At 38.4% G+C, this 144,179-nt stretch overlaps 2 protein-coding genes, 1 long non-coding RNA gene and 1 other non-coding gene across 18 annotated transcripts in view; 2 read left to right on the top strand and 2 right to left on the bottom strand.

Annotated features, from left to right (window-relative positions):
• Nucleotides 1-3,369: 3,369 nt before the first annotated feature.
• On the bottom strand, nucleotides 3,370-12,594 carry LOC103175190. Of its 4 annotated transcripts, none has more exons than XR_487444.2 (3): nucleotides 12,157-12,594; nucleotides 9,271-9,382; nucleotides 3,370-4,056 (listed from the first exon to the last, which is right to left on the bottom strand). It is a non-coding gene; the product is annotated as an uncharacterized LOC103175190 (long non-coding RNA). The 4 variants fall into 4 exon arrangements; XR_487443.2 differs by lacking the exon at nucleotides 12,157-12,594 and adding an exon at nucleotides 11,564-11,613; XR_006085289.1 differs by lacking the exon at nucleotides 12,157-12,594 and adding an exon at nucleotides 10,576-10,691.
• meis2a (Meis homeobox 2a) lies at nucleotides 11,912-94,934 on the top strand. 10 transcript variants are annotated; one of them, XM_042337919.1, is made up of 14 exons: nucleotides 11,912-12,125; nucleotides 12,457-12,686; nucleotides 13,771-13,912; nucleotides 14,334-14,384; nucleotides 15,179-15,229; nucleotides 16,266-16,415; nucleotides 26,495-26,612; nucleotides 34,179-34,229; nucleotides 49,578-49,723; nucleotides 67,576-67,652; nucleotides 88,920-88,978; nucleotides 90,744-90,854; nucleotides 91,150-91,245; nucleotides 93,539-93,603. In XM_042337919.1, exons 1-13 carry the CDS (start codon nucleotides 12,114-12,116, stop codon nucleotides 91,206-91,208), a joined length of 1,257 nt encoding a protein of 418 aa, XP_042193853.1. In that variant the 5' UTR covers nucleotides 11,912-12,113; the 3' UTR covers nucleotides 91,209-91,245; nucleotides 93,539-93,603. The 10 variants fall into 10 exon arrangements, with proteins under 10 accessions (XP_042193853.1, XP_042193854.1, XP_007886231.1 ...); XM_042337920.1 differs by having other exon boundaries at nucleotides 90,765-90,854; XM_007888040.2 differs by lacking the exon at nucleotides 91,150-91,245 and having other exon boundaries at nucleotides 93,539-94,934.
• trnat-agu lies at nucleotides 43,694-43,765 on the top strand. The gene has a single exon. It is a non-coding gene; the product is annotated as a tRNA-Thr (tRNA).
• Nucleotides 94,935-112,681: 17,747 nt separating the features above from the next.
• cdin1 (CDAN1 interacting nuclease 1) overlaps nucleotides 112,682-144,179 on the bottom strand; it is a 92,429-nt gene continuing 60,931 nt past the window's right edge. For all 3 annotated transcript variants that reach the window (XM_007888032.2, XM_007888035.2, XM_042338083.1), the window contains one exon: nucleotides 112,682-113,740. In XM_007888032.2, the coding sequence (XP_007886223.1) occupies nucleotides 113,587-113,740 (154 nt within the window). In that variant the 3' untranslated portion in view covers nucleotides 112,682-113,586. The remainder of the gene's footprint in view (nucleotides 113,741-144,179) is intronic.

A 144,179-nucleotide genomic window follows, 5' to 3' on the forward strand; every position in this document is an offset into this window, starting at 1 on the left:
TATTCCAGCCAATTTTATTGCACAATTCTCATTGTCCATTGTGAAAAATAACCTAATTTGGATTTAATGTGTGTAGAGTTGCTACACTTGCACATTCACCATTATGCTCTAGCTGGCAAATGCAGACCTTATTGCCCGTACAATACACCAGAGAGCTGTCTGCAACATTATTTACTCGTTAAAACTTTTTTTTGAGAACATTTCCAGAGTGGACATCAAATTGATTCTCACCACCTACATTCATACCGGCACTTCTCTGGCAAAACCAGCTCCTCAAGGTGGTTTCAACGGTTGTCTCCAGTGTGATTAACGGTCAGATTGTGGACCTTAAACCTGATTTATATTGCATTTTTAGCATTGTTTCTGCGCCAGTTTGTATCCAATTGATACAGAAAGCACAGTATAAATAGAGCATAATAAAATAAATGAGTTCGCATGAAGGACACAATAAGGACATAAACATAGAGGCATACAGACACAGACTCACATACAGCTGACAGGTATATGGACACAGCCACCAGCACAAAGAGAGACATGCACAGACAAAAGACAGATACAGTTACATGGACAAAGAACAGGGAAGAAAGGAGGAACGAAGACGCACAAAAAAAGGCAGCACAAGACACCTGTCATCAATAAGTTAGCGTTTCATCTCTGATGGTAGACTGTCAGTGGACGGGAATATCTAGAAAGCCGTCAGAAAATTATGGACAAATGCAGGTCCTGGGGTTGGGTTGGGTGGGGCTGTGTTGTGTTGGGTGGGGCTGTGCTGTGTTGTGTTGGATGGGGTTGTGTTGGGTGGGGTTGTGTTGTGCTGTGTTGGGTGGGGTTGTGTTGTGTTGGGTGGGGCTGTGCTGTGTTGGGTGGGTCTGTGTTGGGTGGGGTTGTGTTGGGTGGGGTGGGGCTGTGCTGTGTTGGGTGGGGCTGTGCTGTGTTGGGTGGGGCTGTGCTGTGTTGGGTGGGGCTGTGTTGTGTTGGTGCCTGTGTCAGGGACATACTCGCACGCACCAACGCGCGGACATGGGCATGAAATCAACGTGCATTTCCAGCCACGCAGCTTTACCCTCGCACACGGTGACTCTGCCTGCGAGGTGTGTGTGAGTGTGAGTGTGTGTACGTGTTCGCTTGCACTTTGCGCCAAGTAAAACTTGGCCAAACCATACCTGCTGCGGGCGGTCCGCGAAGTTGGAGCCGGGCTGTGTGTGTGTGTGTATGTGTGTGTGTGGGGGGGGAGAGCTGGCAACTGCTTCTCCCCCAATCCCCGGAATCCCCCCTCACCACCACCCCAGACCCCCGGTGCCTCGTGATGACTCCCGCTCTGCCCATCTCGTCTCGTTCATCTGCTCACATTTCACCCACGTGTTTATTAACAGAGATACCGATTTCCCCTGTATCCCCCCCCCCCCCCCCCCACACACACACACACACACTCCACCCCTTGTCCCTTTTTAAAGAAAAAAAATCTTGTTTGTTTCGCTTAGAAAAACAACCAGTTGTTGCAACAGGTAACAAAAAGTACATTTGTTTTACTGATGGATTTGGGAAACACAGACAAATCCAACGACCGCACAAACTGGGCAGCGCAGATACCATCACTTACCCCCTCACCACACACGCACTTACACTAATGGTGATTAAGGACATCAATCGTGATCGAGAACATAAAACCCTACAAGGCTTGAAACTGGTCGGAGGAAAAGAAACAACGGAGTACACGGGTTCTTTCGGCAAACGTTGCGATACTAAAGTGCCGCAAATTTAAACTTAAATTAAAATTTTAAATTAAACTGCGTTTAAAAGTACGCAAATAAATGCCGTTGCCATAGCTCGGTGACAGTGACTGCTCGCCCTTTGCCGGGGCGGGCGGTGGGTGTGCCACTGGGAACTGGGTTCGCTTACTTCACCAAGAATTGACGAATTTAGTTGGGTGGATATCTCTGGAGGATCACACGGGTCCCACTCCTTCCCTGTTTTTAATTGTTAATTCATCTGATCCTATTTCGAATGTCTTGTCAGATGCGCTAAACGACCAGTAATATTTGGTGTTGGGGGGGGAAACACACACACACACACACACACACACACTTGCTGCTTATTGAAACCCCCATGTGAATATTAGTCTACTTTATTTAACCAGGAAACGCTTATCCTCTGTCAATTTATCATAACTGTGTGTGTGTGTGTGTGTGTGCGCGCGCGCGCGCGATAATGTATCCCCCAATTTTTTTACCGATAGAAAACGGGGTGTAAGACCCCACTGCAATCCAAGAGCGAGTCGTTCGGTTGGAAATAATAAGGGATTAGATAAGGAGCATTAAAATATTACACCGCGGCGGATGAAAGAAGATCGAAGCGCAAAGGGCGTGTGTTTGTAATAAGACAGGACAGGCTATTTAGTCTGCGGCACCTCGGTGCTGTGCAGCCCCACACGGTAACACACATCTCATTCAACCAACAGCTGGACTCGCACTTGTGAAACAAGGTTCAGAAATGGTTTATCACATCAGGTTCACGAGAAGGCGACTTGATTGGCACGACACACATCTCAAAAAACACAATTCGCTATAAACTCTCGGGCTTTTTTCCCGTTATGATTAACCCAAGCCAATACCATTCCCATACACTTATAGTAATAAGCAATAATCTCTTGTTTTGTTATCAGCTTTCGGGTGGGGGAGGGGGTGGGGGACGGGGGACGGGGGGGGGGGCGTGTTGTTGATCAACATTTCTTGTTCTATTTGTAAACACTGTTATTTGTGTTCAACTGTTTAATTTTTGAGAATGGATCGGCAAAGTAGCGTGTGCTTTTTTTTCAAATCAAGTGCACTGAAGCCGAATCATGTTCCTCTCGAACGTGTGTCCGTCTAACGAAACTTTCACCGCGGAAGATGCAGCGCATTCTTTCCTTCATCGTTGGTACTTTCGCAGAGAACTGAAGGGTAGTTGGTGTCTTTTGCAAACCGCGGCGCCTCAGAACACTTACAAAGTTGCCGAAATGTCAAAGGGACGTGACAAAGTTTGCAGAGAACAGCCATTGGAGAAAACCTACCAACGAATTACTCTGCTGCACCTGATTAAAATGATAGTTGTTTGCAAAACTAGCATCATCAATTTTGCTCGCCTTGTCGGGTTGATTTCAGTTCAGTTTGTGGAACTAAATGCCAATCAGGGAAGGCAACAGAAGTTTGGGTGAACTGTCGAACATGGCCAGAGATTGATTTGCGCAGTTATTTTTTTTATTCATTCAATAATTAAATCAATACTAAATGTCGATCTGTAATTGAAAAACGACGATCGATCTAAATATCTCAGGGGGAAAGTGCCCAACAAAATTAGAATATCAACCATTTGACATACTGATTTTTTTTATTTATTTCAATATTTTATCTTGCAGTGTATGCTGCAATGAAGTACAATACTTTTTTGGGGGGAAGGGGGACACTTTGGGCAATTCAATCAATCGATACAGTTACCGTCCATGGGTGGGTTTGTTCGGATTGATCCTCGCTGGGGTTACAGATTAAATGTTATCTATTTTTGCTTATATAATATTGAAGAGCAAACCGAAAAAAAAAGGTGATGGGATTTTCCGGAACATCGTTACTGATGGGTTCGTATCTGTGAAAGGCTGAGGTGGAGTGGGGCGGATCGTTTTCAAATCCGCTTGCCTAAGATGAATAGCGTTGGACAGGACAGCCGCAAGAAGGTCATTGCTATTAACTTAAGTACAGCATCCGAACTCCACTTAAACTTACCCAATTACACCTAATGATCTGCAGGGGAAAAACTCGCCCGTGACCTGACCTTCACAACACAACAGTTCATACATACAGTGCCTTATGGCTCAGTCAACAACCGCGCATTCCTTCGCATTATTCCTTTTAATGTTTTTTGGGGGGTTGTGTTTTTCCTCCTCTGTCGGAAAGTGAAATACTGTATTTCCCGCTTTAAAGTGAGAGTTTTCCAGGTAGAACAAGAGCTCCAGACCTTGTCGTTTGCTGTCATGTCTTTCGTTTATACCCTGGGAATGATAGTTATTCTCCTGGTTTAGATTACCTAGAGAAAAGGGGACAAAAATCTGTTTTAAAACGACAGTTTATGTGTAACTACACCAATATTTTTTTAAAAAACGTAATGAATTCAAAATGTATATGAACATGAAATTTCTAATGACATATCTTCAAATTATATGAACTATTTCCGCAGCATTGTAAAATAGTGATTGATTTTGCACTTTGAATACCATGTCTAATTAAATTTACTTTAATCACCTCCTAACTTTATGAAAACGATGAAGGAAATGAAAACACAAGGCTGTGCAGCTTATAGGTAAACGTCAGCCTTTCTCAGTTCTGCAAAATCTACCATGTTTCTTAAATTCGACGTTTGGGGATGATTTCCCACGTTTTGTGTGTAATATTTTAGTCAAGTGCTATTCAATTGCTCAAAGTCACATTAACGGCTAAATGGGAGTTAACAAGTGAATAATTATAATTAATGCAAAATTAATTTTCATCGGTGCTTGGAAAGATCAAGCAATCCCAATACTAGCCATCCTTGCGAGTTCTCAATAGAGTATAAATGCAACAGGATCCAAAATGCGGCTGGAACAAGCTGCCTTCTTCAGAATAATGGAAGGAGTGTAAAATGTTAGCCAACTATCATTCTCCTATAGTGCTCCAACTCTCCCTCCCCCAGATATATATTCACAACATCAGCACGGTTTATTTTTTTTATCGTTTTTTTTCTCCCATACATTATATGCACGGTTGAGTGTGTGAAGCGAGAGACTAATTATTCGCTACTGTGAATAAAATCGCGAAAAGCTACATCTTTAGCATCCCGCCTCTTCAGGGGAGTCTCCACGCAGAAAGGGGAGAGAGAAAGCGGGAGACAATTAGATTTCTCTTTTTAAAATAAAACAAAACAGCTACTGGTAATTGCTTTCAGCATGGACCCAAACTGGGTTTCATTTTTTTTTAAAAGTTGCATTTTATTATGCCAAACCATCTAGATGTTTTTTAAAAATCGCGTAAAAGATAACTTTATTGAAAATCGGCAAATAATACACGATGCAACAAAAGAGGGGAATCACAAAACGACTACACTAATATGTCAATGTGACCATTGTATGGGAGTAAATTAGCGTTCTTTTTGGATGGGATTAAATAAAAGGTTATATCCACAGAATATCGAAAGACTGGAATTTATTACTGGACTATTATGACAAAAAGTCCATAAAGATTTGCCCAATGCTTTGTTACAGTACGCACTAATTGCCTTTTCAAATTAACCTGGCTTGGTGGTTCTAATCCTGGGATAATTGCAATGGAAACACGTTTTAATGACACTCATTAAATGATTCCACTACTTATAAACAAGATGAGCTGGTGTTTAAGAAGCACAGAAGCATAGTCTATTAACATCTAAAATAACTACCTCGATCCACAATTTTGGTTTTTTGTTTACTTTATTCTGGTTAATGTAATTATATTTTTCAAAAAACGGCATCTTGCTTTTCTCTCATGTAGATACGCGCTGTGGTGGATATAAAAGAATTCACTCAAGGGATAAATGGTTTTCTTTATTTATGCGAATTTGCTATGAACGCTACTCGAGCTACAACAAATAAAAATGCAAAAGAGTGTATGTTCGAATACGGGCTGATCCTTATTTATCACGCTTCTGTAAACTTTTTTTAAATATGTAATTCGCATGCGTGAAGATGCTTGTTCTGGACGATACATCGTCCTGTATTTTTTTTACAACAGCAGCAGTGATTAAGAAGTTATCGGCAGTGACCTCCAAATTCCTAGTCCATAATCTCCTTTAAAAGAGCATTCAACCATGCGGCGCTCAAAATCATTTTTTTGGAAGGATCTTTTAAGAATGCACTAAAAAGGAAATAAACACCAGCAATCGCTCCTGATAATTCAGCGGATAACCAGCCCCATCTGACCCCCAAAACAACACATATTAACCTGCAAATCTATTCATTTCGTGAGATTAAACCTAGTTTAAAGACAATGATTGCGCAGAAATGACCAATTGCATATACTCTCTCATTCTGGACACACACTCTATATGTCCATTTCAAAAGTTTACACTTTCGATAATGAAATCGACGCGATCGCCTTTAAAACCTGATAATGTTGGACGCGGCAATATCAAAAGATATTTTGGGGGGGGATGGAAATAGATTATGTTACCGCAATTTAATCCGCTCGTTTAAAAAAAAATGACTGCTGACCTCGACTATTTGGCAAATACACTTTGCATAGATACATAGTTCTGGATGGTATGTATCAGAAATACAATATTTATATGCAATTGGATTGCTACGACCAACCCCGCCAGATAGCGCTAAAGGGCTGTCTAAGAGATGCTTTCAAATTAACTTCTCTGCGACCAGGCAGAACATCTGCAGAAAGTTCGCGTGGCTTGTTTTTTTATATATATATTAGAGCGAGATTGTGGTGGAATATATAGGTACTCGGATAAGTTCGATAACAGTAAATGGAAGGATTTACAGGTAACTGTGTTAAACACTACATCGCCTGCAAAGGACTACCTCCAGGCTGTATTTATACCGGGGTCAGGAAAAGTTCAACATAATCGGCTTCAACTATTTTCCCCCTTTTGGGGGGAAGTGAAGGGAGGGTTCTGTGAAAATAAGTATGCAATATGCAAATCGAAAAAAAATACGATAATTAAATTCTGATATAAGAAGAAATGAACGTTGGCAAAATGGATTCTATAAACTGAATCGTTGTTCGTTTTTTTTTTAAAAAAACACATCTTATCTCCAAATCACAAAACAAAAGTGGGTTCCCAAACTTTTGATACCGCTGTGTGTGAACCATTTACGCAATCCGAGGAAACAGAAATAAATATACAAACAAACCGAGAGTACAAAAAAACAAAATTTAAACTAAAATATTTTCGCCTCGGTGACTTCAAACTCAGTTGCTATAATACGGTTGCGATTGTTTCAAAATTGTTACGATGGCATTTATAATTTCCCATATTATCCATTTGTACCATATATTGTCCTTCTCCATCACTCCGTAGTAAGGTCCAATTATCTTTAATTTAAAACGTCCTTTAACACTTACTGTTTTTACATTTGTGTTCATTATAGCTTAAGTTTTTGTTTACTAATTTTATCTTCGTTTTGACTATAAACGTTATAGAGGAAAAAGGTTGTTTAATTTATACACTGTCTGCACTCATTAATAAAGTTTAAACTGAAAAAAAACTCATGTCAAAAGTTAGTGATATTGCCTTTTCTTCGTGGTGAGAGAACATTAAATAACATTTAAAAGCGGTTCATTTTGTTAAACACTAGAATAAACGCACGATAAAAGATATCGTGAACATGTGCATATCTTTTAACAAAAGATTCTGCATTAGTGAATCAGGATCCAGTCACAGCGTTTTATATATATATATATATTAAAAAATACCTCCACTGTTGGAAATAGCACACACATTGAAGAGGGTGAGGCGCTTCGCTTGTCGTTTTGCGAGTGAATTTAAGGAAGTTTGGGTACATTTACCATTTCGTTGGGTGCACTTGTAGTTCCGACAACAACGGGATCCTCAGCCCTCTGATTGTCTTAGTGGTGTTTTTCTTGAAACAGATACTGAACTCTTAATGAATCTCAACACAGCTGGACTACTCAGACTGAACACTGATAGCTCTAACCCGAAGTTGACCCCAATTTGACACCAGAAGATGAAATTTTACCGGCTGTTAAAGCAATCTTCGGCCAGTCCCTACTATCTGCTTGTTGATGGAGATGCACTCCATAACCGGACACAGATTTGCATTGTTTGAACAGAGCTATTCGATTCCAGTCTTTTTATTGAAACCTCGTAATAAAAGGACGTATTTTAGTATCAAATCTTCAAAGAGAAAAGACACTTCTGTGGTTAAGTACAAACCGCAATCTTGCAAACATTTGTTTTTTTTTCTTCCCCCCCCCCCCCCCACCGCCCCCCCCACCAAAAAAAAACCCCACATTTGTTTAAATGAAACAGATCAAGCGTTTTCTTAGAGAGAAAGCAATTCAAAGTTTTGTAAGAAACGTAAGATTTAATATATTCGGGATTAAGTTGTTACAAAAAAAACTAGCTGGATGGCAAGGAATTAATCTGGTATCGCCGTCAAACGTTAATGATATCAAGCGAGACACGTTGCAGAAATGTAATTCAAGAGCTAAAAGCCTGTATTTGAATTCTATTATTTTACAGCCACCCATTGTGAATCTTTAGAAAAAAANCGTGAGACCTCTTTTTTTACTTTAAAGTAGTTCCGTATTGTGTAAGAAATCAAGTGAAAACGTTTCAAGTTTATTTGTATCAACTGAGTATTCTTCATTGAATGAAGAAGAACAGTCTTTCAGCATAAGTGACGCCTTATAATACAAATCCTTTGTTTTACAATAATATGAGCCACCCCTTTCTGTTTGAAATAAAACTTTTTGTGCCTGGACACGAAAACTAAATGAGAATTCGGTGTCACATTAGATATTAACATCTGGTTAATTTTATTACGTGTGTTATTTGCGGGGAGAACAGCATATGAAATTTGCCGATATATAAGATAAAATACCCAGCAATGTAACTCCATGGATACGTATTATATGCCTTACAGATTTATCTATACGCACTGTTTGAATATTTAATTCGCGCTCGTATGTTTAAGAGACAAACATATTAAAAAATTACGCAATTTATAATGCTATCATAGAAATGGTTAACTGATATGGGACAATACGGCAGCCAACGCCATTTACAAAAAATGAGTCGGAACAAATGCATTTTCAATAGTCACCGATGACTGTCACACAACATTTACTTTTATTTATCACTTCAAAAGCTCCTACTCATCGCTGTTTCAAGCACATCGGTTCAGTGCTTTATAAAGGTTTGCAATTTGCAAACGTTTGTCCCCCAGTTTCGAGTTCCCATCAGGAACCCTTATTGCCATTATCGATGAGGTGAAAATTCACGGGCGGCTCTCGAATTAAAACCCCGGCTCCATTATAGCGTGTTACAGCGAAGCTACGTTTCCACTCTATACACCCACCTTCCCCTGCGTTGGGTAGTCAGTTACAATAGACGCAAATTAAAACAGATTAATAATGTTTAGCTGCACGATTAGGCAGGGACATGACAACTTTACAGTTTGTACTTTCTTTTTGGAAATAAACGCCTGTCTTGTTAGTGAAACACACTTACCACGAAGGACTCGGGTTTACTTACCGTTCTGTGTAGGACAAGTCAAGTCGCCAGTACAGTTTACCAGAAGAATGCTTAGTTGAAGACCGTCTTGCAAAGCTGCTGGATCTTCATTAGCTGTAAGCCCCAGTTTTCTCTTTAAAGAGGGGGGAAACAATGCGTAAAAGTATTTGAGAGCGAATTTTCGATGATGTCCTAGATTGTCAACAGTCCCTGGTATGTTCAGGCAGGAGTATGTTGGAATGCCCACTGGCGCTTGTCAACCGCTGCACTATCTTACTTTTTTATGTGAGGGGTGTTTTCCCAAACATCATTGTTGTTATGATGTCTCGTTTAATCAAACTGTTTAATTGCAGTGGTTATCACTATCATCATCCTCTTAATCATTCATCTTTTTTTTTGCTTTATTGACCTTTGAAGCTGCAATGTTATTATGCCCCTATGTCCATAAAAAAAAGTGCACATTTCTGCCCGGCTTGACAAAGTCGTGATTCATGTTTAATTTTGGAAATCAAATATCCTCTAGACAATGTATTTTGCCATTTTGTGAAACCATCGATATATGATGTCACATGCACAAAAGCGTGCATGTCCATTGATGAAGCCAGATATTAAACGGGGTAGTCTGCTTTGGCCTTTGTGCGCAAGGGACCATGAACGAGAGGGGCTACAATCGATGGGTCGACCATTGCTCCGCCCCTTAACTTCTTGCATCCCCAGTGATTGATGATCGGATGAAGCTATGATAATTGACTGCCATGATGTACGGCTGGGTGCATGAATTTGGATCCAGCCAAAGGATTGGATGAGACACACAAAATTACTTTCCCTGCAAAGCTCTTTTTTTTTTGGAAAAGTTCATTTGCGCTCAAGGGGTGCGGGATCACACTTAATTTGCTAAATAACCCCAGTGCAATTAGGAAGACCATTATCAGGAATTACTGTGATAATGCCTCGGTGTACACTAGAAACAACAACAAAGATAGAAAAGGTAAACTCCAGAAAGCAAACTCATACACTGAATGACTGAAAGGAAAGACAATTTTAAAGCCTGTTGAACTTCAGCCACTTCATTCGATTTTGTTAAAAACCAACATTACCTTTCTGAAGTAATCATATCCCAAATAGAATTACTGGTCGGTTTCATAAACACAATTAGCTAATGAACTCTGTACCTGATCTTATAGTTTTCAAACTGGTCGATCAAAAAAAAAGGATTTTGATTAGTTGATGTTACATTTCATGGGGTGGGGGGGGGAATAAATCCCCAGAAAAAAAAAGAGACTTGTTTTAAGAAAGAACGCTCTAGCAACGCACTGTGGTTCTTACCTTAACTCTGACTGACAAGTTTTAAAAGGGGGTGTGTGGGGCAACTAAATATCAACAACTTTTTTTGGGTTACGAGAGAAAGAGAGAGAGAGAGAGAGAGAGAGAGCTAATAAAATAAGAGAGACTGTGAACCTTGTTAGAATAAGATAAAAACTGATTGATTTAGAGATGTGTTTTATAACCTGATTTTTTTTTTGCACACAGTGGGAGGGGGGGGGGGGGTGAGGGAGGAGAGAGAGAGAGAGAGGGAGGGAGAGGGAGGGAGGGGGAGAGAGGGAGTGAAGTGAGGGGAGGGGAAGGCAAGAGAAGGGAGGTGGGTGAGTGTTTTTTTTTTTTGGCTTCCCCCATAACTTGCAGCAGTCCGACTGCATACTCTGCATATCAGAGCCGGGCTGGCGTACGACTGGCTATGGCCACCACTACTTCCGGGTTCCGTCATTCTCCCGCCGCCGCCGCTCAGCGCTGCCAGCGCATTATTACTGACAACACACTCATTCTGTAACCAACCAACCTCCCAACCTGCCACCTCCTCAATACTCACTGACAGCCACTTATTCAAACAAACAAAAAAAAAACTACGAAAAGAGAAGCCGAATTCTGCTGCTTTTTTTTTTGTTGCCATCCCCTCTCTCTACTCCTACTACTACTACTACTACCACCACCACAACTACTACTCCTCTTCTACTCCTTCTTCTTCTCCTTCTCCTCCTCCTCCTCCTTCTTCTTGTTTTTTTTAAAAAAACTCCTCGTGAAAGGTTTTTTTTTCACATCGCTTCTTTTTTTTGCAGCAGCAGCAAGCAAGCGAGCAAGCAAGCAGAGAGAGAGAGAGAGAGAGCAAGCGAGCAGCAGTGTGTGTGTGTGTGTGTGAGTGTCTGCGTGTGTGTGTGTGTGTGTGTGTTTTTTTAAAAAAACAACCCCAAAAAAAAAGATAGCGGTCCAAAAGGCAAGTCGGAGTTGTTGCAACGGCAGAACATCATTCATTCAATACCTTGACAACCCTGCTCTGATTGACAGCTGGAGTGGCAAAAAGCCATGAGAGACGACAGTTTTGTTACAAGCGGGCTGTTGACGGGCCGATCGTAACCTTCAGTAATTTTTTTTTTTTTTTTTGGCTTGACATTTTTTTTTGCTGCTGCTTCTTCTTCTGCTTCTTCTTCTACTACTACTGCTACTACTACTACTGCTGCTGCTGTTGCTGCTGCTGCTGCTGCTGGAAAAGAAAGGACACACACACACAAAAAAAGAGGGAGAGAGAGAAAGAGAGAGAGAGGAGGAGGAGGAGGAGGAAGAGAGTACGAGAGAGAGACAGAGAGAGAGAAAGAGAGAGACAGAGTGTGTGTGTGAGAGAGAGAGAGAGAGAGAAGAAAAAAAAGGACAAACTCCCCCCTTGGCCCGCTTTTAAACTGCGATAGTGGAGAGGATAGCAGAAGTCGGAAACTGTATTGGAAAAAAAAAGGGAATCTCGTTGAACCACTACTAACTGGACTGGGGAATTTTTTACACAGAAGACACATCCACGAGTATAGGAGCGCAGACTGATGGCGCAGAGGGTAGGTTTTTTTTTAATCTTGCAACACTCACCTATCGGATAATCCTCTATCTGTGGGCCTGCCCGATTCCTCTGATGTAGTAATGATGGCGGCCCATCTATCTATCTATCTATCTATCTATCTATCCATCTATTTGTTTTAACCAAAAAAATCTGTTTTAATAGCAAAAGTATGATGTGCACCAGCACGCTCTCTTCTGCTCTGTGGTTGCTCGCAAGTCTGCGGTGTGTTTTTGTTTTAAATGCCCTTATTCTGTTGCATTTCTCTATCTCTCTCTCTTTCTCTCGCTCTCTTTCTCTCTGATCTTTACGGTTGCTTTTCTTTGATGCAGTACGATGAACTTCCTCATTACGGTGGGATGGATGGAGTTGGGGTCCCGGCGTCCATGTATGGAGACCCTCACGCCCCCCGGCCGATCCCTCCAGTTCACCACCTCAACCACGGCCCGCCGCTCCACAGCCAACACTACGGGCCACATGCACCTCATCCCAATGTCATGCCCACAAGCATGGGCTCTGCTGTCAACGATGCCCTGAAGAGAGATAAAGATGCAATTTATGGGTAGGTCATAAAATATATGGAAAAAACACACACACACACACACACACACACAGACGCACCCCCCCCCCCCCACCACCACCACCACCACCACACACAACAACAACAACAACAACAACACTTTGGACACACCAGTCGGCCAGAGAAAAAGAAGGGAAAGGAAATAAAACAGCAACTTCGAGTTTTGCAAACCATCCAAGGCGAATCGAAAAGAAGAAAACATGGGAAGTTCAGGAGGAAAAGGGGGGTGGGGGGGGGGTGGGGGGGCGGTGGGGTGGGGGGGAAAGTGCCTGTATGTGTTTTGAAAAGTTTTAACATTGCGAACTTCGTATCAATATTTTCAGCGCGGACACACTCACACACACACACACACACACACACACATATATATATATATACTTACACAGTCACATAGTATATTATCTGGAGTTAGTGGGAGGAAGATTGCTGTTTTTTTCACCCCTTAGCGTTATTATTTTTTCGTCCCCCCCCCACACCCACAACGTTTTTTTATGGTTACAGCTTTCTGGGGTGACCGGAAGCTGGAAGTTTTTTTGGGGTGGGAAAAAAACACACTGTTTCTGTTGTTGTTAAGTTATATTTTACTTCAAAATGGCTGCTGCTTTTTGTTGCTTTAAGTTGAAGGTGAACAACTTGTATGGGGTGGTGGTGGTGGGTGGGGGGGAGAGAGAAAAAAAAAAGCTTTTAAAAATCCCACACTTCCAAAGTACTGCCTGGCGGTGCTTCTCGTTAAAGGCCGATTCTGCTGCTCTCATTTGCCTTAAAAGTGCGTTGTGTTTGGGGGTGTTGTGTGTGTGTGTGTGGGGGGGGGGGTTGGGGGGAGGAGGAGGTGAGGAGGGGGTGTGTGTGTGTTGGGGGGTGGGGGTCAACCAGGGGAATGGGGAGCACATAAAGCTCTTTATAATGTCAGGGGAACCAGCACTGAGCTTGTTTCATTTTTTTACCCCCCACCCCACTCTCCCACCTCTCTCCCCCCCTTAGACATCACACACAGATAGATTTAAGGGATTCTTGTGCTTCCAGACTAAAACAATTTGACCGAAATCATCCTCGTCTTGTGTTGCAGGCATCCTTTATTCCCTCTCTTAGCTTTGGTGTTTGAGAAATGCGAGTTAGCGACCTGCACTCCCCGGGAACCCGGCGTCGCAGGCGGCGACGTGTGCTCGTCTGACTCGTTTAACGAGGACATAGCAGTATTCGCAAAGCAGGTCTAACATTTCATCTTATTCCTTGCAAAACCCAGAAACAAAAAAAAACGCTTCGTAGCTTTCTTTCTTTTTTTTTTGGAAATAAAATGATGCCATCGCCTGTTTTTTTTGTGTTGTTGGCAGCACTCACTTGCAACAGTGGTGCTGTGCGGCAGTTTAAAACCTTAATGTTTTTAGGTGTGTGCTTGTGAAACGCTCAGTGATTTTTTTTTCTGTAAAGTATGTTAATAAACGTGTCAAATTACAAGTAATTACTTATCATTTATGCACTAATTGTATTGCACACTCTTTATTTATAAAGCCTGCTTTGCCCCGTGGAGAGACTTTTTAAGTTTTGTTTTGGAAAAGAAAGTCCAAAAGCATTTAGTTTTCCCAACTCTGAATACATTCCATTCAACTAATCTATTTAACTTCTTGTTAGGTTCGCGCAGAAAAACCACTATTTTCCTCAAACCCAGAGTTGGATAACTTGGTAAGGATATTGCGAATTTTATTATTTCGACTTTTTTTATGCAAAAAAAAGAGGACTTGGGCTTTATAATACATCGCACGTGGTTGATGCTGGTGCAGGGGACACACTCTCTGTGACTTTTAGAACCACTATTTTTTTTTGGTGGTGGGGGGGGGGTTTAATCACTATAACCTTAGAACAAATGCACCTTTTTTTTCCCCCCCTCTAAAGTGTTGCTGTGAAGTGTGCACTGAAATGCTTGTAGCGTGAAAGACTGGCATTGCTCACCGCTCCTCAGCCGCGGGAGGCTGGGGGTTTAGGAAACAACTGCTTAGCGAGAGAGGCACTTCAGCATTCCCCGCACTTTCGACACGATTATTTTGCTAATTTGGACGATTTAAATTTTAAAAGATCCTAAAGCCGATTTCAAAGGCCCTTTGAAGAGATTTCTCATTCGTCTGGAGCGCTCCCCCTTGTTATTCCGACGTTAGCCTCTCTTTGTACTAAAGTGCTTGGATGGATGTAGTGCATATTTTTTTCCCCCCAAAAGTTAACTTTTTTGCTCACAATCAAAAGGCAAATGCGGTTTCACTCCACGCAGATAGAACGGTAAAGTCGTTTTTTTAAAAAAAATATTAAAGTGAAACACTTTTTCCGGATTATAAACGCTTCGCTATGTTGTAAGATATGTTCCCCATGTCAAATACTTTCGCTGATGAGAGCATTGGGGGTGGGGGTGCTCGTTGGAAGGCTTATGCAGACGCGATATATATATATTTTCTCTAACATAACTAATACACCTTATGAACTTACAGATGATCCAAGCTATACAAGTATTACGGTTTCATCTTTTGGAGTTAGAAAAGGTAAACACGAAGTTTTTTTTTTAATTTGCCCTCTCCACTCAGCCCTTTGCAATGCTCATGAAACGTATCATACTGTTGAAGCGCACAATTTCTTTCAATGATTGTACAATTTGATATGAATGAGACTTGATTAAGTTGATTACAGATCACGAAACTGAAACCCAGAGCGTGTGTCTGTATCTGAGGAAATATTGCAAAATGTGAACTGACAGCATTGCTGGTCTTTTCTGAGCGCGTCTGATTTTTCCCTGAAATAAAACCCAAACAGAATCCATGGACAGGTTAATTGCCTGGTCTTTGTACTTTTTTTTCTATTTAAAAAAAAAGGATCTTGTCTTTTGAATACCACGAGACGTTTAGTTTGGACGGGTCCCAGCCTTAAGTTTCACAGATCGCGCTTTTTTTCTCTTTGAAATGTATTCGAGTTGGAACCTTCGTCCAACGTTACAGTGTTGCGAAAGCCTTTTACATCGTCAAAATTGGAAGTGTTCAATGACTTCAGTCGAACAAAACGCTTCATTGGTTTACAAATAATGTGCGGAGTAAAACAAAAGGTCCGAACGCAAATACCTTTCCATTGTCATTGTTGACCGTTCAGAATCAGGAAACGTGAATTGAGTAAATCAGTAAAATATGGGTGAAACATTGTGAGCAAATAGTCATAAAGCGACATTTTAGGCCGCTTTACAGTAGCTGCGATCATATTGGGATGCGTGTCTCCAATTTGTTTCCTCAAACACAAAACACTCGAGGTTTCAGCTCTCATAACCGATCCGATCCGATAGGGAGGTGATGTGTTTATTTCATTCAAACCGTTTATTTGATCATCTTTTAACTCCGTATTTTGTCTTTACTTCATATACTTGTTGCTTCAGTCTCTGGAGAATAATAAGTGCACCAACAATTTTGCTATTGTTTCCTCGACTTCAGTAATAACAGCGCATTGCAATAACAGCTTTCCACTGCACAGCTCCACTATTCCGACAGTGCTTCTGATTTCTGAAATCTTTGCGATCTGCTGTGGTTTTTTTTTCAGGTTCACGAGTTATGTGATAACTTCTGTCATCGGTACATTAGTTGTTTAAAAGGAAAAATGCCAATAGATTTAGTAATTGACGAGCGAGATGGGAGTTCAAAATCTGACCAGGAAGAGTTGTCAGGGTCTTCTACAAATTTAGCGGAACATGTAAGTCAAGTCTTTTTTTTTCTATTCGATGAGCTTTGCGGGGAGAGCGCAGCCGAGTTGTGTTGTTAACGCCTCGGAATGTTTTACCTGTTGTGGTCGATGCTTTTTGGGTGTGTTTTTGCACTGTCTGTTACTTTCGGTTGTCGTTACTTTTTCTTGTGGTCAGTCTTGAAAGTTTCGCCGTGTTGTCAGATTGATCTATTTTTTTTAAAAAAAACGTTCAAGGCCTGTTAGGCTGATGTGATCGCTGTGTAACTTTTTTTGGGGGCATTTTCAACTCTTCTTGACGTGCTGATTCCCCGCGTGTATTTAGCACTGACTCCGCGAATCGCTTTGCGGATGGTGTAGCAGTCACTGGGCAATGGGTGTAAAGGTTGTTGGAGTTAGTGCATTTAGTACGGTTATGCAATTAGTGGCCACACACAAAAAAAAAATCCGCATTTTGGCATTGGACGCTTTGCTACGATATCTATTCTTGCGGAAAGCATTGGCAGCCGTAAAAAAAAAATATCATTTTACACTCTTTCTGGCGAAGATTGTGTTCGGTTGTGGCGAGGTTATAAATAAAAGGTTATTTTTTTTATTTAAAAAAAAGCATTTGCACGTGCTGTGAAATTTTGGTGGTACCAGTACTTGTATTTCATTATTCAGACTGATCAATATCTGGCCATGTGTTAAGATGCCCCGATGAAATTGACATAGTCGCCACAGGATTGTCAGTGAATTGCTTTAATGATACTGTAAAGTTAACCTAAGTATGCAGTTGGTTTTGATGATGCTTTCGCACAAATGAGCTATGATTTGATGGGTCTTTTGGAAGAGACACGCCGAGTTTAGTGCCTGCCTGTGCGCTGTTGAGCTTGTGGTTCAAAGTTGGGAGAAAAGAGAAAGAAAGGCATTGGGGGGCTTTTAAATGGGTCTCGGCTGGACTCGAGAGTCAAATCACAGTGCGCGTTTAATATCGCCGAAGTGTAAGAAAACATTTACAGTGGATATGTATCAGGAGAATGACAACTGAAGGTGTAGAGGGATAGAACTGATAGGTGCATTTAACATGCTAAACCAGAGTATACCCCCAAGAGGATTAAGAAACTGCAGGATTTTCTGGAATCTCTCCCAGCTACATTTGAAGGGTTACCTGGGGATGAGCTATAGGTGTGGAAAATACATTACGGCACTTAGAACCCCCTCGGTCACAGGGGAGGCTGCAGTGTAGGATCCAGTCCTGAAATGCACCAATATCTTGTAGCACAAAGAATTACATTGTCGTGTCATTTGAAATGACCGCAATAGACATTTTTTTTTACCTTCACTGATAATAGCAACAATAGATTTGGAGACTTGATTGGCACGGGAAAACAAAACACGCATACAATGAGAGCTAAGGACACTTAGGTCAGACTTTTTTTTAATAAAAAATACATTTATGCTTTGGTATCAATCGTGTTTGGAAAATGAGTTTAAATTATTGAGTTTATTTTTGGAAAAAAAATCTCTTATTCGGTATAAAGGACAAATGATTGAAAAAAAAGTCAGGCTAATACTTCACTATCTGTATAAAATGGTTTTGCTCTATCTTAAATAAGAACAGATTTACTTTCATGTTGATGTGTAGAAATGAAGCATACTAGTGTTTATACAGAAGAGATTAGATAAACTAGCCTGTTTAGGTTACTGGCAGATGGCAGATGCTATAGTCAATTTACTGTGTTCCATTAAAAAATTCTAATTTACACACTGTAATGGGATGAGGTTGGGAGGTTAACATTTTGATAATATGATAACTGTAGTTTTAGTTACAGTAGTGCAACATTCTGAACACAAAACAGACCAAATATAACAACCCATTTATCTCACACCCGTTAGGGTTTACCACTTCATTAAGTATTATAATTTAGAGCCTTTATTTCCTGGTGATTTCAACTATGAAAATTTTTACATCAAACCCCCTGCCATTTGTTTTCAAAGGGGCATTAATTTGAGCAACCAGCACACCAGCAGGGAGATCCAGAGATGTATGAAAAATATTCACAACTATACTTGGTATTTTGTTGAAAGGGCTCTGGTTATGCATTGCTCATTTTACTGTTTCATTGAAATCATGTTGATATATACTTTTGTGACTTTAACTATTTGAATTTAGTTATGTTGTGGTCAAGGTGATGTTCCACTTGCTCATATATTGTTTAAAAATTCCCTGTGGTAGCTTGCGGCAGCTTGATTTCTGCTAGGAGTCTAGTAGGTAGGAACAGAGGAAACAGGACTTGGAAGAAAAGGGCTAGGTGATCTGGTGGAAAGATAAAGGTAAAGGAAAGTAAACAATGAAAATCTGTTGTTTTCAGTGCATTTGTTGGTAATTTCTTGTGTCCCTTTGGTCACAGAAAGGAGCACTGCATGTTCTGAGTGATAGTTGAATATGGTAATTTATTTAGTTTCACTCCTCAGGTCTGTTTTTTCTTTGCTTTGATATGCATTTTTAATACATAACCCAAGGCTCAATCTCAATTGGTGAAAGTTAGTACATTGATGATGAAGAAGTATTTCAAAGGATTTGAGACAGCATGTAGTCTTCCCTGTTTACCTGGTGTGTAGCCATTCTCTTCCATGGATGTACTGTATTGTTTTATTTGCACGTGAAATGGTTGGAGTGTTTGAACTGATTTAGGTCTTGAATAGTACCAAATGAAAGGAAATGTGTTTTAATTTGTTGTGAGCCAGGATTGCCTTCATTATGGAAGTGACAGATCTGTGACAGCTGCTTGACACCCCAAAAGCACACACCTCTCCTTGCCTATTCAGTGGTGTCAATCTGCCACATGAGGAGAGAGATACAACTGCTTGATGACTGCTAAATCCTTATGAAGATATTTTGTGCAGGGATGGGGTATATCTACATATGGCTATATAGCTCCATGCATACAATGTTATTTCACAGATCTAGGACAGATTTTCCTTGCCCTTTAATCTGCGAAGTTGCACTCAGCTTTCATTCATTCATTTACAATTTCAAGTGACAACATTTTAGTATCATTTTCATTGCTTTTTTAAATAGTCGTCAAAATATAAAACTGTCTACAATCTGATATTAATTCATTTCTAATCTATTTCCTTAAGCACCTTTGGCTGTAAGCGAGGTGCAAAAAGACTTTTCCAAAGACTTGAAGCAGCTCCAAGACAGGTTTATATACAGTTGTAGCTTTACCTTTTGTTCTACACAAAAGCTTTTTATTTCTTGAATTAAGTATAATTTATTGACCTGCGTTACAAAACAAAGTCTACGTTTACCGATTGCTTTGCTTTAAATCAACCTATAATTAATCTATACTTGAGAAGGCAGTTCAAATATATTAATTCACAATCTCCTTAATAACTACTTTTCTTTAATTTCACTCAAGGGTCAATTGTATGTGCAAGCATCAATTGCTAAAAATTGCTTGCTGCATCATTTCTGGCCACAATGCACAGACATAAGGTCAGTTCAGACTTTAATATGTGCACAGCAGAGTTCTGTGCACTAATCACACACACTATGGATACACTTGATCAACATCGTATTTGGGTTTTGCATCACCAAAGCAACTGCTCATAATTCTAATTTTCTGTTCTCACATCGTGCTAACTCATTCTGTGAGCGGCCTGAGAAAAAGCACACAACTATGCAGTTTGGGCTGAAACACTTGATTGTCCAGCGCCTTGGGACGTCCTCCCGACATGAAAGGCGCTATACAAATGTAATTTTGTTGTTGTTGTTGTTGGCACTTTCTAATCGAGAAACAACTCAAGCAGATTTTTTCCAACCGCTTCTTTTAAAACATTCTCCCACCAGAGTAGTATCAAGTTCAATAGAAAATATATTTTGTTGGCAACAGTTTTCAATATTTCTATTCGTTTTTCACAACTTTTTTTAAAAAAAACACTAGTGTGTGTTTTCCAGCATCATCTCTGAGTAGCCGTGTGTAAGTGAATCCTGCTTTGCTTGTAGGATATGCAGCTGCGGCCCATTGAAATAGTACATGTCGAAAGCAAGTGATAGTGTTGGTGGTAACATGGATCGCATGATTTGTTTAATAACTGTGCATTGACTTTATGTGCTCGTTAATGAATTTCACTTTTCTGGACTGTGCTAGAGTGTATCTATTGGTCCAACTTTACAGACGTACTGACAATTAACCCAGATGAATGTGTAAATTAAGGAAACTTTTAAAAATGCCTTAATTCATATCAACCTTCTCTTTTATTAATACAACTTTGAATTGCAACTACAGAATATAAATCATCCACCAATATGAAAACTTGATATCATGCTAATCTTTTTAAGCAAGTCTTTATCAGTGTCAATTTATTTTGCAACCTTCTGAATAAGTGCACTATTCAATTAGATTTTTTTTAAAGTATTTAATTGAAACATTAATTACATTAAGGTTTAATCACAAAAAACATTTCTATGAATTTGAGTAAATTCTATCAACACGATTCCACATTCAAAATACTTCGGAATGCTTCCCCATTGCAAGCTGCTCTGTTCCATTTACCCTCAGCTGGGCAAGTGAGATCGTTTGGGTCTGCAGACTCATCCATAATAGCACTGAATGCCGTTCCATAAATAGCTGGCCCTAGTTGTGATTCAGCTGCAATGAGCTGGACAGTGTCTGTATTTTCCAAGATTAAATCAATTGCAATATTATGCGGCGCTCCATCTGGTGGCCTGGCTAAGGAGTGACAAAATTCACCCAACAAGAGACTGTTCGAATGACGGGGAGCCCTAATACTTGAACTCATAGTCAACAGATTGGGAATCAGCTGCTTGCTCTGTGGTGTCATATTTGAAGCACTGATTTATATTTAGCTGTATAGGGATGTCACAATATGATTGTTCTAACTGTATAGTAAATCATCTAAAAAATCGCCCAATATATTGATTATTGGGAAACATTCTAAACAAAATTGTTTCTTCCATTCTTTTTCATGGAAATTCAACCAACCTTTGTCCAGTCAAATATCTTTGTCTTAATTTTTGTTATTACTCTTCAGTTAGCATGATATTGCAGGTTATCATTATCACAATGAGGGAAAAGGGGTGGAAAAATTCTTATGCATGTGCAATAGAAAATATGCTAATAATGCGGTTCATTGTAATCTAATTATAATTTTCTTGTTCACTAGAGTAAAAATCCTCTGAAAAATCCAGTGTTCAATGATTTCATCCCACTTCTGTCAGAATACATGTTTTCGTAGTTTGATTCTATTACAAAATGTTTTAAAACAGCCAAATGTTGATTAACATTTGTATCATGTACAATTGTGATTATTTCGACATATATGATTTGTTTTGCATGAAGTCATCTATTGCATGGTAGTAGTCCTTTGAACGTTTGCATGCAAATGTTTTCCAAGTTATACTGCCTTGCCCTCTGACAGAGATACCAATGGCAGGGATAGAAATAGCAAGCTTGCCTGGCTGTTCTGTTGCTTGTGAAATGACAGAATGGAAGAAAAATAGCTGCAGGAGCCACGTTTAAGGAAAGCATATTGCTTTGGCTATTAGTGTCCTATGGCAGCAGCTGCCTATATTGTGACTGAATTAGAGTTGCCGGTAGTTTTAAGCAATGGAAGTTAGATTTAGGCTTGCTATAAACTATAGGTCCCGTTCTATACTGTAGACAAAGAAAAAAAAAGGTTTACTTTAGCTATGAAAGTAATAGGTTTTATAGCGTACCACCCTACTGTAAGTCATAAGTACTGTACTCTTTCTGTTCACCTCCCTGATCAATAAGGGAAACCTAATGAGTCACTCATAAAGGAAAGTTAGTAGAGAGTTTTACTACCTGGCACAAATGTGTGTTTGTAATGAAATGTAAATGACTGATGCAGGTAGCTAGGGTTTGTACCCATATTTGAATTATTGTAGCTGGCAAGGTGCTTTATTGCAAATTAGTTCACGGTTGAATGTAATGCCCATGGGATAGGGTGGCTGGTCAAAAGCAGAATTTATAGAAAATGTAGTTTATGTTCTCTATCGCAAGCTACAAAGTCCAAGTCAGTCCAGACTTAGGTTGTTGCAGTTTTAGTATAAGGCAAAGCAGATTGTATTCAAGACATAGGGCAGAAATATTTTATTGTCAACAAATAATGCTCTTGTAGGAGAGAAACTCGTTTGATCCAGTGGTCATGTTTCAATGCAGCTGGATCTATCAAATGCTCAAGAAATCCCTCATTTGCGACTTTACATTGGAGCCATGTAGCATAATGAGTATATCAAAACTAGAAAACACTTCTTGTAGAGGTTTTTCAGATTGTCGCACTGTAGGTTAGACAGGATTCATACTTGGTGACTTTTTAACCTTTTGTGCCTCTGAAGCTAAGAACTGCCAATGTGAAGTTTTATTTATTGGGTGACGAAAATGTTGCTATTCATTATTCCATACGGTTTAAATTAGAATTGATTTATATATTAAATCTTATCTACAGTGGTCTTGAACTGTAAAAGCAGTCAGTAAGTTAAACTAGGATCAAACATTTTGAAAACAATTTAAATTACTGGGCTGGAGCTTTAAATACATTTTAGGTTTGCTTTGTAATTTTCAATTGTATTTTATATAATGTAAAGACTACTATTGTCCCCTCCCCCCACTGTAAGGTAAATAAAGAATAATAGATGTTTGGCAGTGAGTTACTTGGAAATAATTCTATCAAACATTTCTGACAATGATACAAACCATGAAAGGAAAACTAGAACAGTGTTTGGATTCAATTGATTTACTGCCCTAAACTCATTTGCAAACTAATTGATATGCTTTACAATATGCAGGATATAGCTTCTCTGTTTTAAATAACCGCCTTTAAAAATAGTCACTATACTTTGCAGAAAAAACTCTCCATGAAACATTTTGAGATGTTTCAATGTGATAAAACATTATATCAAATGCAAGGATTATTATTAAATGGTTGCTTTTTTGACAGTCTTACCCTTATGTGATGAGTTCTTTGAATATAATAGAGGCAAAGTGATGCAGGTAAAGGGTAATAAAGATGACTGTTCTCTAACATTTGCATGAATGTGGCATGTCTGATCGGTACAAGAGTAGTATGGTTTTAATGACTACAGATTACTGTATACCCATAGATATTAGTAATTAAGCGGTACACTACCATTAAGCCAAATAAGCACAACGTATGTATTATGAGTTATTTGATAATGAATCATTATGAGCCTGGAAAGGATTAGAGACAAGACACTTTTTATTATTTAATTACATGTTGGGATATTGGTTTCAAGTGCAATTTTCTTCTATTATCAGTAATTTCTGCATGTTTATTATAGCTGCAGAAGTCTTATGTTTTACTTTCTCTGCTGCTTAATTGAACACTTTGTTGGTAGGGTGAATTTGGAGCATATTTATTTTTATCACTGTATGCTTTACACAAAATGCATAACTGTTGTATGGATTTGGTGTATATGAAGATCAATATTTTATCCTTTGCACCATATTTCTTTGGAATGTATATGTAGTAGCTGAAGGAATAGCTTTGTATCAAGTAAGGATTTAGTGTAGTGGTAACGCACATCTCAATTTTAAGGTAGAATTTCTTATAGTATTACCTGAGTACTGCAGATATATTGGAGAGCACGTTTAATATAGTACAGCAAAGGACACCTTATTTGAAAACAAATAGTGGGTAACCCTGGTTCTGTCTCATAATGGAATCTTCGGCAAATGATCTAGATCTCATATTGACAGAAATAGCTTTCTTTCAAAAACCACGACAGGTAAAAGTGTTTACATTTCCCACCAAGAAGGATTCACTGCATTGACAGAAGACTAACATATCAGTGTATCTATATGCACTCAAAGACTTTGGTCTCTCTCTATCTCTTCGCCCCCTCCCCCCACCCCCCCATTTTCCCCTAGATTTAGCAAAACTCATTGACAGTGCTTAAATCAATTTCGAGCTTCCAAGGGAAAAAACCGTGGCAAAATTATGTTTGCAATGGAAGACAGTGTGTGTAAATGAGAAAGACTGTATAGTGGCAAAGTGTTCTCTTGTGGCCCCGCTAGTACAAGCTTTCCCCATATTGTCTCATGCTTTTATATTAATTACAAGTTGCATTATCAGCTGTGAGTCTGTAGACCAGCAAATAGAAAATATCATCCCAAGAGACCCAGCATCTTGTATCTATTTTCACTTTCCCTATATTGTGCTGCGTTCAGTCTGTAGCCTTTCTCTCTTTTACTCTGTCTTTTAACTCAATTAGGAATGAGCTAGGAGGTTGCTGTGTTTTTTGCCACTTGATTAAATAAGCTACTGGGAATTTTTACATGTCGACTATATGCCCTTGCATTGTATGCCGTGCGCATTATCAAGAGATCTAATGCCATCTAATTTGGTAGGGAAGGAAGAATTGGTAGCGATTATTGAGGTTTACAGGAGTACAGGTCAGACTGATGTTCAAAGTTCCCCATTCTGAAATTAGTATTTTCAACTAGAGGAAGCACTATAATTGTTAGTAATTTTGCCCTGATTGTGGTAAATGTGTGAAAGATAAGGATTGCATCACTGAAGAAAAGAAATGTAGGCTAACATTTGCCATAGAACATAGGAAAGGTGTTACTGATTAATTAATGTAATTTTCACATCAGTGTTATGGAGCTTGTAGCCATAGACAACTTAGAATAGCTTGCAGCGCATAATGTGAACCTCATTTTATGTGTTCTTCAAAAACCGTCATCTAGGTGAACGTGTTGCATTTATCTTGGTTTCTATGGGAAGGTTCTAGGTTCTTGTTGTTACTGATCTAAATTCACGCAGAGCTATTGTTTCTTCTCTTTTTCATTTAATTCTTTTAGCTCTTTATCTGATTACCATCCGGCAAACAGCTGACGCTAAGAGGCTGCAGTAGGCTGAAGAGCCCCTGCCTACTGTTTGCCTTCAGCTTGAAGCTATTTGAGTGGTTTCCTAGCTTAGAGATAAAAAGCAATGCTCATAGGCACAAACTGTCCATAATCCAGGCAGCTGAGAAGTTACTGCATCTCTGAATTTTCCACTGCTCGGTTTTTATTTTAATGTCTGCAGTAATTGCTGTATTAAAGCTGTTCTAGTCTGAACAACGTTCGTTCTCCACCAATTCAAGGCAATTCATCTGTTTCTAATTTTTCATCTTCAGCTGCACAATGGTAAAATTGGTGATTTAATGTAATTTACCTGTTTTTCTGTACTTGTTTGTAAACATTTTTATTATATTTTACCGGTATTTTGATTTCATAGAAATCAAAACCACATGTTTTTGCGAGTTGGTCTGTTATAGTCATTGTACATGTTTATCTTTAGAGCACAATATTGTTCAAAGTATGACATGTCAGAATAGTTCAGAGTCCACTTAGTTACTTTCTATCGGCTTTTGCTATTGTGGTTATGCGCAGGTGTCAAGTACTACATATCTAGCCCAAAGCCTGATCTGTTTCATGTGTTCCTTCTCTTTTCTGTGAGAGGAAATTCCATCTCTTCCCTGCCTTCATGTGGTGCTGATAAAGCTCTTCCTGTACAGTAGAAATTCTGTTTTCCTTTTAGTAGTGGCAGGGAATTGGGAATGATCAGGAAAGGGGAGGAGGACCAGGAGGAGAATACATACTGCAATGCAGCAGAAAGCCGTAACTTTCGTTCTTAATATTTATTTGTTTGACAGCAAACTTTTTAACTTCCCTCTCATGGGGGGAAAAGGCGAACTAAAGGAAAAATAAATATGCATTTTCTTTAACTGTGTATCTCAATACTAGCAATGTCTTTAGTGTAACAATAAAAACTTAATGATCTATGAAGAGTTTTATTAAGACTATTTATCTTATAAGAAACCTGAAGTCTTTAACTCTTAGTCTGCCATTGGTTATCAGCGCATTTTAATCTTCCCTAAACAACCAAATGTTTTTCTCCCAGGAAAATAACCTGGGAAGAAAAGCGATGTTGTATGCAGATGATCTGTGGTTGTATATTTGTACATCGCTAATATGTTGCTCTTTGTTTTCTATGTTTTTCATTTGCCTCTGGAACATTCACTGGAAAATTCTCGGGGATCTTCACATTAGAACCCATCATCTTGGAACAGAGATCACGATGACGCAACCTCAACGCATTCTGCTGGTACACCGGGACCCTCCAGTGGTGGCCATGCTTCCCAAAGTGGAGACAACAGTAGTGAGCAAGGTAAGAGGTTAAATTTTCCCTCGCTCAAAGTCGGCATGACTAAATAAACTCTACCTTTCATGATATAGCTGCGTGTGTCATAAAGCAAACATCAGTATAAGAGGGTGGGTGCATAATCAAATAAAAGCTGGTAATGAAAACAAAACGTAGAAAAAANGCACAAAAAAACAGTGTCGCAAGTTGTATGAAGGAAATTATCTGGTAATTAATATGGATACACTGGTAACAGGTTAACAGGTTAAGTAACAAGTGCTGCTACTGACCTTGGTCTTTTAATATGAATAATGTTTTTTCTGGACAGTATAAATAAACCTGATCCAGTCAGGTGTCAGAGGTCACAGTGTGCTGCAAATTTTGTGAGATTTATCCACTTTTCAGCAAAGGGCAGCTATATATTTTGCACAATGAAAAGTGAATGTAATTTGTCACGTAAATGATCAAGTATTAGAGTACTGCCGTTGTGACAATGGAAACAAGAATTTTATATACCGTAGCACTACATACACAGGAAAACTGGTTTTAATTTATTAGTGATATTAGTCTGTAAACTGAAGGGAAAAAAACATTAATCTTGTTGGTATTTAAGGTTGTTGTGCATTTGTTTTTTTCTGTGTCATTTCTATAGCTCCTGAAAAGTAAATCTTTGAGAAGTATTGATCATTTTGCATGCATAAGTTCAAGTGACCTGCAATTTGTTGAGCACTTATTGACTATCTTCTGGGTTGAGTGCAGTGTTTTTCGAAGATGCCACAGATCATATTTAAATATGAAAACCTAGTGGATTGTTAGTTACAAGAGAGACAGAAAAGAGTTAATTGCAGTTTGCTAGGAACAGGGAGAAATAAAATATTTGATGGAGACAACAGAAAGTGAAGCTGATTAAATGGTGTAATGAGGCCATCTTCCACAGAGCTGTTTTGTGAGAGGCTTGCTTTGACCTTTCGCTTTGCTCAGGAGCCTGATGCTTCATTTTTCACATTCTTGCAATTACGTTAACGCTTGAAGCATTTTGACTCCAAGTCTGCTCGCCACGCCAGGCATAACTCAGCACTGTGAGTTTTACCCTTATGCAGTTTCATTAACAGGTCGCTCGGGTCCCAGCTGAAATTCAAAACTGTCTGGTTGCATTGGGTTTGCTGAGTTATGGTGGCAAGATACAGGCTGGAGCATAGAGGAGATAGCCCTGGGGTTTTTAACTCTGTGTGTGTGTGTGTGTGTGTGTATGTGGAACCAACTGCTCCACATACAGAGGTGTTCAGGTTTTTTAAAAAAAAGATCTTTTATAACATAACTCTTAAATCAGTCACAGTTTGTTTAAAAAAGTTCATTATGTGAGTCAAAGTCATCATTACAGTTTTTGTTTTGCTTACATTTGGGATGCGGTAAGAAGCTTAAATATACACTACTTTTGTCTGTGTGTCTATGAGAGCAAATATGTGAGGGCATCGTATAACCAGAAATTAGTTTCACAAAGTATTGTTTGGTCTGCCTCAAATAGTGCCAATTTTTTTCAGGGAAAAAAAACACACAGAAAGGTTAGGAGCAATGGAGTGTTGGTGAAGCACTTTGTGTACAAGGCTTAACCACTTTTTCAAACAATAAAAAGTGCCTTTTCAAACATTAAAAATCAATGTGGATTAGAAATAGTTTTCAGAAGTTTATATTCTTTAAAACATTGACCATACTGAACAGAGATGAGCACAAGTATAAAACAATCAAAGGCCCTAAAATATGATTCATGTAATACTGTTGCAGTAATCATTTGGTTTTCCACTCTGTTTTGCACAGGGTAACTTGCCTTCTGCTGCATTAAGAGCTTTAGAACAAGCAATGATGCATAGATTGAAGGACAGAAAACAGTTATCCCATGTTCAGGACCAGATTTAAAAGAAGTCGAAAAGTACCAATGTTATTTTTAAAAAAAAACGTTTCACCCTAGTTTTTAATCTTGTTACCGATGGGTTTGTTTCAATAGTAAAATGTACAGACTAACTTAAATAGTGAGCCCGTGGGACACGGTGATTTCCATAAAGCTGGAATTGGAAGGAGTGAGAGGAATGTTGCCCGTAGAGGGAATGAGGTACATTTGAAAGTGAAAATGGAAGAATTTCTGGAGTTTTATGCTCAATTGCCTTTGGTTTCATAGAACATCTATGTTACAGCTCTCCCAACCCCTACCCCCCACCCCGAGTAGGCAGAGTGAAGTTCATGATAAGGGTAGGTTTTGTTCCATGTGTTAAAATGGATTTTTCTAGTTCGATGTTCTGAAGAAATCACTTCAATTTTTTTTGTATGCAAGGCATCAACCACATCTTTCTCACAAGCGCTCACTATGTCTAGGGACCCTGGAACTTGGTTTATTCATTCAAGACAGAGTTTGAAATTCACACAAGAGGTATCAAAAATGCTAAATCTAACAGTAACCGACCAGTATCACAGAACCTTGATTTAAATACTGTTTTAAGTAATTACATTGTTATTAAATGGCTTTGATATTGTTTCAATTAAATGATCTCTGTATATTTATTTTCTTATCCACGTTTCTGAGACACTATAATAATAATAACTCTGGGAATACTAAAATTGTTTTAGATCAGTATAATTTGTTCAAAAATAATAGCTTGCAGGAAGCAAGTGCTTATTTCTTTTAAACAGATGAAATAAGGAAGACTTCATTTTGAAAAATTGCATATTAATTTATGAATACTGTAATAGTATTTTCCACATTACTCATTTGCTGGAGTAAATACTTATATATCACATCCTGAGCTTTCCATATTTCTAGTAAAAAAAATCTTTCTTTAATTTCAAGGTAAATTGTGTAATCACAAGTAGTTCAGAAAACAGTTTCCAGTTGTTAATATTTAGTTGACTGACAATACTACAACACAAAACATTAAATACAGTAAGCAGATAAGAATTTCGTATTTTGTTTCTATTTGCTTACTTCCTAAATTCACGTTGCCATTTTAGCCAAAAAGTAAGATGAAAAGAACTGGCTTCATCATTAGCTATGCATGAAAGAAAAATTGAAGTTGACAGATATGCTGTAAGATTGTTGTAGAGGGACATTTCTCTCAATTCATTTTTGTTAGGGCATTTTGTACACTTTGCAGCAATTGAACAATTCTCTTACTGAGAATTCCCTGTAATACAGGACTGCCATGTGAAAGTCTGATGAATTCGACCTAGAACCATTGCACATCGAAGTGACATGTCCTTCAATGGCTCATATCAGATGCATTCAAAATACAATATAAGTAAATTTACAAAATCAAGTCAACAGATTATAATAAACCTATTGGAACTGGCAAAAGTCTTAAATACAGCATCCTTACCATTTTACGTTTATTGCTTGCCTTCCTTCCCCAGCTCTTTGTATTCTGGGTAGGTTTCTGTTCTTGTAAATGTACCATGAGCACTGACCAACTGAACCAGGTCACAAAATTGGAACACTGTTGGTGTCTTAGATGAATAAAGCTTAATCTTTGGTAAGATTAAGAAGAGAAGTTTGTGTAGGACTTTCAGCTCAACTTTACCTACACATGATAAGGCACTATATCAAATGTAAGGATTATTATTATTATTTAGCAGTTTAAGCTGGGACGATAGTTAGATTTGGACGTTTTGGGTTCCAACTAAAGAAAGTATCTTTTGTACAGGAAATCTGAACAAAAAAATGGAATTGAACTGACAATATTGTTGCCCAGTCAGATTTTCATGAGTTTTATTGATTTCATTTGTTTGAATGTGGGTCAGAGATTGATGGGCTTGCACTAGTTTTAGTCTCAACAAACTGAATTTTTAAAGCAAAACTGTTTTGCTCATTTGCCAACAGCGCATGGAGATTGCATAGCAGTGGAAATTCGTTGTGACATTTTTAATAGACAAAAACAAGCTTTGCAATAAGAATTGAATTGAGTAATAACTTTTATCTCAATATTCTCTTTTCTAAAGGTCTCAGAGACCTCATGCTCTAGTTCCAAGGGCACTGGCAGTCCTCCAGTATCCCACCAATGTGACCATTATTAATGTGAAAATCTGTGCACTGAGTCAGTAGACAATGCTGCGATTGGTTGCGGGGGAGGGGGAGAATTCTAATAATAAATAATAATAATCCTTGCATTTGATATAACTCTTTTCACGTCTTCTAGACGTCTCAAAACACTTCACAGAATATACTGTAAAGTGAATTGACTGTATATTTGTGGGCGAAACGTGGCAGCCAATTGCGCACAGCAGTGTCCCACAAACAGTCATGGATTGAAGTGACCAATTTAATATTGATTGCTTTCTTGAGGGATTATCAGGCATGTGGAGTAAGGAAACTTGCCCAAAGTTTCGCCCTGCCTGGAATCGAACCTAAGTCTCTCGCTTGCGAGGCGAGTGCTCTAACCACTGAGCTACAGGACTCCACATGAGTTCCACAACCAAACCCAATTCTAACCTCCTCAAATGTCCATAGACATGCATTTCCAGTAGGAATCACTTAAATCAATCAACACCAGGAACCTCGATTAATTTTGTTCCCAATTTTGCCAGTTACCAACAGTTACACCAATTACTTGTATCATTGCCTTAGTCTGTCCTATAAACTAAATACACAGTGGGAACACAAAGCTTGTCAAAGTTGTTCTGTCTGTGAAGAGCATCACAGCCAAGCTAAATTCTGTTCTCATTCAGTGTCTGCACACCTGGACTTTCCAGCGTGGGTCACTGGATAACAATTGGGAGTGAAAAGATTGGCTGATTTTTTTCCCACCCCTCTCCCTAGCTCTGAATTCCTCAGGCTAATTGTTCTGCTCCAACCACTGGCCATTTTGAGATCAGATAACTCAGAACAAACCAGGATTCAAAGCTGTGACTTTTGGTTTATTGTAATTCAATGTTAATTAGAGTGGCATTTTTGATGCCCTTGGCCATCATAAGTCACATTCACTTTGGCCCAAGATGATGGAAAAGAGAATCCGAGTTTTCAGGTTTTTAAGTTGTATCCCTCTAAGCAACTATTGTACCTGAAGTTTTAATTTATTCATTTCTACCTCAATTTTAAAATGTATTTATGATTTTCCTCCCCCAGAACTTTGCCAATACAGCTCTCAATCCATTTGCTAGATATGCAAGGGTAGCCCAGAGCAAAGTGGCCTCTGAATTGTTTCCCGCCTTTCCTGTGAGGAAACCAAATGGTCCAGTGTTTCTTCTGATATCACAGTTGTGAACTGAATGTTAGTCTGTCCTTCGCCACATTGTGAAACGGTACATTAGAATAGCGATGCACTGCTCCGCATCGCTAGATTTGTCCCAGGTTGCGTTCCCGTCCCAATCTTGTCCTTAACCTATGTACGCACAGTGGCACATTCCAGCAGGGTCCCTGAACACCGATCAGGAGTTAGAACCTTGACGTATTGCCTATCATCTTAGTCTGGCAATATTCAGGCCAATTGATACAGCTTTACAACTCCCGGAATTGAGATCGGCTAATTTAACATGAGCCCAAACCAAGAGCGAAAACGTTGCTTGCCTGTGTAGTTCACTGCCACACCAGGTAGCGTATTTAGCCGCAGAGTCAGAGGGTCTTAAATTAAAAGAAATTGCCTGTCCAACACATGCACTGATTTTTAATTTACAATCTACACCCACAGGAGATTTGCATCAGACATTCTCCACTAACCCATAAGGCTAGTAGATTAGATCCGGATGTAGATTTGCTGGCATCGAGCCCTAAACCAAACCAAATGGCAGAGGTGGGAGGTGTTTTTTTTATCTGAGTTTTGATCAGAGTAAATAACTCCCTATTGTTCATGCTTCCCCAGTCGTACTGATTATGCTGGAAGTTTGCTACAAAAGCAAAAAAAATCAGAATAAACAGGTCACAGTCCTCTAAAGTCAAATTCCGTTGCAGAATACCTCTAATCACACTGATACTCTGTATATTATTGGCATTCCCTAACGTGACAGCCTGTGTCTTAAGCAGTGGTATTCAGAAAAGGAGTTCCATGTATTACTTCAAGTCGGAACAGGCCTTTCCAGCAAGAAAATGGTTTGGGGGGTGGGGCAGGGCAGAGGGTTATGGTGAAAGCTGAGAGTGGGACTCTGAAGAGAAGGAGACTTTCATTATCCCATTAGCATAAGAGAGGTTAAATTATTCATGACATGATCCTATGGGGAAAAGTAAAGTTAATGCATGTAGTTTTTAACTCTCTTCCTTTCTGCTGTGAGAGTGAACCGGTGCTGGATTCAGCATGCAGCCGTTTACTGAAAGCTCTAGTGGCATGTTAGGAGCAGTTGTGCAATGAACACACTGAGATTCATCTCTGAGCGCTGCTCTCAACAGAAACCATCTGGAAAAGTTCCAAAAGGTGATTAAACAAATTGATCAGCATTAGTTGCTGTGTCACATGTCCAAAATTGTGGATTAAAAAAACATCTGACCCGGGCCAAACTGCAAACGTCATCCTTTTGGAGTGTTCAGATACATCCGTGCCATCTTTGTAACCGTATGGCCTATAATCACGAACAGGTTGTGTAAATGGCCTTCTCAGTAGCACTGTCTGTTCCCATAGTACAGCACAAGTCATATTAACTAGGTCAGTCTTAAGTTACTTTAGACAGAGGGAAAAAATTACCAAAATTATTCTTACAACAGGCACAGGGAATTTATGCTGTAAGGGAAGTGAAGTGCAGTTGGAATTTTTTTTCTGGCAGCTAAAAGAGAGCCATATTAAAATGTGTTTGATACAGCTTGCAGCTTGAATATACAGCCAGGAGATAATTTTTAAAGAAGACTCCTGGATGTTAAAAGTAGAAGCGGTTTTGTCTTCTATTTTAGGGGAAAACATACATATTTGTGGATTATTGAGTATAGATAACAGGCGAGTGGGACTAAGTCAAAACCACAGTTTGAATATACTAAATGACTGCTTTAACCGAGCATGCAATGTGATTAAATGAGAGGCAATGGAATTTAAGTTTGGTAATAGATTATTCTGATGCATATTTTAGAAATGTTTAGTTGAGTGATAGTGAACTGCATTGAAAGTTAACTGAAAAACACTTGTGGCTGCTGGCCGTGAAACTATTGCAGTAAAGCCAACACTTAGGAAGCAGGTCTGATATCACAGTATGATGATACCAGTAAATTTAGAACTTGTGTCCTCTTAGATAACAGCTAAATGAACAGAATTTACTTCAGAATTAGACTTATATTTTTATCGTGGACAACCAGCCTTCTATGTCGTGGTGGGGTTCCGTTATCCTTCATTAGGGATGAGAAACCCAATTCATTCAAGGAAACACCTGCAGGCTGACTTTAAACCCAGCCTGACCACTTCATTGCTGTCTTTATGGTGCATGTATCGGGGAATTAGCATTGGCAGCAAAGCTCACTGTGACTTTAGTTTTATTGTACTGTATAATGCAAAGAGGCATTAAGTCAGCACGCAAGATACATTTTGGGAGAATGAACTGGCCTTCTTAAATACAAATGGTCAGACTAGTTATTTATATTTTTAGAAAATTGACAATTAGGCTGAGTTCCAATACCATGTTTTTTTGGTTGCTTGATAGATAAATTCGGTCTTCTGCAAAGGAAAAGTCATCTTTGCCATCTTCTACTAGGTCAGTTGTTTTATACCCACCAGTGTGATGATAATGCATGCAAAGACCAGAAATAATTTGTAGCACATTTCTAATTTTTCAAGGTACTTAACTTTTTCATAGATTTAGAACTCGATTGCTTAAATTTTGCAAAGAAGTAAAACAAGTCTGCTGCATGTTCTTCCTAATCAAACTTTTCATGTGACTTTTAGTTTAAACGTTTTCTTTAATGCCTTTGTGGAAAAATATGTAAACAAATATTATTTATTTCAAAAGTTAAATGTTTGCTTTTGTATTTAAACTTGTTTGCATGTGTTCGTGGTGCAAATCTTGCATGTGTCAGTCTGAGGAGTGAATTGCGGTCCACAGAAAAGAGTAATTAATGGTCTAATGTTTATCAATGTGCAAAAACAAATCTAGAGTTTTGTAATGTGTGAACAGCTTTCATCTTGGCTACAGTTTGGATTTTAAACTGTTAAATAGTCTGAAAATAAACAGTCAGAGAGACTGGTATTGCAGATTCAGACAAAATGTAAGATGTGATCACTGTTTTAATTTTTCTCCATTTCAGCCTCATTTTCTCTCATTTAACACATTTTTCTTATTATGAACCTTTATAATCTCTTGAAAGTCTTAAAGCATAATATTATTTGTGCAAAATTTCTTTCATATCATCCTATGTTCTTGGATATACTTTTGCTGTTACGTGATGAATGGTATGAAAGTATGGTTTTCCACTCAAGATTACAATAATTAGGAGTCTGATTCTTACCTGGGCCGTAAATGTTTCTGATTTGCAGCAAGCAGCAGAATTTTGAAAGTGAAAACTAAACTGAGGCAGTCTAACTGCTTATTTTACACACGGTATCTCACCCAACACCCCACTTCTTCTCACACACAACACACTGCCTATGTGGATCCCTATGACCACAGCCAAACATAAACACATTTGACTTCAGTCCAGTTAATATGCCCAAACAATTTCTGGTTCACTAATTTTCAAGCCTACATGATGCATTCGCTGGTTTAAACAATCTGAATGGTAGCAGATCACACGCTGTCCTCATTTATTTGGCCTATAGACGAGGCTTTCCTCTGAATTTAAAGAGTAATTCTGAATTTAGAATATTATTAATTTAATTGACAACCACAAAAACAATATTATTACAAAATTATTGTTTGCACTAACAAAAACAATTATGAGTTGATTTGTTTTTCATACTCAAAGAGCAATGTTAAATCATTAATTGTTGTGTGTCCTTTAAAATGAATATAAAACTGATATTGAGAGTCTTTTACTCAGTTACTATTAGAAAGATTGGGACTGAGTTTACAGATATGAATCTGTAATTATGAATCTGTAACTACGTTGCAGTTTGGTGTCCTTGCAAAATGAGCTCTTTTGCTTGGTTTAACAATATAACAGTCTGAAAGATTGTGATCAAAGTACTTTGGATTTTTACTATTTCTGTGCAAGATGTTATTAATTGTGCTACAGCATAAAGTAAATCATTTTTTCTAAAGAACTCCAATTGAGTGTCAAAAGCACCATTTCGACAATTCCTTCGGCTGCATACTGACAGCACCATTTTCAATCCACGCTTCCTAATTTTTTCCGCTCCTCCCTTGAAGGCGTCAGGCGACCGTCAATACCTCATCAAAGTAAACATTCTTAACGTGTGAGCCTGGATAGTGAGTGTCACCCGACTATGCAACTATGGGCTGATTCACAGCCAAACCATTTCATGTCATCACTCAACATTGAGACGCATGTACATGTTCCATTATGGGTCACTGGATAATGATCGGGAGTGGTAGCTCTAGATGATTTACCCCACCTCGGCCAGGGACATTGAAGCCAATTGTAGCACCTCTATTTCCATCCCAGTTGAAATAAGCTAGCTCAGCACCAACAGAGCTTTGAACCTGAGACCTTCCTGACCTTTGTGGCTTAGTTTCAGATTGGGTACTTGTTTTACCAACTGTGTGGTGGGGGTGGGTAGTGGAGAGTGCAGCCAGCATTATTTTTAATTTCAAACTAAATGGAAGTTTTGCAGAAAAACAGCTCTAGTCCTTAATGAAACCCAATAGTTTTTTTAATAAAAAATGTATTCATGCCCTTTTCTAATGTGACATTAAAAATATATATTACACAGCGAGTGACAAAGAGATCTTTGTCTGCAGAATGGATGTCTGGTGACTCCAGCAGTAATAAAGAGTTTATTCACATTGCTTTCCATGCTATGATCTGTACATGAGTGCATAGTTTTGAGATCTTATTCGTTTGGGATTTTGTCAGTGATTGCATTCAAGTTAGGCAACTTGGAGACATGGGTCAAATTATGATTTCTATCCCATATGTCATATGTCCCTTAGAAAAACTTAAAAAATGCTCTTGATGAAGACTGTATGAAAATAATTTGCTAACAGACAAACTTTAAGAGAAACAACTAAATTGGAAACACATAAGTTGCATGCAAGTGAAAATTGGGCCCTGTAGAATCTGATGCACTGGCATGAGAGTGATTTTAGGAGGATGTACAGTATCATGTTTTAGTTCAGATAACAAAGGGGGAAGGGACACGGGTACGTGATCAGTGGAGCCAACTGCTTGAATCTCAACATAAATCCTTTCATTCAAAGGAGGTGCTGAGAGAACTAATAGGGACAAAATATGCTCTCAATTCTTTATTGTTAGGGCAGACAAAGGTCAAGATGCTTAGGAGTAGGCAAAAATTTCACAGTACTGTAAAAGGAACATGGTTGGACAGTTCCAGTTTAGCAGGAGCAATAACTATACAGGTAAAGTTTAACAAAACATTTTTACATAAGATAACAATTGTCCTTACTATGAGCATTTCAACAAATACTCAAAAATAATAAAATATCTGATTAATTCTACTCCGCCAATGTATTGATAAGACCCAAGAAGAGAAATTAGGTTAATCACGCTGTATCCAGAGGCCATTTCATTTCTGAATGAAAATTGTAAAATTTGCGCTAAAAGTGACTACCTTTCAGATGGAATGGTGTCACACAAACAATACAATAACCAAGAATGTTTTGAAAAGCATATATTCAGCAGGTACTCTTACGTTACCTATCGACATTTTTGACAAATGCTATTAACAATCAACATATCAATTTTGCTGTTTGGTTGGATAATGAGAAGGCCTTTGACAAATTGAGTGATGGCACCCGGCTCATGTTTTGGAAAGATTTTGCTATCTCCAGTGGGTCAGAACAATATATGCATCTTCCCTTGCATGGGTTTTGCCAAAAAGCAACATCTCATCTCTGGGGAAGCTGTATAGAGGCAGGAAACAAGGCTATCCATTGTTTCCATTATGGTTTGGAATGGCACTCAAACTTTTAACTATTGTTATTAGGCATCCAGAGTTTAGGACTGTATACATTCTACAGCAGAACGTAGTAAGAATGTAGAATTCACTGACAGAAATCGTGATTGGAAAAAGTAGTATCAGTGTAATTAAGAGAAGTCTTGATACAAACACAAGGGAGAAGTGAATAAGTGAGGGCAACAAGTGTGGCGAGGGCTTGTGTGCAGTACAAACACTGGCACAGACGAGTTGGGCCGAATGGCTTTTTTCCTGTATCACTATGGAACCCGAAATGCTAATGACATTTTTTCATGTTCCAAAACCTGAAAACATTGCTCACAGCTTTGCTATTAGTGGAAGATTTGGACTGATATCTAAATAGAAACTGTGCAAAATCTGAAGCCCTCTCTCTGAACACGAGCAATCACCAGGAGGGCATCGAGAGATAAAATACATTAGGGACTCTTAAGGGAATGATGTGCTTCGGTATTCTGTTGGTCACCAATTTATGGATATGAATCTAAGTATCCTATTGATTGATATTTGTCGGGACCTAATGTTATACATTTCTTTGCTGAAGAAGGTCAGTGCTGTTAAAATGAATACAGTAAACGCCCCCATTATAATGTAATCCATTAGAATGTTGATTTGCTTATAGTGTGATTGGGCTGTGAGCGCCAACATTAAATTGTGGAAAAAATCAAAAATGTGGGCAGAAGGCTGGCCAGCTCACATTAAAAAGCAGGCAGTACTTGTGTGCTACAAAAAAATGGCCTACCTTTGGGTCATCCAGTCGTCGACAACATCACTTGCACATAAAGTGATGTCTATGACGACCTTATGTCTTGGAAGCCAGACATGTTGGTTGCGCCCAATATACAGCTGATGTTATTGCCCCCCCTCCCCAACCCCAGCATTAGAACTGGCTCTTCCTGTACGATACCTACTAAATTATATATTTTCCTTGATTCCACATTAAAATGGAAAAAAATTGGTATGGGACGCTAACTTTCTGAGGGTTAATCTGTTTACATTGCAGAAGGATAGAGCCAGGGGAGGTTTCGGATTGCCACTTGCTGAGTTATAGAACTGGAGTTTCACATACCAGATTCACATTACAATCTGGAACAGAAATGTGCTGGAAACAGTGTTATTCAATTGAATTATTGAATTATTGGTGAGGCCAACCAACATAACACAAAGGCTTATAAAGTAGACATTTTGTTCCCAATGCAAAAGTGTGACATTAATGGTATATGAACATGTAATATGAATTTGTTACCTGTATTTAACGAATGCTTGATGAGGCTTGCATTATGTTAAGATAAACACTTTGCTCTTTTAATTTCTGTCCTTGGTTAGGGGGTTTCATTTCACATTTTTTAAAGAAAATGTAATTCTTGAAAATAAAATGGAATGCACTTCTGAAAATATTCTGTTGAAAGTAGATGGTTGGAATGGAGGAGCCATGCCAGCAATGGACTCCATGGGTCTCTGGGATGTTTCCTGTTTTTTTCTATCAATCTCTCTTTTCTCTCTCTTTCCCCTTTATCTATCTGCAGTATAAAGTGTAACACTTAACCAATGTTTTCACCGGTATGTCAAGTTGGGAAGCCAGCAGAGAGAGAGGGAGCAAAGTTTAAATTGGTAGGTGGAGCAAAAACTGAGTTGCAGTTAGGGGAATTCATTACCCACCTTAATAATTATGTCGGATAATTGGCATGGCAGATAATCAGGGCACAGATAAAAGTACAATAACATAACTTATTAAGGATAATTTACTACATGAATAAAATAGCCACCCCCCTCCCCAGTCCTACATATTGAGAGGTGCCATCAATAAATCAACATTTAGTAATCAGTAAGCATTTCAAGTAGCTTGAACCATGCTTCAGCATTTCTGTAACAATGTGCTCATTGTGCAAGGCTGGACATGGAAATAATGGACATACACAGCCTTTTGCTGGGCAGTAAATTGTATTTTGGTTTGTTCATAAGGCTTGTGATGTCAGCCAGGCTGAGATTTGAGCATAGCTGGAATCATTTTCACAATGGTGTTACACTGAAGATTATCAAGGTCTACTTGATATAACCGTTTTTAGTTCTTTTAACTACCGTCTACCCTGTTTTCAGCTATCAAAGAACAGTATGCTAATCTCTGGAGATTCTAACACAAGATATTTGAAATGCATAATTAATAGCTGCATAACATTTATGAGTATCAAATGTCTGCATTTTAGTTACAGAAACTGTGAAATACTCTGTTCTTAAAATACATACAGAAAGACCTATGAATGGAATTTTCTCTTCATTCACAAGGCACTGGGGCAGAATTCCAGCCACGCTATAATTGCAGTTAACAGAATTATAGTCTCGAGCATTGTTTAAACCAGTGGAACATGCTCGATGGGCTGAATGGCCTCATCCTGTTCCTGTTTTTCCACTGAGTAATCCCATCTGAGCTAAATTAGGTTTACCTCCACAATGGTGAAAATTTAATATTCAAAAGCTTACATCATATCAGACCCCAGCAGAATATTAAATAATTAATGGGAAATTACAATACCCATCACTGTAACTAATGGATGACCTCGCAGGAGAAATGTTTCTGTAATTAACTAACAGCGGCAAATTTTTAAACAAGGCACTTCAACCAATTTAGTCACAATTTGCCAGAGAAAGTATGACAAGAAATTTAGAAATAAAGTTAGATGAGCAAAAAATCATATTGGTAAAGTGCATTTGCAAGATTTTACAGTGTTTTTATTCCTGGCCACCAAGCATTAGACCTACGGAGGGTACTACATAACAGTGGTTGTTGTATGCAATCCAGGGTACAGTCTGTAGACAATTGGGTGCCTGCTCGAGACATCTGTGAATGCTGACCTTTTGACCTGCAAAGAATGCTCTGGAGGTGGGGGAATGCAACTACTCTCTATGGCCTGGAGGAGATTGAAAAATATACCCAAAGATCCATTAAAATTTTCTTCAACTGTTGAACGTTGAAACAATTCAAGAGACTTTTTAAAAATATAGTATCACCCGTTCCATTTCCAGATGATTACCAGTGTTAATTTTGAGTCTTACGTTAAGGTTCCTTGAAGTGAAAGGTGAGAGTTCAGGAGATGGCTAGGGTGAGAGGTGAACCATATGACAGGGATTACTGCAAATTTTGGGCACCTGCTTTTCTGTCTGCAGTATTGTCCTTCTCTCCACTCAACCAAATCTGCAGAATTTCAAAGTTATTCTAGAGCCACATACAAGTTAAAACGTGCAAACATTTGCACTAAATAGTTCCCGTTCTTCGGGGAATTTGAATTCCAACTCAACATGACTAGGTCATTATCAATTGCGTTCAAGGTTATTTGTTGTAGCTGCTGGGATTGTTTGTGAACTCTTACATGTGATGTCCTATGAACATTCAGAGAACAAGGTGTTGCTGTCAGTTGGTGTCTTTTGCCACTTGCCCTACTGTTTGATTTCATCTTACGATGTTGATGTGGATGAAGAGAGCAGAAGCTACTCTCCATAAATGATATTCTAAGTTAAAAGCAGTGTACTAGAAGAAATGGGGCATCAGGTATTCACTCCCAAGGGGAATGATAGGTGAAGGGCCTTAACAAGGCACAGGCAACTCTTTCCTGGTGCTCCAGTGCCCTTGTATGCTTGAGCACCGATTTCTGTGCTAGTTGGGTCCCCTGAGGTCTGGTTGAGCTCCAAGTCGATCAGGGAATGCAGCTGTGTAAAATAAAATGTAGTTTGTAAGAAGCACTCTTCATGTTGGTTCTGACTCACAGAAGCAGCTGCATACTGACTTTGTATCTGACAGCACAAAGGACAGTGATATAGAAAAGCAAGTAGGCAAGCAAAGAGACAAAAGCAGTGATCAGCTAACACAGCTCCACACAGCCTGACTAATTTATGAGAAAAAAACTGTGCTGTTCACTGGATCAGCACTCTAAGGAGGCAGGTGGAATAGTAGGAAGTTTTCATTGACTCTCCTGAGCAACTGGGGAAGCCACTGGAGATACTTCTCAGTTTGAACTTTATCAGGGTCTACGCTTAATCAATACAGTATTGGAAAAAGAATTAATTACTAAAGCAGAATAAAACAGCTGCATTTTAAACTAAGGATCCATCAATTCTGTAATCTTTCAGTTACAGCCTAGGTGCTGTGAGGATCATTTTGGCTTCTTGTAATGAGGAACTGAGGGAGTTTCCTCATGAATGGTTTGGGAATTTGCATTAGTCTGTTTCAAGCTGTGTAGCATCAGTGCTGGTGATTTAACCTCTCATTCACAAATTTATATTTGATAAATTATCAAATCTGTATGATTTACACAAATTCCAGCATTCAATGGATTGAAACAATTAATACCACAATCATCAGCGCCATGAGAAAAAGACTTAACCTTCCTGCAGTCCTTTTCTGTGGGCTTAGGACTGATTGGTTTCAAGCTGGACAAACCTCTATTGTACAAATCTAGGGTCAGGGACCTGCCTGTTAAAGAAACAGTAATTTGAACACAGCCTGTAAACGTTTCATCTGTAATTTCCATAATGGTGAATTTCAAGGAGGGTTGAGGGGGTTATGGGAGATGAATTAGGTTTTTAGTGAGCTCATTAGGAAGCCAAACAGAGTTTAGACAGCAAGGCAGTGAACGTAGCTGTAATCAGTTCTGCTCGCTTTGTTCCCTGCCTTCGGGACATTTTTGAAAACTTCATGCCAGGGACTGATGAGAATATGCTGAGAGAGCCTGGAATCTGGAATCTGATGGTTGACTTGTTGATTTGTAAACCCTTAATTCATTATTTCTCCAATTTAATCCTTTATTTCTTCAAAGAAATTACACGATTAATAAGCCTTCATATCTATTTACACCATTGCCCTGTAATTCTATTCCAAAGTAATTTCAGTCATTTTAAAATGATAACTTGCTCACATAAGCCTATGACAGCCAATTGTCAACTAATTAGTGATTTTTTTGTACATTTTAACTGCTTTTCATCACTGACTAAACATTTAACTGCCGTGTTATAGCTGAAAATTAATGCTGATTCACAGCTAGCATTATAGATGGAGACCGATTTAAGCTGACTGTTTATTTTCTTCTTCAGAATGCCCATTTTTGTGGTTCTCAGGAATTTAGTTCTTTAAGAAAATTGATGCATTTTGCTCTGCTAATTTTCTTGCTCATTTCAATTAATTGAACATGACCCAGATTTCCTTCCTCGGGCTTAGTCTGACTAATTAGGAGGGTAACACCTAGAATAAGGCATATTTAAAAACACTGGAGAAATGTAGATCTAAGTAGGTTGCGAACTAAAGCAAGGTATCAAATGACAAAGCCAATATTCAACGGAAGTACCTGATACTGCAAGTATCTGCTCGGGAGTTTACCTGGTTTAAAGGGTTGTCTCCCTATTTAGAATCCCGGAGCTGTAGTTGAATGCTGCAGGAACAATGGCATCTTTGAGGCATAGCACCTAGATAACCTCTGGGGCCAATTAGTGTAATTTTTGTAGAATTGGCAGGATTGTTCACTTCTCTCAGAAAGGAATGGGGTGGAGTTGTCAAAGAAACACAAACTGTGAAATCCCTGTTTTGAGCCTAGGCCTTTATTAGGTACTGATCTATGTCAGAGAATTTTGAGACATCAAAAAGCTATTATTGTGGCATAACCCCTCCTCTGTAATTTTAAGCTGACACAATATGTATACAATATTGCAAACTTTTAGATTGCTCATTTCGGTATAGCCTTCAGCTAGTGAAGAATGCTTGTCATACTGTAAATAGGATGCATTACAAATGATCTTACGCTACCTATTCATGCAGCTACGGTATGTAGAATTTTGTTTATAAAAAAAATCAAAATCCTTCAGGTCAAGGCACTTGTAAAATAAATAAAGGATGCAAGTATTTGACAGAAACAAGTCATTTATAGTCCCACACTATTTTCTTACAAGGACAAGTCTGGACGCAGAGGAACATAGGAAAATCGGAATAAGAGGAGGCCATTTAGTCTATCGAGCTGGTTCCACCAGTTTATTAGATGTTGACAGATCTTTTAATCTCAAGGCCTCGCCCGTTTGCCTGGAATTATTGTTCTGGATTTCCATTACTGGTGTTAGACTGGTTACATTAGTCCTGTAGCTCAGTGGTTAGAGCACTTGCTTAGTAAGCGAGAGACCTGGGTTCAATTCCTGGCAGGGTGAAACCTTGGGCAAGTTTCCTTACTCCACATGCCTGATAATAATCTCTCAAAAAAAAACAATAATAAATTGATCATTTCAATCCACGACTGTTTGTGGGACATTGCTGTGCGCAATTCGCTACCGCATTTCGCCCACAAATATACAGTCAATTCACTTTACAGTCTATTCCGTGAAGCGCTTTGAGACGTCTAGAAGATGTGAAAAGTGCTATATCAAATGCAAGGATTATTATTATTATTAGTCAGATACCTGATTGTATATACATGCTGAATATCATGTTTTCAAGTATTGTGACTGCATGAGTGCTTATATGAAGGCAGACCCCTCTCCATCCGATGATGCTCTGCTATTTGAAGGATTGTAGAATGCTAAAAGCATGTCATCAGTTTTACCCACTAACATTTTATTGGTCAATTGAGGGGATCACAGGTAACCTAATAGCTGAATTGATGTATGGCATGACGTTACTTAGCTTCCTTGTGCTTGACTGCAGTCGACACAATGCTAATTATATTCAGATTTTCATGCTGCGTTTGCAACTTTTGCACTAAATCCTATAATGGGCATATACTGGTACGAAGCGAATTAGTTAGATTAGGAAATGCATTGTGCTTTTTTTGTGGTCAGCCAGGTGTCTTGACAAATGCAGAAACCCATCACCATGCTTAAGAGTATCAAGCTGAGATTTCCATGTATCCCACCGATACATGGAAATTCCAAAGATATTTGTTCGAATGGAATGCGCACTCTCTCCTTGGAGGGATGCATCCTGCTTACCTAATTCTGAAACGTATTAAGCACAGGTTGGCAAGAGCCAAGGCTTGGGGATTCCAGAGTGTGCATTGGGTTACTGCTGGAATCTAACCCACTGAAACCGCGTAGTTTATCATTGAGAACACTGCCTAGCAAGCTTTCCCACTGCTTGTCTAGCTAGGACCATCCTACCTGTTACGGCTTTGGCTTGCAGGGTTAACAGGAGCTGAGTAGGAAGAGTCCCTGCCCCCCAGTGACTGGTCTGCTCTCCAAGCGTTGTTGATGAGCCAGCCTGGCTGTGCTGTTATCAGCAGTGCCCTGGATCCGCCTGGTTCAGTAACTGGACCACTGAGAGTGGGCTTGACTCTGTCATTCCTTTGACAAACATGTCTCCTTGGAGCCAGTTTAGTACCAAGAAGACCCTGCTTACTCCCCCCTCCCTCGGAGGATAGTCACTATATATATGTATATCTTATATATATTATTCATACTGGTGTAATATTTCACAGTATTTGTTACCATCTAGCTCACCCAAGTGGTCAAGACGCCCCTCTGCTGTGTGACCCCCGCACTCTCACCACTATTGATAGCCAAGCTTCAGTCTCTGTGCCTAACCTTTGCAACTGCCTCCCTCTAACATTCTATCTTCCCCCTCTTTTTCTGACTTCAAGTCCCGTTTAAAATCCTATTTCTTCAAACATGCCTACAGCCACTTCTCCCTTGTTCAGAGCCCCTGTAAAGTGTTCTGCGACATTACCCTCCATGAAGCTATATTAAATGCAAATTGTTGTCATCATTCCTCATATGTGAGGCTAAATAGAGACTGTCAGCATGTTATAGAGGACATTGCAATATATTTTTTGTTATTATCACAAAAAACCTGATTCTGTCCCATTATATACATAGACATGCCTTCCAGTTAGGTTCTTGGATAGGGACCAGGAACAGGAACCCTGATTGCTCTCCTCCCTCCTCCCCTCCAACTCCCGAAACCGGGTACTAAGAATTGTTATAGCATCCTTATTACCATACGGGTTGAAATCAACTGATTTAAAACAAACTATATTTTCATCCTGATTTATATAGCTCAGTTCTACACCAGCATCTAATTAGTGAACTGATGAGGATGAGAATTGAATAACATACTGCTGTTTATCAAGGTAGCATCAATTCTAACTGTCTGGGGCACAGGCTTATAAACACACGGGATTTTTTTCCTGGTTGAAATAAATACCTTAATTGTAATTAATTAAGTGTTTATTCTGAACATTTTGCTAATCACCATTTATGGATACTAAGTTTAGTGCTTGTGATCACACATTGTATTGAAGATGCGAATGTCAAAAAAGTTATTTTATTTAAGAATTTAGCAATCTATATTTGTACTATTCAAATGCGTCCCTTCTCTCTCTACCTCAACTGCTCCTGAATGACATTCATTGAATGAGATGGAACCTCAGGACACTCATTAGCCTGGATTTTATCTGCATCTCTCACACCGTGGCGCACTCGTTTGCGTCGGTGGAAACGAATGTCAGCATAACATTTTAAAAGTCAAAATAGAAAAAGTCCTTTAGATAAAATGCACCATGGAATCAGTGAATAAGGACAATATACAAAATAATTGTAGACTTGCTGCTATCAGTTAAATTCAGATCCCTTTTTAACTCTTGTTTTGATCACTGGAGAGATGAATATTTGCTGCATTCCAAAGGTAGTTTTAACATAGCAAATCTCAATGTCATTTAATGCCAAATTTCAGATGCGTTTAGAGATGTAGAAAATGCACTGGGAGCACAGAAGATAATAGGGTGATAATTTACATAAATAAATCAGTGAGGTGTACTGCATTGTTTTATTGAAGGTGAAGCTTAAAAACAGATATAAAGACTTAACCTTTATATTAATCTTTACATGTTTACCATTATGCTTCCTCGCTGCTTAATTTGATATAAGTAGTAGCCAGTAAAAAATTGTTTACCATTTAGCAAGAGTCTGTAGGCTCAATGTTGTTGAATTCTTAATCCTGCATAAGCATGAAGCAAGCAGCAATGGCTACAGTCCTGTTGCTTGGTGTGGTGTGAATGGAGCCGCTTTCTGTCAGTAACATGTGGTCTCTTCACTGGAGAGCCTGCGTAAATCCTGTGTAAATAGAGGGAGACTAACAAAAGATGAGCCCCTGCAGCTTGGAGCATTTGGAGCCATTTGGGGGTTGAATGTGCTAAATGCTGCTTATACCGCCTGAAAAGTTGAGGAGAAAGGAGCATAAAATCCCTTTTTTTTNCTCTGCTGTTACCCGGGGGGAGGTTGTTCTGGGCCAGAGAAGCCCGAGGTAAGCCTATGAGGAGTGTTTTTCAGTGCTCCTTTGAGTGTAAAGAAGGTGGCATGGGTCACTGTCTCCTCTTTAACGTAGGAAAACCCACGCAGTTCGTAAATGTTGCATACAACAAAAGAGGTGCAGCTGTTATACAGAACTCCAGCACAGTAGGCCATGCCCTGCTGAAGATCTGGTCACTTAAAAATCTTACAAAAATTCAATTTTAACACACAAGAGCATGCAGCACAGCGGGGCAGAAAGAGAGACTAGTAATTAGAGGTTCAGGTAATGGTTCATTCGGTCAAACTGACAGGAAAGTATTGCGATTTTTAAAATGACCCTGAGTTGATATGGTTTCAGCCTAGTTTTATGTATTGAAACGGACCAAAAAACATTTTGTTTTTAAAAGTAAACATAAATTATGGGGTTGGTGGGTGGGGGGTGGAGGGGATCAACAAATTACCTTATGCCTGGAAAGTGCAACATTTTGTAGCATTTACGTTGAAGAAAACAATCAAGAGGGAGATAGTGGATGATATGAAATGAAGTTTGTAAATAATCAAAATGACATAAACAAACTAGGATTATTTTAATTCAAAAATAATTTCATTGAATACTAGTACTAAAAATTACATATATTTTACTAACTTTTTTTGCCACCCCCAACCCTCCCAATCTTGTTTCCTAATATGCACACACATTTCTGATGCCAGCTTTTTTGGTATAGAATTTTTCTCTTCCCCAGGCACAGCTTTCCAACACTGCCGTAGGCTACAATGCAGCACCTCAGATCCCCAAGGCCCATTGCCTGACTCCTAATAGCCACTCTCCATCTGTGTCACATGGACAGATGATAAGACCTTTCCAGTTTCTGTTTTGGAGAGTACATCCGCACAGGTTAAAATGCCATAGTTGCCAAGGAACAGTCAGAAGCCATTAGCATTTGGGAAAATTTGCCCTGCAGCATTCCTTCCTGGCATCTTGGAAGAGCGGTGTAAATCACCAGCCCTCTGTGGTCGGCAACTGTAATGAGGCTGTGTGAATGTTTCTGGTCCAGCATCATTTTTATGATTATTTCCACCTTTTTGGCTCGCCTTCATGATTCACTTTCGTTGAGAGGTAGCAAAAGTTAGTGGTAGATGAAGGGTTGTGCACTGACATTTGTGCAGATGGAGGGAGCTGCACTGCCTTGGGGCTGGGTGGCTGTAATGAAGTGGCTTGTCAGTCTGTAAATACTGGGGTCGCCTCTTCGATGTGATGGAGGGTATCACATTGCAGTGAAAATGGAAACGTCAATAAAATTAATCTGCCAACTCTTTGCTGTGGGTTTTCAGATTCTGTGGTTGGAGAGGTAAAATTTTTTTTAACTTTGTATAAGAGTTGCTGTGGAAAGGGTCTCATGTAATGTAAGTGTTCGCAATACCAATCCCGGTAATATTATAACTAGAAGACAGTGGTAGAATTAGCTGCTGGGTTTGTAGCATTCCTCAGGAAGCTATGCAGCTCTGGCTACTCTGAGTCCAAAGTTTATTGTTTTAGGCTTTCCTGAACAAGGTTTTTACTTAGCATGGGATTTATGGCATTTACTGCTAATGAATGTCTATTCTTAAATTACAAAACCCACAGTCTCAGTGCAATTTCCAGATGTCCATCCAGAACCTCAGGTTCTTAAACACCAGCAGGGAGCATAAACTCTACACTTCTCTGTTTTCTTCTTTCGTGTGGCTTTAGGCTAATGATGTGCAAGAAAAAAACACACCAGCGGAATAAAAACCCTGATGCTGTTTCAGTATTCTTCATTTATTTTGCATTTGATTATACTTTGGGTCTGTTCTTTCTTCTTTCTTTTTAATGTTATTGGTTCAAATATTAATGTGGAAATATGGTATATATAGGTACTCTGATTGATGCCTCTCAAAAACAGGAGGACAAGCACGTATGAATTTTAAGAAAGTACGAGTCCTGGATTGCCTTGGTGCAGAGTTTTTTAGATACATAATTTAGATGCCCTCTAGGCAGGCTTTCAAGGCATTTTTGCCTGAGGGTAAAGAAAAATAACTATGGCTGTTAAAAGTAAATGATTTTTGCTAATGCACAATTAATGCAAGGAAAAGCAGAACAGTGGTGAGAGGTGATGGAGATAACTCTGGATTTAAGAATGTATCTTGTATTGATATGTACCTAATTCTCTTAAATATAATAGTTGAAAACAGTGTGATGGAGGGATACAGAGGGTGTCATCCCATGCAAATACAATGGGAGGAGGGGGTGATGAGCTGAGGTATGTTTTGTGCAATGAGGCATGACATATTTATTTAGACCTTATACAAAATCCCTGTAACACATTTTTGCTACTTTTTAAGTAGCATTTTTTTAGTTAGAAACTCTGCACCTAAGCCATCCCACATATTTAGGGAATGAAACAAAATTCTAATTGCAGGTTTTGAACCATATATCAGTTTAGTTGGCAGAGAGCTATTTCACTATGTCAGAAGCACAGTAATAATTGAATTAATGATACATGTGTGTTCATGTGAAGTTTATCAAAACAGCATTGGGAGACTTGGTGCCTCACATTAAATATTATTCACATAACAACCCAGTATTTTAATGAGAATTTTTTTTATCAGCTTTCATTACTTCAAATCAGTGTGCAGTTCTGAATAAAATTCAATTAATTTGCATGTTATTAGTTTAAAAACACTCAGAATGTGTAATTTTTTCCCAATTCTGTGATTTCAGGCGATGGGTTAGACAACAGTGTGGCTTCACCAGGTACAGGTGACGACGACGATCCAGATAAGGACAAAAAGCGACAGAAAAAGAGAGGCATTTTCCCCAAAGTAGCTACAAATATTATGAGAGCCTGGCTCTTTCAGCACCTCACGGTATGTACGGTGACAAATATTCATTCATGTGTTGGTTTCTATTACACTCTTTATTACTATCAGATGGTTTGAAGTCCCAAAAAATGTATCTATGCTTAGAAACATTGTCTACATTTTTAGTCTTAAGACAGACAGTTAGTTACCCATTAACAGAAAGGAAGTTTTTAATATAATTATAGATATGGTGTATATATAGTTACTCTGATTGCTGCCTCTCAAAAACACACACAACATTAATTCTCTAAACCTTTCACTGTAGATGATAAAGTTCATAGAAAAAAAACTATGAAAAGGTTAACATGAGGGGAAGCGGGTGAAGCAGTTCCTCCACATTGTGTCTGATGTTTCTGGTCAGAGCCTTTTTTGAGATCAAAAATTACTTCAAGGAAGGCTACATTTCTAATAGAGGGTGGAAGTGAAAGAGACGGAGAGAGAGAGAGAGTGGGAGCACAGTTTATGATGGTGTGCTGCATATATCACGAGGCTCTGAACCAGAAATTTCTTTTGTTATTTACTGGAGAGGTACAGTTTAAACATGAATGATGCTGTAAATATTTTACTTTTTTTTGCTTTGATTCCATTAACCCATTACAAACAGACTTCCTTGGGAATTGTATTATGCATGGACAGGGTCCCCAACTCGACCAGTGAGGGAATCTCAAATTTTAATTTCAATCACATCATTCATGTCAACAGGGAAACTGATCCGTTACCTACTAGTCACCCCTGCTTCACATTTTATTTGTACTCCAAATTGTGGATTCTGCATTCAGGATATTGACAATAGAACTTCCTTTAGACCATCAGTGAAAGTATTCAGCATCATAGACTCGGTGCCACAGAACGACTTTTCAAGCACTGCCATTAAGTGCTATGTATCATAGAAAAATATCTAATGAACTGTTTTGAAAGCAGCAGAAGAATTTTAATGGCTTGTTCAAATTTCGTGCAATTACCTCAGGGAACTGTTCTTAGCTCCTAACTGGAAGGTCAAGACTGGTTGGAAATGGTCACACAGTTGCTTCGTTCAGGCTGGTACCATTGATTATTGGTCAGTTAACTGCATGAAATAGTACACAGAAGGAAGATGTTCCAATAGGGTGGACAGGGAGCAAACTGCTCTCCTCAGTTTGCATCACCTGATGGTCATTCGTGGAACTGAATCCACGACATTTAAGGAAATTTATTTTACTTTCCCAATTCAACAAGGGAGTGCCTTACCAAACCACTTATAAAGGGAGAAAGAGAAATTAAATATGAAGATATCAAATTTAAAAAAATGCTATGCAGAGTTTTCCTATGAAAACTTAACTGCTATAGTCGTGTTAATCAGTATTATCCAGTGTGGATATTTCTCTCTGTTGATATCTTGTTCAGCAAATGGATTGGTCAGGCATTATAATTATATTTGTTCTATTCATTTATTTTTTGTTGAATGCTTTTTTTTTAAAAAAGTATTTATTTCTAAATAAAACATTTCCAAGGGTTTATTTTATTTTTCTAAAGTCATAACTTTGCTGTTTCCGATGTTGTGATGACCAACCCTTTCGAAGTTAACTATAACTTCAGATGTTTGAAGTCAGATTCAGTGAAAAAAAATTGTTGCATTGGGGAAATAATTTAATTGATTACATTTAATACATTTTACTATGTATATTATATGGGGGTAATAATCCCTCCACAATACATAATAACAATAATGTGGTCACTGAATCCATGACTGTTTGTGGGACATCGCTGTGTGCAATTGGCTGCCGCGTATCGTCTACAAAACACACAGTCACTACACTTTACAATATATTCTTTGAAGCGCTTTGAGACGTCTTGAAGACATGATAAGGCATGATAGCAAATGCAAGGATTTTTACACCTCCCTTGTTTAGACATCATGATAGGTTTTAAAGAACATTAAGTTGTATTATTTGACGTACAGTCCTACGACAAGCAATTCATGCTCCGAGATGCTGAATATAGTATACACGTCTGATACTACAGCTGGGAAGCAGCTGCTTCCTTTGTAGCAGCATGTGCAGTGAAGTGTGCAGTTCCTGTCATCACCTGCATACCTTTAATCAAAAAATATTTAATCTCCACACAGCTCAAACTTTACAGCAATATTTTCCACCTGTAAAATTAAATTACTTTGTCACTTTTTTGGCAGATATTGCTTTGTATAACTGTCTTAAGAAACGCCATCAAATTTTAGTGACCTGTTAAAAATACGACTACGTAGGAGAACCAAATTTAATGGTTATAGTTGATCAAGCACTTTCAAATTACCGTAAGTGGAGTAAGTGCACTGTTCAGCAAAACAAGCAAGCACAGATTTAATGACAATGCATTTGAGGAGAGAGTAAAATTACCAAGAGGGGCAAGAAAAAAAACAAGAGTGAGAGAGAGAGAAAGAAAAGGAGGCAATGAACAAAAAAAATACAAGAGCAGGTGAGAAAATAGAGGAAGTGAATTGTTACAGAGCCCTGCACTTCCAAATTGCTTCTTACAGATCTGAGTTCCCAATCTTAACCGAGTCATTTGAAAGAAACAACAAGCAGAGGTTAAGTGATCCGTGAGAGAGGGGAAAGGGAAAATGTCTCTGGTCAACTTTTGGTCGTATTCTTCTGGTTATTTTAACAGGATCATTATCAGCGGTCTGAAATCGAATTGTTTGACCACTCTCTGAGTTAGCGAATGGTGCGTAATGCGTGGTGCAAAAAGTAACTTTTAAAACCTGAGAAGGACAATTTAATGTGGACTCTACAATGAGCTACCAAGATAGAGGTTCCGCTTTTGATCAGTGTACTTTATCTGTTCTAAGTGACCTGCTGATTTTGCACCAATTTAAAGCAGGCTCCCACAATTGGTTTGATTCTGTGGAGAAGAAATATCCAGGGTAAAGTCACAATGTGCCTCACGCATGTAAATGCACGGATAAGTTTTTAATTAAATCTCTTCTCTAACCCTTTGATTTCTCGCTTCATGTATCCAAATTTTGATATTTAGTTTACACAACTGACCGTAATCTTAAGTGTTATAATGGGGAGATGGTTGAAAATTTACAATGCCTCTCTCATCCTTGTTATCTCGTTTTATGCTTTAGGACTGCTGTTTAGAGAAAGTCTGGAAGCAGAGATTTTAAGTTTAGCTCCTTATATTACATCATGAAGATCCAGGCGAATGGACAGCGAATTGGTTTCTCTTTCTCTCTCTCTCCCCCCCCTCTCCCCTCCTCCTCATATTCATGATGTAATGTGAGAGGGAGTTCTGCACAAAATGTCTGCTTCCAATCAGCAGTTCTAAAGCAGGGAAACACGATGATTAAGAGGCATCCATAAGTCTTCAGGTATTTTCCTTCATACCACTTCATATTATGTGACAATTCAGTAGAATACACTTCCCCTTCAAGCAATTTGTTCATCCAGCAGAACTTTTTTTTAAAAAAAACAAGTTACGCTGAAAGTTTGTTTACTACTACTTCAATCAGTAAGGTTCTGAGTTCAGATCCTGTTTTAATCACGCATGGATTTCCTTTATCACATGCATTCACCGAGGGTCAGTTACAAAAAAGAGAAAATCCTTCTCTTGTTTTTGAAGATCAATTTACAATATGATTCAGAGTGTTTAAAAGTCTTATTGATGTTTGAAACTATTAAAGTAAATCATAAAGACTGGGGGAAAAAATGAATATTGGATCCCTATTTCTTATCTGTCATCTTGATGTAAAGACATTATTAGTAAATAAAGGTATATTGATTGTGGCTCAGGGGTCAGGATTAACCAGAATGGTCACTGTTCGGTTGTAGCAGTGGGTATTCTGCCTTGCAGCTATGGCCTTTTCGGAGGTCAGGTGCCCTGTGCCCATTTGCACAGAGGAATTAGACAGAACATGCGTCTGTAGGCTGATTACTTAACCAAAGACAAAATAATGAGTCCTAAGCAAATACTGACTAATTGAAAGGGCTGTAAATCCATTACATATTGGTCAGGGATAATCAGGAGTATTTAATCACTTTTATCTATTCAAGAGCACTGAAGCTGCAACAGCAAAGCCCTGAACCTTGCCATGTGCTTATTATTCTCATCATTATCAAAATTACTTCACAGCTGTTCTTTGCTACATCACCTCAGCTGGAGATTTAGTAACCTGTAAAATGTTTTTAATTTGGAGTCGAGTGAGTATTACTAGGGAAGCTGCTGGGAGGTTTTTCCTGTCCTGAAGGGCATGGCTGTGCAGTGTGCAGACCTTGGGCGAACCACCCACCATAGTATTTTATATCTACGTGCAAGTCACAAAGTTTCATTTTCCTGTCTGCTACTAAGCCTCAACATTTCTTATTTCAATCGAATGATTGTGTTTCCCTTTGACTGAAGTAATGTGAGAATTTTCCCATCTGGCTATGCTAATGCAAACAAGTGTACAACTAACACACTACAATTCAATGCAAGTTCTCTTTATTGTTCTCCCATTTTTAAATACATTGTTTTAAAGCTTTTTNCCCCTCTTTGTGAAGGCCAACCTGTTCTTGTACTACAGTAATCCCTTCCTTAAAGAGTATTGTTTTTCACATCAAAAAGACTAATTGAATTATCTCATTAATTTAATTTGTTAAGCAAATGTATTTTACCATCTCAGGATGTGCTCTTGCAGGGAGGGTCCTAAGACTTTTCCTTTGAATGGGTCGTTGCTGCATTCTAGCATTCATGCATTCATTAGCTTTGTAGGAATAAAGGAACGCTGGTTGTTTTTTTTCAAACACCCAAGCAGCATGGAGCAACTTTTCCATCAACCACAGGGGTCTTTCTACATATGTTCTCAACTCTGAGCCATTGTCACCTACTCTGAACAACTCTGAGGGACAAAAACAACAAAGACTTGCCACAACAATTCTCAGCAGTTAGTTTAATGTGGCAAAAGGGGGAAAAAATAATGAAATAAAGTACAGTTTCCACTAGTCACTGATTGTATTCTTTTTAGCGCTTTGTTTTGTTTCCCTGAATAAATGTTTTGTGCCGCAGCTCATAATGGGGTGGGGGGGAGGGGAGAGGAAATTGTACATGAATGCTACTTTAACATGTAGATATTACGTTTTTCGATCTTCAAATGCTGAACATTGAGAGCATGAGTTAAGTTATTCCCTACCACATAAATCGAGTGAAACATATTCAGATGTTTCAGCCTTACTCCAGCTGCAGGACACTTGCATGCTCAGGAATTATCCACTCGCATTATTCTGTGGCTATATTTTTTTCTTAAAATCTGCTGAATAAAGTGAAATCTGAAATTAATGAAGGTGCTACATATTTGCACTTTTGCTCAACATTACCATCATCACTGAGTTGAGCAGTGGTTTGGGTGGAACAATTCTTTAAGCCAAACAGCAAAGGTATTTGAGTGCACGTGACCCAAGACTCAATTTTATTCACTGGAAAGGAAAGGTCCTTAAATTGTATCTTAAGAAGCCACAAGACCTCTCAATTAGTCCCTCCGCTTTCCTTGATTTTCCTCTCAAGGACTCCCCTGTATGCTTTTGTAAAGAACATATTTGAACACAGAATGAAAACAGGAAGTGCTCAGCCACACAAAAAAACCTCTCTCCACCCTTTAATGCTCACATCAATTTTCAGATAGTTGTTCTTATCTCTGCTACAATAAACATGTTGAGGTGGCTTCAATTTCAGTGCAGTGGCTTTGAAATTACTTCAAAGAGCCTTTAGGTTAGAAAAAGTCTGCATCAAATGCACTCAAGAGAAGTGTGTTTATATTCGTACATTTAGAATTTAACTTTTTTTCAGGCTTTCTGGTTTGAATATGACCTCTCTTCTCCCCTCTGATATTTGAAGAATTAATCTTTTAGTCAGCTAATGTTTAAATTTAATTGAAGATAAAATTATTGAATTGAACAGTACGCGCACTATCCTAAATTGGTATAAAAATGAAGACAGAATGAAAGTGAGTTGGAAGATCACAGGGACACAAAATGTATTCTGAAAGAGGAAAATCATTGAAACAGTTTATGGGAAGTTAAATTATGACAAATACTGGTCATTTGTACAATTTCATTTCTGTCTCCATGACGACCCTGTGGTGATGAAAATTATCATTAGGTTTGATACAACACACATGGCCTTTGAGCTGTTAGGCTAACAGTTAACCATGTTACACATGGCTAGAGGCAATCTTATCCTAGGAGAGGATGTTTGCTTGACACAAAGACCAGTCCACCCATTATAGCATGGACATAGGCTTTAGCACACCCTGTTTGACAGACTGCCCTTTTTCTAGCATTAGTTCAGCAGGGCCTCTTTTACAATCTGCCTTGTTTCAGGAGTGGACTGCAGCTCATCGGGCAGTGCTGATAGTTATTTCTGTAACTTAAAGAACACATCTGCTCATTGTGTATATGAATTATTGTCAAAGTTGCATTTTGCACCATTATTATCATGTTTTGTAGGATTTCAGATTTCGATTGAAGTGAAATGGAGCTATTTATTAGATATTTATTTTCTGGAAGCGATTATTAGAAGCACGCGATGTGTCGAGATATTGTTAATGTATGCTTTTTACACAGATTCAAATGATTAAAAGTTTTGAATTAATTATGGCCCCTTTTTAACCCATTCTGATCCATTGGCCAGTTTTTTGTCTAGAGGGGATGGGGTCACCTATACTCAGAGCTGATTGAGGCCCCTAGACTCATTTGTCATGTGCTTGTTTGCTGTAGGGACCCGATGTCAGCACTCTGGTCACCCATGGCAACCTAGGGACAGTTTGGTTGTCACAGACCGTGTCTATAGAAAACTAAATGTTCCAGAGCTCATCAGTCACACAGCTATCAGATAATTATGGTGAAGGCCACCAAAGCCTCTGCTTTTATCAAACAAGGTTCTCTGCAGCCTTTTTGTGCATTGGAAAGGACAGAAGTCAACACTGTCTGCCATCTGTTGTCTTTGTGCTGTTTTCTCACATGAAGTAATGAAGCTATGAGAGGGGATATTAACCCTTAGAAGATTGCAGTAACATTGAGAATTTATGGGAGGAGGGGAGGGGCAAATTAAATCAAATCGAAAATGGAATGGGATTTAATGCACATCTTCAGAACTTTTTTTAATTCTCAGAGCCAGACATATAATATGAAGGCAATGGTAGCTATATTTTATAAAGACAAATTAAACTAGTACCATTTTGGATATTCAAAGCCCTTCTGCTCTTGATGAAAAAGCTAGGTTCTTTGATTTTTTTTCATTGTGTGTGCTCTGAATTCTACGTGATGGTGGAATACGTCTTTTTCCTGGCAACTTTTAGAGTTAGCAAGTTGGGAAACAATGCCTCTCTTCCACTCGCCAATATTTGTTTCCCTTTTACTTCGTCAATTTACATTTTCTTTGGGATATTTGTTTTGGATATTATGATATTGTGCTCCTGCCACTTCCACAAAAATACTTTTCAATGTTACACAAATACAATATATGAACTATAAGCTTTGTTATTGGGCTGGTGATATATCCTGCCATTTACCTCCTCTTACCACCTCCCCCCCACCCCCTCATCTTCCTTTATCCAAAATGTCTACCAGCAGGTTTCTTGCCCCAACAAAAAATGTTTTGGCTCATTAATGGGAACAAAACAATAGGTTTATACCAGAAATGCAAAATAAATGTGGAAATCACATATCATTTTCTTGATATTACATTCAAGTCTAATCCGAGTATTGAGATGAAAACTACAACAAGTATAAATATACATTCTGAGTGTAAAGGCTGGGTTATTGCAGATTTAGTGACATACAATATCTGAAACGGCTAAAGCTTTAGCCTGATTTCTAATGAACATATGATTCATATGGATAGTGACTAGTAGAAAATGATTGGTAGAAGCTTGAATTATAATACTGCTAGAAATATTAGCAAGTCTTGAGCATTTCTTTCTCATTTACCTTAAGATGTTTCATGCTTTACAGATCACCTTCTTTGTAAAGTGGTACCATAGGTAAATCCCAAATCCAGCTTAGCTACACTTCAAAGGGCATAAATATTTTTGAACTACCAGAACTCAAACACAGTGCTTATTGATGACTTTATCTATAATGCTCAAATAATAGAATGGGAAACAACTTCTGAGCAAGGGATGGTATCAAGGGATGATACTTTTTTNCTGCAGTGTGGTTTTTGAGAGATTTAAAACTATGGCTTGCAGTATCCATTGCTACCATTTAGTGTTTAATAATGATCAATGTTGTAATCTCTTTTTGTGCGTTTTATGTACGCTTTGAAGACGTTGTTCCTCCAAACAGGTGTTCATGTATATATTCAGTGTAGAGGGTTTTTACGTCTTTTGTTTTACATATGCTTTTCATTTTTTAAAGAATGTCTGTATGAATTAATCATCGTTTCAGATTAGATGGTAAAAAATAAAGATGCAATCCTTTTTATATTAACTTACAAAGTGATTAGCTTTATCAAGCAAAATATGTTTTTACAATATGTATTACTAGGTACTGCATTAATCCCCACTTTGATGTGCAGAAAAGCATTATAAACTTAATTCTCCAAAACTCCCCAATTAGCACATTTTAAAAAAAATTAATGTTGGTGATCTAGTGTACTATTTAATACCGAGCAAATTCCAATTCTGTCTGAAAAAATTTAAGCCCCATTGTTTTGGAGTACATAGTTACAAAAGTGTCATGAAAATATTCTGTTTTATACTGTTGATAACACAAATCCTTAATCGTGTTGCCCTTTCGCGATAGCTGAACTTGTATGCAAGGTATTATTTGATTGTTCATTATATTGCAAGTAGACAAGTTTGATGATGAAACCAAACAGTGTTGTAAGTTTGCAGCGAATTCTGTAACAATTGTTTTATGCCTCCGTTTGGTGTCAAGAGTTGCAAGTGATGAGGGTATTGTGGCTGCGCCAGCCTTCGCAGAGCAGGATTGCGGAGTTTTTTTCAGCGCTGCTGGAGGGCGTTGTTGACGAGCTGCTGCTTTCAATGTAGTTGCCATTAATCATAGGCTGCCATGTTGTGACGCAGGTTCTAAAAATGTACCATTGAGATGTTGTTATGTGCTGGAGGCCTACAAACAGCACAGGTCTTTGATATTCGTCTCACACCAGGGTAAAGAAAATCCAGAGCAAAAGTGCAAATAGACAAGGAACAAAAAAGGAAAAAAAAGTAGAAAAATCAAAAACAGACACAGAGACTGTATAATGTTTGATTTACTAGTGCTGTTACAAATCGTTACCATTTGGCTTGAAAATGAAATGCTGCCTGTTACATTTAAACATTTTTTTGATTAGGGTGTACATTACATTGGTTGTGATAATGGAGGGGATGTCATTCAAAACTGTTTCACATAACCTTTGGAGGCCACAGCCATTGAATGAAGAGGTTGTAACCATGATATAATTTTTGATACAGTGTAACTGCTAAACCATTTTCCTTTGTGTATACATAATTGTAAGCTGATCAGAAAAGCACAAAGTGGTAAGCTAACTACTACAGAGGTAGCGGACTATGAATATTCATTGTTGCCTTCGCCCCTCCTTTCTTAGGGTCCGTTTAGATTTTCTGATGTCAAAAGCAAGCTTGCTCAGGCTTCTATGACACCGTTCTCAGTGGCCTCAGTAACCCTTTGCCAGTAAAGAAAAAAAACTGTAATTATCCACACTTTTCTGAGTTCCCCCTTAATGTTCATTATTTAAACCAGCAGCAATTACAAGTTCAAAGGGGTTTAGAAGGCTAGCAACCTGCATAATCACTGCCAAATTAAGCGGGACTCATTCGTCACAGAACAGTACACTCTGAGCAGTGAATCATGCATGCAGTGACAGGCACTGATTTACATGAAGACAGAAAGTCATGGCCTGCCAAGGTAGGGTTGAACAATTCTCCATCCTCAGTATCCTGGTGCGTGCCCTATTTGTTTTGAGAGAGAAAATGCAGATATTGCTTGCATCCAGGTAAACACAAGCTACTGTAATTTATACTTTCTCTTGCTATGGCTAGCTGTGTTAGACACACAGTAGTCTAGTGACAAACTGAGCCTTTGAGTTGATGGACAGTAAATGAATGCATATCCGAGTTCCTACAGCTACTGAGATATTGAGCAGTGTCTACGAATGGCGTTTCAGGTGGTGATTGAAGATTCCAGAGGAGAATCTCTGTGATATCCTATTACAGCAGCTAGTGACCAGGGTCAGGGAAAGAAGTCAATGAGCGGGGGAGGGTCAGGCAGTGTTAGGTTTTATCAGGCCTAGGTGCTTCTTTTCTATGATGTAAAATTGCACTGAAATCATTTTCTAATATTTTTGGAGTCACAATAAACTTTCATCCACACATTCTTCCTTGATTTTAAAATCCTCTACACGATTATATGATTTTGTGTCAACAGTACAAGGCAACTTTTTTTACAAAAGTTGCGCAAACTCACAGAGGAAAAAAAATTGCTTGCATTCAGTGTATTTTTTTAAAAAAAAGAAATCTCTCATGTCTTCCACATACACTCAATATCCCCTCAGTCACTGTGGGTTATTGCAGCCCACAGGACACAGTCAGTGGCTTTCTTTACCTGATTCGCCAGGAGGTGCACTTGAGCGACATGGGAAAGATTCCCTTTCAGGCAGTTTTGCATCCCTTCTCCTGACTAGTGGCTGAGACTGGCAAACTCACCCCTAGGAGAGCCCAAGTACAAATGTCAGTCAAGACTGGATTCAAATTCAAGTTTGCTAGTTAGTACAACCGCATTATAGCTAGCAATGCTCCTTTCTCCCCCACCTAAAGATTCTTCTCTAACATATTGAAACCTTTTTTTTAGCTCAGCAAACATCTAACACATTGTCTCACTTTGTATTGTCTCAGAGTTCTTTATGTTGGTTACAGGGTTATTTTTGAACCTTTGAGTGTTTGAGATATAGTAGTTATGAAAATATGCATCAGAAGAGTTTTCTATCAAGCATTTAGATTTCAAACAAAACAGAAAGAAAAGGTGCTGGTAGCATTTTATAGGTTATGGTTTTGAAATGGCTTTTGGTGGTTGTTCAGGATTTGAATAATGAGTACATTTATGGCAGTCAGGGAGAAAGACTATGGGTAGCTAGCTGTCTGGGAGCACTAGACATGTCTATTAATCATGTAGCCAGGTCAGATCGTGGCTCTAGCCACGATGAGTGGAAATAAAAATGCTGGCAATCCCATACAGTGGCTTCATAATGTTGTGTTATACAGTAATTCCTCACAGCTACAAGTGTATTAGATGCTGTCCACAGCAGCAGGCAATCAACAGAGGAAACCTGCATTACTGTGTTTCCTTTTTTACCAACCACTTCTTTTATAGCAAAGAGATTATTATGCTGAGGAATATTACTACTGGCACCTAGTTTGAAGATAGAAGTTAAGGTGTTGCCTCCTGGTCAAAGTCTGCAGTTGATAGCTTGACTATATCATTAATTATTCTGATGTCAAGTAAAAAAAACAGCTGTCTTCCACCTCTCGTCAACAGGAATTTAGCATATGCTATCCAAGCTCTCTGTTGACGGTTTTGTTCCATTCTTCCAGTATGGTTTTGAAAGTTGTTGAAAAGAATGAAGACACTTGTCAACAGCATAGAGCTTGAGGTTTATCAAATCTGTTTCAGACCTATTATATATCCAGCTCAAGGGCTAATGACCTGCTGGTGTGCTCAACAATTTAGTCAGCTTTACTGGAGTTGGTAATGATCACAATGGTAGAACATCAGTATTGTCATGCTAATAACAAAGAAACATAAAAGACCAGCAGTCCTAGCTGGGGTATAGTCAGTTGCTCTTTTATTACCTTTCATAATAAAAGATAATTTGATAGAAACTAAAGGGTCAGAGCTCTTGTGTGTTACCAATTTTTCATTGCTGTAAGCTGAGCTAGCTGATGAGCAGCCTCCAGGGAGGAGTCAGCCTCACTTTAGGCTTCCTGTTAGACTTGACTGGGAAAAATCTAATGAAAGAAAAGAAGGAAATGCTGATATTCCAAGTGAAAAGTACTTAGAGCTGGAGTATTTTAACTGAAATACTTTTGATGCTATTATCTGCACTAATGCTAGTTATGTGTTGTACTGATAATTAGTGTTTGATTAACTATCATTGTTTATTCAATTTAATTTCTGTAGTTCAGATCTAAACTAATTATGTCTGTATTCAAAAATGTCCATTTTCAGAAATACTTGTTATATATATGTAAGAACATTTAATTCTCTTCAGTTGCCCGAAAGAAACCTCCATACATACAAATTGTATTCAGTTTCATCCTTCCTGCCTCGAACTAAAAGCAATTTCTCCAGGGTTTATAGGACGAGCTGTCCCCAAATTAGCTCATGGTAGTAAAGTGAGGTATTCATTAGGTGTTCAATGCATGTGGCGACTTGCAATTTCCAGCTAAAATCAGTGTCAGACATTCATGTTTGTTCAATATGAATCTTGTGGTTGATAGCTTCAGAAAACTGAGTAAGGAGGTAGTATTTTTTTTACTACAAAAACCCAATGAAAGGAAATACCTTGTGTCAATACCTTGTCAGGATAAGATCAGACTTTCATTTCAAAATTTGAGGAGTCCCAAGATATAAATCTTCTAAAGGTTGAATATTGAAACAGTCTTAATCAACCAGGGCTGCCAGACACGTGCTCTACACAAAACGAACACCTTCCCCCACTACTAGAAAAGTGGATTCAGACCCTTTCTCACTATAGTTTTGTTTATTCCTCTCCCACTAGACCACCTGGTATTGAGCATGTACCAATTATTGAGACAGCCAGGCATCAACTGTACACTGTTTCCCATAACAAGAAATTACAACTTAAATGTTTTTAAAAACATTTACATTCGCGTATGTTTTCCCCAGTTACAGTGACATATAATGATAAATATCATGGAACAGACAAAATGGAATCACACTTTTGGGATAAAGTAGTCGGAATATTGCGACCCTCTGGGTAGGCTTCCTGAGTGCCATTCTGTTGGAAATTCTCAACAATCTGACCTTTGCTGTTTTTTTCTTTGTAGGATTATCACTACCACTACAGAAATGTATTTGGTAAAACAGACTTTGCAACCTGGTAGCGTAGAAAATGTACAATCCTTTTTGAACTCCCCAAATAGTTCTAGCAATCCACATCATTTGTTACATTATTACACTTGGCTACCCCCCAACCAACCTGCAATTATTTCCCCTGCAAGATGTGTTGTATGACCAAGTCTCCTCTAGCTGGTACAGAGTGATAGTCAATATTAAGGGCTTTTCTAGTATAGTACTGGTTTCTGAGAGAGGTTACATACGCTTATATTGATGAGAGCTTGCAGTTTTTTTCCTTTCCTCTGAGGTTAAATGCCCTTTCATTTGGAGGTCAACTGTAAAACTTGATGAAATTAATCCCGACTGTGAAAGGTGTATTTGAGTGCTGTGACTTAATCCCACAACCAACCGGTTTTGAAGGCAAGCAACGCTTTTCAGTGTCTTCATTAGTTCATAGTATTTTTTGTCTCACAGAGACCGCAAGGTGGAACATTACATTCATATCCAATAAGTCCCGTTTGAAGATTTGTTTTAATAAATAAAGTGAGTGCATAATCTTATTGGAAGATTGAAATGGGGGAAAATTCCGATGAGTATTACGCTCATTGCTTTTCGCGAAGTCGACCACTAATGGGATTTCCCATTATAATCGCGCATCACCAAAGACGCTGCTTGTAACGCTCACAAGAATCTTTACCCAAAGATTTCTTTTATCAGTCTGTTTCTAATGCTCCTTTAACTGCAGAAGCGATGTGACAACCCTTCCAACAGAAGAGTGATTCAGACCGCAAAACCGGAATTTTATTTCCTGTTGCGATTCACTCCCGTCTGGAGCTGAGGACTGCTCTGTACATGTGCTGAGTTGCACAAATAGGCACTGAATGCCAGTTAATTTTTTTAAAAAATGTGGAAGAGCTGGAAGCGGTAAAGCCGAGGACCAAACAATAAAAAAGAAACCTTCAAAGCAAAGACTGCCTGAAAACTTTTAAAATGTAATTTTATCTAAGTTTAAAGTTAATCTTAAAATAAAATTGGGTGCAGTAGAGCCCGATTTATACTGATTCAATACCAAAACCATCACACACACATAGGTGATTTCAGGAGAGGGCTCAAAAATCAAATCACAGCTTTTAAAACCATACTTTACACCTCACTTTTGGTGTCAATTTGTCACTGAATCAGCGCTGAACGTGTAGTATATGTAAAAAGGAGCGTTTACAAGTCCAATGCTCTTCACATGAATATTTTCCTAATGCTGTTTCCATCCCTTTACATTAGCAGCAAATCAATGCATGTTTTATTGTGCTCTTTATTTGAGGAGCTGCCAGCAGAGGTTTCTAGTAAAACGTCTCGTAACCACTGACTGGAGGTGATTTGCATGGAAACCACTAATGTTTGAGGTCACTGCAGACTTCTCCTCAAAATTAAGACCTGGGAATTCCTTGCGTGCAAGTCTTGTAAACAAAAATACTGAAATTTCCTTCGAGCAAAGATTTTGATGCATTGTAAATTTGTGTAAAAAACACCCCACTAAGCTACAGGCAGGAGTAAATCTGTGATCCCTAAATAAAGTTTACCCGTGTCGGTGTTTATCTGTTTTACTGCCCATGAAGTAGGCATGCTGAAATAACAATTGCTGCATTTCACAGCCAGGACACTGGTGTTTGCTGTGTTCTTCTGGCATGTAATAACTCGATCTGCTTCATGCAGACAAAATATATTAAAAGTATGGAAGAGTGAAGTTTGCGCCCCAGGGAGAAGGAGAGATAATGCATTGAAATTGTTCAGAGGTAGTTAGATGCCTAATGGTCTAATATGTGAGCTATGTGAAGTCCAGTGTCTGCCTGTCATAAATTCTGGTTACACTGATCCAGTAATTTAGGGTACAGGATGAAACTGTCATCCTTAGCCATCAGTGCTTGCGATGTATGATTCAGATTCTTTCTGTTGAGCAATTTTTTTCACAAGAAAAGTTTTTCTGCAGAAAGCAGGGAACAGAGGGCGATTTTTTCCCCTCTCTAGTGTGAAAATTATTCACAACTTTTCCTAGTCGGTGGAATTGAGGGATGTTTAATGTATAGTATTTCTGGGGTGTGGGGAAAGGGTATAATATGGTCCAGTTAAAATACTGTTCTGCTTGGTAAAGCTTAACAGAGATATGAGCAGCCAGCCAGAGTTACACTCTCAGCTGTCGGGCAGGTGAATGCGCCACCAATGGTAAACTGCCAAATTCTGCAATGTTATTTCTGTGAAGTTACTTTTGATATCAGCGGAATGCAAAAAACCCTAAAAATTACACCATGTAAAAATGACAGTGCCGTATATATGGATCATAAAAACAATAATACATAGGGATGAATATTCTGGCCTCAAAGTTAAAAATAAAACTAATCTATACATGCCATGGATACAAAATGGGTGGTGGTGGGGTAGTGAGAAACGTACTTTTCTGTTGGCTAAATTTTTTTGGAAAAAAATGTTCATAGATTGGAACACCTGAAATCACAGCAAATTACACTTGGCAGCATTTGTTACGTTCTTTGTGAATACTTATCACATCTTCAAAAAAAAGTTGTTTTGTGGAATAGAGTAGTCAAAGTCTCTGCTTGTTTCTGGAATAGGGCTGGGTTTGTTTTTAATCAGATTTGCCTCTGTTGAGATCGGGTTTACAATGTGAGCACAAGCCATTAAATTGGTGTTGATGTTTATCCAGAGGACTTGCTGATTGAGTGAAGTGTGCATTTTCTATGAATTTATGACTATTGGGTAAACAGGTAATTTATAGATTATTTCCTGTATTTGGTGGACATTTCACTTTTTCTTAAAACTACATGTTAAGGCAACAACTGGACATTTATCTCCACACATTCATTATACATGCATGATGATACTGGGAGATGACAACATTTCACCTTAACCTGGTAGATGAGTACTGATAGTAGCTTTCTGTATGAAGCCTCAGGGGTATTTTCGCAAAGTATGGCAGCCACAGACTCAACTTGAAAAGCAAATTGATAGCAAACCTTGCTCTAGAACCTTGCACCATCTCAGTGAACATAAATTAATGGTGTAAAGCAAACAGGCATCTGGCTAGAAGCCAGGCAGGAACAGGAGAGGAGTCAGCTATTGTTGAGGGGGCAGTACTGTATTCTATGGGAGAGCCCTGTTCACAAAAGCACTACACTGCTGCTGGGTTTTGAGTATGGCCTTTGAAGTGTATGAAATGATAACTGTTCCCCCCTCCCCCCTCTCTCGACACAATTGCTAAAGCCATTCAATGTAGCTGCCATAATTGTGATTCTGTGGCCTGCGAGCACAGTTGAGCCAGCATGCAAGTCAAGCTATTTGCTGCAGTATGAATGCCTGAGCTTTGCTACCTCTCCATGTTTAGTAGTAAAAGCCTGCAAGGCCAAGTGAGTCATACAACATTCCTGCCTGTTTTTGGCTGTTGTCAGGAAGTAGCAATACTCGGATCCACATACTGCAAAGCGTAAACTGACACAGCCAGTTAAGAATCAAAATAATTAATGTGGTGCAGAAAAAATCCTGAATCAAATACAGGGAAAAAAAATCAATGCTAATTAATTAAAAGTCATCATTATCTTGAAAATGGGGTGGGGGTAGGGTGGGGGGTGCATTTCAGTTGGAATCTGCTGCAGTAAAAGGTGTAAATGAATATCTGGTTAAACGTGTACATTGTGCAGCTACAATTTTACACCTCTGAGAGTGCTTCATCAGTGCAGAGTGGTTCCAGGACAGCCAAACCTATGACCTGTGTCCTTAATTCACCACAGTCTGGTTCCACAATGATGAAGTGATCCATCATCATTGTTACTATATTCTAGCATGTATTCCACTGGGAAACTTCAATTGCTACAGGATGGCTAGGCCAGAAAATTAATGGGTTAGAGATTTCAAATGGCCATATACATAACATAAATGCATTACCTGGAGATGTGTTGCTTTTCCTACGACAGTTAATCTTGGTTTTATACTAACACCTTATTGTCATCTCTACTGTCATTTTACTGGAATACTTGGGCTTCAGTACAGTGAGAATGAAAATTGACTGATGATTTATGGGTGAAAATACATATGTTAATAATGTATAGTAAATAATATGTTGGGGTCTGCAGTCCAGAACAGTGGTGATATATGGATAAATTATTCAGAAATATGTATTTTTCGTCAATCAAAATTTTTCACTTAAGCCTTTGGATTTCATCCACTGCTCTTCTTGATGAAATATCATTCTTGTTTGTCTAAACCATTAATTATCTTCATTACTGAGTAGAAAATAAAAGACAATTACATTGTTTGGATGAATTCTGGTGTTAGGAAGGGTATTTATCACTGTGGAATAGTGCAGCACCTGACAGCGGACGATTGATGACCAGTAGCAGACCAAGTGGCTGAGGCAGCCTTACACAATGCAAATTACCAACTGTGAATTTAGATTCATCCTATTCATTTCTTTCGCCTCTGCTGAAAACTATTAGTGGTTTAGTAGTAGCGAGGGGTCATTACTAATGTGGACAGGGTAAGATGAGGAAAGCCTCCTGCAATTACATGGCTTTCAAAAGGACTAGAGGCCAATCCAAAAAAGTGTCAACACCTAGCAATCAATATAATTTATTTCATTTCTAAAAATCCATATTTGGTGAGCATTATCTTCCATCTCTGTGATTTTTAAAAAAAAATTGAAATGGTATCCCTTTGTCGTTTAGATTGGATTAAATTAGCACCAGTTTTTATTTTGTGTCTCTCTACATCTATTACTGATTTTTTTGTTATTCATTTTAATTTGTGCAGCATCCATACCCATCAGAGGAGCAGAAGAAACAGTTAGCCCAAGACACAGGACTCACAATCCTACAAGTGAACAACTGGTGAGTGACATATCTCTGTTTTTCTGCTGGAGGCACTCTTTGATTTGTAAATAACACAGTCTTTTTTCCCTCAGATATGAAACTGTTTAGTGCACAAACATGCAATACCAGACCGGAGTATGCTGGATAGGAGATATCCCATTGTAGCTTCAGTGGTTTTTTAAAAAATATCGAGTAGTATTTCAAAAGGCAATGCAGTTTTCTCTTCCCCTCCTCCTATCGATTTTAAAAAAAAACATATTTACCCCCCTACTCCCCATTTTACATGTGTGATATGATGGATTACTGCTACTGCAGTCATACAAGTCATCCCTTTGTAGATGGCTTAACACATAACTTGGAATGGGGGGGAAGGTTGGATTAAATAAAATGATCACAGTACCAAAGAAATGATACAGGAATTACTTATCAAAATACTGGCTGGGTTTTATCTGCAGCTTAATTTTGTTCAGTACATTCTCGGGTGATGTTCAGATTAATTGAACTGACAGTTTCCTTTCAAAATTCAGGGAAGGTATTTGCACGGATTTCAGGTCTTATACAAACTTAATTACATGGAACCCCATTTTATCATTATAATTCCATGTAGCAGAGGTTGTATTTACAAATGAGAAGACTTTCCTTTTATTCACAGCTTTCCTTAATATATTTATCAAAGCAGGTTCATTTACAAAGTGCTCTATCTGTGGGATACAGGCAGGCAGACATTAACGAAGCTTTTAGGTTTATCGGACTCCGTGCCTGATGAGCAACCTGAGGGTCAATTGATTTTGTGGTTCTGTGATTCATTTTTTTTTCATTTTTCTAGGATCACAATGAGAGACATGCCTGGAGAATTAGCCAGTTTGTCTGCCTTATCTGTCAGGCAATTTTTTTTCCCAGGGAAGTCAAGCTACTTAAATTGGCCACAGGAACTGCTGTTATCTGACTTTAATGCACCCTATAGTGTGGATAGCATTTCAATTACACTAGTAACCAAAGCTTAGCCACGGCCTTTTCATGCTAGTGCTATGTAGAAGGCAATACGCCTAGCTACAGAAGCAGAAAATTGAGTTGCTTAGGTTCTGTCAGGATGACTTATGCAGAAATAAACTGCCGAACGCGAAGATGAAAGACAAAATTATGGAATTGTTTTGCAAACGGTCTTAATTTTTCACAAAAAAATCAACAATTATATTTATGCCTTGAAATGGATTTACAAGTGGCACAGGTTCAAGAGAAGTTAAAGCTGTTGGTTTGACAAAGTAATTTGATTTAACAGTTTATATTATGTCTTTTTGAGATATGATGTGCCTCTGTATATTTTTGTGTTTGCTAATTTACTATATCTTAAGGAATCAGGGACACTGAGAGCCAGCTGCTCAACTATTACATTAAAATTACAGGCTTGACATTCGTCAGCTGACATTGTAATTTCTTTTAATTATATACAACGCTTTACGTTGGTTAGCGAGTTGAAAGTCAAAAGTGAAGGAAGGGTTTTGTTAAAAAAAAGGGAAAACATAACAGTTGTCACTGAACCAATCAGAACATGTTGCAGTATTCAAAAACCACCTGTCCAGAATATAGGGATTGGCCATTTCTTTTAAAAAATATATAACAAGTGGCTAAATGAATGGAACCCCCCAACCCCACTCCCACCTCATTCAATGTAATTTTTGTTTACTGAACTAAACACCTTTTTGCACAAGTGCTTTCACTGTAATCAATTTTAACAGCTTCCTTATTTGATGTCAGCAAATTAATGGCTAGTGACAGTGAGCTGCAGCAGTTGTTTTTAATTTCCAGCAACCACATGAGAGGGGAGATGCTGAATCATTCCTTTGTCTGAGCCGCACAATCAAGGCTTGGAGAAGCCACAAGGAAGCACTGTTTTGATATCAGCAAGTGGTGCATCATTCTCACACAGCTGGCAGAACTGGGCTGGTGATTCCTTGGAGTTTACCTAAATGTTCATTTGTTATAGAGAGAGAGAAAGAAAGACAGGGAGCAATATTTAGACTACGCTGTATAAAGTGAAGCTGAAAACGTTGTGAAGCCCTTTGTATTGCCATCAAAGATTGATCGAATGCAATTTACATATCACATATGTTCACTTACTTTTTCTTTAGGTGGGATGAAAGATTTTGTTGTTTCAGTTGTAAAGTTAAAAAGATTTACTTAATTCTCTGGGGTGTGCATACTTAGGGAATTTTAGTCCTATATAGGATTTTAAAATCGGATGGCACCTGAAGACTGAGGTTTTGCTTTCTAGTGTCAAATTACTGTTTCTTTTTGAGTTTATCTGCTTGTTGTGAAAACATCTTTGGATTAAATTATGACTCATGGGAAAATATTGTGGTGGTTAAATCCAGGCTTTTGCCAAGAATCAGTGTTTAATAGCATATGGTGTGAAATTTATCTTATCCCTCTATATGATGAATGATGACAGATACCAAATTCTGCATACATGCACAGATTTAGTTAATCTTTCTGGGTTACTCAGTGGTTAGTATGTGCTCTAAACTGTTATCCATGCAGTCAAAAAATATATTTTAAAAATTTAGTCTGTATATTGGGAAGAGAACTTATAATGCCCTAAATTGGGCATTGCAGCATGGCTTCTTATGGTACAAACAGATGATTCCATGCTGCATTTGTGCACTGCAGTTTTATTTTATGAGCTTACCAACCACTCATATATACACCTTTTAATTGCCTCATATTTATTTTTAATCACGAGATGACAGCGACGAATCTGCAAAGTTTTAAAATAAGCCTCAATTTTAAAGATTTAATACAGTAATTAATTAAGTTTTGTTAATTTATCTGTCTAATATAAATTAGGCCTTGATACCGCATTAGTCATTATAAGTGCTCAATATCCTAAATTGGAAAATTCTCTCTCCATCCTGACCAATATACAAGGGATAATAGAGCCAACAAGACTTATCTTTTCCTAGTTGTTTCATCCTAATCCTGACATTCTTAAGGTTTTCGTTAAAAAGTACGTCAATTATATCAAAATGAACAATGATTATGATACCCAATCATTGTTAAAATATGGCTGCCAGTTCAATATTAATGGACAAGTACCAAAGGATATATCAAATAATTAGCATCAAAAGACGGTAATAAGTAGCTTATTAAAATCCATGGAAAGATTTTCTGACCTTAGTACTCTGAGGAATACATATCATATGACACAGAAGTCATCTTGCAATATAAGCACCCTCCTTGGGCTCCCTGTTGGATCACCTGTCTATGACATTTAATAAGCTATATGTATGATTTATTGTGTGCCCTTTTGACAAGATCTGAAAACTGAAATGCTATAGTCCTTGCTGGCATCCAGTACTACTTTCATTATACCCTCATCTAATGGAAGTGTTACATTTAGTCAAATGGATTATATGTAGAGTTGTGCAGATCCTGCACATTCCCTGTAGTCGTCATTCAGAGCATAATAAAATTATGCTATCAATTTGCTATGAAAGGAACACTAGGGGTCAGTGACTTATACCCCAGTGTGTTTACACTGCAATCTTCTGCATCTGAAGCCTGTGGTGACACATAGTACACAGGTTCAGTTTACCAACTTCTTAATGGAACCGAAAGATTAGCCAAGTAGGATGTCAGCGTTAAACAGATACGTTCTGAAAGGTTATGCACAGCAACAGTTTTAACTCTTCAACTTTGCAGTTTTGTGATAGAAATGCAATAGGAGAGATTGAACCATAGATGAGATGATCAGCCCAATTTTGATCATGCTAATTAAGAGATTGATTTTGCCACTAGATCCTAGAATTAACTCACTCTTGTTAACTAGGACATTAACAGTAACAATTGTTTTTGTTAGCCATGGAACTCAGCAATTACCGTTTGATAAATTTAACTCATAAAGTATTTTTTCTTCCCAAAAGTCAGGTAGCTGCCAGTTATTACCAGAATTTCTACTTGCATTTGCATCATTAAATCATTTTACAGCACTGTAAACACCTGATCTTTCTCAGTCCAGACAGTAGTATATTGCTCTGCATCCCTGAATTCCCTCATTGACCACTGACTAGTTCCCAAATGTGTGCTTTATCCTCTTTTGTCTACCCCACAACTCATGCCCCATCTTGTACTTCATGCCCTCAGAGACTGACTAATTTTCCACCCTCCTGATTGTTCTCTCCTACTTCAAAATCATCAGCTCTTCTTGTAGGTAGAACATGAATGATTTTCAATACATAGATATACAGAATGGTGGAGCAAACTTAGTGTAGGGATATTTTGTACAGATACCGCTACTTTATTTTTTATTTTTTGATATGTGGTGTATGCCTTATAAAGGGGGATTGGGAATATCATCTGAATTCAGTGATGCTGTAGTGAAGGATCAATATTTTGTTGCTCTATTTCCCCCCCCCCCACTCCCATGTCCTTCCCAAAGCCATCACTTGAATTGGAAAGATGGATATTGTGGCACTGTTTTTCTCACGTCGCTTGTTAACAACACGCCAGCATGATGCACAATTTAAATAGGGGTAAAATGGATAATGTCAGCCTTTCCTTCCCTTTGGAGATGGAAACTCTGTTGCTATTGTGCTGAGTTCCATCCAGGGGTCCGGTCCAGAACCGATAACTCATTGAACAGAAAGAGGCAAGTTGAAGGGACAGGCGGCTCTGGGAGACCTATTCACAGCCTCCTGGTTGCGAGCTAAACGCTTAAATCAATTGAAATGTTAGGTTCCCTTTTTGATTGTATTCAAAGAAAAGAAAAGCTTTTTGATTAAACTAAAAATATCCTTACAATTCTTCATAGGACTGCAATAAAAAAATGTTGACTGCTAATCAGTAGCAGGAACGACCCACCTGTTACATAGCACTTTCGTTATTTCACCATTGTCTGACAATCATAAATCTCGGCTTGGTTCTGGCCCCCAGAAATGGTAACCAAGTAGTTTTAGAAATGAGCTCTTGTTATAGAAAACAGGTGGCAGCAGTGATGGCTTTGTAGGTATGTGTGCACCTTGTATTAATAAAACCTTCAAATAGCCAAAGCAAAACACAAACTGATACTTAAAGGAGCCATGTCATCTTGTGGGGGGGGTTGGTGAGGGCATGCTGCCATATCATTGACAATAGCTTGGGGGCTATATTTGGTGTGACTATAGTGGTTGGAATGACATTACGCACCCAGTCAAAGCCAGTCTGGTTTCTGCTGAAAACAGCAACAGCAGCATTTCACCTCCGAACTGGTTGCTTGCTGTCTGAGCAGCAGCCAACAATCTGATGACGTCAGTGACATCAGCGTCACGTCAAAATGTTATGTAAACAGATGTTTATGGCTTGTAATTCTGAAATGCCAGATCACATGGGCTCTTTAATACGTTAAGCAAGATGTCCTAATATACAAAAAAAAGTGAAATGAGAAAGGATTATTCAATTGCTTAGAGGCAGGTTGAAATTATGAGCTAATATTGCTATATTATAATATCTGAACAGGGAATTTATATTAAAGCTAGTTTTGGGAGTTGAGGTAACAAGTTTTTCTTATTAATATCTGTAGCATCCAGCATGATCAGAGTCAATGTGACACAACTTGCATGCATAAATCAACTTTAATTTTAAGGTGGGTGGCAGTAAGAAAACCGTATTCAATATAGACAGAGAAAAATAGACTGAAACGAGTGAAGGATGCAGTGTACACAAATAAGCAGCTTAATGCATCTTGGCACACAGTGTAAGCCTTGTAGGAGCTTGGAAAGCCTGAGGCAATCTGTGAGTTGAATAGCAATTTTATTACTTTGTCATTAAACCAATTTCACAGCAGTATTGTTTGTTAATGAGTAGCAGCAAACGAGTGAAGATGTCACACAGTGGAATAGCAGTGAGATTTGTGGCCAAAAACTGCATCACTCAGATGAAAAGGCCATCGAAGGCTATAAGCTATAAAAAGGAACAATTTAAAAAAAATAGTAGTGCATAGAGTCAGCCAGATATTTTTGAGCTAACAGCTATAGGAATAATGTACTTAGAAGTAAAAGTTGATGATCAAATACAATAGCCATTTGCTCTTAAATCTTTAAGGGGAAAGTGCATCTTCAGCTCATCTTTTTTTGCATGATTTTTATTTTTTGTATCAATATCTACAAAATATTGTATTTGTAATATACAGCCTTGGAAAAAACAAAAAATAAAAATAAGACTAGATACAATCATTAATTGTAAAAAAAATAGCATCATTAAAGCATTATTTATACACTTTTAGAACAAAGCTAGCTTTTGATTAATGCTAGGTTTTGTCCGTGCTAATTGCAATATTGTACATTTTACTTTAGGTTGATGCACATTGTAAATACATTTAAAGGGAATACTGTAATTTAAGCCAAATTTGAAGGTTGGGCAGTGGTCATGTATCTCCTACAACAGCCTTCCTTTAGAAAGTATTGCTCAGGCATCCACAGAATCTTACAGTAAAGTCAGAAATGTAACTACTGGCAGAACAGGTCCAGTTATTGAAATTACACACATTTCCAATATACTGTACCTTTGTTACTGCACGGATAAAAATCTTTTCTGAACCAGAACTCATATTTATGATCCTGGGAGTTCAGTAAGACCTTTTTATGCCTGGCAGGGCAGGAACCTCTGACAAACCACTGTCTGACCTGTTCTAGTTGGAAACTTTTCAAGCATATCCTCCTCCTGGGGCATTATTGGATGGAAATGCCAGATAGATCAATTCACTTTTAGATCCCTACAATTATGTGTAGCTCATTTAAAGTGTATGTACTTTTCCACTTTCTTATCATACATATAATTGTCAAATACATTGTTGGCATAAACGCCACATTTTGAAAGATAAATAGCTAACAGTGCCGATATCAGCATTGGATTTTGCAGATGTGAATTCAAGAAAGGAATCTGAAATAATTATAGTTGTTTACCACCTGTCAGTTTTACAAGTGATAACGTGCTCAAAAGGAAGCGATCAGTGACATTAAAACTAATGAAGGCGGGGCCTGTGGTATACAGATACATATAGGTAAAGCACTGTTTTGGTAAAATGCAAGGTTAAATTGAATTAGAGATTCTAGCCAAGGTCTGATCTTATCCAATGTAATCAGACATTCTGATGTGTAGTGTGGTTTGAGAACGCGTTAATTACTCTCTTCCTTTACTTAACTGCTGGCAATGGATTTCCAACAGTCAAGACAGAGAAGAAAAATACATCCATTACATAATCAGCTCAGTTGTTTTATGTTTGCTTAAGATTGCAAAGTTACTGTAGTAAGGTTTTGTTTCATTCTTTCCCCATACAGACTTTTGAGGGCTTCAAATAGGCATATTTTGTGAATCGGATGGAACTTCAGTAGAAGAGGAACTAAAAATATTAACGTGCAACAGACAGCTAGTTAGTTAACAGGCTGTCACCGCAGGGACCGAGACTAATAGTCACCTGTCTTAAGTGATTAAGTCTAGACATCAGTTTACTTATCCCTGGTGTACAAAACTGTGGTCTGCATTGGTCAAACATTCGTGTGCAAAGGTGGGGGGTGGGGGGAAACAGCACAATAATCTGCTTTTTTAAAGAAAATGTTCAATACAGTATACATTGAAAACATTTCAAATGTATTTTCTGTTGATATTGCTTTCCTCATGTCTAAAGCTGCATTGGCTCAATTCAACTTCAATATTTTTTCAAAAAGTACTGTATCCAAATTCTTTAAAAACATTTTTATATACGAAACTACTCATAGCACTTTTCAAAAACAAACTGAATCACTAGTTTTACTTTCCTTCTTCTTATTTTGCTTACATAAAGTTTAATCAAAATACAACAATGTTTTCTGGTTCTCTGCAAAAAAAGGCTGATGAGTGTGCATAAACATCCTATGGATGGCAGTGACAAATCTAAAATCGTGTCCCTTTAGGATGCTGTAGAAATCTATTTCACATCAACTCTAGTGAGGAATACAAATTTTTATAAACATGCTACTGTATCAACATTTGATACTGCTACACGTGGCCAGTGTGGTATGCATATGTGGTAGTAAATTCTACGGCATTGAACTTTGGCAAGTGCACATATCGGTCGCAGGGATACCTAGTTTGTGAAGACATCAGCTGTATTGTTGCAGTGTTAAAAACATAATGGCTTGCAGAAAATCACCTGAAAGACAGCAAAGTTATAAACAAGGAGTGGGGGGGGGGGGGGGGGGGTGGTAAAAGAAGTGAATATTTCATATATCCTTTCATATATCCTCAAACCATCTCAAAAAGGGCCTGGGTGTTTCGCTTTACAAGGTACAGTGCATTTTATAAAAGATCAGCAATTTTCTACAAGATGTTAGCAAGCGGAGTTGAAAAACGTATTAATTTTTTATAAATTAGAAAGCAATACGTTGAAGAGTAGCTTTAAGACTAAAAGATTTGAGACTTAGCAGGAATGAAAAAGTGGAGAAAGTGCACGTTTACTAATGTTGTTTGAATCTGAAAACCTGACTCAGTGGCCTTAGGGATGAAACTGACACACTAGTTCTGCAACCAGTATCTGCTTTCATTTGCACTCAACAGTTAGGCTTTGTGGGCTTTGCTTTGGGATTTGTCAGAAGTCTGATTGGAATTTTTTTGTCAACTCTCTTTCTCCCCCACCCACCCATTTCCTTTCCTGAAGGCACTGGCAGTGTGAAATGTTCATGAGTATAGGTAACCTTCTAGTAACTTACTAAGATGATCATTCTTTAGGTGATCTTGGATAGCGAGTGTCAGTAGATCACCAGATCTGGTCAACAATCCCCCAGATAAAATCAGTCATTGACTTCATGGCTGGTTGTGGGACATTGCTGTGTGCAAATTGGCTGCCATGTTCACCTACAAAATATAGCCACTTTGCTTTACACAAAATTCTGTGAAGCACTTTGAGACATCCTCCCGAAGTGAAAAGGAGCTCTATCAAATGCAAGGATTACTCGAGAAATGTCATCACAGTTGATCCAGGTTTGGTCCTCACTTGACATGCCAATTGCAGGAGGTCTCAGAAAGCGATCTGGACCCAGAAAACTGTTTGATTTCTCCCCCCTCCCGCCCCTCCGCCATCCATGTTCATAAAGGACAATGGTAGTTTACCATCTACTTCCTCAGCTGATTCACTGCAAAAATGATCAAATTTAGCTCCAGTCCCTTTCCCTACTTCAGTATTTTCAGTTATATCCTAGGTAATAGTTCCTAAAATAATTCAAGACAAGTATAAACATGCTTATAAGTGAAGCAATAATGTCAAGGACTAGATTTCACTCTCATGCAGTACATTTTGATTTGGCTGTTGAGCATTGCTTGGCAAATGTACAAATTTTCCCATGTAGACAATGGTTTACAAAGAACTCAGGTAGAATTAAATGGGCATTTTATGTGACTTTTGAGTATAGGTTATTGGGCAGGGGAACAACTTTGGGCACTATTGATCAAACAATTATCATTTTACTCTTGTCTTGTATAGAATTGCCCTGCTACCGTTACTCAGCAAATAGTAATTTTGAACCCTGGCAATGCATAGTTCAGCTTGTTTGCTGCCTACAATAATAACAGAGCAGCAACTCTCTGTGGAGTCAATCAGTCCCATAATTGAGATATTTTCCACTCTGCTCCTGATTCACTGCTCTTATTCTGAATGACACTTGCAGGAGTACTTGGAGGTCAGGCACTTCAGTTTATTGACCCGAAATAGTGGTTTCAAAAAGTAGGACAAACTAAGCACAAAATAGAAACAAAGAGCAAGATAAGTACAATGTATAAAGCATTTCCAGTCTGTTGCCAGAGTAAAGGTGTTTTTTAGGTTCCTAGGTGTATATATCATGTTGAATGAAATTCAAATACTGAGATCCAAGCTCAGCATATGAAAGATTTACAGTATCTGGATAAATCCATTAATGTAATCTTTAATCCAATTAAATAACCTAACATGAGTGCTTGAAAATGGAGCTGTTAGGTCTACTGTGTAATTATAAATGATAAAACATTTAATTTACACAAGATTGGTTGGCAGAAAGTTCCACTAAGTCCTGAAAAACCCAACTCGGTACATTATGAATTACAAGTTGCCTGGAAGTACACCAATACACCTCAAGTGGAAAATTTACCCTTGCAACATATATATATCATGGTAGCAAAGATAAACATTTATCCTGAGCTCCATTAAGAGTTCCCCTAAGAAAAGGATCTGCATTCAGTTTTTTTTCTTACTTTGGATCATGTGAGATAAATGTGACCGACAGATGTAAAGTGACCTCTTTAATCCCCTTCTTTGGGCCATATAGCTTTTATTAAAAAATAAACGTTCTTGACTGCGGTTAAGGTATTAGAGGTCAACAGAAATATGAAGTGCACTTCAGGCAAGATTTGCCATTGGGGAGGATGGTGCATTCTTTCTTGGTATGGAAATAGGTAGTGTGTGTGCAGGTTGGACGTAGATAGTTGCCACAATAAGGCTTCTTTCATACAGGTGTGTTGATGCCCCAGGCTTATTGGCTGGAGTCCATTGAATGTACAGAAGTTAAATTGAACAATAACAACTGAATCTCGAAAGGTGAGTGTCAGAAGAGATGCCTGAGAGCTGTCTCTGAGCCAACCAAAGCCTGTTGCAGTTGTCAGAGCTTGTTGATGTTGCAGTGAACAGAGCAGTTTTCCACCAGATTTTGTGGTTCTGCCTTAGGAAAGAAAGTAAAATAAAACAGAAGAACAAAGTCCCGGTACATAAATCAGCAGCTGCTCTTTGCCAGATCAAAGAGTGACATATTCACTCCTGGTCTGCTTGTCCACTTCAGGTGGTTGATAGACAGCTAACAGCTGGCCGACTGCGGAAGAAGATACAGGGCCATGTCATAACTTTCATAATATTAACCGACTATTTATCACAATTGCAGCAGGAAAAACAAGGTCAAAAGGGAAAGCAGTACAGAATAAGAACACACTTGCCTTCAGACCAGACCCAGCAAGATCTCATTCCATCAATTGCTTCAAACTGTGCCAAAACTTTTTCTGTTTAATATGTGCTGGTTGATTTATTTAGGTAAAATCAATATGGTCAGATCAATTAGTTGGAATATAGGTCTTCTCTCCCCTGCTCCTCCCCCCACCCGATCGAATAGACAAATGATTTTTTAAAGAAGGAAGAAAAATAAATCTTTGTCAGCAAAATTTACACGTCATCAAACAATCATCCATCGACTGAGAAATCTCCTTGCTCTCATTGCATTCTCTACAATTTGTTAATTATCTATAGCAATTCTTTCCAAATCTTTGTTACCTAGATCAAAAGGTTATCTTTCAATGTTGAAGGCAGCTGCTTCAATTAATTTTGACATACAATATTCAATTTCATCTGTAGAATAGGATTTGCTGCATCAGATTACAATTAGGTTTAAAGTACAGTATTTGATGCATTGAAATGTACTGTTTATTTTGAAAATGTATAAATAATTAACCAACACAAAAACCCTTGGCAACATTTTAATTAACTGTATTGCAGAAGTATCAAATTTAATGTTTTCATTACATTAATCCAAGTAGGTTTTGGAGCACAAAATGTTTATTAAAATTAAGTATGATTAATACATTAGATCTGCAATCATCTACCAATTAAAAAGCAACAACCAATTTAGAAATCTGGCATTCCTAAGTAATAGCACATTTAACAATATACAAAAATTAACATTTAATTAAGATCAATTAAATTGTTTTTCAAGAAATGAGAACTTTCATAAAGCAAGACATCTGTAGCTGAATAGCTTAATTTATGAATATTAGTTCAGGGAAGTTGAAAATTGCAGTATGAATGATTGGTTACCCTGAACCTCGAAACATTAAGAATAGACAAGAATGTAGATTTTTTGTACATATTGTTTACCATTGATAAATTGATTTTATAAAAACAGCAGTTCAGTGTAATACAATACTACAGCATATTGAGAAAATAGCTATAAATATATCATGTACTTCCGACGCATGGAGACTTAGAGGAGCAGTGGATGGATGGATGCCCCCTCATTGCTTGGAGCATTCAAAAAAAGCCTTCTTGTTTTTAAAACACACTTTACATGGCTTGGGATAAACAAAAAAAAGAAACGCGGTTGGAATAAGATTTTAAATTGTTCCCACCTAATAAATTTACACTTGATAATAGTGCCTTACCAAGTCAGAGACATCTCAAAGTGCTTCACAGGATCTTTTTCACTGTGAAGTGGAATGACTATGCATTTGGAGGAAACAGGAAGAAGACAAAAGGCAGAACCAGCAGCACAGTGGCATTTTCAAATAAAATGGCTAGAAAGAGATACTGAGACAGTAGAGCAACTCTAGAAAGAATTGAAAACTTTAAACCGCAGTCCAACTATGAAAGTTGGTTGATTTTCTAAACTGTGCTCACAGATCTGATTATTAATGAGCCATCCAGTTGTGGTAGGTTTTCTGTCCAATCTGAACTGATCAGATCAGTAAGGCCTCTGCTGGATACAGTTGACCTCAGTGTTCCTAGACTTGCGGTAGGGAAAGAAATGTGTAAAATAAAAATCAGTATGAAATGTAAAATCAGTAATCATTGTAAAATGAGTTTCCCAATGCTGGTGGAAAACAGATTCATGGATCTCCGGAACTAACTTGGCAATTTTACTTTCCCACTATTGAATTGTGTGCCAACACTCACTTTCACAGCTCACCCACGAAGAAGCCACTCACATGGGCGGGGTACTGGAAGAAAACTGTCATCTGTGCAATTGTAAACAAGTCAGCAACTTCAGTGCAATAGATGAGAATATGTTTTATAAGCAAAATGTTTTCTGTTTGCTGAGGTGTATAGTAAACCCTTAACATCTAGCAGGTGCATTAAACATTAGTTTACACACAGATCAGGATTGAGGATATGTGTACAATAGATATTACATTTGTAAAGCGCCATTCACATTGGAAGGATGTCCCAAGGCACCGAAAGGTTGGATTAGGACTAGTCAAGCCCTAATCAACGTTTGCTTATGTTCAATCTTTGTTTGATATACCATGAACAGTTCACCAAATCTAACGGGGTGGATGGGGTGGGGGAGAAAATAAGTTAATCTTATCAGATGGATTGGAGGCATTTTTGTTGATGGGAGAAGGAAGGGCTTAGGACAAACAAGATTGGTAGTGTGGGTAACTGTCTGGGTGTCTGTAGTGTGGAAAGAACTATGATTTATTTTGGATGTGTGCGCTCTGAGATCTGGTTGGAAAGAATGGGAGGAATAGGCCTATGGAAAGAAGACCCACTACCTCTAAGCACTGCAACTCCAGGTGCTTTTTTGCATCAATTACCTGGAGTGGCAGATATTCCATAGGTGCCTAATTTTGCTGCCCAAATTAGGACCTAAAATTGCAGCATGGATGTATGTGGGGTGGAGGGGAAGAGAGTGACCAGACTCAGAAACAACACTGGATGGATTTGATATCCAGTCCACAAAACAGAGTGTGGGAGAGGAAACTAAGCTAGCCCTGATCTACTGAAAATCTCCTTTGATAATTTTAATACCGTGTTCCCAGTGTTAAAGGTGACAATGTCTAAATTGCCCTTCAGAAGGCCATGATATATTATTAGCATCCTAGAAAGATGCTCAGGATCGGGCTTAGCCAAGCTCACCAGGCTGAGAGAATGCATCCAAAGCCCATCTGTCACGAGGCTGATGCCAGTCGTTGTTTTGTAAGGCCAGATGTTAATGAGATCATTGTAACTAATTCTATTGGTACAAGAAGTCATCCACACCTTCTCCCACATCGCTCGGATGTGAATAGATACAGCTTCTATAGAGGCTTCTCAGTGGTAAATAAAAGCACTGGACAATGTTCAGGCTATTGTGACATTGCGGCAACCACCACAATCTTCCTCAACATGTACAACAGATGCATCCTTAGCAAGCTGGGGAGAGCATCTGGGGAACCGACACATGATCCCTTCAAGGGATACAATGACATACAAGTACATTGGAGTTAAGTGCAATCTGCTAACTCTCCAATACTTGTATCCTGAACTATATGGCCAGTTCTGTGGAAAAACAGCACATAGTGGTCAAACCGTAGTAAAATAAACAGGAAGGGACAATGTTCTTGATGCTTTGCAGGAATGCCATGCAGATTGAGCATTGGGGCAGAAGAATTAAGACAATGGTACTTTCTCATATAAAATGTGGTTCTTTGACAACCACGTTAACATTTTGTGCTCCACTAAACCAACCAAATAAAGTGACCATCCTTTCCCTTTTTTCCACAATCACTTATCTTATAAAAATAAGAGAATAATTTTTCATCAGTTAAACAAGGAAATGTGCTCTGGACTCATCTGCTCTATTGCTGCACATTAATCCTTGGCGCTACTGCATCAAACTTCGATTAAAATATCCACAGCGTTGCAAAAGCACTGAATGGGTTAGCCGGTTAAACTAAATACAGAATTGAGCCCATTGCCTTATCAACCTAAGAAAAGGTTGCAATAGCACTTCTAACGAAGGAACATGATACAGCCTCAAGAGTGGGTATGCTCAAAGTGTAATTTAAAATTGGGGACCCCCAGCAATAAATTTGTTGGTTACAAAATAAATACCTAAATCTGCCACCCAATAGGAGAAAGTGCAGAGTTTTACAATTTGATAGCTTGTTAATTCCTTGGTAATGGAGATTTCTGTATTTATTCCTTTCATTTACTTAACAACATTACTGGAGGGGGAAATTTGGGTGATAATTGCTTTACACTGACTTATGCATTCCATAGTTTGGACACCAACACTCCCTGTTGGACCCTCACCCTTTGACTGTACCAGACAAGAGGACCTGCATTCCTAATGTAGGAGAGCTTTGGCGTGTTGCAATTGCACTCTTTGTCTGCTGGTTTAGCTGTTTAAAAGGGCAGAGTAAATGCCAAAAGTTTACTATTCAAGATTTAGTTCCTTTTGGACGCACATTAAAGCTTTATCTGCAATACATTTTCTTTGGAAGAGAGCTCAACATAGGACTGTAATATTCAAATGTATTAAAAGGAGCCTATGCTTCCTCAGAAAATCCTAATTCGAGTTTCAAATTTGATTTGCACATTTCCAGTCAAATATTTGAAACTATGGCTTAATATGGTTTAAAATGACAAAAAGTACCGATACAAAAAATATTAACAGAAGAACTGATCATTGAACAGTCCTGCTTCACCCAGTGTGAGAATTGCTGTTGCAATATTAAAAATGATTAAAATTGTAAGCATTACAAGGGCTAGTTTTAAACATGCTCCACGAGAAGACGTTAGCAACGCAGCCACATGGAGTAAACATCACACTTCCACCAAATATTTGTTTAAACTTGTTGAAATAGATGAGTCACCCACGGAATGTAACTGGTCAGAAATTTCAATGTGGATGGGATTAATATTGTGCGGTTTTGCTCGATTGCCTTTGAAAGGCGGGGAGAATTTCCATAGATTTTAAACATCTTGGAAGTTTACCAGCAGTTGGTTGCCTCTCTCAGTAGATGGAACGAGTTGGGTACAGTCCATAATAGGGCAAATTGTACAAGGTCTGCAGAGGGTTTGGGATTGTTGGAGAAAATGAACTTTTCTCACCCCATAATTATGTAATCAAAGTAGGGCTTGCAGGCTGGCTGGATTGTACTAGCTGTGGATCCTAACCGGACAGGTTTTTCCTTATTAAAAAAAATCTACTCTGATGAATTACTTTTGGGACATGAAAAAACGAACAAACGAGCAAAGAGCAGAGTGTTCACTTTCTAACAAAATGCAAATGAAGTTATTTTATAAAACAAAATTATCTCCAATTATCGCCCAGATAAGCATTTGTTTTTTTTAAACAAATAATTGATTCTGAAACTTTTAGTGGATTACTCATTTTCATTTTTGACGAGTTACTGAAAAATAGAAAGTGAATTAAATCTTTTTTAAAAGAAAAACAGCGCTACCTGGCTTTTAAAAAAATTGAACTAAAGAGAAACCACATGGGGGTGCTATATATAGGGCATGGGGGAAAAAAGTGCAGAATGTGTTAAGGGAATTACGTTCCTCGTGATTTCTCCATTGGATTGGAAGACAGGTGTGTCGATGGGGAAAGTAACATGATAGGGTAGAGGAATTTGCACCTAAATGTAAGCAGCAAAGAATTTGCTTACACAGTTTCAATATTTGCTTGTAAAGTGAACTTAATACTTTACATCAGAGAGAGGAATACTTCACCATCCCAAATCTGAAACAGAAAAGAGCAAGTTCATTTAGACTAAAACAAAATGCTCCATTTTTTAAAAAAACCTAGTGGTATCAGCAGCACACAACACGTATAGTTGAGAAATCGCCTTCCATACCATATCAGTAGTAGGATTTCTTCCCCTAAAATTTATACCTGGCCATCATCCTGAAGTATTCATTTCCCATTTATAATTGCTGGTTTAACACAATTTCAACTTTACTAAACTCAAGAGTAACAGCATGTTCCTTCTATCTGGCAATCGAATGCCTCTTCACAATGCCCAAGAAAAATGTGTGACCCAACTATAGGATGTTAGCATTGACAACACGGGGGGGTGGGGGTTAATTCCTATTCAATACTGAAGGAAACTCTTAAGTTAGACCACGAGTTACTGCCCATTATTTCAGTTTAAACTGTATTTGGGATAATCTATAAAATAGACGATTTGTGTAACCAGTATATTTGCTTTTTTACTCAAGCTTCAAATATTTACTCGTAGAAAGATTTAAATCAAGCCGTCAATGGAACTAAGCATTCTGCTTACCATGCAAGCATATTTTGTTGTCTAAATGTCAGAGTTCACCAGTATATAACCAATATTCTTCGTAAGCCTTTCATTCTGTGGCACGACTTAAAAGACACAGCGTTCAGTTTATAGGCCAGATTCCAGTAAACAAGTACATTTCACAAACCGGTTAAACAACTGGTTTAAGAGGATGGTTTGCTTAAGGAGAAGAGAGCAGCTAGTTTTGGCTTTGCTCCAGATAAATATGGTTTGCCAAGAAATTTTCTCATGGTAAGAAAGCTAGCTAAAAATAGTAGGTTGCCAGGTGTAGCATTTAGTATGAAACAGAAACGGAGTGGGGATGACTAAAGAAATTAGTACATTAAAACCCAGAAGATTAACCCTATGTGTAGATCGTACTGCAGTGAGGGTTAGCCCAGAGAAATTACTACTTATGCTATTGAGAACAGCCAGTGAATGCATTAAACAAACCTTTGTAAGCTTTCAGGATTACATCATTCTGAACTTGCAACCGACTGCATCACAGTCTTTGGATCATTTTTAAAGTGTCCATTTGAAATCTGACAGTAGAAACATGCTTAAACCTCCACACATGTTAAATGGACCACTGTTCTGGCTAATGTAAACATTCTGATGAGTATCCAAAGATATGACCTCTATGTGACCCCTTAACCTTGCCTGTAATTATTTGTTTGAAGACAGTATGGAGTTCCCATGCTGAGAGGGGGACTATAATGGCTTGCAGCTCTGTGTGCAAGTGTGTATGAGGGAGCAAGAGAGACCTATAATAAGGAGACTACCAGATGTAAATAATAAAAATGGTTGGGGGTAAAAAAACTAGTAATTTAGTTCAGCCCATTACTTAGAGAATGTCATGGAGAAATGAATGGGGGAAGGGAAAGAGGAGGGGTGCATTACTCTGTGATGTGATACAGGGCCACGTGAAGCTTCCTTCTCATCTCCAGAGCTTTTTTTTGTCATGTGCACACACCATTAGCAGCTCTTGGGAGGAGAGAAAACAGTCTTATCTGCCTCGTCTGATAATCTCAATTGGCTGTATTCTGATTGATAAAAGGGAGTGTAGCTACAGAGCTTTGAATCAACTCCCAATGGGACACTGCCCATTAGCCTGCCAGTGAGACTAGTACTAAGAAGGTTAGTACGCTCAAAATGAGCAAGCACGGACACCAAAAGATCTAAAGCATCATTTACGCTACACCTAGAACCCTTTTGAGTACTGACAGTCCTATGCACATCTTTTCTTTCACTTGACATCTGAAAAAGTAACCCGAGAATTTCAAAAGGCAACATTTTACAGTACACAATAGAATTAAAACAGGATACAGAACCACGGGATGTTACTTTGTTTACGGCGTTGTATTTTTTTTTAAAAAATTGTTACGCATTTACGTTTTGGAACACCAGACCTCAAATGGTTAAATTTGGATTTGTTCTCCCTTTTCCAGCTGTTTCAAATCAAAAATGTGCAGTGTAAACAGTGCAAATGAATGTACTCATGCATTGGATCATAGTGCAAACTCGCAGCTCCTAATGTCGTTTTTAAAGGCAATCATCCTGCAGGGAGGGTGGGGAGGCACCATTATACTGATAACAGGTTAGAGCAGTCTGAGCCCTGCCACAGTGAAAGTGTCAGCTCAAGAAAACGTCAGCGATGGCTGGCCAGTGCAGTGGTGAGGCACTGCTAAGGAACATCTGGCACCAGAGTGACAGGCTTCAGCATTCCTTTCCCCCCCCCTCCCCAATTTAAAAGTTCCTGATCTTAACCCTCCTGCCAATGGCTGCTCGCACAGCCTGCCCCATAGAGAGCATGGAAAGAAAATCACATGGGTCGTCTCAAATCAGGCCACGATCATGGCTGGTCAATTTTAGCACTGGTCCAACATGGTAACAATAATAAAACGTTTTTATGCATAGTTTCAAACACCCAACATTTTTTTTAAAAGAGCCAAGTTTTTTCACAGCCAAGTTACCTCGATAGTTATGCAGATCTCTACTCTTCTGCATTCATGAGCAGATGTTGGGAACACTATCTGTCCTATCTGTATCTGGTCACCAAGGAGTGCCTAGCACACCTTTTCTACCCAGGAACTGGGAGAATGGGCCTTGAGCTCACTCTAGTCCCACTCTGCAGCAGTGGTTTGCAGCACCATCCTACTGATCCATATTAACAAAATACTATTACATTACCCTTTACTCTCCTCCTGCTGTCACTTGCACTACACTTGCTCAGTCAACTGAGAGGGTGGAACACAGACTTGTCCATGGTTGCCATGAATGCCTTTCGCAGATTGGGCAACGGGAGATGCACTTCGGGGCAATTGCAAAGTGTGCCATCTGGTGGCTTGACTGTGAATTGGCAACATTTCAAACATTAGCCAAAGATGGGTCCACAATTTGGGAATCAATCCTGACACGGCTAGAGCAACGCAACTTCCTCTATAAAAAAGTGATCATCACACAAAAGCTTTATTTTTATTATTTCAAGATTGCAGATTTATAAACAGGCCGAAAAGTCTACCAAATTTAGATGGATTTCTGTTCCCTCTAATCTGTCCAATTACACATGGCATTCAAACCTGCCCACAAAGCCAATGAGCGCATCCAAACCTTGGTTGCCTCTCTTTCCACCAGATAATATCAAATCACATATCATGCAGATAAGCTGATGCTGCAGGCTATTTACTCCGATTCTTTACAGCAGCAAGCATGCAATGCTAGTGAGTTTGAATATAGTTTGAGATTGAACTCACTTCCCTCTTCAATTACAAAAGGGTCTACATCCATATCTGAACAGGATGATTTTATCTAAGCTCGCTGTGGAACAGCTGGTTTGTTTCCCAGTGATTTGATTTAATGAAATCTGTAAATGCATGTTGCAAAGAGAGTTTCACCATTCCCCTGAAGATCAGTGGCTCTCTTCAGTTGCTTAACTAGTTTTAATGCCTGAAGCAGGCTTTTAGCTGGAGCTTAGGCAATACTCAGAGCTGCGTTGGGTGACATTTTTGGATAACAATGATACAATGAATTGGGGGCATTCGTCTGACATTTGTATGTTCACAGAACAAATAATTCATAAATACTTCAGAAACATCAGCAAGACTATCGAATTATGCAGCTTCCAGTTTGAACGTTTGTGCTTACTTTAAAAGTAATGTTATTTGACCATAGCAATGCGAGCTCAGAAGTCCTTCATGGGATTGAATTTTTGTTTCCTGGTTCATTGTGATCCATTTCTCCCCTTCCCCCTGTATCACAGCTATGAGACATTTGTTACATGCCATTTGAATGAGTTATATTCCTTGAACTGAGTTGGTCATAAAAGTAATGGAGTATCCTGGCTCCATTTCAAATTCAAACTTTTGGCCTCAGCATAGAGATTAACATTTTAGGTAGTAAGAAATATGACAGTCTTTTTTCCTCTCTTTTTGTATACATGTGTCAGGGTGGGTGGGGGGGGGTGGGAGCAGTGGAGAGAAGAATAGCAGCTAAATTAAATCCAGGCTTATGAATAATTTCACATAATCGTTGTAAAGTGGTGCCTTTAATTTTAGAGAGTGGAAGGCAGCAATTTGATGATAGCGTCCACACTTTAACAATGACAGGCTGGCAAAAGAAAAATCGTGGATTGTCACAGTTTTTAACAAGTTTTATTGTGTGGGTTTTGCAAAGTAAACAACCCATTCATACGATGACACTTAAATTTCCCAGAAGCATATTATTTGAAAAGATTACAACAGGTTATTTATTTGCTCAGTTATTTGTAAAGAGGATTTGGTTTGGAAAAGAAAGCAATTGCTGACAGCCTAGGCTGTTTTAATACCGCAAAAATAGAAATAAAACACAACAATAAACAATAACCGCCTGCATACTTTGTTTCCAGACCTGAAACAAAGTTTTTTTGGAACCTGTAGAAAATAAACACTATGGTTCCAACATCTTTTAGTACCCACATTTCTGATGGGCATTTGCCTTTTTTCTGCCCTGGGTGTCAAAATCTTGGTTGAAAAGGTCACTGTTGCCAGTCACTAACCTCTAAATGACCCCCCTGACTTTACAGTCTAAAACTGCAGGAGCTGCGATTGAGCAGGAGCCTTTCTGTACCAGCACTTATTTGCTGCTGTGGTGATAAAACTTCAGACAGCCTAATTGATGGGCTTGCTGACATAACAATACCTTGTGAAAGCAGAGAGTGGCAAAGCCTGGTCCTCATTTATGGACAGCTGGAAGGGGAGTTGCACCCCCTATGATGAGAACGCAACCCATTTGAGGCAATGAACTTTTACCATGTTTGTGCCTCTTACAGCAGGCAATCATTGTTGCTTAAACACTTGAAGCTTAAAATGTTTGAGAGTTTTTTTAAAAAAATACAAGTAGCAATGTACACTTTCTGAACACCTTCAACAAGTTGCAATTCTGAAATGATGGAAGTTCTCAAATCACAAAACGATGAAAAATGTACCTTTTTTTTTCCTCCTCCCTGTTTACGTTTTTCAGGTTCATTAACGCCAGAAGAAGAATAGTACAACCCATGATTGACCAGTCAAATCGAGCAGGCAAGTCCCAAGTAGTAACTGTATTCAAGTCCCACAGGCGCAAATCCTCATCAAGTTATTCTTCAGGAATTCCTTCACCTGGTAAATAAACTGGCAGCCAGGCATTCTGGGGAGCTTGTGGTCCCAGAATTCCAGTGTTGGGAGCAACCTCACTAATTGGTGCTAATTGGAAATCTTCCACCCTCACTTTACTGAAGCTGCTTTTATTTGTAAAATGGGCAATTGGGCACATGTCTTTACACCTGAAGCAGCATGTTTTGTGTGTGTGTGCGTGTGTTTCTGCTGCTGCTCCTGATTCTTTGCTTCTCCCCAGCACTAATGCCTTCCTTGCTATCACAACTCCTTGAAGCAAGCACTTATTTAGTTCAGTGGTGCTAGTGTTTACCACTATTAATGATATCTTCACCATTGTTTAAATGATTCCAGTTAGAGCTCATCTAAACACAGATAAAGAAGCTGCATATTCTGTTCACCGGGTCTGTTTTGGCTATTTGAACGGGACATCTAATTTCCTGTTTGCTTGTAAAGTACATTCTTCCAACAGTTTTATCTGGCATGTTATAACAATGCTTTTGTTTATGAACCCCATTGGAAAATCTCTAAAAATAGTCTGATTTGATTTCCCAAAAATCTGAGTTTCATTTTGTTACTGTCTCTAATCAAAGGCTTACCACGGAGTTGTGCTTTTCTGCAATGGTTTGGGAAAACGCCTTTTCTAAATATTGGTGGTAATTTTTGTCATTCTCGGGACTCTTATTCAATGGTAATTTCTGCCTGCTGCTTTGCTTAAGATGTTATAAACTGTTATTTATGTGAATTTTACACATGTCCAAAGTGCTCCTCTCTGGCCTTTTAGTGTAACTTTACAATTTTGAAAAAAAATAGCATAGTGTGAAACCAAATAAAAAGGCCAAACACTTATCATAAACATTTGTTATGAGTTTATTTAAAGGGAAAGGAGTAAGCCTGACTTCTGTTTAATATAACCCAACAACATTCTTACAACATGAGATGTTTTGTAACCTAATTACACAAATACATTGACATAGAGTTACAATAGAGTGATACTGCACAGAAACAGGCCATTCTGTCAAACTAGTTTGTGCCAGTGTTTATTCTGCGCATGAGCACCCACCTCTTCCCCTCACTTTTATGCCTCTGTTCTCATGTGGTAACACTTTTAGCCAGCTTTATGTTTATTTTATTAAAATGAATTGAATAAATACATTAATATTTAGGGCAGAGTGCCCTCATACTTAGGGCACAAAACAAAAAAAACTACTGAGTCAACATTTACAGTTATTTATGGAGGAAAAGCAGCGTGACCATAACCAGCCAATTAATGTCTACATAATGAGATAACAGACTGCATACAAAAGAGAAAGTAGCCCAGGATAAAATAGATGACAGATCTTAAAGGCTTTGGGGAGGAGCGATCCAGTCTGTAGATGATGCCTTACCTCACTTCATGCTAGCCTAACAAAAGGCACCTGCTATTCGCACCTTTAAAATGGTGCGGCCATTCAACCATTTTAACAACCATTTTAAATGTAACCACTTTAAATGGTTACATCTGTCAGGCATAGGGAGTCAGAGCCAGAATGGTTAAAAGATAGATACTAAAAGTAATCGATAATGGTGCTTTATATGAATGTTTCTGCTGTTTTGACAGTGTTTACTGTTTCAGTCGGAGCTGGGACGATTGCTGATTGTTTGGTGTGTCTTTTTTTCTTTCTCCTCTGTGTCCTCGTTTGACTACAATCAGGTTTTCTTCTTGATCCTTCAGTGAGCCAAGGAGCAGCATACAGTCCAGAGGGCCAGCCAATGGGAAGTTTTGTATTGGATGGTCAACAACACATGGGAATTCGGTCTGCTGGTAAGCCATTGCACTCTTTCACACCCTAAATATAGCCTCATCACCTCCTCTATCCCTCCCATCCACTTCACATACCATGTCCCACCATAACAGGGTTTCCTCTTCTGCCTGCTGCCTGCCTTGCCTGTCTTCTTTGCACCCATGGGGAAACAAATCTTTCAGACAAAGAGATTTGTAAGGAATTTTCCGCCCCACAGATCCTAAAATACAAAAATTATAAGGGATCTATTTCACCATCTCGGTAGTCGACCTTGCTGATTTTCTGGCATCTTCTTGGATTTTATCTCCTTTCTAGGACCTATGAGTGGAATGGGCATGAATATGGGCATGGATGGGCAATGGCACTACATGTAACCTTCATCTAGTTAACCAATCGCAAAGCACGGGGGAAGTAAGTACGATCGGTTACTATAATACAATTTTTAATTTTATTCCCCCCATTTTATCTCCTTGCCCATACTTGCATGCTGTTCCAATGAAAGGGCCAGTTGTAATTCTTTATCTCATGACATTTGACACCATTTCACAAGCTGAAAAGGTCAGCTAACTAATTTACAGTATACAGAGCAAATAGGCCTGTAATTCGGTTTAATTATGAAGCCTAGAGAACCAAACTCAACCAGCGAATGAACAATTGGGACATTTAAGGGAAAAGAAACATCTTGAGGGCACCAATTGACTGAGAGAAATTAACCAGGCTTCATGAAGCGATAAAAACGAGAAGTGAGACTGTCCTTTGAGTGACATAAATCTGTCAGGAGACGATTGATGCATGAATTATCTTATATGCAAAGATGAAATGCTGTAATTCACAATCCACTCTCTGGATCTATGGCACTGGTGACACAATGCATTCCACACTGGGAATTCTTTTCCTGTTTCTCATTTTTTTATCCCTCGACTCCCTGTGTGAGTTAAAATAACAAGAACATTTAAAAATGACTACAAACAGACATAAAAAAGACTGCAATGAAGGAATGGATTTTTTTTTCGTGGAGTTAATTGGCTCCAGCCTAAATGATCCATCAAGGAGAGTATATCCAATGCGTATGATGTTTGAAGAATTTCAGATCCAGAAAACAGCAATATATCACATCACTTGAAGAAACAGAGCATTCGTTTTTTACTCAATAACTTAAAATCTTTGTTACCATTGAGCTTAATGCTTACATTTGAAAAAAAATAGAAGGCTATTTTATTATTAAATAATTTCCAATCATTTTACACTAAAAATTCTACTGTGTTTTAGCCACAAAAAAAATATGACTTTCCCTGCAGTCACTTAACTTGACTGGATTGTTTCAGATATGTAAAATAATGGTTACATTTTCATGTGAGATCTTTGAGGAGGTCACTATAGCAGATTACTGATGGAGTCAATTTCCTTCCTTCCTTCCTTCACTAATGCAGTCAAAAATGTAAAAAGCAATGTTCCCTAAAACAGCCATTGAGACAACATTTTCTCAGCTTGGATAATTCTTAATATAGGCAATATAATTTCTGGCCTATTTAATTACATAACATATTTTATGCTTCATAACCAATTACATTAATAGCTTAATACAGGCAATATTATCCTTCTTTTATTTGATTATGCAGCCACACAATATGGTATATTTGGTACTTAATTATCATCATCCAGTGAACATGCCGCTGTGCTAGAATAAACAGAGCTGAGTCGGACTTATTACACACTGCAGACTGTATTATTGTCTCAGTATGGTTTTACCACTGCAGTTAATAATGTACTGCAGATCCACTTAGAACCACAAGAGCTTATGAGTCTTTAGATTACCGGCTTACATTGTAGGAGAGAAATCTGCTCTGCAATTCTGTTGGTAAATGCCAGCGGATAAATAGAAGTAACCTTAATTATCTCACATTTAGTTTGAATTGGAAAATATCTAGATTGAGTTATTTATATGTATATATATATTATATATGTATATATATATTTAAAAAACTCTGGCTTATGCTGTGATCTGATTAACTGATTTTTTCTGCTGTAGGCAAACTTCCCACGCTTTTTCTGAGCTACAGGTATGCAGCACTGAGCATGCTCTATGACCTAGCATTTGCCCTCACCCTTTTACCCAACTCAAACCACATTCAGTAAAGGAGGGAATGAGATGCAATTTCCCTTTTTTTATGGAAGCCTGAAGAGATTATTTACCTTCAAGTGTAACTCTTTGGCATTGCTATGCTTTATGTGTGAATGGAAGAATTCCCACTGCTGCAGATTTCTCGTGTGCAGATGGTTTACTTGGTCTTTTACTCTGTTTCTCTAATGATATCTTCTCTGGTTCTACTTAATCGTCATTACTCTGTCGTCCACTGTATTTCCTCTCTGAAACCTGATATATATTTGGTGACATGAACCAATGAATTTCACATGACCTTGGAGTGAAATCAAATGCATAGTTATTACATTCATCATTGTAACTACATTGACTACGGTGATTTAGAATTAAATGTTTGTGAATATGTAATGAGTAGCATATGTAATATGTAATAAGCATCAATTTTAATGTAACTTTTACATGTGCCAAGACATGTGTGTTGGCATATAATAGAACTAAACATATTTGCAAGCAATTATACAGTAGAATTTATTTTTAGCAAATGACTTTTACAGCTATCTGAAAGTGCTAACCTACTATAAATTGTTACTTGTGTCTTTGCAGGTTTACAAGGCATGCCAGGGGACTTTGTATCTCAGGGTGGTCCTATGGGTATGAGTATGGCACAGCCAAGTTACACTCCTCCCCAGATGACCCCGCACCCTGCCCAGTTAAGACACGGACCCCCAATGCATTCATATCTCCCAAGTCACCCACATCACCCAGCCATGATGATGCATGGAGGACCCCCGCCTCACCCTGGAATGCCAATGTCAGCACAAAGCCCCACAATGTTAAATCCTGTAGACCCCAGTGTGGGAGGACAAGTTATGGACATCCACGCCCAATAGTATAAGGGAAATAAAGAAAAAAAATGTAAGACTTTAAACTTTGAACAGATGTTGACACTTAATGGAATTCCAGACGAGATGTGATTTTTTTTCTTTCAACATCAAGCAGAGGACCAACGGCACGAGCCCAGGCTATTGTGAAGTCAAAGGCTTTCTTCACGTGAACTTACCTTCAATGTAACGTTCCTCTGGAAAAGACTGAAAGATTTATTACTACTGTAGTATAAATATAGGAACTAAGTTAACTTGTACATTTCTGTTGATCACTCTATTTCTGTTGCTTCCAATAGTTTTTAGAAAGAAAGTTATCCTTTTTCCACACTATGTGTGTTGTTCCCAAAATGGTTGACCTCGAACAGCAATGGAGCCATGTTACAGAACGGACTGTGCCCACTCTAGCCAACTTGCCATAGAGGAAAAAGCTAAGGTGAAGAAAATGTAAAGGCTTTGCTGGATGCGGCCAGAAGCAAAGGTTTTAAGAATGTGCTCACATACCTGATTTTACTGGAACAAAACGTGCCCTGTAGTTGCAAGGCCTATTCAGGGTGAAGAGCCCAAGTCTGATCATGTTTTGGAGGTGACTCTTCTTCAAAGAGCTTGTTGATGGAAACCTGAAGGTGAATTAGCAGCTTCCTTCTATGGCTGTGGGCCATAGTATTGAGGAAAAAAANCGTTGTCACATGAACATAAACAGGCAACGGTGAATGAATGCTCTTGGGCAGAATTTTCTTAGTGAAAGATCCTTTTGTTGGTCTTGCACCAAAAACAGAGACCTTTTTAAATGAACTCGAATAAACTGCTTGGAACAAGCAAGAAAAATACTGTAACATACTTCGTACAGAGAGTTCAGTATATTAATTGTTACATGTTAGATATCTATGTGTTTACCTCAATGAGAAAATAACGAATGTTTTGCTAGTATCAAATCTGCTGTGGAATTGGTATTGTATGTCAATGAATTCCTTACTTTATCAGCACGTGTCACTAGAGAAAAAAATGCTGTTTCCCTTGCGAGCTTTGTCAGATTACATAAATACTTGTATGAGGACTGTGACGTATGTTTAAAAGGTGTTCAGTCACAAAATGCCGTAATAAATATTTCATTTTTAGATTTTTTTTTTCTGTTTGATAACACAAACTGTATGGCTTCAGCTTTCTTGGGACTCACCTCCACCAGTAAGATGCTGCTAGAGAGAGAGAAAAAAAAACAAGGAATCGAACCCTTAGGGGTGGGTTTTTTCTTAAAAAAAAACCCCAGTCTGCTTCATTTTGCCCTTGTTTTTTTGCTTACAAAAAAAAACACACCCCCAACCTCACAAGTCGAAATGCTGCTGTATAAGGCTCCAAACAGAAACAGTTGGGGCTGTAGTTTGGCCAAGGCGGTGAGTGACATTAAAACGATGTGTACGCGTTGCTGCAGATGTGTGTGTGTGTGTGTGTGTGCAGCCACTGACCTAAATACAAAAAGGGACGAGGATCTCAGGTCCCAGCGTTGGGAAGAAAACCACCATCAATAAATGTGAGCCACGTGAAAGTCGGGAGGTCGATTCTAACAAGAGTGAAGCATGTCACAAGGGTGTGGGTTGGTTGGTTTGTGTGTTTGGTTTTATTTAACATTAAGAGAAACCCCCCCCCCCCCACCACCACCCCACCCCCCACCCCACGAGCGTCTTCGTTGCATTGCACAACATTGAAAATGTTTCACGCGAGTTGTTTTTTTTTTTGCATCAACACCCAAACGGTGAGAAAGTGCGGCGTTTCACGCTGTTCGAAGTGAACTCGTGCGTTTTTATATAATATATATATGAGCAAATCTTGCTGACAGGTAATGCAACACAACAATCTTCAAAGTTCACCAACTGCTAGTCGCCACACAACAACAACAACAACAACAGCAGCATTGCAAGAGCATATTGCACACCGTGTTCACATTCCTCTTGAAACATTTGATGTTACTGTCAAAGACTCATTCTTAGGTTAGTCTGAAAACAACCCCACTTTGGTGCAGTGGTCAGGCAGGCACACGGCATCCGTAAAAGGCAGTGAGTCTCCACTTTCCGCCACAGAGCAAACCTGGATGCTCCTGTCAAGTGTGGTTTATTTGAAATAACTGAATCTATTATAATTAAAAAGAAAAAAAAACTAGGTGAGTGTCTCCCCCCCCCACCACCACCACCCTCCCACCTCCTCCGACTGCTCCAAATGGTAGAGAAAAGCAACGCGTATGTATAAAGTGTGCAAATCAGATTGGCCAGTATTTGAATAGAGTTGTAATGTATTTAAACCCTGGGGTTTTCCCCACCCACCTTTGTTTACAGAGCTTCTTATTAAAGTTTATAAAAAAAACACAGCGTGGATTGATAAACATTAAACAAAAATGTGTGTACAGAGAAGGACTTTTTTTATATTAGAAATGGTTTGTACTTGGATGAACATTTTAGGCATGTTGAAATCCTTTCAGTTTTATCCTACTTGTATCTTGAAGCGTGGGGTACGTTGTAATTTTGTATTGTAAGACATTGCAAACTGAAAATCCAAACCTCGTTTACCGTGTGATTTCTTCCTTTTTTTTCTTTTTTTTTCCCCCCAAAAATCGAAAGTTTTCCGAGGGTTCCTTCGACTCTTGCTTTTCGGGTTAAAAAAAAGGGTCGCGTTTCATTCGCAGTTTGTAGCTCAAACAAAAGTCATTCGTTCAAATGCAGTTTCAGTTAATGCAGCTCTTCAATACTCTCTCTCTCTCTCTCTCTCTCTCTCTCCCCGTGTGTTGTCAACTACATGCGATCCTCACGGCATTGCTTTCTATGAAAACTTGGATTTTTAGCGGTTAATCTTTGATCTGAATGTCCAGAAATATTTATAAGTCGGTTCCCTATTCCTGGTCTCTTCCCAAAGGCACTTATGAGCTTCCTTTCGCCTGTTTAAAAGAGGTGGAAGCGGATTTTATAATCTTGAAATTTTCCAATTCAATCCCCTTGAGTCAGTTAAGGCGGAATGTTCGATTAATTGTGTAAATTACTCCATATATTGCACTAGGACAATTTTCCTTATTTTAAATAAATAATTTAGGTTTCCATTTCTATTAAATTTAGCATCCAGAAGGTGGATTCTTTTTTGTAATACCATGCAATAACATGCAACAGAGAGGCGAGCCTGTGTACAATCCTCCTCTGGTGTTTGTAAACATTCTGGTTCCTTTCTCCTTAACTTAGTCAGTGTGTAATAAACTTTTTGAAAACTTAAAAAAATCTTAAGTTTTGTTGCTGTTAACGCCTATTTTGAACAACGGCTGTGGTTTAGTTTAAATATAGGCTAGTTGGTATTTTTTGTTGCAATGGTTGGTCTTAACCTGAAATTTCTGTGCTGTTTTAGTTATAATTTGTTAATAAATTAAAGTAATCAGAATGCATCGTCGTTTTTGTACGTGGAACATCTCGGAAAATGGGATGCAATTCGCCTGTAAAATGTTGAATGAGATAATGTGGAGGTTTTAGAGTGGGTGCTTTGTGCGTGGAGCTTAATGATTAGATGAATTGTGAAATGAGCAACTGGGTGCCCCGTTTAAGGCTGAAAGGGGTTTATTGGCCTTTTTTTTGGCTTTTGCCTTTAAAGTCACAAAGAATGATCGATAAACGCCCTGAAATTCTACCCCTCTATGCCCTTGAGCATTCTATACCCGATTCGGTACATAAATATTTTTCAACGCTAACATCTATCTATATAAAATAAATAATTTGTATAGCAAATAAATAAGACTATAAATTGTACTTTGCAAATGAGAGGCTGTTTTATTTGTTTAACAAACAAACCAATCCACACAAAAAAAAACCTTGGTGTTGCCTGAAATCATTTAATTTAGTTTTGAGGAAGATGGCAAAATTATTCAGATTGTACCCCACCAATGTAACACTGAAAAGTTTTGGGGCTGGAGAGATTTTGCATCGACTCCAGTGTTATATATATTCTTAAAAAAAACAATTGATTCAAATGAAACAACCAGTCCACCTAAAGTAATTTAGAAGAAAAATCTATAAAAATAAAAATCCCAAGAAAAAGTTATTTACATAATTGACTATTGGAAATCCAAGACTATATATATTTTATCACAGTAAATAAAATAAAGTGCGGTCTTCGGATTCAATTACTTAAATCGGTCCAAATAAATAAGCGTTGAAGGAACAAGGAATTGTAAAGTTTAGTTTTTTTTAAATAAAGAACGAGACTCCAGGTTTGTGTTTAGAGAAAAAGAAGATGGTAAAATCAACCGATGGGGTGGGGGGGGGGGGGAAGCAGTAAACTTGAACCGTGTGTAAAAATGTCTCTACATTTTGAATTTTTTACCAACCATTTTAGCTATAAACATGTTACTATGGAGATTCTGTGTATCCCAACCCCTAGAGCCCAGAGTGGGTCAGAGAAAACGCCGCTATTTCTGGAGATCATTTATCACTGTCACCAGATAATGATTCCCGCAGCAACCTCCTATTGATGTTTATAATTGCATTATCTCATATGGAATGATCAATGAAAATGGGAGCCAGGCATGGGATAATCAGCAAACGCCTGCAACAAAAAAACTTCTAGGCTCTTTTCAAATATACAAAAAAAAACTCTTTACAAACTCGATTCATGCCTGATCTCAATTTCAACCCAGTTTTTTTTTCAAATCCAAAGAGCTTTCTGTTTTACACGGCTCGGGAAGTCCTCGCGTTAAAAAAAAACCCCCCACCAATATACCAACAGAAGAAAACGAATCAATTTCGGATTGTGTTACCGCTTCTCACGGAAGTTACTGTATTACAAATTACCAATGAACGCTTTCTCTGAGCAAACTTATGCTTTATCTCATGGTTGCAAGTGAATCAATACAAATAAATGGTGGATTCCAGTTTTATTGTCTTTCCCCCACGACGTCTACCCCAAGTGTATGTGTGTGTGCGTGTGCATGATCACCTGAAATGTTTTTTTTTGCATTAATCTGTCACCTTTTTTTATTTCATGATCTGACAGTGTTCCTCTTTGTATTGTGTCTTTAGGTTTGCAGTAAATTGAGGCTTAATTTTCCGCGTTAAGACCGCATGCATCTCCCCTTTACATGTCCTGCAAGGCAAGGTTTAAAACTAATTCTGAATGAACGCAATGTTCCTATGTTACTAACCCAAATCGTGCTGTTGCGGCCGTTTAATCCAATCTAACACGATTTGCTCCGTTATATGGATTCCGCAAATATCTCAGTTGAACATCTTTCGCAAAAATAATACATCGGTATTTTACAACACGCTTTCTTCTGTACAGTTTTCCCTTACACTGAAATGAAAAGACATTCTTTGCAAAGTTACAAAAAAAAAGACAGTCAACGGTTTATCGTAACCCGTTGTGGTTTTCCTGGTGTGAAATCATTGCAATGTCGAAGAGATAAGTTTAGCCCAATTTTTAAGTCAAAGTCTTGCAAACAGTTATGAAGTCATGCCTAATAACATCGCATCTTATTTGCGTTCGGTTAAACTGATCTTGGCGCATGAACAAATGCAAACGCTTGAATTAAGTTTTGTCACATGCAGATTTCTGCTTTATTGTTAATGTATTGCACATGATTTTTTTTAACATCATCTATCAATACAGAAAATAAGAAATTCACAATTTGCCGAAGCTGTATATTACACAGTTATTGGCCATTGATTTTGCACTGTAATGAAGCTTATTTAATAGTTCTCCATTGTTCCGAGATGCATCGGGCTCGAAATTCCACCTGGTCTTAGCCTGCCAGAGTATTTTGTCTTCAAATGTAAGATTGTGCAGAATTAAGGATTTTTTTAAATAGAAAAAAATCAGCTTTAATGTGCAAGTCGGTTCGTTGTCAGACCTGCAGAAAGCCAGTTAACTTCCAGATCCAAACTGAATTTAGGATGTTTTCCACCAATCTGAAATTTAAGGCATAAAAATATTCACGAGCTGTGATGTGGACTAGATGGAAATTCAGGCCTAACGAGAGCTGGTGTTTTACCCGTTTTGTTTTGTTTCCCATTCATTTAGTCCTTATCTGGACGTGTATACAGACATCCCTTATCAGTTTCAGAATCACTTCCACCTCTTTCCACTGTACGGATTTCTGTGCAAGTGTAAAATCTGGAGAGAGAGAGAGAGAGGAAAAACTGAACACTGCAATACTTGGGCAATCTTATTTTGCGAGGAGTGGGAAATGACCTGTTTAAAGCTAATAATGCACGTTTGTATTGGTCCTAAAAACAATCTATAGATCTGTAGGTGACGTCGATGTGTAATCGGTGTGTAGGGCTGGAGACGTCACGAGCTTTCTCAGTGTGGTCTCTGGTGTGAGATGTAACACTGAACCCAAAAGAAAGCTTTGGAGCTGGAGAGAGAATATTGTGTGTTCAGGGAAACGGTGTATGTTACGTGTCTGTAACGCGGAAGTGTCTCGTTACAGTGAAATTTCACCTCCTGTTCTTATCGTGTGAAAACCTCGGATGGTCTTTTATCAAACGGATTGCACATGGATACACTGGGATTGCCATAACGTGCATCTGAACACTATTTAGGAATGGATGCAATATCAGCCGAGTAAGTCGTGAGTTCGCAGTTGCACTGTGCTAAAGCTATCACGACTGAAAGGTTGGACAAAAGATAAGGCACAATGATTAGAATGATACCAGGAGAGCGCTTTTACTGCATCCAGTATAAACAATCAGAAAGCCCGAATTTCCTGGCGGCACAAACCTGATTAATGTATCTCAGCTCTTATTTAGAACAAGTTTAAAAAGCGTCAACAGATTATTCCCTGCAGGAAGGTCCAAAATATTTTGCATAATTATCCCCAGTGCGTAAATGCCAACTCTTATTTGCTTTTGATGATCAAGCCCTGAGGGGGGCTGGCGGTGAAATAATCTATTTATTATTTGTAATATTTTCTATCTTTACAGGCAGCATTCTGGATTATGCGGTGATTCAGATTTGATAACAAATGTGGCTCTGTAAGGAGCAACGAATAATAGTTTAAAAACATTTCTGTTGAATTAGCTCAACACTTGCCATCGAAGAGACGGCCGAAGAAGGTTTTGGAGCTGGCGCAAAAAGAAAACAACAGTCGTACCATGAAGAAATGCAAATATACATATAAAAAGACGCATCATTCCCCATTAGCAATCTGATATCTACACACACATGCATGACGAATCAAAACGTATGACGCTTGGTTTGAAGAATACTTACTATCAATATTACATGGCCGATTGCAAAAGAATGTTTTAAAAAAAAAGTCTAAGTGCGGCAAAGGAACCAACGATGTGCTTTGCTATTAGAAGTACTGATTAATAACTAGCAGGATAATGTTCACAGCCCTTTCTGCCCGACTGCCCTTTTGAATTAGAGACGATTTCTATACTCTCCAGAGTGTCTATCTTCCAGGAGAATGAGTGACGGATTCCTCCCCCCCCCCTCCCCCCCCCCACCACCCCCCACTCTCCTCTAACTTAATGATGTAAATATTCTAATTAGTAAATCACAGTGCTGAAGGCAAGAACATGATATTCAATCGCTTGCTCTGCAAAAAAGAGAGTCAAGTCGAGTGGGCACTCTTTAACTCGAATGATAGGAAAAGATCGGGGGTGGGGGTAAAGGGATGAGAGGGAGGGGTATGGGGGTGGGGGTGGTGTGGGGGGTAAAAAAAAAGTTGAGATAAAGTTGAGCCTCAAGCTTTTTGGTGACAAATCTTAGCTATTTTCAATCTGCTAAGATTTAATTAGAAGCCCCGGGCGCGACGCTCGAATGAAGACCCCCTTTTCTCATTAGTTTCCCATCACTAATCTTGGGTGTTATGTTGGCTTAAAGGTTGTCAACATTTGACCAATTCCGAAAAAAACACCCCACACACTATAGCTCCGGGACTTTGCAGAGCAAAGCAAATAAATCGTGCGCGAATCAGCGGAACTAACAGGCGCAAAAAATGTTGATAATTTATCGTTACAAATCGTTGTATTTCCTACAAGCGTAATATATTTTTTTCTTCCCTTTTTTCACCCCCCCCTCCCCCCCCCAAAAAAGGTTGTAAATATCCCGCGGGTAGTTTTTGGGGCTTAATGCGTGGTATTAATTGCGAGATTGTCTGATAACTGTAAATAACAGCGACCAGTGAGTTGGTGGGGTTGGGGCTGGGGTTTTGTTGGGAAGGGATCGGGATGGGGGAAGCTTTCCCTCTGTTGTGAGCCATGTGAATGGAGGGAGGGAGGGAAGGAAGGAAGGAAGGAAGGAGAGAGAGAGAGAGAGAGTGAGTGAGTAAGTGAGTGAGTGAATGAATGAGGGGCAATGACATCGGAGCTCCCCCTACCGACCAGTGCCATTGAGACTGATCAAACTGACCTGCAGCCAAACCCACCCCCACCCCTTACCCTACTCCCACCTTCCCACCTCCCTAACACGTGGGGAGCAAAAGCAGACATCAACAGCGATTAATAATGTTAGTAATCACGACAGCTTTAATGATTAATTACGTACAAACACACAAAAGAATGCCACAACAGCAGCAACAACAACAACAACAAAAAGAGGTGGAAAACACACACACACACACACACACACACATACACACCACAGACTGGAATCAATCTGCTTGCCATCCGATCACCTTTACAACCCAGTGGGATGCTTTTAATACAGGTATGGGTGGGTGGGTGGGGAGGGGGAATAACCAGCACACAGCAGGTATGTCTGTCTCAGTCAGGCTCTGACACATCATTTTAAAAAAAAACACGTTTGCGGACATTTAGTTGATTTGAACACAATAGCAATTGAAAGCACCAGAGAGTCAAGCGAGGCTTTTGATTCGTGGCTTGTTATGAATTTGCAAAAAAAATAAAAAAATAAAAAGCGGATTCTTTTTTTGGTTCTCACATCGGAAATCCACTGATCGGAAATAAATGGCAACTTACACGCAAAAGGAAATGTCCATTTAACGCACCTTAAAGAGGAATACGTCCGTGTTTGTGGTGGTGATGGTGGTGGGATGGGGATGGGGATGGGGATGGGGATGGGAGGATTGGGGGGTGTTAAGTTTTTGACGTCTTACATGATGAAATGAAAGCAAACCCGTGGCGTCTTTGGAGTAAAAGTTAGTCCTGAATTGTGCGGGTTAGAGAGAGAGAGAGAGAGAGAGCACCGACCCTCACTCAGCACAGCCGCGTCTCTGTTCTGACAGCTCTACCTGTGCACTCAGTGCAAATGCAGCTTCAATGAGAAATAAATACTGATTTGACGGAATTCAATAAAAGATAATTCAAAGAGAACATTTGTGGAAGGATGGCCTTGTCACCGCCCCCACCACCCCCCGCCCAGATTTAAAACAATACATATATATATATAATATCTATCTATCTATGAATTGACTTTTAAAATGTAGAAGCTCATGGTCCATTTAGCGCAGAAAATGCTGATTTTCTCACGGGAACGGCTATAGATCACGAACTCAGACCCACCAATATGTTTGTCTGAAAACACATACACACAAAAAAAAACCAGTACCGATCCCAATTCTAAACCCCAAACAGTACAATTAAAAGCAGTTTCTGTTTCAGTTTCATTCGATCCTGATAATAGCTGCATTGTGATCATATTTTCAAAATAATATATATATATATATATATATATTGTATACTGTGTGCTTAAGATCAGAAGGGTGAGCCTGTTTTTTTTACCGATTGCAAAAGCAAATTTGTTCATCGTGAGCAGTGGCTTTAAAATATGAAGCAAACCTCACAGAAGCATTATCAGCCTTCAGTCGTTTATATATTAACCAGATACTCCACTGCAACAATTACAGTAACTTAACACCGACCATTCTCAGGTTAAAGACTAGGGGGGAAAAAACACTACAACACTGCCCGCAATCGTCTCAAATAGCGAGTAAACCCTATTGTTAACGTTTATATTGGCAACGATAAAGGCTTGCAAGGGGAGTATTTGTGAAATAATACAATTAAGCAATCGTTACAAACATCTCCCAAATTGCAACAGTCGTTGCAATTATTTGGCTGCCTTCAATGAATGATATGCTTGTTGCAGGAATGTCTGGCCAAGACGAGGGGAAAATAAATGATAATTTCAAGTAGGAGATTAAAATATATTCCCTGAAAAGGTTATGGCACTTTGGACTTTTTTTTGCTTTTGAAATGTTTTGCAAAACATAGATTTATGCAGTACATGACAAATGCACTAAAGATCTTTTATGGAGACGTTGAACCATTGCTCAATTAAAGCTTGTTCCTCACAATTCTTTTAAAATACAGAGCGTGAGTCAGACATCAAATTGTAGACAAAGAAAGCAGAGCAAAGACAACCTGTTACTCAAAGCAGATGAAGAGGATGACAAAACAGAGAATGAATTGCAATGTTGTAGAAAATTAAAGGAACTAAAGGAATTAAAGATCCCACCCTCGAAAAATTCAAATTACACTGACCTAAGAAAGTAAGGCAAAACAGACATAGAAAAAATAGGAGATTGTTTTAAAAACAAGATATATAAAGTTAAAATGCAGAATTTGACCAATAACGGTGTATTACTATCATTTAAAAATACATCTTATTCTATTCGATTACTTTGGGTCATCGAAGACATTGGATTTTTTTTGCTATCAATGCAGTTTCATGGTTTGTGCAAACTGATCCCTAACATAAGAAATTCAGAAATCTTTCAGAGGGAAATGTAATCCTTGAGAAATATATTGCTTGCTTTGTCCATCTGAATTTCACAAATCTATATTTGTCTCCTTTCGGGTTTAGTCTTATGTATCCACCTGACAATAATAATAATAATCCTTAAAAAATAATAATAAATTGGTCACTTAATCAACAACTGTTTGTGGCTGCTGCGTTTTGCCCACAAATATACAGTCAAATCACTTTACAATATATTCTGTGAAGCCCTTTGAGACATCTCGAAGACATGAACAGCGCCGCATCAAATGCAAGCATTATTATTTATTATTATTATTACAAGTGGAACCTAGTTCACATGATGGCTGAGAGAGACATTTCAAAACACACTACACATTCTGTTGGCACTTCAAGAAAGAAAAGGGGTACGTCTGTTAAGATACTAATAACCCTTGGAGACATTAGCCATAAATAGAACAAGGTTAAGAGACCAGAGTCGTTCTTGAAACAAAGTACAAGAAATTCTTTAAATCTGAAAAATATTTTTTGGCTTCATTCAGGATCAATACTGAGCCATTATACATTGCATCAAATGTTCAAGCAGCAGTGACATTTGGCAAGAATAAACTCAAAGTAATGCATGCTTTACAAACCAAGGTATCAGGTAGCAACACTGAGTTAAGTACCATACTCTCAGTAACAATGACAGAAGATATTAATATACTGGAAATGGATGCCAGAAGGAAGAGTTTTAAAGGGAAGCTACATTTGGCGATGAGTAGCCCCCGTTAGCAGCCGGAAGCAATGGTGCTGAAAAGCTATAGCTGGTGACAGGAACTTTTTTTAAAAAGCCTTGAAGACTGCAGCTGACAGCAATATATAGTTTTCTAATAACAGATAGTGTGACCGATGATATTATACCCTTCATTAAAACTGTTACCGTTTATAGGTCTATTAACTTTGATATTATAGCAAGTTCAAGTGAAATGATTACCGTGTGAGGGTTTCTTGGTAAAATACTAGAAATTGGGGGGAAACATTTTTTTTTGTTTAACTAATTTTAATAATTTAGATTAATTTCATGTATTTACCAATGGATTGAGTTGAGTGAACAAGTCTGCTGCTCAATGATGTGCAATCAAAAATACAACTGTTAAAAAATCAAGTAGAACATAGCTTAGAATCTAGAAATATTTAATTCTTCTGCAAATCAACCAGATATTTTTACATCGGGCACATATTGATATTCTGTTTGCTAAATATTCTTGAGAGGAACAATGTGTCAAAGCCTTTTTAAAAAAATGTATTTTTTGTTCTCCCAATTATTTTCCATGTTGTTTCCCCTTCTAGATTAAGATGCTAAATTGCATATATAGATAAACTGCACCTTAATTTGTTTATCATTCATGTCACAAAAATCTGGAACGTGGAGACGTGGACTCGAACTCTGAAGTGGAAAGTTGAGCAGATAATTCATAGTTATTTATTTTACCTTGAGCAGTGACTATGTGGAATAAACTAACCAGGCAGGGTAGTGCAGGCAGATTGCATCAGCAAATCCAAGAGGGAATTGGATAGCTATTTGGTAAAGAATGTAATTGAGGGATTTAAGAGATAGGGTAGTTAGGGTCTTTTAAAAATATTTTATTTTTACTTTGGAACCAGACAGATGGATCACAATAGTCTTTTCTGAACTGGTACAGTTCTATGTTCCTGCACATCCTCTTTCATAAAGTAGGAGAAGCACTTGGGTTAAGGGTTCTCCATGCCCACCTCGAGTGTTACTCCATTCAGCAAGCAAGAAGTGTGATTTAGTGGCATGAGGTGTGCAATAGCAATTCCTTTATTTCCTCCTCTGTCAAACAAAAATACAACACTTTTCTTTGTGTTCCTTTCCATTTAGTCGTCTGACAGATAACTGACCAAATAGCCAACTGAATGAAAGCAGGTCTGAGCGACAAGCTGCCCTGTGACTTGAACTCTTAACTTTCTGTTTGAGAGCCAAGCATTCAACTGCTTGAGCAACTGGGCCACCCTATGTCAACTGATCTGTTCACATAAGTCAGCCCTACATGAGTTGAAGAAATATACTATATGAATCGGTAAACAAACAGGGAGGGATAGGCACAGCTATTTATCAAAATCGCAAATGCCCTCATACTCATACTTCATTGTACTGAATGTTTCAAAATGCCAAACTTTGATGTTGCGCTTTGTACAAAACAGTGCTACAATTAATCACTTTACTTCACAAACAAAATGTAAGCCTGTGATAATCACTGCACAGAATCGTCATCTATGTTATGGTTTGAAACATTACAACAAATATTTCACCAAATTAAAATCAATAATTATATGCACATGACAAGTGAAAGTTTATAGATGAGATGTTGCCCACTTGCCTTGAGTGATGATCTGAAATCTAAATAAAGCAATGCAAAGTTTCAAAGTCTAAATAAGACTTGGCTTTCAGTTTTGATTACAATATGTGACAAATGCAGCGCTCGAATATTTATTTTAAATAACGAGAAACTGACAGCTCTTGTTGGGAAAGTGTTCTCAAAATACAGAATGTTGTAGGTGGATATTTGTTTATGCAATATTATAGTTTGCACTCTCTCACATATACGGAGGCATATTCCACTCTCAGTTATTGAATTGCATTTTCCTAAATCATACTTTTAATCTCATCTTTCAAGAATGTCATGCTGCTCGTGAGTACTATTCTTGTACAAGCCTGGAGAGGCTAGGGGACATGAGCAAGAATGCTGAAAAACTAGGTCAGGCCTTGCACCTCTTGATCAAGGTCAACTGTCAGTCAACAACTGACATTAACCTTCATAAAATTGAATATAGAGCAAATTAGCAACTAGCCTGATCCACATTTACAAATAGATTTTGTCCACTGATCACAACAGAAATGGTCAGTATCCAGGAAAGACAGTTACCTTTCCGTGCTCTTGCTGTCATTTTTAGTCATTCGTCACTTTCTGGTTTGCTTGCTCTTCCCTAGTTGATCCAATCTTTCCCATAATATGAGCACACATGCAAACAATATTCCTGGAAACACCATTTTATATTTCCTTGCCCAAAATAATATCAGATATGGTTTTCACAAAATATGTGAAATTGTTTCTTATTTGATGTCTTTTTGAGGATCCAAACAACACTACTTTTATGATCACTTGGTATTACTTACTCATGGTTCAGATTATATCAGATTACATCAGCATGCATGGATGCCATTACTGGCTTTAATGTTTTGTTATATATTTGAGGATTGTATTGTAAACATAGGTTGACATACGAATGAAAAAATTACAATCTTAGCATAGTGAACACCATAAGGGCAGTTGTCATGGCCCATTTTGTTTCAACCATATGGACTCCTAGCATAAGAAAGGGAATAAGAAAAGATAATTTGCCCATTTTATCATTACATTAATTGCCTTTGTTATAGTATCTTATCACATCAAAGTATTTCACACCAAAAGTTACTTTGAAGTGCAATGACTATTAGGTAGATAAACATGCAGGTAATCTACACGAACAATGCTCCACAAATAACAAGATGAATATCCAAATGTAATTTTTAGTGGAAGATGTGTAATGGTCCAGACATTGGTAGAGCTTCTTGCTTTTCTTCAAAATAATGCCATGGGATTTTAATGTCCCCATGAGCTACCAGACAGAACTTTGGTTTTATTACCTCATTTGAAGGATGCTACCTCCAGCAATGCAGCACTGCTTCAACCTGGATTATGTGCTCAAATCGTGGTGCGACCTCACACCCTTCTGACCCAGAGGCGAAAATGCTATCAACTGAGCCAAACTGACACTCCTAACAGACTATGGAAAACTCAAACTGTCATGCATTTCCACAATGTATTTTATTTGGTGAATAATCACAGGTAAAAGTTCCAAGAAGTTAAAACTCAAGATTTTTTTTGCTCTCTGATGCCATGAAGGTAATTGAGCAAAGCCTCCAGGATAGCAAATCAGCATTGCAATCCTGCCTGGCTACATTCCACACGATTCTCCTATGGTCCCACTAGAAATCAGAACTAGTCTCGGGAAAGTATTTGTTCACCTAAGTCTATACTTAGCTTTATAACCTTTAATTCCATTCTTAACCAAACATTGGCCAGCTCAATTTTAAATAAATTAACGGAACATTTGATTTATTTTTATGGGAATCTCTTGCACATATGTATTATTCCTGTCTTTCGTATCAATTTCATATTTATAGTCATAGTTTTAAATTTAAACAACCTGTTTACTTTGCCTTATGAATGGCGTGGATGGTGACGCTGTTCCCTAATCCATGGTCACTACGTTTACACATGTATTAGAATAGGGCTTTACCAATGAATTAATGAAAGATTTATATAACTAATTTTACTTTATGATGGTTTAGAAGCATACTCACATTGCGGTTCAAATTTGTCCTGGTCCCAGAATGGAATTCCATACGAGTAAAGAGATAACAAGGCTGTATTTTTATTCCTCATGGAGCAGAGATAGATGGTAAGAAAACTCTGTGCTGCTATTTAAGCAGAACCAAGTGTCATAAAGGCTTACGTTTGTTTCCTATGCGAAAAGAGCTTCGAATACATTAGATGTCAAGGAACCAGCCACATTAGCCACATTCTATAACTTACCAGTCAGGAGGATGAGATCTTAGACATTTGTCTACTTGGCCAGTTATTACTATATCAGCCTTACTTAATAGATTATTAGAAATGACATTATATGGCTAGAATTTGCAATTTCCATTGTTTCATTTTGATTGCTAATAAGGAACTGTGACAATGGCAGAGCAATAATTTACTTCACCATAGATTGGAATTGGGAGGAATCTCCTTCCTCTTAGTGAAGCGGTACCCATAATAGGTGAAAGAGAAAAGAGTAAATGTGACATCATTCCTCAAACAGTCCTTTCCTATGGGACTGGTTTTGGGAGCTGCATTGTGTTTGTTTGTGTGTGTGTGTACATTGCGACTGTGTATGCATGTATGTGTGTCCCTATCCACTAACAATAAAATATTTTATACAGTCCTGCAACAAAGGCAGCTGTTCTTGTGTCGAAAGGATGACTCATTAGTTAAAAGCTCCCTCACATGCGTGACTGGATAAAATTCAGATTTTACACTTCAACAAACAATGATTTAATGCGTCTGTTAAAGTTTAAGTAGTATCAGCTTGACCCAATATTTTATTACATTTTTATAGGCTTTAAGGAGATGATCATGTGAAATAATTTAATGAGTAATTTTCCTAACTACATGTGAGCACATTTCAAATACACTAACAAATGTTGTGCGCTTTCGGATTCCTCGGTCGTGTCCAAAAATCAAAGAGTTTATACATTTTTCAAATGTTTTTGTAGAAAACTCAAGAAATGGGTGTTTTACCACAATAATCTTTGCCCATTTAACTCTCTACATCAGTGAAACCAATGAGGAAAGTAACGATGCTGAGCAAGGAGCCGGAGTTCTGAACAATGGAAATTAGTCCAAGGAATTTTTTTACTAGATTATCATTTAAAAATTGTAGAGTAAATCTTTACCACCCCCTGCCCTCATAGAAGACACATAGACTCCCAAGGCTATTCAGTGATATACTTGTAGCTTCCTGTAGCACAGATGATCTTATATTAACTTTTTAACCATGAACTGCTGTGCGCAATTGGCTGCCGCGTTTCGCCCACAAAATACAGTCAATCCATTTGCCAATATATTCCGTGAAGCGCTTTGCAACGTGATAAGATGCTTTATCAAATGCAAGGATTATTTTTATGATGAAACACAAGTGACTCCATTGCCCAACTGAGAGGGCGATGAGCTAACTTTCTTCTAGACAGTATCACAGCTAGATGTTTCTTCGTTCTTTAGATCCCGAAGGTGGATGAAGTGTATCTGATCAAGGTGATCTTCATAATTCTCTTCCTCTCAAACCAGGCAAAAAGTGACTTCATGTAATTTTAAAGTAACCCGCAATTAAACAGTATGCCCCCTCCCACCCCTAATATTCGTCGTTCATCAAAGCTTTCTTTTCAAACTCTAAATATGCCTCCCTGTATCCTCACTCTGTTTAAATCATCCTTTCTCTGTCTCCAATTTGAACTAATTTACCAAAGCCACAAGACTGTGGAACTCCTCAGATCCCTCAGTCTGTCCTTCTTCCTGCAATCTACAAGGTTTTACAACTTAAGCTTAGTGTCACCAAACCATTACACTTTTATTATTATTTTCTAGTATTCAAATCTTTTCATCCTCTCCACACAGTCTCACTCTATGGGCCTCAACACAAGTTTTGTCAAAATATTTAAGAAAGCACCAATACTAATGGCGTAGTTTCCTAGCATTTAGCCATGCTCAATCATAGCAAGGGTGCTGGACAACAATTAGAAGTGTGAACTGTGATCCATTTTATTCCTCCCTACCTTGGAGTATTGAGACAATCTGGAACCCTCCCACTGTTACCCTGGTTAAGATTGACTACTTAAGCACAGGTCAATTTAACCTAGTCTGTATCACACTATTTGTTGGACTCGCCCACTGAGCCACCAGTGAGGGAAGGTGCCTCGAATAATTTATTTGTAAAATAAATCAAGATATCTATTGATGTGCTGAATAAAGTATGATAAAGAAGCTCAGTGGAGCTATTCTCGTATCTAAACTTCAGAAAAGGTAGAAATATGTATCTTAAATATGTTGCTTAGTTACAACTTATATCCTTTGAGTTAAACGATTTAAAAAAAGCTTCCAGTTTGGATTGTTTTGCTGTAATGCCTTGCACTCAAAACTAAAATGTAACGTCCTTAACTGATCATAAAGGGTTAAATCATCCCCACGAGTTCAGAATTGGATTTGAACCAACGTCTACAGAGATGAAAGACAGTGCATTAGGTTACTACATCTTCTTGTTCTCCACTAAATGCTTTTAAAACAAGTGTATGCAGTTATTCTTAGCATGACCATCTTCAGTTAATTACTGTGTGGGAGAAATCAGTTTATGTGGGGGAAATAAGTGGTGCTGATTATAAAAGAAATAATAACTGGATTAAAACAGCACAATTGAAAGTAACTCTCTTAAACAAGTAGTTTTTGAAAGGATAGTTCATTAGGCTACGGCATTTCAATGTTGGCCCCTCGACTGTTTCTGAGCTGAACTTTCAAAGTGAAATCAAATCAACTTACCTGGTAAATGTATAAACAGAATTCTCTGGATCACACAAAACAAAACTTATTCAGGCCAAGAATGCAAAATGGTAGGGCTGTATTTTGGTTTAGTTCTTAGCACAATTAAGGCTCCTAGTTTGCTACTGTTTATTCCATTAGCACTGTCAAACATCCTCTTTAAAGCAGCTGTATCTATAGCTGCAAACTAGACGCTTAAAAGAAACTGCAGCTCTTTTACAATTCTGCATAAATTTTGTTTTAAGCAGTTAGGTTGATGTCTGGATGTGTATAATTTCAATTAGCACCATAACAATCTCTGGGCATTATTATGATATCACTTTTGTGTAAAATGTTGACTGAGACTAACCTCAATAAAGGTAAAGAAAACATTGTTACATTATTGAGGATGTACAAGACTTGGCACTTAATTCTATTTATCAAACAACTTTACAGTTACACGAAAAGCAAGAGCACACAGGTGTGTGATACTAAACCCTAACACAACAAAGCACCAGAAGAGCATTGAGTGGAGTTTATGACCAGCTGCCAAGTAAAACAAGAGTTTCATTTATGGAAGGTACAATTTAGGTATCAAAATGCTATGCAAAAAAGTCATTTTAAAGTTCATGACTGTGTTTAGGAGGGTGGTGCAGAGGGAAAAGACAACGTTTCAAACACCCACTTTCTGTTGAGTTACTAATCTGTCAAAACTGCTGTGAGCTGAGCACCAGACAGGTGATACCCGTCCCTGTCACAGGGAAAAGGGAATATCAGAGAGACTGTCACCTGCAGGCTCTGTGGCTCTCCATGGCTGTTTTAAGTACTGCATGAACAGAAGCCCGGAGGTCTCCAAACCTCTCCTTGCAAGTTCTTGACAAGACTCAATCAGAAGGGAAGACATGGGAGAAAATAATACAGCAACACAGCCTCAAAATAAAATCACATGTAATGTAAACGAATGAAAGTTTTGAATGAAAGACATGTCTGTCTATTCTGCTGTCAACCAAAGACAATTAGCTAAAAGTACAATTTTATTAAGATTTGAAAAGTCAATTTGGACGAACCAGAAAAATATTTCAGAACCTTTAAAAACACATACAGAGCAGTAAATCTGAATAATGACTACACGAGTATTTTGTGGTTCCCAATAACAAGTGTCTAAAATTCATGCTGCATCCAACTCTGCTCCTAATGCAACAACATTCAGGGCTCAGTGTTTATGGAGAACCAATTTGAGGGGAGGAATGGGTGGGGGAAAGGGGAGAGGAATGATGTGAGAGGGGAAAATTCAGGAAATATTTGCAGTAAAATTGCGGCTAAATAGTTACTATATAGTAAATCTTGCAAAGCACTTTATACTGTCTTCCCATTGTGAAAAGCGCTACGTCAAATGCAAGGAGTCTTCTTATTTTTTGATTTGCTGGTAACAAGAACGTAGGGAAAACATTCCGAGGATAGTATATTATTAAAGCCCTTCTCACTTGTACAGACAAAATACAGCAATACATTGAGGAATCAACTTTTCAACCACTTAATCAAAACTTTGAAATATGAGTTAAAAGCATCCTATAGTTAAGCAAACTAACTTCAAAAAGGTAGCAACCAATGCTAATAAGAAAATTGAACTTTCCTGTGGCAGCATTTTGTCCTTCTCTAGACAGGGAGAAAAGAATTCGGAAGGAAGGAAGATTATGGCCATCTATAAACTCTTGATACAGACATAGATGCTGATAATGACTGGGACGTGTCTGTAGTTTTTGGCTGCTCACACAAGTGTGGTGCTGAAGTAAAGCAGAAACATTCAATGTGTTTTTCTAAAGAGGCTTTATGGTGACCCAGGGCAGCAAGAGTTCAACTAAAGTTCAGGACAGATGTTTCTAGCAGTTTGCACTGCAGGAAGGCGAAATTACTTCCGGATTCACCTCTTCTTTCCACTGTCGGTGCTGGCCGTGGTGCAATGGAAGGTTATAATGTCTTCAGGGAAGCAATCTTTGAGTAAGATGCCACGATCACGGAGACAGTCCAATTCCTCAATAAAACCACACCAGTAGATCACTAATCCTGGTCCAAATCTGAAAAAAAAATCAAAATTATATTTAATGTTTTTAAAAAACTGCACGGTCTCCAAAAAGGTTTTTGACTTGAAACAGTTTTGTTTTACTTTTCTTTACATACAGAAAGAATGTTTGTTGCATAAAACATTTGGGGAGCAATTTCTCCTTTCCTCAGGTACCAACTTCTTGTAGTGTACAGCTCCACAGAGAGGAGGTTAGGCCCTATACTGTCAACATATGTGAGCCCAAAAGAGCATTGTAATCAGCTCAATGCTGTTTTCACCCATATCAATTTCACAACAACTCACTGATAGCAATGCAGATCGGGAACTCTTTCCCTAAATGGCAGGATCGAAAGGTTTACACCCTACTCTTCCACTGGATGCCAGCTACCAAACAAATCCCACCCAGATAATGATACTCTAGTATGTAACATAACATGTCAAAGTAGATCAGATGTGGATCATCTTGTAGCATTCAGGTTAGTTCTTGTGCCATGTTGAAAATGGGTCATGTTTGATTGAACAAGACAGTTTCTCTCCTCTATCTGCTGAAGATGAGAATTTAAGAATATTAGGAATGCCAAATAGCTTTTCAAGGCCAAGAATATGACAGACACAGACCCTTCCAGAGTACTGGATATAATTACAAACCAATTGCACTGGAGCAGGATTGCAGCTAGACTTGGACTCGTTGCCATTGTCCATGTTAAGCCAATGTTAAAAGCAATGGGGGAAAAAAAACAAAGGCCGAAGGTTGTATATTTACAATACATACATTCAGGTAGTTTGTGAGGCCAGTCACTAATAGTCCAGGGAATACTTTACCCCATTATCTGAATGAGTTTCTGAAACCAATAATGTAAAACCAATAAAGCTTCGGCCTGTCAAGGTCTAAAAAAATAGCATTCGTCTTTTGGGACCGTAGGCTTTTCAGGTAAAGATATTCTAAATTACCTCACTCACGCAACTGAATGTTTTCAAATTAGGACAGCATGAAAGCACTTTAGTTTAACATATGACATTTTTTTCACTACTAGAGTTGCTGTCAGTTTTGATAATATAAAGCGTAAGCAATAATCTCACTGCTCAAATGCACAAACTGTTCGAAAGCATTGTTCTACATCCAGGAACTGTGCTTCAGCCTTTACATACATTTGTTGAATCCCACCAAGCAATCTCAGGAAGTAGCCCTGTGGAATATTTGACCCATCAGGAAGTTTGGATCTTCAGCCAGAGTTCATAAAGATGTAATCACTATCAATCAAAATGTGTCAGCACTTTATATATCAGGCTCACAATTTTCCAACTGTGACCAAACAAGAAGTTTGGTTTTAGGGTTATTTTTAAGAATTTGCAATTAAAAACTGGCAAATTATCAGAACACGAGTGAGAGGAAGCAGAGATGGCCTACCACTGTTCCGGTGGCAGTAGCTTCCAGCATCCAACAATCCTCCAGTGTCATGATTTATTAAATAATAAAAGTCACACAAGTACAGTGCAACAAAGATGATCAAATGCACATGTAACATAGTAAAACCGTTGGGAAACCACACTTTCAAACAACTCATTCTTTCTACAGAACCTTAATAAGATTATATCTGTGATGAACATGAGGTTGATTAAGGGTACAAGGATAATTGATTGGCTTACCTCTACATCTACTATATTACTCTGTGTGTGTGTGTTACACACAACATATTTATTTAGAGTAAATAAATAATTGACAGTGATCTATAAACAATTATATTTTTAAGAAACAATGTTTAGCTTGTGTTTTTTTATTGCTGTACTTGGTGTATAAGCAGGTGACATGGGACCTTAAGGTAGACGATCTTACATGAAGAACAACGTAGTTTAAAAAAAAGTGGGTTAAGTTAAATATATCTATCTATATATCTGTATTTATCTCTCTTTATATATATACATACACACATACACAAATACATGTTAATATTTTAAGAACGACTGCTGCCTGATTTTCAGTAGTCTGATTCACAGCCTTTTAAGTTGAAGGGGAAAATACCTTGTCCAAATCAAATCGGTAAAATGAACATAGGAACAGGAGTAGGCCATTCAACCTCTCGAGCCTTCTATTAGATCATGGCTGATCTGCAACATAACTCCATTTACATGCCTTTTCTCCTTTTCCTTTGATAATCTTACCTAATAAATATCTATGGAAAATGGAAAGCAGATGCTCAAAGCAACTGCTCAAAGTAATCTCCCCTGTCCCAAATATTTCTTCTTCAATTTTCCCCCTCTCTCTTCATCTCCTGAAATCGTTCAACTCCTTCTGCTTCTTCAGGGTTACATCTCCAAGGGCACTCTCCAGCACCTCATCTAAGCGGACATTATTCATGTCTGAGACTTGACAGTGAGTGTCAGCAGGCTATTCAATTGTGGAGGCATCACAGCCTGAAACTGTCCTCACTGGACTGCCACACATGAGCCTCTTGAAGTAAATATATCTAGATAATGGGAAACCTGGCTGATTTTGCTCTCTCTTGCACTGGGGCAGTGAGGCCAATTGTAGCAACCCAACTTCTGTCCCGGCTGAGATCAGCTTACACAGCACAGACCAGGATCTAATATAATAATCTTTGCATTTGATATAGCGCCTTATCACGTCTTTGAGATGTTTCAAAGCACTTCACAGTATATACTGTAAAGTGAATTGACTATATATTTTGTGGGCGAAATGCGGCAGCCAATTGCACACAGCAGTGTCCCGTAAATAGTCGTGGATTGAAGTGACCAAATAATTTTTATTTATTTTGAAGGAATTACTATTCCCGGAAAAGCGATGCATCAATCGACTAACAAATGGGTTCCTACTTACTGCTAGGTAAACAGAGGCGTGTCTGTGGAGTAAGGAAACTTGCCCAACGTTTCACCCTGTCGGGAATCAAACCCAAGTCTCCCACTTGCGAGGCGAGTGCTCTAACTACTGAGCTACAGGACTCCTAAATCTGCAACCTTCCAGTCTTTACGTCCTCATGTTCCACTGTGTGTTCTTATACACTGCACCATAGGGTAAACTGAGGCAACTCTTTTAAATAGTTTAATTCCTCCACCTCTCCTGCACCCCAAAAAAAAGGAAAATTCATGAAAACGTTCATTTTAAAAATTGCACTGCCCAAATTTTATATTTGGTTTCAACAACTCAGCTTTCATGTTGGGAGAAAGTCTCAAACTACTTTCCAAAAACTGGGTGGACGCTGGAGCTCAGAGGGGCTAGGAGGACGGGAACAGAGCCGAAAGGTAGGGCTTCAGGAAGGAAGGAATTTTAGGGACATTCATTGAAATAATTAGCTCCTTTAATGCAGTACATAAATATAATTCCACTTTATTCACGTGACAAGTGATTTTCCTGTCTTGTCCAAATGCAAGAAACTGTCAGCACTGAGATTGGAAATGAATTGAGGAGCTGTGCCTGAGTGGTGAATAGTCACTTCGTTCATACACATACGCACACCCACACACACAATTTCTCTGGTTATTCAGTTGCCTTGTTTACACCTCTGATAGCAATTCCCAAAAAAGACAAAATCAACTGACCTGTAAATAAGCTACAATTGTGATATTTCTAAATAAAATATTTTCGGGTAACCTCACTATATTAACAAGTGCTCACGAAGTAAACCGTGTTCAGTCATACAGCTTTAATAGCATAGAGTAGCTTGGGGAAAGCAAGGATTTCAGATCCACAAAAACAAAGGAAATGCAATTGAAAAGGAACAAGGCAAAAAACAAGTCATCTTGTCAGATGGAGCGAGTTCAGAAGTAAGCCTTCAAAGCATATTAAGGACCCCCAGCTACAAGGATGCTGTGAGGTTGGGAACTCAGAAAGATTAAAGGTGAGGACAGATTGGTTAGCAGATTATTTTTTGCAATTGCAGCTGTCTGACTATAAACTGTACTGTTTATGAAAGATTAGTCAAAATCCTTGAGATCATTGAAAACAATAATTAATAATAATATTTGCATTTGACATAGCGTCACAGAATATACTGTAAAGTGAATGCTTTGTGGGCGAAATGGTTTACTTTAAAAACAAGAACCAGCAGGTTTGTACACTCACAAACAATATGCTCATTATTGCTTTGTGTATCTGAAGTAGGATTCAAAAGACAGTTCAATATGGCCTTATGTTTTTTATGCTGTGATTGCATGAATGGTTTCGTTCCGTTATATTCTGGTTCTGCATTTGTTGCTTTTTTGAATAATTGTCATGGTTCATGGAGGCTGCGAAAAGTATTAATTTATTATTAAATATTAACACCAACTCCCTCACCTCATTCAAGATCCATCTAAAGACGTTCTTTGACGATACTTTCAGTCATCTTTCCTCTCTCCACCCCCCTGGGCGCCCACTCCCAGCTCAAGTGTCAAGCCAGTGTTGTTAAGCACCTCGGGACGTCCGCCGGACGTGAAAGGAGCTTTAGTAAATTTGTATTGTAATTACCAGGCCATTATTGGGTCCATCCATTAGATTAAGTCTGCGGCAAATGTTTGGTTGAAACAAAGTTCACAATTGGGGCATGTGAGAGAAAGAAAGAGTTAGACAGTGGGAGAGTGGCTAATCGTTTGTAAATGTAACCTTGATCTATCTATGAACACAATACTACAAAAGGGAAGCGGTTGTTGGCTCGTAGTGCATGGACTTCCTCACTATCTAAATACTTTCAATCAAAAAATAAACATGCACAAAATAACTTCCATCACATTTTCACTTGTAGGAGCAGCTGCTCCCAGATATTTTCCAGATGGGTTACTGGAAAAGTCGTCCTTGTAATCTAATTCTGGTAAATATGTGCATATGCAAAACACTGGCACTTTGGGTGAGATAAGGGACCACTGACGTGTGGACAGGACAATAAAGCAACAGGGCAAGCTGCTCTTTTCACACAAGGTAGTGAGAGACGAGATTACCACCAGCAAGACATTCCAGCACATTATAGCTCCTAAAATCAAGTGGAGCTCACCCCTGCTATCCTGCACAGTGTGAGGGTTCTGATCTTGGCAGGATCACCATGGGGGAGGTGCCAAATGGAGGACTGACACTTTCCTGAGGTGAGGGAGACAAACCTGGGATCCACAGTCACAGCAGGTCATTTGTACACATCTCCATGTTGGTGGCCTGGCTTTCAGGGAGCCAGCGGCAGAGACAAATCCTGATCCCGAAAGTGACAAATCAGGGCTAGTAAAAAAATCGAAGCATTATGCAGCAGCAAGCTGCCCCCAACTAGTGTTTTGCAAAAGCTTTGAGATAAATACGGTAAAAGGCTGTCCCAACTTAGGCGCCAATTACTGTACGTTTTTAAAAAAAACTTTTTTGAGTCAACTGTACCAACCTTGAATTAATGCTCCTGGACTTTCGCTCCTCTACACTATTGGTATTTGTACAATATCCATCAGCTGAGAGCCTCAGTTGATCAGTGAGATGAAGCACACCTACCCAGGACCATAAAAGTACAGTAGAGAAGCTGGCATTGCCATTCTCACCTGCTTTACTCCACTACTTGAAATGTGTGGCACTTTGGCTAATATGATTTGTGGGCTGTCTGGGAATGGAAAGTGTCAGACTGTTTGGCCTGCGGGGAGGAATCTTGCTTGCTCTCTTGCCTCCCTTGTCCAGGGCCACTGAGGCTAACTGTAACAGTCCAGTATCTGCATGGGATGCATTTAGCTGAGATTCAGTGCAAACAGGGATTCAAATGTAAACCTTCTGATCTGTATCACTTAGGTACTTAACCTATTGGGGGAGCAATGCTGCTTTCTTGATGTGGAATACATTGTTATGTGCCATGTTGATAAATGGCAAGGAACGCTATGCCAGAGATTTTCCTTGGTAGGAATGCCCTTAGAAGCTTTCAACGGAGTAAAAGGTATTTGAATGTTTTTAACTTAAAAACGTTTGACCTGCATTATAGCTGCAAGTTAAACAAACAAAAAAACAAACTAACTTTCAATGTGTTACCATAAGAGCAAGTCGCATCATAAAAAATGAAAAGCAGCCTGTATACATAAGTTGAAAAACAAAAGCTGTGATGTGACATGTATGTAAGTGCAATTTAGTTTACATCAGTTCTGGTATTGTAGCACATAAACCATAGTGATATGTATTTATCCTGGCGATTGTTTGACTAACTGACAAATACAAAAAGAGCATCCAGTTTTGCAGGTCAAACACCAAACTGAATTCTAAAGTTTGCAATCATATGAACAAATAAAGGTTAATGGCAAGTGATTGCTTGATCAAAACTAAATCACCAAATGATATCTAACCATATTGAGCAAGTGGGTTTATAATGTTTGGATGTCACTAGGTAGCTTCTTTTTCAGTGTAAAGAACTATCAAGTAGTTCACCAAGTTTATACAACACTCTATTGGAATTGATAACTTGTTACAGCAACATCTCTTGGGAGAAATAAAGCACTTTGAAACTACCCATATTTGCAATACAAAAGCCAGTATCAGATCATGCAACTTTTAGTGTTAGGTTTTTCAAATAAATACACCAGGAAAACAGGATAGGGATCAGTATATACATTTACACAGAGACAGATGTTTGTCTGTAAGATCCAGAAAAAGGAAACAAAATAAGTTATTTGAACTATCAAAATATTGGCCGAATGACAAGAGAGGAAAGAAGGGAAATCTTAGGATTCATTATCTATGAATTCAATGGGAGAAAGCAGTACATTGCTATAGTTCTAGTTTGGCTCACACACGCATTCTCACCTCTCCCTCCTCGTCAAACACACATAGTATTGATAACCCACTAGTCAACTGCTACAAAAAACACATTGAAGCAGCACTGTTAAAACTCAGAGATTAGCTCAAATGGAGATTTTGAAGTGTAGTTTGTATTATTGTACTTTGCATCCAATAGGGTAAATACAGTAGTCTCGTTGAGGAGGTCCATTTGACATACTGAGATTATTACAGGGCAGTTAGGAGGAGCCATTATCTGAGCCCCAGTATTTTTATCACTTCCTTGAAACCACATGTTTACAGCATACACAGTCTGAGATTTATCTGGGGATTTGTATTCTCTATCTGTGCTGGTAACCTTAATCAATGTCCTCCACGTTCTGCACACAAGAGGACGAGCACCATTAAATTTGAGAAATAATGGACACTTGCTTTGGAAATTTTGTGGCTAGTTTATCAATTAGATAATTATAAGCAAAGGAGATAAAAATAGACAGAATTGCTGTGAAGAGATAGGGAGCATCTCCAAAATAAGTCAATTTGCAAGAAATGTACATTTCATTGGAAAATGAGTATACGTTGAAATGTTTGAAGGACTATGATAGAGATCTTGTTACATTCTTCAAAGAGTTTATTCGGTGGCCTCACATCTTGGTATGTTTGATCAAATTGGATCTTTCCTTCCACGCAATCCAAAACATTACGTTAATTCTTTAGCAGCATAAATCTAGAATTTGTTTTGAAAAAATTAGATTTTGAATGTTATTTGTCCAGTTGTTAGTTTGTACTTTCTATTAAGTAATGATGGTGCTACTATTAAGTAGTAATACAGTACTTATAACATTCACAGTTTAATATTTTACAACACTGTATCCTAATTTGCACCATTTCAGAACTATTAGAACAGTTTTATAATAGGTGCAAATTGCTTGTAGAAGTTTCTCTTTATATTGATTTCTATGGGAGTAACATGCTTATATTAACATTTAGCCAGCTGAACAAACAGCAACTCTATACCTGTCCACACAGCAAATCTTGTAAACCTGTGCTGAATACAGTTTATTAAAAGCGTTCTTTTGTGACATTTTGCAAATAAAGACCACAGTGAAATGGCTGGAATTCAACAAAGACCAACAAAATTATGAAGCAAAACAAATAAATCCTAAAAAGCACATAGATAAAGTGAGCTTTAGCTTCAGCTTCAAAGCAACCTCCACCTGCCAGCTTAGAATGTCTACATGGTTAGGGTTTTAAGGAAATGTTTCTGAACTTAGACTCTGCCAACCTCAAGAATGCAGCCTTTCAAGCACTGATACAGGCATCAATATTTATTCATTTTGTTTATGGACTCAGACCAATTTGGTGATGTAAATATGCTGCTGCCTTTAATGCAGTTTCTACACCCACCCACAATGAAATGGACAAGATTGTAGGGAGCAATAAGCAATTCTCTGCTCTATGGGGAACAAATTGCTGTTTGCCAACTGGTGGCATACATGCAATCAGGGGTAGCTGTCCTAATAATGCAGCAGATAGATTCAGCTCCTTGAGCACTTACAGGTATACTCATAGCCTGGATTCCTCTCCTTCACCAGCACTCCAGTAGTTTTTTTGTGAAAAATATGTAGAACAAATATGCTTAAAAAAAACATATAAATGGGAAATGTCCACATGGCAGAAACAACTGAAGACTGCTGATTAGTGATGATCAAAGGGGCAGAAAGTTGCCATAGCACCAAAAACCAATTCATATGTTCAAATGTGCCTTTTATGCCTGAGATGTTAGGATACAGTTCTTGCCACTAATAGTTCTTAGGTCTATAAATACACAACCAATTGCCCTGGAGCCAAACCCAGCCAATATCTGAATGGCCTTTTATCTTGCAATAATTTTGACTGATTTAATTTTTTTATAGTTTTTTTTAACAGTGTAAGAGCGTGTGGCATTTTACAGTGCAAGAGTGTGTGAGGGGATTTTAAAATGAGTTCCTGTCTGCCTGTTCATGTGGATATTCAAGATCTATCCTATAGCACTATGCGAAAAGAAAAGAGTTTCTCTCTGTATCCTGGCTTATACCCCAGATAAAATTGGTTATTTACATTGCGGTTGTTTATGGGACATTGCGGTGCACAAATTGGCAATCACTTTACAATATATCTTGATGAAGTCCTGTGGCTCAGTGGTTAGAGCACTCGCCTCGCAAGGGAGAGACCTGGGTTCGATTCCCGGCAGGGCAAAACCTTGACAAGCTTTCTTACTCCACATGCCTGATAATAATCCCTCAAGAAAAAAAATTAAATGATAATTTGGTCAGTCAATGCATGACTGTTTGTGGGACACCGCTGTGCGCCATTGGCTGCAGTGTTTCACCACAAATATATGGCCAATTCACTTTACAGTATATTTGTATATTCACTTTGAGAAGTCTAGAAGACGTGAAAAGTGCTCTATCAAATGCAAGGATTTTTATTATTATCTTGTAAAGCATTTTGGGACAGCCTGCCGACTTGAAAATTGGTAAAACAAATGTAAGAATTAGTATTATTTTAAGGATTACGCCTACACTCTGCTGCTCGTCCATTTCAACCTAAAGTCGGATCTTTTCCAAGTTATGAATAACGCGATGATAACTCATCACATGGCAATAAGTAGGACACCAAAACTAGATCACCAAATGAATTTTGTGTATAAATGTAGCTTATTTGTAGAATATCACAATATAGTGAGAATTTGCAGCCTCTCAAAACCTAGACTGAATCAAAATTGACTGCAGTTCAAAATAGGGTATTCAATAATTTTGACACATAAATAAGTAAGGACACATCTCACTCCTGCCCATTCATCCAATAAATGGTAACAAATGCCTCATAAAAGTACTTATTCTTGGGTATGACTTGTGTCTGTAAAAGTTACAGAACAATTGGCAAACACAATTGAAGGCTTACTCTCTTTTCATCATGTGCAGATTGAACTAGACATCGATAATTCCATTATTTTTCCTACTTACATGTATCATTTTTAACACAACGTTTAGACAGTTGAAGATCATCAGTAAACACCTCGATATTAGATGTTCACATGAGGAATCGAACAACAGTATACATGCAATCCTTCTTGTCAAACCTTGTAAAGAAGTGTTCACACTATCTTGACAGACTTCAGAGTCAGCATAGTGCACTGAGCAATGATAACTATGCTGCCTCAGGGGTTATGAATCTGTTTCTTCTTTTGCATCGTTTGACTGCATCATCTATTCCCAATGCAGAAGGTGCCTCTGAAGGACGGCAAAGTGGTAAAATGCTTATTCACGCCCATTATCCTCCATAGACCGACTTCCCAATATAAGCTGCAGGCTGGTGCTGAGCAGGGACTCAGCAGTGAGAGGAAATTTGAGGATGAGGCACCTAGGGCTGATTCACATCTTAGCCACTTTCAAAGATCAAGCGTAGGAAGTGGAGGTCATCCATCTCCCCACTATATTGTGCGTGTGTGTGTGCATGTGGGGGGGGGGGGGGGGGGGGGGGGGCGGGGGGAAGAGATATATGTTCTATAACAGGAGGGAATTTTTCTTAAATTACCTAATAAATCTAAATAGAGTCACCTGGGGGTGGAGGTGGGGAGAAATCTAAAATAGGTAAACAATTTCAGTTTTGAAGAATGGGAATGTGGATGCGAAGAGGACCAAAACTATGTTGAACAAGATGTTTGAAAGAGAAGAGAGGAAAGTTTGGTGTACAGAACAGTGAGAAATCTCGAAGACATGATAAGGCGCTATATAAAATGTAAGGATTATTTATTATTGATAGGAAATCTCTAGGTTGACAGAATGACGAGTCAGACAACGAACTTGCAACTACAGAACAGATCGAATATGTTTGTGAGGAAGTAGATAAAAAGCAACAAACATAAAGCTATTCCTATTTTCCTCAGGTTTGGAGACGAGGAACAGGCCTTCCATGGAATTCAAGGCTCAATGCTAACTCAGTCTAACCATAAGTTCTTCAGCGAACTGTTTAATCGCACTTATATTCCCAAACAACCAATAGACATTTGGCGTTTCATGACAAAATTTGCGAGTGGGGACAAATAAGACAAAAGAAACAGCAGTTGAGGTGCCCTCATACATTCTCCAGCAGTCAGCTGAGTATCACTGTGTAGGTTGGGAAATGGGTTGCATTCTCCTCACTCTGTTTGCAAGAGGCTCTTATTATAAGAAAAATCCCTCAGACCATTTTCTTATTTTAATTTCCCCTGTCAAGTCCCTCCAGAATTCACGCACAGCCTGCATGACAATGCCTTCCAAGCACAGCGGTGAATGGAACTCGCTAGCAGTAGCTGGAGACACTGTTTGGAATGTAATCAATTGGGATAAAGAATGTCCTCGAGAGTTGTATTTCCCCTTAGGTGTCATGCAGCAATGCTTTGGGAAGGGGTAACATGGGTTTGCATGTACTGCCCTGCTGAGATGCTACTGTGGAAAGACAAAACCAGATGCTTTCTCATTGGGAGCAACTAGGGAGGGGATGTTGAAATCAGTGGTAGAACTATCAACAGACATCTCAATGAGAAGTCCTCTTCCTGCACCCCACTTCCAGTCTTCCTATGTCCAGGAGGTAGCCTGAATAAGGGGAGGGGCAAAAACACCAACTCTCCTTTGTTCCACAATTGAGGGTAGGTGTGGAAGAGACTTTCTCAGCGAACCCTACAGTGTGAATTGCTCCATTCTCCTTGTAGAGAAAGAGACCGTTTCGCCAATGAAGCGCTGTTCCGGCAGACAGCGGGGAAATTGCAATCTTATCCAGAAGGTAGATCACAGAGGACGGCAACAGGAGGGAGATTGGAACCAGTGCTGGTCACATATTTCGAGTCCTGTAGCTCACTGGTTAGAGCACTCGCTTTGCAAGCGAGAGACCCGAGTTCAATTCCAGGTAGGGCGAAACCTTGGGCAAGTTTCCTTACTCCACACGCCTAATAATAATCCCTCCAAAAACAATAATAAGTTGGTCATTTTCAATCTACGACTGTTTGTGGGACATTGCTGTGCGCAATTGGCTGCCGCATTCGCCCACAAATATACAGTCAATTCACTTTACAGTGTGTTCTGTGAAGCGCTTTGCGACGTCCTCCCGACGTGAAAAGCGCTATATCAAATGCAAGGATTATTATTATTATATCTGAGCAGCCTAAGGAGTGTTGTGTGAACCACATATATGCACGCGCAAGGTACCGGTCAAAAGGTTAAGAAGGGTTCTGGCCACTGTTCTGGAAGTCTGGCTTGACAGGATCTGACTGTTGCAATGGCAGCACTAAGTTATTAGACCAATCTACCTCATTCTCTTCACATTGACCTGGATCTTATGATGCACACTGAACCCACTCTCCAATCATGTGAACTACATTACACTGTAGGGTAAAGGCATTGTGGTTCCTAAGTAACTTTCACTTAATTTACAATTATTTTTGTCTTGAACTTGTATTAACAGAATTTTTTTTTAAAAAGTTATTCCTTAGATCAACCAATAGACCCAAATTACCTTGTGGTTTACTCCACAGAGGGTCATTACAAAGTTCAGAGTGGAACACTTGAGAGTACAGCTTCAGCTATCTGGATTCAACTTAACAACTGAGACACAAAATTAATAACTAGTAAGGAATAAGCGTTATCTGTCACATCTTTCTAGTTTTGAAGGGACCCACTCATGGATTAGCTTGCCGAAAAAAAAAGGAACAATTTAAAGTTAGTCTAATCCTGCCATCTATTTAAGGTTGAAAGAAACTTGGCTGACTTCTGGTTTACTGATGATTATGCATTGTTCCCTACATATAGACTACACAGAAGAATACACTTCCTTCAGAGGGTCAGCCTTCATGAAACATCGTTCGCTAATTTTTTTTCAGGGGGGAATGGGGAAAAGGAGAGATGGGCATAATTTTTGTTGCAATCATATTACTGTCGTGCATAAATTTTGGCTGCTGTGTACACAAGTGATAGATATATAGCAATGCGTTATAACGATATTTACACCTTTACATGACATTTGGAAACAAAGCAATGCAAAGTTTGGTAATGTTAAGGGATTTAAATAGTCACAAACCAGGTTTATTATATTAATTACAACTTTTTGGTTTGAAAATCCTGAATCCCATGCAGACAAAGAAAATGCTTGCAGACAACAGCCAGCCGTTTTGCCTCTGGCCTTTATTCCCCCTGGACTTAGCTGCACTCTTTGCCACAAATTTTACAAATCATAAGTTGCAAACCAGAAATTTCAACGTGGTTTGAAAATATCACAAAATAGGATCTCTACAAGTCCACCTGTCCTAAAAACCACTGCTTGTATTTTATTTTCCTGGTTTGCACAAGAGCTAATTTCACAAAGGATGCAACAGAGGCCTCAGACTTAGTATCCACATGCATAGTTTATCTATATATATATATAAAAAAAAGCACACTCCAAGAATTTTTCAGTAGCATTATTTATGTCCTGCTTTTAATGGAGAACGTCTGGACAATTTACATGCTAAAGTGCAATGTAATCATACTGGAATTTTGTTTGGTCTGTTCATAATTTGTGCAGTCTTCACATGATCCAGTCACTTCTTTTAAACCTGGAATGTCAGGGTATGCAACTCATTCCATTCTTTGAATGGACAGGCAAAAGCACCAAGAACCACAATGTAATGTCGAATTGCTTTCCGAGATGTCTTGAAAAGAGTACGATCTTTGTGAATAAATTGTTTGGCAAACTTTTTTTTGGGTGGGTGCAGTGGAAAAGAGGGGTGCAAGAAAAAACGAAGAAGCCATATGTCCTTTTAATCACCATGACACCTTCAGCAAGTGGAATAATTCACTTCCTTGTGTCATAGGTTTGTGAAAGAAAGGTTAGGTAAAGACCTGTCTGTGGTCATCACACCCTTTCTTTCTCTTTGCCTGCCAGTGCTGGGATATGATTCGATAGCTACCCTCCAGTAAAACTGGCCATGTGGCGATTCTTCAGTGTGTGAATCCAGACAGCATGTATCCACAGGCTATTCGATCAGTCCAGTCCTCCCCAGTCGCCTACAAACATGCACTTTTCAGCAGAGGTCACTGGATAGAGATCAGAAGCAGGAAGCTTGCCTGATTTTCGTCCCCCTCCCTAGCCTAGGGGCAACGGAGCCAATTGTAGTCTCAGTTGAATCAGTACAGACGGGGGATCGAATCAGGACGGTATGGTTCACGTTCACAGTGACTTTATCAACTGAGTCATCAAAAGAGCCCCTCAAGATTTAAGATGCGATCCCCTCCTCCCATTTTAATTCATAATTTCACCCCCTCTTTCTAGGCCTCCATCAGTCACATACTTGTTTCCAACTTCTGCCAATACCAACCTTGAATCAGTCAATAAGTATGCAAGAATGGGCCAGGAGACGCTCCCAGGGGTAAGCACCTGGCCTCCTTAATAGCAGGACTTAGATTGGAAACTCAATGCATTAATTACAAGCAAGGCCGGGTGCCCTGACGCACTGCACCGCAGAATTGCTGAAAAGGAGTTCATTTTTACATCCTTTTGCTTTGATTGGTGCCGCAGTTGGGCTGAACGAGAAACTTCCCGTGTAAAACTGCTCTGCACTCTAGCATTTTGCACAGTGCTTAAAGGGGCAATTATATGAAACACAAATTGCAATGATGTCAGAACAAGAAAAATATATTGAAAATTCCATTAAACATGGCTCTGCAAAAGACAAATCTGTAACCTACTTAAAATCACACAGACTGGGCGTTTGGCAAAAATAAGAGGTACTTTGCCTCCAAGGCCAAGTATGATCATTGTGCTGGCTGAAAAAGTCAAACCACTTCCCTTTTTTGCACATGACAAATACAGATCTTAGTTCTTTTAGAGTTTTATAGCAGTTTGGACAGTACAAAGCCCTTTCCTTGTTTTTTTTCTCTTCTAAAGACTGCTGACAAAACATGTATTATGCGATTACCAAGACTTCTAGTCATATATCAGTGGTCAGGGCAGTTTTAGAGGTCGCTCAAAACAACCAATTAAAGCTCGTGACTTTTTTTTAAAAAAAATTGCCTGGCAAACTGTTTCTTATCCTGGGTGACCAAGCACGTGAGACAAGCTGTTGTAAGAGGCTGTGTTAGGGGCTCCACTCTCAAAGCAGTGGTCAAGGAATGTTACCATTACGTGATTAATACCTGTTTATTTTTAGGGCTTGAACTAGAAGGCCATTTCAAGGCCACTGCAAGATGATATCTGCATAATCTGTGCGTGCCTTGAACATTTACAACCTTTCCTCTGACATCTGGGACCTGGCTGATGTCCTCGGAGGCTATTAAAAAGTGCCAAATAAATTCACAAACAGGATACACAGACCTGTTTACAGAAAGGAGCAAGAAAAGGAAAACTTCAGGAAATTGTCCTCTGCAGTGACCAATGAATAGGTTAAACTCTCCTCCATCATGCATTTTAAACTGAGTTCAAAAGTGCTACCATGGACTCTTGGGGCCAAGGAGCAGCCTTCACTGCCCCCTAGCATCTGTGTTGTCAGGATTAAGGAGGGATTAAAGAATTTCAACAGAGAACACGAGACACCTTACAAAGAACCCAGGAGGCTGGTGCTGCCCTTTGCAGGACTGCTGTGTATCAGCTGAGTCAACTAGGTACATAATGCGGACATACATTGTAATTTAGCACCATGAATTCCATAGGGAAGTGGCCTAGGGGTTCTGTCTATTTGGATGACAAGCAAGGCATTACTCGTTCACTTCACGGAACCTGGCTAGGACACACGTCCTGAATATTCATCTCCAGTCAGAACTGGTCAGGCTTTCCAAATTTTGCTTCATGCATCTTACATAGTATTACAAAGCATTGAAGAGTAACTGCAGGGTTTTCTTTCCAAACTTTGAAATGATGATAATGGGTTAAATTTGATGAGTGGGTAGTGGCTTTGAATGATCTTGCTATTCGGGAAGCCACAAAAACCGCTTATGTTAACATTTGTGTATTTAAAACTGCAATTCCAGTTGTTAAAAATCAATTCATGATTGCATCATACCTGCAATTAGGAAATATAAAGAGAGCTCAGACTGTGAAAAAGTTATTTCAGTCTATTAATAAAAAAACAAAAACCCACATAACCAAATCCAACACGACTGTTACTTAGATGTTAATGCATCATTCGAATAATCTATCTCATACCATTAAAATGTGGTAATGTTTTCTTTCTTAATGCTGCTGTTGACCAATTGCTCCTCTTCTGAGCTCTGTATGCACACCTCCTGGCATTCCAAAACCCACGGAGACAAGTGAAGAATTCCAATGCTTCTCCAGCAGCCTAGTGCCAGAGAACAACCCAGCAAACTGTTATCAGAGCACTATCAGCAAGTCCAATCTGAGAGGTCAGTTTGCATTATTTGAAAAGGGTCTTGATAATTTTAAACAGAGTGGCCTTGCTAGGCTACAAGCTACAGCCTGTGCCTAACACAGCAGTCTGAGACAGAATGATTAAAATAAGGCGGCATAGCTTTGATCTGCCACTGGAGTTTGAGCGACTTCACCAGGTTTCCAAGCAAGAATCTGTAGGTCAGAGACTTTGCAACTGAACTGTGAATATCCTTCACTTTTGTAAGAGGCTGCTCGTTGGAAAGCAATGGAACTAAGTGGCTATTTTTGGCCACAAAATACAATTATGCACACCTACTGGCATTTCAACCGGCATTTCAACCTTCCTGGATTGATCTGTGGAGGTTTGCAAGTAATGGCAAATAAATGAGCCCTGAGTTAGGCGTGTGTTAGAAGTTACAACATGCGGTTTGCCCAGAGTCCTAAACAATAATAATGGATTCTCTAGTTTGCAAATAATCCAAAGAGCAGATCAAAAATAAGGGTTGTCTTGCATAATCAATTGCAACACATATTTATAAAATGGAAAATCAAGCGACTTTCGAGAAAACAATGTACTTGTATGAAGAGAAGATTGGGCGGTGGTTTTGCAAATCATTCAATATGTGGTTTAAAGGTGATGAAATATGCTAATTTTCAAAATAGGTCTATCATTGCAAATTTGCATTATGTTCAGAATATTCAATAACTCAGGAATGTGAGGCTGCCATTCAACTTCTTTAATTGCAAACAATTTGTCATCAACCAATGACTTCATCTCCTCCCTTGCGAGATGATGGGGCCAGAAGAGTAAAGAGCCAGTCAGAATTCTCAGAAGTGCAGAGGGCAAATTCTTCATGTACAATTATATAAAAAGAAAATGATCAATCTTTAGCCTACGCTTTGGTGACAGGAAGAGAAGGGAGTACACACCTGTGAAAAAGATGAAAATTATATATGGCTCCTCCAAAGGAAAAAATGTAAAAGGTCTCTGGAGCTATTTGGAGCTTCCTCCCACCCAAAAAAAACACAGGAAAAAGCTAGTCGATTCTGAAAAGTTTCATCAATTCAGAATTGTATGCTCTGCTAACAGTCTCCAACATGAGACAAATGCACAATGATGTGCTTGCCCTCCATTGTATTGACTTGCTCAAAATTTACAATGAGAATATGGGGAAAGAGCTGGATTAATTAAAAAAAAGGATAATAGTGAAAAAGCAGGTAATTGTGGCTCAGCCACAACTCAGCCCTTCTGGTGCAGAACATTTATGTGTCTCTAAACTGTTTAAGCTGCCAGAGTAGAGTAGACAATGCCTGTCCTTATCCCCCTTCTATAATGCTGTCCTTATCCCCCTTCTATACTACTGGAGTGATTTGACATCGCTTTCAGCATGAGAGTGATTGAGAGTGGGAAGCCTGATATACATCGCAATGTGCTGTCATGGGGCTGAGGAGAGCTCGGTACACACCCAAATAATCCTCCTAATTAGCTTTTTTTTATTATTATTGAGGAGCAGAGAATGCAGTCAGTTCTTTGATAACATTAATAATCCCTACGGCAGCCAACAGGCCATCCAAACTCTTTGAAACTTAATTTTATTTAAGCTTGAAAGGTTGTTGGAATTGGCCAAAGTATAAAGCTGATTATCCCAACGCCAGGCCTCAGGAAGGAGAATTTTCATTAGAATCAAAATGGTAGGCAAAATGTAGGCACCCAAAAATAACTTTGATACATGGAAACTCTGGCACAGTTTTAAGGCAAAGAATCAGATGCAGATTCAGAATAACCCTATTTGAATGCCATCTACCGAGATGGCATTCAATGCACCCGAGCTGAAGGTGGGAATCGAGGGGGTGGGGAGGGGAAAGATGACCGAAGGTACACTCAAAGAGGTACGTTTTGGATCAGTGCTAGTGTGAGAATCTGTAAACCATACAAAGCTAACAGTTCAAAAGAACGTAACACAGGTTTGTATCATAAGCACCACGTGTATAATGGGGTGCATAATTAATAATAATCCTTGCATTTGATATAGCATTTTATCACATCTTCGAGACGTCTCAAAGCACTTTGCAGAATATATTTTGTGGGCGAAACACGGCAGCCAATTGTGCACAGCAGTGTCCCACAAACAGTCGTGGAGTCCTGTAGCTCAGTGGTTAGAGCACTCGCTTTGCAAGTGAGAGACCTGAGTTCAATTCCAGGCAGGGCGAAACCTTGGGCAAGTTTCCTTACTCCACACGCTTAATAATAATCCCTTCAAAACCAAAAACAATAATAAATTGGTCATTTTCAATCTACGACTGTATGTGGGACATTGCTGTGCGCAATTGGCAGCCGCGTTCGCCCACAAACATACAGTCAAATTCGCTTTACAGTGTGTTCTGTGAAGTGCTTTGGGACGTCCTCCCGACGTGAAAAGCGCTATATCAAATGCAAGGATTATTATATTATTATTAAAGTGACCAATTATTATTATAATTCTTAGTGCTCCTCAAAATCTCAATGATTAGAGGATCGACTCGCTCACCATAGGAGGATGGGAGACTAACAGAGCTCCTAAATGTAACTTTAGCACATTTTTCAAGGCACCCCAGGAGCTTAAGGATTGAAGATGTAGGAAAATGTCCAGGGTTTCATAATGTTGAGGATTGAAGGAATTATCCTGGAGCCAAAAGGAAAATAATTTCTATTCGGAATTATATCCTGTAAGTGTGCAGGATTTTCTAGATACTAAGAGAGAATCCAATAACAAAAGTTCTCCGTTTAAAAGATTAACCTAGATCTGACCCTTCAACGTCGGCAACAAGTTTGGGTCTTAAGGAATCTCAGAGCAAACGGAAATGAAAAAATGAAAGAAAAATATAGAGAAGCACACCAGATACGTTCTCTATGAAGAATCAAGAATCTGACGAGAGACACACAAACTTTGATGAGCTCCATATTTGTATTTTCTGTTATTAGGATATTTTATTGAAATACAATATTATTAGTCACATATTGTAAATGGTGTATGTAGCTGGTTCCCAGTATCAATCGCATTGAATACAGTTGCACTAAAAAGGAATAATGTGTTGACCTTTAAAAGGTATTTTAAAAGTTATTCAGGTAACAATTTAGGGTTCACGAATGAACATATTGAAGCAAGAGAATAATTAACAGAGTGTCATAGTTGCTTAAATACTACTTTGAATTAAAATTGATATGGCTGAACACGTTAACAAAACGACGTGGCCGTCACTATTTTAAGGGTTTGAGACTAAATGGGTGGGGGAATGGTAACGACAGACTTGCAACTAAATGTTCAGGGACATTCAGTTGCTCTTTAAATAGACTGTTCTTTTAATCTAACTGTTGTCTTAGAAAATTGAAACGGGTGAAACTTAAGTGTTAAAAAGGTTGACAAGCAATCCTCATTTTATAAGTGATGGGAGATAAAACTGTAAAACAAGGAGTCCCATCGACTATGGTTAAAAGAGCACATCTATTTTAAAATTACTACTATCCTCAGCAAAACTGGATTGAATGAGTCGGATATTGTGCATTTTTTTTAAAAAAACTTAGAGAAACTGGGGAACTCATCTAAATGTACTGTGTACAAAATAAACCTTTTTTAAACAGATTGCCTTTCATTACAGCTGTTACATAGTAATAATAGTGATTATTACTCATACAGTCATCATTCAAATCGTGGCCAAAACGGCTTACAGCCAGTTCACCTTTCCACTCCTACGTATTCCTTCTGGTTTCAATTATGGGTCACAAAAAGAATAAAAACGCCTTTCACAAACATCAGCTCCCTATCTTTCTTTCCCACACCGGCCAACTGTGGCCTGAACTGTCGTTCTTGCCTGCAATCTCGCTGCAGCCAGTAACTGCTTGTCTGTAGCATTCAACCCTGACAAACGGCCATCATCATCGGTAGAGGTAATTTGTAAAATTACCTGGTGCTGGCAGCCAGGACTGCTCTGGACTGGCGAGTTGCTGGTGTTGGGAGCTTTCCGCCTCTCACTAATCTGATTTAGATGAACCAAAAGCTTCAGCTATAATTATTGATCCATTAAACGACAGCAGCAAGCCCCTAATGCAAACTTTGCCATTTCGTTCTGCTGCATGCAGCGGGTCAAAACATCACTCGCAATAGTAATGCCTCTCAAATCTGGTTTCAATTTATTTAAGGTTTAATCAACAACAGTACTTATACTGCACCCTACAAATAATAGTAAATACAGATTTTGATTTTCAGAAACAGCTAAGCTCTGAGTAACGCAGGTCAAGTACTATTCTTTGTTTAGTTGATAAATGTTTTGCTGATCCAATCACCGGCTGAGAAAAGTACATGCCATCAGCCAATTGACCTGACCCAGGCTATCCTAGATTTCACATGGGTAGGATTTAAAGAGATGTTTATCCCAAGTGTTGACCCAGTCAAGACCTTTTTCGTGCCAGGCTGGCATTCTGGTAAACTAGAATGAAAATGCTCGGCTCAAATCAGTAACACGTGCACCTAACTAATACAAACCATCATTTAGAAACTAAATGCACGGCTAAGATCAGTTATTCAGCAGCGCTCCAGGATATTATTACAACAAACTGGGGGAGATGTTAGCCAGATATTATCAGCAATTCTTGGATGTATTTCACGTGTGCAGTTAACATTTCTAGCTGCTGCTAAATAAATGTAATTTCAGTGTGTTTTTTAGGAATTTGCTGTGGAAACAAATGTTCAATTACCCATTTTTATGGCTGATTTGAGCTATTTCAAGAAAAGGATGCTGTAGGTCTCTTGGAAACACATGTCATTTATTAAAATGGAGGATATACAGTATCTACAGAACCTGGCCAGAAATAAATTAGGAACGTTTCAGGTTACAAGCTATATACTCTAATAAAATAAAAATGGTAAGACATCCAGGTCACTAAAAACACATTGGCTTGCTGATGGTTTAGTTTTGATGACAGAGAAACATTGCTACTTACAACAGTGCTTCTGCACCATAATTAAAAACAAACAGGACAGAACTTTGTATCAATTCCAATAGCCTGAATTAACATTGATGATGATTGGGAGGTGCTTATTCTTTTAATCTCTCCCACAATGTTATAAGGTAATACCCACGCATTCACCTCTAAATGATCTGTTGGCATTACTGGCTGGGTTTTGCTTATGATTAGCTGTGAATACAGCAGAATTCAACTTGCAATGTTTTATGAAGTGAATTACATTCTCGATTAGCATTTGTGAACAAAATCTATGGCCGTCTCCATCTTCTTTGGTGGACACCCTTGGTGACAATACTGATTGCAAATGTTAGTGGAGCACATCTGCTCCCTGAAAGGTCAATCTGCCAGGGGCAATAGTGACACACTTAGTGAAAAAATATTTTACAGGTGTAACTTGATTTCAATAGGGAGGAGTAAGGGGCCACATACAGTACATTAATATCTACTTCTACAGTTTTTGTAAAAGCTGTATTATTTACACCTAATATTTAACCATATCATTTAAAATCATATTGTTACAAAACAATAGTCTGCTTTTGATTTCTCAAATGAAAATTAGAACGCAAACCATTGCAAACAATAGATGTTTGGCAATAACTATAAGACATGAAATTTAATTTTCTAAATGACACAGTTAATGTCAATACCATATCGAGAAATTCAATAATGGTCTGATAGTACTGTAGCCAATTCCAAATAAACTTTTACACTTAGAAAAACCCTGACCATCACTTTAAGATTTTAATGTCATTAGAGAGACAGTCACACACAAAGCTCTTTAGTAAATAAACAGCATTTTGCTTAATTGTGCATTGCAACGTTTTCCGGCAGCTCAGACAAGAGTGGTTTGCAGTGAGTTTTTTAACTACAGTTTGTCACTCTGAATTGGTCTGTTACTGGAAGGGATGTCAGATCACTTATGTAGTATAAGATGGTCATTACAAGTGTCTTAGATATTCAGTGGTGACTTTTAACATACATGGTTTTATTATGTGGTGCCTTTAACGTTAGTTCTAGCACCTGTTTGTTAGTGCTTCCTGTTTTATTAATATCCTATGATGGCAATTGTGAACTATATAAAAATGTTGTAATTACTGAAGGTTTATTCACAAATAATTAGTAGCGCGTATCCAATAAATTTAAGTACAACATGCAATAATTTTGGGGCAAAATGTGACCTGTTTGTCTGCGGGCAGCAGTTAATGTAAAAAATTACACTATTGTCCACTTCTGTTTCAGTTCTGCACACAATTGGGTCGGTGAAAAAAAAGAAGAGATTTTCAAGATTAAACATGACCTATGTTGCTTGGCCATTATATACTCGTCCAATTTCTATTGAATCATTAATTGCTACTGAAACAATTCTTAGGGCATTACTTCTAAATCACAATTTCTAGTAATTTATTACACAAATTATACTCTGAACAATGCTTTAACTAAAGTTACACATGGTTGATTTTGGCTCGTTGCAACCTTAGTCATTACCCCTGCTGTGTAAAATTGTGCACGAGTACAAGATCACCGTGCACTGGTCAGGGGTGAAGCACAGCACCAAAGTGGAAGCTTTTGGATGTGGGGCAGTCATTATGATGTAACTGACCTATATGAAACTGCTACCACAGTTCAGATACATTGTCAGGTTCCAGCCTCTAGCTGCTGTGTGATAGCCCTAAATACTTGACAAACTGAAGGCCTTTCACTTTCTGTTCAAATTGCCTCATCTCCCTGTCAGAGCGCCATGGGGGACTCCATTAGTTTTCCAACTCCTTTCCCCCCACTGACAGTCATTTAGTCGGCTTCTTGTTGTGAAGGCTGTCCATGTCAAATTATCCAGGCCCCTATTGTCCTTATTACCACTAGAGAAACCATCATGAGTAATGCTATGGGTCCCTCAGTTGTCACCATTTGTCAGAGGGAAAGGGAGTGTGGTTACATATAGTTGACAGGTAATTTCAATGTCTAAAATTACCCCAATTACTCTTGTCATAAACAATTCGATAAATGCATGCCAATAAAAACAGATAAATACACCAAGGTCTTTGTATTAATGACTACAGTAATGAGTAAATCATTGATATGATGCTCCCCTCTTCTAACTATGCTCAGCTGTTGGTACCTGGTCAGCACAAATTATGCCTTCCACTTTCATTATCCCATCACTGAAAGAGAATTTGAAAGGCTGTGACAAAATTAATTTAAGGGGAAAAATACTGGAGTGCCTAAAGCAGGTGTTAAAATAAAGATTTTCATTTGCCATTTCAGTACAGTGCAGAGATGAAAAGGAAAAAGCTCCCACCGCTGCTGGTGAATTTCACAAATGTTGGAAAATCCAGGTTTTCACTTGTATTTTTTCAAACAGAAGTAGAATCAAAAAGTTAGAGTGGTAAACTTATTCACTATAAGACAGATGTGGCTTCAGACACTGAAAATCAATCTTATTCAAGCATATGTAAAATCCGTGAATATATGTAAAATACAGATGTATTGTATGAACAATAAGCCATTACTGATTTTTTTAAAAAAAGAGGAAAATGTCTATCGCTGCCATTTGACAACAAAACACATTTAAATATCTGTCTCAATTAATAAGTCTGCAGAACAATGAATGCCAGTGCTGTTAAAGATGGAATTAAATCCGTAAGTTGGGAAGGAAAGAAAAGCTGCTCTATTTGCTGCTGTTTGACTTTTAGTCAAGATCGCTAGCACCAATTGCACTCTGTCTCTTTGCTGACCGCAGTATAAAGTGATGGCTGAAAAACCCGTCCTAGGGAAGTTGTTACAGGAAATTGCTCTTGGCAACTATTTGTTCAAGAACCAGAATTATTTTTTTAAAACCAACACTAAGAACCAAGTGGAAAACGGGACGGGTTTCCTTAATGAGTAATCTATTTTGGTGGATTCCTGCCTGGACATGACAGTTAACTGAGAGCCCCGCAAAACTTGTAATTACCAGTGTTACAGGGCAATTAATGCATATTACACTGCACTACTCATGGCAGCAACTGTCATTTTCTCAATAAAAATGAATAGTCTTCAGCTAAAGGTGACATTAATTGGTCCTTTAATGACTATGCAGCAAAGCCGAAGCCAAATATGAACAAAACAGCAATTCAATGAGCGACTTCTGGCACTAGAAAATTGCAATAAATGAGACTAATTGCCATTTGAAAAAAACTTTAAAAAAAGCTATTAAATGCAAGATTTGAATGCTGAAGTCTAAAGAGATGTTTATGATGTTAATTCTGGGTTCTCCAAGCAGACAAAAATATTCAGCAAATTCCAAGCATCTGACAGCAGGAGATGTTCCACAAATCATGTATGCACACCATATCCATCAAAAGCTATATTCCTGCTTTTATCAGTTTTCAGAATACTTCAGCAATTGCAGAAATCATTGCTCAGTTTCTAGGCTGTCATCTATGTAAATGTGAATACTGTCAATATTTCAGCAAAAAAAGCTTTGCTTCAAAAGAGGCAAGAAAGTACTAATATAGATCATAGTGAACTGCATTAGCATTGCAGAATGCAAGCAGTAATATAAAGACACAGTAAAGCTCAAAGGCCCAACACTTAGTGTTTGCCAATGGGGAGTTAGGAAAAGTTGCTGCTGACAGCTCATTTCATTACGTTATTCGAAGTGAAAATTACATTTCTGAAGACCTCATCATAAATTTTTTAAAAACGGATTCTGTTGACTGTTCTTCACAAATAATTAAGATATTAAAGATGTTCCGGTTGCTCTTTCCCTCAATTTGCAGAATGATGTTGCTTCGAATCAAGCTGCTGTTTTTTGAAACTCAAAGCCCAAATCAGTTTCATTACTTTGTTATAAAAAAACCAAAAAAAACACAAAAGCCTTCTCCTCTCCCAGTTTTCCCTTTGATTACAACTACTGTACCAATAAATAATGCAGACAGACACTTTTCCGTCTCCTTTAAGATGCAATGTCCTTTTACACTGGTTGCTTGTAAGTGAATATTGAAGATACTGCACAAGAAAGAAGATGTTTTCAGATGACTTAACTCTAGCAAGCTTTTTTTTGGCAAAGAAACATTTATGTTAAAAAACAGATAATTTTTAAAAATATTCAGTCGAACGGTTATATATTGCATGCAGTAGAATCTAGCTAGTTAACCCTGTTGCTTTAATTGGATATTGTGTATTTCTATTACTTCATCCTAATCTCATACATTTGTCTACAAATGCACTGTATTGAAACATTCCCCTACAAATACAAAGTCAGTATACTTTACAGTGAATCCTGCAAAGGCTTCATGTCATCCCAGTTTGAAAGTTTGAAAGGGCCTACGTCAAGTGCATAGATTATTATTATATGTGCAGTTTGAAAGGGCCAACGTCAAGTGCATAGATTATTATTATATGTGCAGCATGAGACATGAGCTAAGGATTCCTGGCCCCTCAACTAGTTTGTTTGTAGTAATAATTTGTAACAAAATTTAAAGAAATCTAATTTCTTGTAATGTTGCATCACAGGAAGTAATTCTGCCTCGACTGTTTTGACATCTGTTTAGATAACCTAAACAGTTCAATGGAACAGTGATATAATACCAACACCTTACAAACGCTCTTCTCTTAATCAACAACGACCAATAAGAATTTTTTTGCTTGTAAAATTAGTTACAAAAATCTGGTAATAATCCAGACTTGTAATGTCCCCATTCATGCTGCGCTTTCATCATTGATTTAATGCCAAAATTGCAGTGAATAAGCATTTTTGGACACACTGATTCATGGTTTTGATCAGTTGGTGATATCTCCTTTAGCAGTTGGCTTCAGAATAAAATCAAACTGCAGATCTGCAGTCTAAACCCGAGTAGTGCCAGTGTAATTCCAGATATCTACCATTCTTCCTGCACAAACCTGAGCAGTAACCTGGCTCGTCATCAAGACGGACTCACAGTCATGCTCGATCTGGCTGTCAATGGCTTCCAAACCTTGCACATTCCAGTGTGTGTGTGGGGGGTGGGGGAGGGGGAGAGGGGTGGGTGGAGGGAAGGGGGTTCCTGAACAGTGATCAAGATAAGGAACAGGGGTGCAAAATTCTTACACCCCTACTATTGCGATCAGCTTACTCAGCATCAGCAGGGAATCTAAACTCCAACCTTCTGTTCTGTAAGGTTTTGTGGTATTATAAGCATTAGACTACCAAGATGAGCAATTACTTCCATTACAAAATCCACTAATCCCGATTTAAACTGATTTTTATTTTCTTTGTGTTTTTGACAAACGAACATCGAAGCAACTATAGAAAAAGGATGTGAGCACATTTGGAAACTGGTAGCTTGAAGCAGTCCCTTTAACTTCAGCTTAAAGAAAATCATGTGTAGATCTGTGCGCGCAAGCCTAGTGATTTTATATCCTCTTGTCAAACCTCTGCAGTTTTATTTGTAGTGATACATGAAGGAGAAGGTTGGAGGTTAAAGTTGACATTCAGGCCAACAGGAAAGCAGACAAACCAGATTCAGAAGGTTACGACGATTAGTACATTAAGACTTGTCGGCAACTATTACTAACTGAAAGTCCACATTTTGTGCAATGGGCAGCTTACAAAATGATACTGAATGTTCCAATCGCAAGTTGTAATTAGCTGACCTCTTGTTTCAACAAAGTCAGCAGTTTAACCTTATGAGCACCAAGACATCTTCATGCTTTTATTTAATATGACAACTTCTTGACAAGGTAATGAAACAAAAACTAGTTGAAGAGGGATATAGTCGGAGTAGTTCATTTGTTTAATGCCTTTTAATCAGGCTCGATATGTATGACTCTCATCAGTGAAAAGCAATGTTTCATTAAATATAACGTTTGTACTGAAACGAGAGAGATCGGATTGAAAATAAACGGGGGTTGTATTAAATCTTTGTAACAAGAGACTAACTAAATTGCAACACTTTTTTTAAGGTGGCTATGGTGCCTTTAATAAGACTGGGTAAAAAGGACAGTCTCACAAGACCTTGCAGTTTGTGTATTTCTCCATGACAACAAACTGGCCAGCGTAATTGATTGCTGTGCACTGAGGTGAAGGCAAACAGTGCTAACAAACCTACACAGGAAAGGACAAGGTTGTGGAAGGGACATCGGGCTCTAAAACAAGAATAAGTCAGGGTTATTTATAAACAACAGACTGTGCTGTCTACAAGCTTGCCAACAGCAATACCATTCAAACCACACCAAAGCAGTTGACTATCAATTAGTCTGACTTGAAGGTGCTCCATAGCTAAGAGCAACAAAGAAATGGGGGGATAAAAAAGCACATCTTCTCGACTTTTTGTTGAATTATTTATAAGAAATAAAAACAAAAAGGTGTCGCAGATCAGGTTTTCTATGTCGTGAGTAACAATAATAAATCGACTTATTTTTATATCTTTTTAACAGCATCCTAATTCCACACCTATTCCACAAGATTGTATTCCTTTAACAGGATTTTTGGACAAAGTTCAATATAAAGACATTCCTGGGCTTATCTGCAGAACAGTGCATGGATTAAACTTTAATTAAATATATTTTACTGTAAAGCCTTCAAAGACCCAAAATGGAGCATTGCATTATATTACTCCTGGCAGTTCTTTGAATCACGCATGAATGCTCATTTTTAACCTTCAGTGTACCATTGAAGGATCATCTGCTGAGAGACTTGCACTTTCTCTTTCCCCTTGCCCTGTAATTAAGGCTTTTAATGCATTTCACTGTCAGTTACTACAAAGCTAACTCTGTGTGTGTACATAAAACGGACCACTTAAGAGTTTTACTTGAGAATCTTTTGAATGTGTTAAAATACAATTTTTTCCCTGGGAAAAAAAATCCAAAGAAGGTTGCTGATTTAAAATGAAAAGCAGGTGTTAGAGAATTCTTCCTGGCGCTGTGATGTATAGAATTTTATTTTGACTACCAATAACTTATAAAGTAAAAACTTAACACGGATATAATGGAGCTACTCTTGCTATTGACTCCTGACAACACTTTTTGTAATTTCAAAGTAAGTCAATATTTTTAAAAAGGAATACGCTGAAGTAAATCCAGACTCTTCATACACATACAAAGTACTAGCTTACACTCTGTGCAGTGGCAACACAATTGAAATATGGTTTCCTGCTTGTGAACAAAAAGGAAATTCAGACAGGTAGAGAAAGCATTTCCTTGTGCATGTTCAATTTGAATTTTTGAGACATGATAGCTACATTTTTAAAAGCAATGGATACATTCAACAAAGCAAATACATAAACGTCATTGATTTTTGTTTGAAGTACAAGTCTCATATCTACAAAGAAAAACAGTATTTTAATAACCAGGATTATATTGGGCTTATGACTCCATTTGAGTACAGTTCATTTAGTTAGATTAAAAATGAATAATTGATTTGTGCACAGTCTGACGGACAGACCAGTTTATTTGGCTTGGCTCAACTAATTAAAGACTGCACAGCTTATCTGTGAGGCGAGTTTCGTTGCAAAACAATCTTTTCGAATAACTAATTAATTGAGACACTGCATTTTATCTATGGTAATAGTTATGCTTTTTTGTAAAATTACCAGTGAATTAATTCTGATCCCTTCTAAGAGCATTTCTAAAATCATAAATGTAAGTTTCCCTAAAATTATCTACATGCTCATTAGAAATCATGGTTATTAGTTTTTGGGGGGTGGGAGGATGTGGGGTGGGGGGGTAGGGGTTCGGGCTATTTCTTCAATTCTAAAGTATAAATCAGATGCATTAAAAAAATATTACATTTGCCATTTTTGCCTAAATGATATGAAAGATGCAGTCAGAAAACTGAAAATAAGAAAGGTTTTTCAGGGCTCAAAGGGATCACGGTCAGTCAGTCAAATGATAATGGAAATGCACAAAAATATCAGAGGAATAGGATTGCCAGCCACTCTATCATCGAATTCTTCTGATATGTTTGTATATAGGAGGTGGGATGAGGGTGTGTACATACTTGTGCTCTGGCAACAAAGACAACGGACATTCCACAATTCACTATGTCTGTCTCAAATAGCTGAAAAGCTTACTCTGCCCAAGACATTATACAAGAAATAATTTAGAAGCAACACAAAAATCTAAGCAACTGGTCCACATTGGCCACTGCATACAGACATTATCAGTAAATTTAAGATAGAAAAAAAACCTCCACAGATATTCTATCACAGATCAAAATATTAAATCTTCAACCAGTTTCAGATAAATACATGCACAAGTAGTGCAGGATAAACAGTCTTGTTTTGTACCAGATGCTTACGGGATATACATTTTTTTACATCAAAACATTTTTGCTGCATTTTTCATCTAGGTAAAATTCAGTTCACAAGCAATCCAGACAGTAAAGCTATACTACATTAGTCACCTCCAGACAGGATCCAGCAACAATGATAAATACTGCTGATCTTTCCATCAAATGGGAGCTGGAAAGTCACCACTGAACAAACAGAACACTATGCATCTAACGTCATAAATTTCTAAAAGCTGACAAAAAAATATTGCAAGTTAATTCTTCAGGCTCCAGAATAAAAAAAGGAATTCATGCAGTTTGCACACTTTTGTCTTGGGGTAAAAAAAAATGTTGATGCATGGATTCACATGAGTGGTGATTTGCTGTTTAGCTGCTGAACTATAGTAATATAAGAATTCTACAGTTATGCTCAGTGAGTGTCATTCTAGCCAGTAACAGAGGCTGAATTACCTGGGCTTTGATGTGCATTTTATACTGAAAGTGTCTTGATATTCTGTTTCACACTATTATTTTTTTCCCTCCTCCTTAATTCTTCGAGGTTCAAACTCAGTTTTAGGGTCCAAATGCAGTGTCAGAATACTTACTTTATCAATAAATCCTTGGATTGGGCACCATCTAAAACCAAGCATTAGGGAAGAGACAAAAAAAATTCTTACAACCAGGATCGTGAACTATTACCCTTTTCCCTCTGCCATCAATATCCATAATTACAAAATACCAACAACTCCACATAGCTGATGTTTTCCAGTCACCAGGGGTAATTGGAGGCATTGTTTCTACTTACTTTAAAAATCTAATTTGTCACGTAAAACTTAAATGTGAAGATTAAATGGAGTCCGGATCATATGCTTCAGCCATTTTGTGGCCTGTTTACCTGGACGAATTGGTTAGAGGGAGTACACTTAAAAAAACGTAAGATTTAAATCCTCCCAAATGAGATCTAGCAAAACAGCAATTTCTGAGACAATGTGATGCATGTTTTTACATGGCCTCAATAAGCCATCAGAGCTGAGACTGATGCACAATTCTAGCATTTTGGTTCAAGAAATTGCTCAGGAAATCCCGAAATGAGTTTTTTTTAAAAAAAATTAATGTTATTAAAATAG

The sequence above is a fragment of the Callorhinchus milii genome, unplaced genomic scaffold, assembly GCF_018977255.1.
Source record: "Callorhinchus milii isolate IMCB2004 unplaced genomic scaffold, IMCB_Cmil_1.0 Scaffold9, whole genome shotgun sequence".
Classification (NCBI taxonomy): domain Eukaryota; kingdom Metazoa; phylum Chordata; class Chondrichthyes; order Chimaeriformes; family Callorhinchidae; genus Callorhinchus; species Callorhinchus milii.

Excerpts from the sequence above, each read along its gene's own strand:
- meis2a (XM_007888040.2), top strand. Across the intron at positions 14,385-15,178 it reads ACCCAGAGTTGGATAACTTG|ATGATCCAAGCTATACAAGT; the intron begins GTAAGGATATTG and ends ATGAACTTACAG. Across the intron at positions 49,724-67,575 it reads GGCTCTTTCAGCACCTCACG|CATCCATACCCATCAGAGGA; the intron begins GTATGTACGGTG and ends TAATTTGTGCAG.